Source organism: Macrotis lagotis, chromosome 4, assembly GCF_037893015.1.
Source record: "Macrotis lagotis isolate mMagLag1 chromosome 4, bilby.v1.9.chrom.fasta, whole genome shotgun sequence".
In the NCBI taxonomy this organism is placed as follows: Eukaryota; Metazoa; Chordata; class Mammalia; order Peramelemorphia; family Peramelidae; genus Macrotis; species Macrotis lagotis.
In genome coordinates, this window is record NC_133661.1 from 70,197,375 (window position 1) to 70,341,553 (window position 144,179).

Here is a 144,179-nt window from a genome sequence, read left to right on the forward strand (position 1 = left end):
GACATAAGATAGAATTATATTAGAGATTCAAAATAGCCAACTCAAGAAGTGGAAATGGTAGCCTAGAGGGAAAGATCAAGATCTCCAAGTGCAGGGAAATTGATAACAGGAAAGTCAAATAGGTAGTCTGGTAGAGTAACCAGGTAATCTAGAAAATACTTTAGATTGGACCTAGTCCAAAAATGCAAGAAACAACCCACATGCTCCTCTGAGACATAGCTGAAGTACATATCCATGGCAATCTGACTGGAGAGTATTATTTGCAAGGCACATTCTGGAGACTCAGAGCTTAAATATGAGACATATTTGTGTTTGTACCATTGGAGAGAGTCCATATTCTCTATGTTAGTGTTACATAGGGGCTATCTCTGTCAATATCTTAATTTGATAATATCTTAAATGTTGTTTCTGATGAGCAATTCCCCAGTAATAATATACCTGCCATACCTCTATCCATTGCTCCTTTGGGTGACAAAACTTCAAAGACTTGTGTTCCATAATTTGCAGCCATATGGGAGGAAGGAAGTACCTGCTGTATTTTTTAAAAAAAAAACCACTTTGCAAATATCTCACTTGAACCTCACAACAATCCTGGGAGATAGGGATTATTATTCCCATTTTACAGTTGAGGAAACTGAGGCAAAAAGGTGAAATGTTTTGCCCAGGGTCACAGAGCTAGTATATATCTGAGGGCAAAATTGAACTCGGGTCTTCTGACTCCAGATTTGTCAACTATACTATCTAGCTGCTTAGCATCACTAGAAGAATGTTGATGTTTAAAACAAGGATATGAAGATGAATGAAATAATTCAAAAAGCTTGTATTCTACTGGAGGATGGGAAAGAAACAACTTGAGGCTGAGACGGAATCTGAAGATGAAGCAAATGGTCATTCAAGCTAATCAGAGCCAGAGTTTAGGATGTAGGAAAAAAATCAGTGATACAGAGCACTAAAGTGATATAGGAGATCAATATTAGCTCTTACTTCCCAGACAATCTCTTATAAAATAGCTAAGAAAATTGGGATGATGAAAGAAGTGCCAGGGCTGGATGGCCCCAGGGAACTGGTATGAGAAGATCCTAAAATGCTCAGCATGAAGGGTAGAATATGGAAGGGAGAAGGGAAACAAAATAATGGAATCTCTCACCAAAAGATCTTTGGTTAGAGTCATAGATCCAGAAGGTTAATTCCAAGAATTAAAGTGATGCCCAGTCTGGTATCCCTCTATGTTTAGTGGCAAGTGTTCCCTGAATGAATAAAGATATATTAAACCTTACCATCACTAAGAGATAATAGGAAAACAATGCATGATACATATGTATTTCAGTGGCTTTGCTGAAGAATATGGTCCAGTTGGAGTGTGAGCTGGGGGCACATGAAAAACTACTTCCTGGGTGCTTTATAGACTTCTCTGAGTCTGTAAAACTCCTGCTCCCACCACCACATCCTGGTCATGCCAAAACAAACACCAACATTTATTTGAACGTTGCAGGAAAAATCTTCTGCAGCAATGTAATATGAAAGCAGAATTTGCTCTTATTTATGTAATAATAGTGATCATATGCTAGTGTGTGGGACAGAAGAGGGTGAGCAGAATAACTAGCTACTCCTTCTTGCCTGGTCCCCTAACTTTAGTGTGAGTAGTTCTATTATTTCCTGCCTCCTCCTTCAGGCATAACTTTCCCCTTAGTCAATGCCTTTGATTCTACTCCCTGAGGGAATAAGCTTCCCCCCCCCCCAACAGAACAACCACAAAAACTTGTAGAGGGATGGAACAATAGAAAAGGGGAAATTGCTAGAAGCAATTCTTTGTTTACCAGATTCAAGCTTCCAGTCTGCTAGGATTGCTTTATAGCCAAGATAGTCTGATTCATTGGTTCCTCTGCTTTGGGGAAGCTATAAAAATATGAACATGTAAAAAAATCTCTTCTCTAGCTCTGAACCCCAAATAATGAAGATCTTCCCTGGAAGTTAAAAAATTGATCACTTTCTGGCGAACACATATTTCATTTTAAAAATCGATTTCTCTCTTCTGTGTCATTAGTTAGTCATAAGCCTTCTTTGAGCAAATGAAACACATACAGATCAGCAATGCAATTATTAACCATCTCCAGTTGTCCTGAGTCATATCTGGCCACTGGATCCAGATAGCTCCAGAGGAGAAAGTGAGACTGGTGACTTAACTCAGAAGCCCCTTACTCAAATCTCATTCAGGTGCATGTCTTGGCATCACCTCCCTGATGTCATGGTCTCCTTCCAGAATGGATGACCATCTTCATCATCAGCTAATTAAAGTTTTATCTCATTATTTACTCAGATACTAGGTAATCAAAGATATAAGAAAAACTTTAAAGAAATAAAGATAAGCTTCAGAACAAGGAAGAGAGGAAATGAAATTATCATCTTAGCTCCACCCTTCGGGATCTGCCCACTCACTCCTTTTGGCCCTTGAGTTTGTTACTGGTCTCAGCAGTTCTGTTCCTATGCCAGGGTGCCATGGTGATAGCTTTCCACAGTTTTTATAGGTCTCAGTTTCTTGATATTTGACTCAATCTCCTTGAGACTGTTGCTAGGGCTCACTTTCGATTAAAGTAATTACAATAGCTGCCCAGGCAATAAGGATTGCCATAGTAATGGCAACTCAGACAGCTTCTTTGGACCATTGTACTAATGCCCTCTCAAAACCTCCCTATCAGCTGCCTTTCAAGAGACTTCTCCACCCCCTCAGGAAATAAGAGGGACTGAATTCTCCATAGATTTAAGTAATGAACATTGGAGAATTTCTTTCCGCCTATGTCTTGTTACATTTATATATAGAAAAAAGCTGTATCTCTTACATTACTTATCAGCAGTTATCTCACTCCTCCACCTCTCCTTTTTTTTTTCTCACTTTTCAATCAGTCTTGAAGATTTAGGTGTGATAATTATTCAGGACACGTGACTAAGTTCACCAGTCTTTTCTGAACTCATTATCAGTCTTTGGGGGTAACTCAGCCTTGACATACATACAAGGCCCTCAGTGACCTTAGATGAAGGTGATTTATCTCAGACAAGACCTCTAACAGGCAGTTCTTTGTAATTAGCCTGCAGAAGAGACCTTCTGTGACTTGGGAGAAGCATCTGTTATCTTAGGGTGGGCAACCTGCCCAGTTCAGGTACTAATAATTATCTTGGGAATGACATTGGAAGAAGCTACTGTTATCCTAGAAGGGTCAGGGGAGATGAGGAAGGATGGGTCTGACTTCTTGCCAAAGCTACCAAAAAAATTATTGAATTTTTAGCATGCAAATGATGAGGTTAGAAGTGACAATGCCTTAAAGAAAACAATTTTCTCAGCATGAAAGCAAAAAGGATTACGATAAACCATTCTTAACACAATTGTTTCTGTTCTGCTTAGGAAAGGAATCTCCCAAAATAGAGGCCAAGTTTGAAGTTAAGGCACTGAATTTGAAATCAGGAAAACCCGGGTTCAACTCCAGTCTTATACATTTACTAGTTATGTGACTCTGTTCAAGTTACTTAATCTCTGTTTCCTCATCTGGAAAATAAGAGCCTTGATGGTCTCTAAGATATTTTCCTACTCTAAATCTATGATTCTATGGGTCATAAAGAATGTCATTACAGTCACACTGGCCAAAGAAAAGTTCTTCCAGAACAACAATGATGGGAAATAAATCAGTTTTGTTGAAAGTCAAATTACAAGTGGCAAATTGTCTATGAAGTGAAATCAAAAGAAGTCAAATTCTCCCCACCTAGAGTATTTTCCTACAAATGAAGAGAAAAGATGTTAGTTTTGGAAAGGAGAGGTGTATGCTCCTATTACTGGAGGTCCTCATTTTGGAGGGGGGTTGATTAGTTGTGTCTAACTCTGTCACCCCATCTGGGGCTTTCAAAGCAAAGATATTGGAGTGTTGTCATTTCCTACTCCAATTTTTTACAGATGAGAAAACTGAAGTAAACAAGATGAAGTGATTCATCACACAATACTAAATTGGTGACCAACTGAATGAAGACCCTCCTATCTCCAAGGCCAACACTGTATACTCTGCCCAGTGATGGCCAAATTATTTGTCAATGATATTGTAGAGGGGATTTCTCCCTCAGATACACATTAACTAGATGATCTCTGAGGTCTTCCAAAGGAGTTTCTATAATTCTATAGGATACGGTTTGCATCCTGGGCAAATGATGCTCAAGTGCCCCAACCTTATACTCTGGGACCCTGATGTACTGATGAATGGACCATAATTGTGTCCAAATCTCCAGGGAGCTGTGATCTGAGGAGTGTGGGAAGAGAGCTGTGGGAAGTAGCACCTGGAGGTGGTAGTGAGAGCGTTGTGTGTTTATGTATGTGTGTTTTGGGGAGTATTGAGAAGAGGCAAGTCTGGCACGATTTGATGTTTAAGCTTCCTCTGTTCAACCTATCAGGAAACTCTCCTTCCAAGTATCAATTCAGAGACAGAAGGGAAAGGAGACAAAAGCAATTAAGTAGCAGCTCTTGGACTGGTTTCATGGATGCTTTAAGGACCTACAAAAGACAGCCTGTTTTTTATTGAACCCATTAAAAAAGCCCAGATTTTAACTAAATAGTGATTAAGTGGCTACTATGTGCTAGGGATTAGGCTAAGAGTTACCTGCTAGAGGTTCAGGAAAGCTAACCCCAGCCTAGGGCTGGTTTGCAGACTTTGTTTAGTTGGGTTTTTTTACCTACTTGAGTTTTTCCCTCTTAGAGGGCAAGAGAAGCTTGGTGGCCAACACAGCCCTGATACAGGAACATAGGAAGAAGGGCAATCTATATTCCCAGACTTGGAGTTCAGGTGCAAGCAGGTTCTGAAAAACAGTGATGACTGAATATACTATGATATATGATCATCATGGAATATAGATGGGCCATCAAAAAGTTATTAAGGGGGTAGGCTCAAAAAAAACCTCATATGGAATAATTAATGCAGAATAAAGTAAGCAGGACCAGGAAAATAATTTATACAATAACAACTTGTTTGAAATGCTAAAGAAATGGAATCAACAAAATGCCATGAAGCCAGATCCTGAGGAGGTCATAGACACAGAATGAGACATTTATTTTTGAACTTGCCCAAGGTAGGAATTTAGGGCAGCTAAGTGGTGTGTACAGTCTGGAGTAGGCCTGAGTCGGGAATACCTAAATTCAAATTTGATTCAAATACTTTCCAACAATATGACCCTGGGCAAGTCACTTAATCCTGTTTGCCTCAGTATCTTCATTTGTAAAATGAGTTGGAGTAGGAAATGACAAACTACTCATGTATCTTTGTAAGAAAGATGGTGGTGAAGTGGATAGAGCACGAGCCCTGGAGTCAGGAGGACCTGAGTTCAAATGTGACCTCAGACATTTAATACTTACTTAGCTCTGTGATCTTGGGCAAATCACTTAACTCCATTGCCTTGCAAAAATCAGGAAAAGAAAAGAAATGAGGTCATGAAGAATCAAATACAACTGAAACAATTAAACAACATCATCAAAACTGTAGGAATTTGTTTTTGTTTGACCTTGTATATTCTTATTGTATTATTCTTAAGTTTTCTTTTTCTTTTTCTTTTCCTTCTAAATGTCTGGGAGAGAAAAATAAATGCTTCTTAACTGAAAAAGAAAAAAAAGAATTTGTGTTGAATTAAGATATTAACTAGATATAGTTCTAAAAATCATATTAATTTTTCACGAGAAAGAAAATTCTTTGAACTGGTTTAAATGGCATAAAAAAATTACCACTGTCAATAAAGGAAGATTTTACCAGTTCTATTTCAGCTTCAGACTTTTCATTTTTTTTTTTTAAGGCAATAGGGTTTAAATGACTTGTCCAGTCACATAGCTAGACAATTATTAAGTTGCCTGAGGTCAAATTTGAACTCAGGTCTTCCTAACTCCAGGCCTGGCATTTTATCTATTTCACCACCTACCTGCTCCAATGTAAAAATAAAGAATAATAAGAAAGACACATAGCTAGACAATTATTAAGTGTCTGAGGCCAAATTTGAACTCAGGTCTTCCTAACTCCAGGCCTGGCATTTTATTTTATTTCACCACCTACCTGCTCCAATGTAAAAATAAAGAATAATAAGAAAGAAAAGAAAACTCATAGGAAGCCTAACAGTAATTTTGACTTCAAATAACAGTTAATTCTTCCTCTCTTGCCTCATGCAGATAAAGGGCTATTTTAATATTGCCTGTTTTTCTGAACCTTCAATTGAGAGTGGTTAAAGGCAGTGAAGGGTGATATGTCAGCTTCATATTTTTTTTTAGGTTTTTTTCCAAGGCAAATGGGGTTAAATGGCTTGCCCAAGGCCACACAGCTAGGTCAATATTAAGTGTCTGAGACCGAATTTGAACCCAGGTACTCCTGACTCCAAGGCCAGTGCTTTATCCACTGCGCCACCTAGCCGCCCCGAAGGGTGATATCTCAAAATGACTGTGATATTAAAACAAAAGGTATCAGTCAGTAAAACATTTATATTCATTTCAAAAAAGAAAATGCAAGCTTTAGAGAACTTTCTATATGTGGATTAGAAGATAGAGACCAAGAGACAGAGAGTGAGTGATTTCCAATTGTATGACCCTGGGCAAGTCATTTAATCCTGTTTTCCTCAGTCTCTACATCTTTAAAATGAGTTGGAGAGGAAAATGGCAAGTTGCTTAGGTATCTTTGCCAAGAAAATCCCGAAAATGGGGTCATGAAAATTCAGGTACAACTGAAAACAACTGAACAAACACAGAGTATGATGGTTGTCATCGTATATATTGATCTGCCAGCTAAGGATTCTAGATGCAGAGCTGGCATCAGCTGCAGAAGTCATCTAGTCCAATCCTCTCGTTTTACTGATGAGTTGCCCAAGGTCACAGGGGTAGTGTTAGAATTCAGGTCATGCTCACATGTTCACATCTACTTATGCTTGTTCATTACTTTCTTATTTTTTTTGGATACATGAATTTCCTAATGTTTCATTTACTCTGAATTCTTTCTGAAGTTTTGGCCATTTGTCTCACGCTGATAAGACTTCTCTCCTGTATAGCTCTGATATGAAACCCAAAATAAAGAATAATTAATTACAATCCTGGCCTTCGTGTCCCAGAAGAAGGAAAAAATTTTTTATGACCAACCTACTACTTTGCACAAAGAATATTGCATAAAGATGTCAACAGCCTTTCCAAAGTAACTCACATTTTTGGAACTGCAGGGCCCTAATATCCCCTCCCTTCTTGTGTTCAGTTTTTGATGATTGAGTGGCTCAACTTGGCTTCTTGGATTTCTTCCTCTCTAAAGTTCTCCTCTTGACTGCCAGGGCTAGTTCTCTCTTTGGTCTATATAATCAACCTTCTTTTCTCCTACTAAGAGTCTTGCTACTTCCTGCCCAAACACTTTTCTTTTCTCTCCCTGTGTGTGTATAGAGAACTATATCCCAGTGTTACAACTGTGCACTGAATTCTAGAATTACAAACTCTGGAACTTCTCGCTTTATCATACTCTTCAGTAACCAAATTGGTCCACATACTGTTTCTCCTATATAACATTTCTCCCCCGTCTCAAAATCCATTCCCTCCTCACCTGTGCCTTTTAGAACTCTAGGATCCTTAGTAACAGGGAGCATGCCATAGAAAAACATGAAGATGAATCTGTGCCCTGATCCCTTTTGGTAGAATACATATGCTCTGGCACCTTGCCAAAAGATCTACATAACCAGCAATTTTTGGTTAGTTCCCAAGTCCCCAAGACAGAGGATGGTATCTTTGTTGACTGGCAGATGAGCCAGGAAGAACCATCCACTCAGAGAAGTTAAGGAAGAAAAAAGCACCCTTTTCCCCATCTCCTGACTTTGTGATACAAAATTCTGCCTGCTCTCCCAAAAAGATGAAGGAGAAGGATCTTTCTCCCTTCCCTTCCCTTCCCCAGCAGCAGCTGTAGCTGTGGTATCAAGAAATGAGTTTTGTTTGATGGATGCAGCTTCTCTCAGCAGTTCAGAGAGCCAGGACACCCTTTGGAGACCTGTTATGGACAACACCATTCACATCCAGACAAAGAAAACAAACAAAAAACTACAGAATCTGAATGAACACTATGTTCACTTTTTAAAAATTTCTTTTATATTTTTTCTTCCTTTCCCATAATTTTCTTTCTTTGCACTTAGTCCTATTTCTTCATACATAAAATGGCTAATATGTAAACAAGTTAAACACAAATGGACTTGTTCAATGTTCACTGTAGAGGGGAGGGAGGGGGGAAGAAACTCTGTAATTTATAAATATGCATGTGGATGATTTTTTTTTTGCAAGGCAATGAGGTTAAGTGACTTGCTCAAGCTCACACAGCTAGATAATTATGTAGTGTCTGAGATCGAATTTGAACTCAGGTCCTCCTGACTCCAGGGCCAGTGCTTTATGCACTGCACCACCTGGCTGCCCCCATGTGGATGAATGTTGAAAAACTTTCATAAAATGTAATTGGAAAAGTAAAATAAAATATCATTAAGAAAAAAAAAGATGTTTGTCTAGGTAAGTCTGAGAATATGTGTATTTTGAGTACTCAGCAACCTTTTCTGCTTTATGTATTAAGTAAATGCCCTTCAATTGGAGAATGGCTTAGCAAACTGTGGTTTATGTATGTCATGGAACACTATTGTTCTATTAGAAACCAGGAGGGATGGGAATTCAGGGAAGCCTGGAGGGATTTGCATGAACTGATGCTGAGTGAGATGAACAGAACCAGAAAAACACCATACACCCTAATATCAACATGGGGGTGATGATCAACCTTGATGGAGTCACTCATTCCATCAGTGCAACAACCAGGGACAATCTGGGGCTATCTGCAATGGAGAATACCATCTGTATCCAGAGAAAGAATTGTGGAGTTTGAACAAAGACCAAAGACTATTACCTTAAATTTAGGAAAAAACCTGATATCTTATTGTCTGATCTTGCTATCTCTTATACTTTAGTTTCTTCCTTTAAGGATATGATTTCTCTCTCATCACACTCAATTTGGATCATTGTATACCATGGAAACAACATAAAGACTGCCTGACAAAAATTGTCTTATTTGGGGGTTGGGGGGAGGGAAGTAAGATTAGGGGAAAAATTGTAAAACTCAAAATAAAAAAAATATTTAATATAAAAAGAAAGAAAGAAAGATAAACAGTTTCTAACCCTGGTGGCTACTTCTTGAATTTGAGAGGTTACAAATCCATAGTTGCTGACTGGCAGCAAGAAGTGTTTCCTGGAATGGCACTACTTCTCAGAGGAGATAAACACTATTAAAAGGGTGAGCTATTGATGCTTGGTTAACCAGAAGATAGGATTCTTGAGTCATTTTGTAGGTAAAACCAAAGCACTGGCTGCTGCAAATAAACACAACCAAGGTGAGAACATCAAGACATTTATCAAGTTGGAGGTCTAGCTCCAAATGAGAGAGAAAGACTAAATTGTAGCCCAGATTGAAGATTCTGTCAATATGAAGTTATCTTTCAGGAAGATGCAACCACCTCTAGTGATTTTTGTGCCTCCTTTCTCAAGGAGTCTTTGGATAAGAAGTGAATAATAACAGGATGAATAATTTATGGACCTTGTCTGAAAATAAATAACCTTTGACATTTCACCTAAAAAAAAGACAGGAAGGAAAATACATTAATTGAATGCCTACTATGTGTCAGCCAATGGGGTAAGCACTTTACAAATATTATCTCATTTAATCCTCAGTACCCTAGGAGGTTGATCTATATGATCTTCATTTTGCAGTTCAGAAAACTGAAGCAGATGGAAGTTAAGTGACTTACCTAGAGTGACACAGCTGGTTAAGTATCTGGGTCACATTTGAATTCAGACTTTCTTGACTACAAGCCCAATGCTCTATTGACTATATCATCTAGTTGTGCTATGCAATACACAGTTCCTCTTCAGTTTTTCATTATTTAATTATTTGTTAATATGTGTTTTTAAGTCTTTTGTGCATTGAGTATTTTTTTTTGTGATGCAAGAAATAAATAGCTATATCTGTGTTTTACTTTGTTCATTGAGTATCTTTTCTAGAAGATCTTAGAATAAATAAAATCCAAGTTTTGTTTAAGAGGCTTTTCCCCAGAGTTCTACCTGGCGGTGGAAGAATATGAGTCAGAGAGTTTGAGAAAAAAAAAAAAAAGCCTGATCCTCTCTGTTTAGGGAACCTAAGTCCACTTGAGCTAGATCCAGGGTCTCTTTTTGGAGCCTGACTTTTAGTTAACATTTTCAAAGATGAGTTTACATACCACCTTTAAAGGCCTTTACTGATTTCCTCCAGCTATTATTGCTTCACCAGAAAATTGAATTTGTTTTTATTTTGTGAATATTTGTATAGACCCATGGGTGTAACTGTTAATTCTCTAGACAGAATGTAAGTTCCTTGAGGGCAAGGACTATTTAATTTCTGTCTTTGTAGCCCCATCACCCTTCACAATATCTGGCAATGAATTATTGAGGATTGATCTTTTAGACTGGGAAACTTTGCTGTCAGGGACTCTGGTCTCTGTTTCTGGAAGGGAGAACAAGTTAGTGCCAGTCCACCCTGCTGCCTTCAGTTCTGTCTCTGGAACCAGACAAAGGTGAGCAGACAAAAAAGGTCCCAGAGTTCCAGAGTTGTCCCCTCCTTTACATGCTGATGCAAAGTGGTAGTTCCTGTAATGAGTCTAAACTGAGTCCTAGTCAGTCAATCATCTTGGGACTAGCCCTAATCAATAGAAACCAATAATGATTACAGTTACTGGAAAGCATCTGGATCTGTCAATTGTTGTCTTCACAAAATACTAATGCACGTATTCATGCTACATAGGAAGGGCAGAGGTGAGCAACCTGAAGGCAAGGGCAGGAATTCCCATGATTCACACTCCTTACAATAGATTATGGAAAAATCAATGCTATTTCTAAACCAGAAGGTGAAATTGCTAGATTACAAAGTTAGTGAATAGATGAGATAAGACATTTCCCTCCTTCCTTTGCAGAGGTGTGGAATTATGAGTGTGGAACATTATATATGATATCAAACACAATTGAGATTATTAGAGAATTTTGCTAAACTTCCCCCTCCCCCTCTTTATTATTTGCTACATGAGATGGTTTGCTGAATAGGGATATTGTTGAGAACAATGGTTGTATTAAAAAAAAAAGATTAAACAATTTTGAAGGAAGACATTATTGTTGGGTTCAATAAAGTGATATCATTTGTCCAAAAAGAGTTAGCTCCATTTGGAAAACAAAGGTTGTTTGTCACTCTGAAAGACAATATTAATTTAAGGTACTTTCTAATTAAGAAATGCTGCAGTTGCCAGTTGTTGCCAGAAGGTGCAGAAACAATGACAGTGGCAGAATGAAGCTGGAGTAAGTTGTTGATAACTTCTCTGTGGAAAAGGAGATCCAAGAAGAGTTCTCAGTTGTAGACTGTTTTGGTTCAGTCTAGGATTGGAGATGGAGAGTCCTTGGAGCAGAAGGGAAAATAAGAATGGGAAAAGGGACTGGCCAAAGTCACAATCAAGAAGGAGGATCTGGAACTAATGATGGAGATAAAGTTCTCACCATCAGCAGCAAAATGGAGTTTGTATGAACACATGACTAATAAGGTAGAAATTCTTATTACCTTTACCAACTAAAGTTTACATGGGTTTACCTTTTTTTTTGAGAGAGAGAGAGAGAGAGAGAGAGAGAGAGAGAGAGAGAGGGAGAAAAGAAGGAAGGAAAAAAAGGAGAAAGGAAGGAAAGAGAAGGTAAGGAAGGAGAGAGAGATAGAAAAAGGAAAGATTCAACACCTTTCATATGACTAGTCAGGATCTTTTTGGTTGAAATGAAATTTAATGAGGGATACATAGATGAGATACCTATTTTTACCTAGATATGAAATCACATCTTGGATATTTATATGCTTCTTTATATGTGATCCAGAAAACCAATTTAATTGTGCAATCCAGTAAAAGTTTGAATAGTATGGGTTGGTACATTTGAACTATAGAATGGGAGTGGGAAAAGAGTGACCTTTACAATAAACTATAAAATAGGGGATTTTAAAGATAAAAGAGATTTTTTTTATCATCAACTTATTGAACCCCCTTCAAGTCAACAGAGGAACTTCCAGTTCTACAACTGCCTTGAGGTGAGGGTTTAACCTGAATAGAGTATATATTATTACAAACCAATAGCCCACTTTCTCACTGTATGGCCTCTTCTTTTGATTAAGAATGAACCAGCTAAAGAAATCTGGACCCCCTTTGTGCTATGGGGCTTTTAACCAATTAAATCTCAGTTTGTCAAGGTAAACAGCATTCTCATTGCCCTTGATTATTCTAAAAGGTTCTTTGTGACCACAGATGCTTGCAGCAGGGCCTGGGGACAGTGATGAAGCTTTTCTTAGCAGAAAATTGATATCTAGGGAACAGAAGTTGGCGGCAATCCAAAAGGAATAATTTTCTATTGTCTGGGCTCTGGATTAATTATGTTCCTATCTGTGGAGTTGGTGTTCATTTCACAGATCACAAAGCCCTTAAATGGTCAAACACCATTTAAAAAAAACACACTCGGCTTTTTTTTGTATAATAGAGATGTTTAACACGAACATACTGACAGATGCTTTAATAATCATAGTAATAATTTTATAACACTTGAAGGTTTGCAAAATGTCTAGTATATGTGATTTCATTGGATCCTTCTCTGAGGGAGGTGCTACTTTCTTATAGAGCTGCTAAAGATTTTTTATCTAAGGACATTGAGAGAAAAATATTTATCAAGAGAGAAAAATGTAAGAGATGGCCTCTCAATCTTCAATTCAATGGATATTTATTATGTGTCTTGTATACAGTGCATTAGGAAGTGAGAAAATAGTCAAATTCAATTTTTTAAATAATGAAATGTTTTATTAGAATTTAACATTGGAGAACTTTGCAAACATCTTTATTTGCTATTTTCATTACATATTTAATTTCAATGAATAAAGTATCATAATGCTTTTTCATTTACTCTAATTCCCATCAGAATATTCTACCCATTCATCCATTTTGTCATTTTTATATCATCTGTGGTTAGTGTGCATCCCATTCTTCTGCATACTTTTTTATTTTGTTGCTTTGTATTATTTCAAAAAAGCCTTTACAGATTTAGCTATATTCCTCATACATGTTGGTTTCTTAGTAATCTCATTCTAAAATTCCATCACCTTTATGTATCACAATTGTTTAACTATTCCCCACGGTTGAACATGTAGGCTGCTTCCAGTTTTGAATGGAATTTTTCCTCATTCTTTGACCATATTTCAGAGGGGTTGGAGGTAATTGTTTTCAGCTACATTTTCAGGTCATGTATTCAAGTCATATTTGAGGTCAGCAATACAGTTATTTTAATCCAACTATACAATAAATTGTTAAAACTTTTATTATGTACTATCAGATTTCTGCAAAAGGAGTCTACCAGTTTGCAATTCCACTAATGATAAATAAATGAATTCAATTTCTCTACAACCTTCCCAGCATTGAATTTCATTGCTCTTAATTGTATTTGTTGATTTAATGGGTGTGGGGTGGCACCTCAACATACCTTGTTTCTTTTTATGCTTTCTCTTCTTTTTTTCCTCTTTTTTTTCTCTCCCTCTTCCCATCTTCTTCCTCCTCCTTTTCATCCTGCTTCCTAGCTGGAAATGCAGCAGCCACTCTCAGACCAGTTCTACAGCTGATCAAAAAGGCTTTGACCTGGTTGATTTCCAACTTGGGCTCATTTGCCCCTTCTTAAGTAGCCTAGTGGCCCCTCCAGCCCAGAGGCTTGCCATATTGATGATGGATAAAAACACTTGGTTTTATCCCCAATTCAGCTCAGGACTTTCCAGTTAAACAGATCCACCAACCTCAGCCTCCCTAGTTGTAGGAATTACAAGCATTTATCTTCATACCTTGGTAGGCCTCTTAACTGCTATGACACTATATCTCCATTATTTCACAGACTATTCCTCTGACTTCTTCACTCTATTATGTGGTATTACCCAAGACCTGTCCTTAGCCCCCTCTTCACCCTTTTCTTTTGGCAAGGTCACTTGCTCCTATAGCTTCAAAGAAGACATTTCTCACCTCACTATCTCTAGTCCTGACTTCTCTGAGCTCCAGACATACCTTTCTATCTGCCTTATGGGTATCTCCACTTAGATGTCCCATTGGACCCTCAAATTCTATATGGTAATCCACTGTAGTCTAGTGGAATGAGCAACAGGGGGAAAATATACATTAACATTTTTCTCCATTACTTCTTAAAGTTTTGAGATGAACAACAAAACAATAAATTGGTTTATGATTTTATTGTGAGTCCTAAATTGAGCAATGGATTTTCATTCAGAAGATCAGGATTTTGCTCTTTGTTCTGGGGAGCATATTTAACCTCCTTGGGCTCCTATTTCCTGATCCATAAAATGAGAGAATTGGACTACATCAAGGTAAACAGCATTCTCATTGCCCTTGATTATTCTAAAAGGTTCTTTTGTGACCACAGATGCTTATAGCAGGGCCTAGGGACGGTGATGAACCCCTGTGAGAATCTGGTGAGGCCAAGGGATTCCTTCTTAGAACAAGATTTTAAATGAATAAAATTACAGGGGGAAACCAACTCTATTAAACTAGAGTTATCTATCTATCCCTAGTTAATTGTAAACAAGATGAATATAAATTTATAAAAACATACAGTAATTTAAATATATCTCTGTTTATACTTCTAAGATTAATCTGCTTTATTCACATTTCTACATCACTCTTTATGTCTAGACAAATAATAAAACAATAAATCAAACTGTGATTTTTATGTTCCCTGATACACACACACACACACACACACACACACACACACACACATCTATGTATATCTATCTATCCTGGTTAGGAATCCAACGCTTTACAATCCCTTACAGTTCTAAATCTCATCAAATCTTTGCCTGATGAATCTCTCCCATTCATTAAGGCTCATTTCAGTTCCTAGCTCTTCAAACAGCTTTTCCCCGTTTCTCCCAGCTAGAACTATTTTCTTTCCCTAGACCTTACTTTGTATCTCTCACGCAGCCATATTTTCCCTTGGGTAAAGACTTTTTGCATCTCAGTCACCATCCTTACTAGACAGTAAGCTCCCTAAGGGCAGGGATTAAGTCTTACTTATTCATCTTTGTATTTCCAGTTGGCACCTGGAGTCAGTGATTAATAAACTTTTGCTGATTTTGTTATTGAATACACATTTCCTACCTTCAAGGGGTTTTCAGTCTGTTTGAGGGAGAATAAAAGAGTGAGAGGCAGCAGGGTAAGGGAGATAAATACCTAGTCTCCAACTAGAATCAGGGTTTAAGTCCTGCCTCTGACACCTTCTGTCTACCTGACCCTGGCAATCCCAGGTAAATCTTTGAGATGACTGACTTATTGAGTGCTTACTATTTGCAAAACACTGTGCTAAGGACACAAATAACAAAAATGATCTCAGAGCAGAGAAGCCAGGATCAGGGATTTTGAAGTGAGAAGCATGGAGAAGATAGTTGAAGCAGTGGGGTGGGTCGAGTGGACTTTCAAAGACAGCAGGAATCCTCTATTGGAGAAGAGAGCTTCAAGAACAAGAGTGTAGAGTCTTCAGTGATGCCCACATGTAGAGAATGGAAGAAGAGGAACCAGTGAAGGAGACTGAGGTGTGGTCTGAGATGAGAAATTGCAGAGTTATGAAGATCTGCCTTGGTCCAGGAATTGCCTCACCTGGAGTTCCCAAAACTGATGAAATCACAGGTTTGTTTTGTTTTTGAATGCCATATATACAATATGAAAACAAAAACAACACAACACGGGCTGTGAACCCATTCAAGGACTACCCCCCTCCCTCCTCCTAGACAGAATAACCCTGCCCAAAGGATTACAAAACTGTGCAAAGCCTTTGTTCCAGCAATACCACAACTGGGTCTGTATTCCAAAAAGATCAAAGGGAAAGGGAAAAGTTCTATTTGTACATTTGTATATTTATAGTTGCTCTTTTTTGTGGTGACAAAGAATTAGAAATTGAACGAAAGTTCATTAACTAGGAAATGGTTAGACAAGTTGTGATATTATAATTGTCATGGAATACTCTTATGCCAAAAGAAATGATGAGCAAAACCCAGGAAGACTTATATGAACTGTTGCAAAGTGAAATGAGTAGAACCAGGAGAACATTGCAATATTATACAATGTAATGACAATATTATATACAATGATCCCCTGTAAATACCTTAGCTATTCTGATCAATCCAATGATTCAAAACAATCCTGAATAATTCATGATCAAAAATGTTATTCACCTTCATAGAAAGAAATGATGGGAGTCTGAATGCAGAAGAAGCATACTTTTTTATTTATTTTTTCCTTTTTGAACTATATCTTTTTACAACATGGATAATATGGAAATATGTTTTGCATGATTTTGCATTTATAATCTAAATCAAAGTCTTTGCCTTCTCAAGAAGGGGAAAAGGAAAGAAAAAAGAATTTGTAATTCAAAACTTAAAAAAAGGAACAGTAAAAAATTTTCATGTAATTGAGAAATATTTAACGAAAGAGTTCAGAATGGATATTTAAGAAGAGAAGTCTGGGCTCATCTCTTAAAAGAAAAGGAATCTCACCTCAGACTTTTGTTTATCACCTAAAAGGCTAATAGTATCCTCTAAGCACAACTTGATAAGAACTAGAAAGAAGGTTTGAGAGGAGCAAGTATGGAAGGAGGTGTTATGGAGGGAAGCATAAGGTGGTTTTTTCTTTGGTGAAGGCAGAAGAGATTTGGGAGCAACAATTTCAAGAATTAAACTTAGGCATCCAGAAAACAAGACAAAATATAATTTTTGTCAACCAAGAAGAACTCAGAAAAAAGCAGGACCAAGGTCCATTCACATTCAGTGAACATCAGGAATAGTTCTGTTGTGAGATTTCCCCCTGCTTGTTCCTTTTGTTTTTGTTGGCTATAGAGGGAGCAGGTGGGGGCAGGGAAGGAGAGGAGAAACAAAGGCATGTATGTTTGAAGAGCAGAAGCCAAAAACACAATGTAGTGAAGTTAGCTGGTCTCCACTTAGCCCTGGCATCAGGGGAGCAGCTTCTGAGACTCTCTGTCTCCCGGGTAGACAATCAGAGATGTTGATTCTCTGACTCTGGGGGGTACGCCTTTAGAACTGGGGTTCTTAACGTGGGGTGAAATTACAGATTCCCAAGTATCCATGGAGAGATTTCAAGGTGTCTGTGAAATGAAAAAAGTTATATCTTTAAATTCATCAACCTCTATTGGAAATTTATCATTTCCTTCCATTTTTTTAAATACATCCTTTTAAGAAAAAGGTTAACAGCCTTCATCAGAATGCCAAAAGGGCCTTAAAAAAACATAAAAAAAAAAGTAAAGAACCCCTGAATTATAAAATCTCACGGGATTCACGACTTGCTTTAGGGAAAGAAGGGGGTGGGGGTGGAGATAGGGATGAGGACAACACCCTGTGAGAAAGAAGTAACTGTTCTATACACAGGGAGACAGAGCAATCTTGGGGTCTCTGGAAAAAAAAGAAGGGATTTCCCACTGTGTAGTCCTCCAGAGCCTGACAATATATGTTCTTCCAAGGGAATTCTAGAAACAACTCCTGGGTAACTAAACTATCACCTAGAGCAGGGTTCTCGAGCTTTTTGATCTCAGGATCCCTTTTACATTATTAAAAATGATTAAGAAACCTTTCTGCCACCAAGAACTTTTGTTATTTGGGTTCTATTAATGTTTGCTGTATTAGATATTAAAATGCCAGTATTTGAAAATTGAAAAAGTTTTTATCTTGAGAATTTCCTGGAAGCACATCAGGGACCCTCAGGGATCCTAGGCTCACATTTTGAGAACCACTGGCAGGTGTGACAAAGGGAACAAAAATGAATTGAAATCAATCAGCTCCAATTTTTGGAATCCCTGAGTACCTGCCATTGTACTTACTAATTGCTGTGGTCTGGTATGTCTTCCAGGTCCTCATCATAGAATCTTAGAATTAGAGGGGAGTTCACTGGTTTACTAATTCAGAGGTGTCAGAGCCCATGGACCATGTGTGACTTGTAATTTTCCTGATTGGGACCTGAGTCAGATTAAAATGTAATTAAGGAATACTTAATAAAATAGATAATAATATAATAAAGATATTATTACATTTTAAAATAGACAAGGTGTGTCTCACGGGGATCCTTATCTTTGGATTAGTTGCCCTCCTTTTCTACTTTTGAGTTTAATGCCATTGATCTAGTCCAACTCACCCCAAATGGGCCTCTTTATGCTTTTTTCAGACAAGTAATCTATCCAGCCTTCCTTGCAGAATACTAATGAATACTCACTCTCTCCAGACAGCGGGTTGGATCCACTTTGGGTCAGCTATCATTACTAGGAATCTATTCCTTATACAGAGCTGAACTCTACTTCCTTTTATCATCTATTCTTTGTTTTTTCTCTAGAATCAAATCCATCTATCTGAAAATTCTTTAGATAACTGAAAATCACATTCTTGTTCCCCCAAGTCTTCTTTTTCAAGCTATATATATCCCAAGTTCACAGGATTATTGGTTCATAGATTTTAAAGTTAGATCATTCCATTCAACTACCTCATTTTGCAGCTGAGGAACCCAAGGCCATGAGCAGAATACTGATTTGTCCAAGGCCACAGACAGGAAGTAGCTGAAACAAAATTTGAACCCAGGTTCTCTCATGATCAATCCAGTGCTTTTCCATTGTTTGCTACTACCTCCCCAGACTAGTTTATCTGGGATGGAAATGCTCCAGTTTATTTTTTTTAAATCCTAAAAGAATTAACTCCTCTTATCCCATAATGATATTACATTCCAGAGGAGTTTTCCTAGTTTACGAAATTGTTTCATATCCTTCCTAAGTGGTGTCCCTAGAACAAGTGAACCTTGGTGCCAGGGCTATCTCTAGGTTTGTGTTCCACAAGTTTAGAATTCTAATAGCATGATAAGATTGTGGAATACACAAAGTTTTGATATTAATTCAATTATATTAAGAGAAAAGAAGCAGCATTGCACCATTAATTCACATAGCACCAGCAGTCAAGGATCCTGTGGTCTCTAACTAACCAGTATCTATCTACATATAAACTTTGTGAGATCTTTCCATCTTTGTACTGCTGCTTCCTCATCTGTAAAGTGAAGAATGCAGACTTGGTGTCATTAGGATCATTTTCTAGAATTTTGTTCTTCCAGTAAAATTATCATAACACTTATAGACTCTCAGGTTCAATCTGACACCTTCTCACAGGAGGGTGTTGGGAGTTTGACTTCAGCAAAGTTAAAGGTGGAGAAGGAAAAAATCAAGGCTTGAAAGGCTCTTTTAAGGTGTAAATGAAGTATTTGACACCTGGCTTCATTGTTTGGGATTTGAGTAGATAATTCAATTGCATATGAAAAAGCCAGCAGAGTCCTGAATATGCCCCTTGGCCACAGCCAGCTCCCCACACCCTTTCCTTACACTTCTCCGGTAGTTTGCTTGGGAAGACACTTACTTCCAAGCCATCTGAACTAGAGAGGCTTGTCAATCAATCAATCAACCAATCAACATTTTTTTTTTAGGTAGCCACTTTGTATTTGGTGCTGTGCCAAGTGTTAGAGGGGGGATACAATAAGAAGCAAAAGGCAGGAGTTTGTAATCTAATGGAAAGACAACAAGCAAACCAGGACTAGAGTCCATTCTGAAAAAAAAAAAAAAGAAAAGAAAAACAACAGAGCAGTTTTCCAGTTTAAAAAAAAGAAAGAAGCTTGCTACTATTTAGCAGAGCCTGAAGTTAGAGGTAGACTCTACTATAGCTGTCCATCAAGAATAACAGCTGATCCTCTGGGTATCTAACCTGCCAGGTCCAGTTCTATAGCACAATAGCCCAGAAGGGATCAGTCAATCTTCAATTGTTATAAGTATGCCTTTATCTAACCCTGTTCCACCTCCCAGTTCTAAATGGTGAACAATCTTCAGCTCATCCTACCTTTTCTTAAGTCAAAGGCTCTAGAATTCGTATAGCCTTCCAGGCTGTCTCAGGAATCTCAAGACTGCAGAGTAGGCATTAGAGGTGACTTTCTTACTACTTTTAATTTTCTCACCCTTGTTAACTTATGATCAGCTTTCCTTAACTCTTCAATCTCTTTCTCAAGTGTCTTGCTATTCCACATGGTTTATTAAAAGCCAGAAGAGGAAAACATTACCTCCACACCTCAATTTACAACCTTGTGCCAAAGGGGGAGTTTGGGAACATTCATGTTTCAATTTTAAGAGGATTTTCCTCCTTTGTGACTTCATTGCTTTCCCCCACCCCCAACCATGTGAAGTTCACAGCTATAATGGGAAGTTCCAATTCCCATCAAATATTTAATTTTCTTCTCTAGCCTGTTTCTTGACAATTCTATAACCTTCATAGAACAAGGTCACCTAGTGAGGGGGCTCTTCCTCTCTATATTATAAAGCATATTCAAACAGAGCATTCAAGGTTAAAAATGGAAAAAAAATGAAGAAACAGAAGGAAAAAATGGAAAAGATTTGCAAAAGTTATTGCAACAAACTCCACATCGAGGATAGTGGAACCACCCCAAGAGCAAGCCAAAGATCCCTTATTGATTACATCAAGTCTGGGCTCATGAATAGTCCCTGCACTTCCACTTGGGCCCTAATATTGTGATCCCTGAGGTGCCTAGAGAGAAAATAGATATTGTAACAAAGAGAATAAATAGGTGAAAAGTTGATGGATTGGACCAAGTACAGAGAAGAGCTGTGTTGAAAGTCTTATAATTGGAGCACCTAGGTGGCACAGTGGATAAAGCACTGGCCCTGGAGTCAGGAGTACCTGAGTTCAAGTCCAACCTCAGACACTTAATAATTACCTAGCTGTGTGGCCTTGAGCAAGCCACTTAACCCCATTTGCCTTGCAAAAAAAACCACTAAAAAACAAACAGAAAAAAAGTTATATAATTGTGAGGGCATTGAGGAACTGTTTATAACATAAACTGTTTAAGGAAGGAAAATACTAAATGATTAGGAAAAAATAAACATAAAAAAGAGGACTAAGAAAATATTAAGTTACTGTGTATATAAACACTTTTATGAGAATTATTTGTATTTAAACTGAGGACATCTTCAATGATGGGGGGCAAAAGTAGATTTTTGAAAAGAATATTTTACTATAGATCATATCTTTATCATCTTACAATTAGTTGATACAGAGAATAGAAGAAACTATTATGCTTAGTATTTAGTGATTTAAAAAAAAACCCATTCCATTTGAAAAAACCCTAAAATGCCACCTTATATGCTTTTATACAAGGTATCTTTCATATCAAGATCAGTTAGAAGATATAACTACTGAACAAACCCTGTTCAACAACTCTGGGACAGATTTTAGGTGATGATTAAAGCAGGGTAATGATGGGTATGGTGTGGCAGACCTGTCGGAGAAGTTGAAGCTAACCTTCAGAAGTTGAGATGCAAGAAGCTAAGTTGGTCAAGTATCTGCTCTAAACTTAGCATTCCTATGGACTAGAAAGACCACCATGTTGACTAAGGAAAGGGGAACTCTTTCAGTTTGGGAAACAGAGAAGGCCAAAGGTCCCATGATGACTAGAACAGGCCATGGCCTACAAGCAACTCTGAACTTCTAGTCTGTGCCCATCAGTTTTTTGCTTTTTATTTTTTTTAAGCAGGGTGGAACTGATGAAGAATGAGTGCAGATCAATGAATTATTTTAAATCTATTTTTTTCTTGTTTGAATTTTCTTTTGATCCATTTTTATTTCACAATATGGTTAATATGGCAAAACAAGTTTTGCATGACTGAACATAAATGATCTATATCAAATTGTTTTCCTTCTCAAAGAGGGGGAACAGGAGGGATAGAATTTTCTTTAAAAATTTTATTCATTTTAAACCTAAGTAAAAATATATAAAAAAGAGAATATTTCCCTCTACACAGCATTCCTAAAAAAGAGGATTCAATATAAGACCATAAATTTCCATTACACAATTTTAAAAACAAAAACTATATAATAAATACATCATTTTCAAAGCTACTCTGCTTTTCTGTTCTTCTTTCTAATTTTTCTTCTGTTCCAAGTAATTTATTCACATAAGAAAAAAATTTATTTTTTAATAAGTACTTTTTACTGGTGCTGTTGGATCAAGCATGAGTTGGTCATAGGATGGTATTGAGGGATGATTGATGGATAGGGGGAATGTTGCACTGGTACCTCTTTCAATGTCAGGAGAAATGAGGAAGGTCTCTAGAATATTGGATGAACACACCATGATTAACTGTTCTGAGGATGTGGATGAGAACTACACAGGATGGGCAGGCATGTTTGAGTTGTGATCATGATTGAAGGGAACTCCTGAAATGATGAAGTTATGAATTATTTGAGTACTGAGAACTGAGTTCAAGTAGAATATAAGGATTTTAAGATGGATTATATTTTTTTTTACTACAAAGGAATATAAAAGAAGACAGTACTTTAATTTTTTTTTTTTAATTTTTGTGGCACAGGTCACACAGCTAATTAAGTATCAAGTGTCTGAGACTGGATTTAGAATTTCAGTCCTCTTGACTCCAGCAATGGCTCTATACACTGTACCTCCTAACTACCCCTCTTTCTTTCTTTCTTTTTTTCTTTCCTCCTTTCTTTCTTTTTAGTCCTTCAGTCTTACTAAAAAGACTTTTAAATATGAATAGTTAGAAAAAAATATTGTGTAACATATCAAGTGGTTATCTGGAATTTTATTGTTTTTTTTGCAAAGCAATAGAGTTAAGTGACTTGCCCAAGGTCACATAGTTAGATAATTATTAAGTGTCTGAAACCAGATTTGATCTCAGGTACTCCTGATTCAAGGGCCAGTGCTCTATACATTGCACCACCTAGCTGCCTGGTTATTTGAGATTTTACAGAAATACATGTAAGAATAGGAGAATATTGTACACACTAACTGCAACATGGGGTGATGCTCAACTATGATGGACTTGTTCTCAGCAATATAATAATCAAAGACAATTTTTAAGGACTTGTAATGGAAAATATCATCTGCATCCAGAGAAGGAACTATGGAGTCTGAATGTAGACTAAAGCTTAATATCTTCAAGTTTTAAAATGTGTTATGTTTTATGGCTTTTTTCCTCTAAGGTTTTTTTTCTTTTTGTTCTGATTCTTCTTTCACAACATGATTAATATGGAAATATATTTTAACATAGTAATACTTGTATAACCTTTATTAGATTGCTCTGTCAAGGGGAGAGAGAGAGAGGAAAGGAAGGGGGGAGGGAGGAAAATTTATAACTCAAAACCTAACCAAATGATTGTTGCAAACTATCCTTACATGTAGTTAGAAAACTGAATAAATATATTTTTAAAAAATAGAACAAGGGGAGGCTAGGTGGCATAGTGGATAAAGCACCAGCCCTGGAGTCAGGGGTACCTGGGTTCAAATTTGGTCTCAGACACTTAATAATTACCTAGCTGTGTGGCCTTGGGCAAACCACTTAACCCCATTTGCCTTTCAAAAACCTAAAAAAACCAAAAACAAAACAAATCTGAGAAAGGAGAGATTTCTTGGGCTAGAATAGTAGGGGAGGGTTTCTTCAAAGAACATAAAGTCTAATAGGGAGGCAACATGTATATGAATTGGTAGACACCTGACACATACATGCAGATGCAGTATCCCCTCTGGGGTGACTTCCTCCACTACTACCCTTCTGAACAGATGGAAGTTGACCTTAAATGGAAAGCACTAGAAGCTGGTAGGGGATCAGGAACCAAGTCTTAAAGGAAGTCATGGGTTCTAAGAGATGGAGGTAAGGAGGATGCGCATTTGAGACAAGGTGTCAGGCAGTACAAAGGAAAAGAAATGGGAAATGGAGTGCTATATGTGAATAATGGCAAGTAGAACAATATGACCAGGCTGTGGAGTTCAAGGGAGGAGAGAATAATAGATAAGAAGATTGGAAAGATAGGAAAGGACTAGGTTATAAAGAGTTTTAAAAGTCATTAAAGTTTATATTTGATTCTAGAGACCAAGAGAGTTAATTGAATTGGGCTGGAAGAGGAGGGTAAAATAATAGGAGAGAATGAGTCAGAAAGACCTATTAAAATTCTAATTTGATAGTACAGATAAGACATCTTAAGGGCTTGAAGTGGAGTGGTGGCTGGGTGAGTAGAGAAAAGACATCTGAGAGATATTGTAAAAAAAGTAAAAAAACAAAGTTAACAACAGATGAGGTAAGTGGGGTGAGTGAGAGTGAAGAGTTAAGGGTGACACCCTGGTTGGGTATCTTGATGGTTGGGAAGACAGTGGTACCCTGGAAAGTAATTAGAGTTAAGAAGAGGGGAGGATTAGGGGAGGGTAAGATATAAAGAGCTCTGCTCTGGATATGTTGAGGTGACATGCATTTCAAGATGACTAAAGGACAAATGACATTGGAGCTCAAGAAACTATGACTAGCTATATAAATTTGGGAATCACCAAAAAGAAATGATAATTGGATCCATAAGAGCTAATAAGATCACCAAGTGAGAGAATATAGATTGAAAAGAGAAGAGGACTTAGGATAGAGCCTTGGGAAATATACATCATTAGTGGGTATGATTTGGATAAATCATGTGCCACCAAACTGCCACTCTTTCTTTCTTCCTTCCTTCCCACTTTCTTTTTTTCCTTTCTTTCTTTCTTTCTTTCTTTCTTTCTTTCTTTCTTTCTTTCTTTCGCTTCAGTCTTATTAAAAAGACTTTTAAATATGAACAATTAGAGAGGAGCAACTACAAGGAGAACTGAAATAGAAGTTTCACAAAACTCCAGAGAGGAAAGAATATTCAACAGGGTCAAATGATATAAAGGTATTAAAAAGGATAAGTATTGAGAAAAGACTACTATAGTTAGCAATCTAGAGTAGTTTCAGTTGAATGATGAAACTGTAGAGAATTTAATCAAGAATGAGGAGAAGATAGAGGCAGGGTCTCACCTAAGTTCTTTCCCAAGTCCTTCCAAATATTTTTAAATAATGACTCTAAACAAATTCTAGAGTAGCTGAATCCACAAACAGATGGAATGAAAAAAATTCTCAGTCCAGGACAACTTAGAAGGTTGGCAAAAAGGTCTGTTTTACCAGCATTAGAGAAGAGCATAGTCTGGTACAGACCCTGCTAGTGCAGACCCAACCCTAGCAAACTAGGAACTGGCCTCAGGAGCTGCAGAATCAACCCACAGAAGATAAGGGGTTTGAACAACGAGATTATAGAGATCTCTTTGCTAGCATTGAGGCAGGATTCTGTTGCTTTGCTTATATTTGGATCTGGGTCAAAGTCCTGGGTGGCAGTCCCAGGGTGAGGAGAAGCACTAGCACAACAGAACTTGCAGCTTCGGGGGAATGGGGTCTTTCCTCACACTTCTAGGTGAGAAAAGAGTGGTTTGTGGTCACTTATAGACCAGAGCATGGACCAGAAAAATAGTAACCTCTCCTTAGATCATACCACCTTAGAAGAACTGAAAATTTAGCAGTTCCTAGAAATATCTATGAAAACAGCTGCACAAAACCCTTGAAGCTTGGGATTGTGTACCCTTTCCCCTGAAAGCAGCTGCCTATTTTAATAGAGTTAAAACCAAGTAATAGGCTGAGGAAGTGGGCAAACAGGTAAAAAAAGCCATGAGGAGAATGCTTTAAAAACCAGAATTGGCCAAATGGAAAAAGGAGGTATGAAAGCTCTCTGAAGAAAATTCCTTAAAAATTAGAATTGAGCAATTGGACCTTTATGAAAAATTAAGAAACAATAAAACAAAACCAAAAGAACAAAAAAAAATAATGTGAAATATCTCACTGGGAAAAAAATGACCTGGAAAATAGATCCAGAAGAGATAATTTATAAATTATTGCACTTCTTGAAAGCTATGGTCAAAAAAGAGTCTAGATATGATTTTCAAGAAATTATCAAGGAAAATTGCCTTGCTATTCTAAATTGGAGGGGAAAATAGAAATGGAAGCAATGCACTGATCACCTTCAGAAAGAGATCCTAAAATGAAAATTTCCAAGAACATTCATTATAACCAAATTCCAGAGTTCCTGGAGAAAATATTACAAACAGCCAGAAAGAAAAACATTTAATTATTATGGAGCCATGATAAGGATAACACAAGATTTAGTATCTTCTACATTAAAGGATCTGAGGACTTGGAATATGATATTCTGGAAGGCAAAAGTATTAACTGCCCAGCAAAATTGAGCATAGTCTTTCAGGGTAAAAGATTGACATTCAGTGACATAAGGGATTTTCAAATTTTCCTAATGAAAAGACCAGAGCTAAATAGAAAATTTGACTTTCAAATTCAAGACTTAAGAGAAGCATAAAAGGGTAAATAGGAAAGGGAAATCATAAGGGACTTAATAAGTTTAAACTAAACTATTTGCATTTCTACATGGGAAGATGAAATTGATAACTCATAAGAACTTTCTCCTAATTAGGGAAGTTAGAAGGGAGGGAGGGAGGGAGGGAGAGAGAGGGAGAGGGAGAGGGAGAGGGAGGGGGTGGGAGAGAGAGAGAGAGAGAGAGAGAGAGAGAGAGAGAGAGAGAGAGAGAGAGAGCACAGGAGTGAGTGTAATATGAAGGAATGTTATCTAAGAGGTGAGAGAGGAATATATTAAGAGAAAGGAAGGAAGAGGTATAATGGAGTGAATTATCTCACATAAAAGAGGCAAGAAAAAGCTCTAACAGTGAAGGAGAAGAAGAGCAAGGTGAGGGGAAATAAGTGAACCTTACTCTTATCAGAACTGGCTTAAAGAGGGAATAACATATAGATTCAATTGGGATAGAAATTTATCTTACCCTCCAGGAAAATAGGAAGGGAGGATTATAAGAGAAGGGGGATTATAGAAGGGAGGACAATTTGGGGAGGGGGGAAAGCCAAGCTATCGAGGGACAAGGTGAGAGTGAGAATAGAATAAAAGGGGAGAAAAGGGATGAAAAGAAGCATAGTTAGAAATACTAATTGTGAAAAAAATTGAAGTGAATTTCTCTTATGAAGGCCTTATTTCTCAAACGTATAAATAACTGAGTCAAATTTATAAAAATAAGAGTCAATCCCCAATTGATAGATAGCCAAAAGATAAGTTTTCAGATGAAGTAATCAAAATTATTCATAGTCATGAAAAAATACTTTAACTCACTATTGATTGGAGAAATGCAATTAAAACTGAGGTACTTACCTCATACCTATTAGATTTACTAATAGGACAGAAAAAGAAAAGGAGGGGATGTGGAAAAAATGAGACTCTTATGCATCTTTGGTGGAGTTGTGAACTGATTCAATCATTCAGTAGAGTAATTTGGAACTACCTAGCAGTACCACTATTAGGTCTGTTTTGCAAAAGAGAGAAACAGAAGCTAAAAAGGAAAAGGACTCATATGTACATAAAAATATTTATAGTAGATCTTTTTTGCCTGGTGGCAAAAAAAATTGGAAACTGAGGGATCATCCATCAATTTGGGAATGTCTGAGCAAATTATGGCATGTGATTATGATAGAATACTATTATTCGATAAGAAATAATGAGCAGTAGTAGGCTCTCAGAAAATCCATGGCAAGACTTACATGATTTAATTATTCTCAACAATACTAAGGACTTATGGTGAAAAATGTAATCCATCCCCAAAGAAATGATGGTGCTTGAATATATATATATATATATATATATATATATATATATATATATATATATATATATATATTGAAACATACTTTTTTTTTACTTCTTGAGTTTTTTGGGGTATCTATATTTTCTTTCATATGACTGTTTTGTATAGCCTATACTGAATTATTTACCTTTTCGGTAGGTTGGAATATAGGGGAAGAGGTTGAGCAAAAGGGAGAGGATTTAGAACTCAGTTTTCAAATGAATGCTAAAAATTGTTTTTACATGTATCTGGGGGAAAATAAAATACTAAATAAATTTTAAAAAAGGAGAAGAGAGGGAGTAGGAGTATTGAAAATAGATGTTGCTTTTTTCAAGGAGTTTAGTTGAGTGAAGGGGAGATATGGGCTAGTAGTTAGCAGAGACAATAGGTCCTAATGGGAGTTTTCAAACCATAGAGAACTGGGAAAATTTGTAGGTAGCAAGGAACAAATCAGTATACAGGGAGAGACTGAAGATTAGAGAGATAGTGTGAATGGCAGTAGTGTCAATTTGTTGAATATTGGAAGGGATGAGATCAAGAGTGCATGTAGATGTGTTGGCTTTGATAAAGAGAAGAGAAAGTGGGGAATGATGTCAAAGACTATGAGAGGAGAAGGTAAGAAAAATACTATTCTTCAAAGTCTACAGTGAGTAGAAGAGAGAATTCACTAGGGAGGAATAGAAGAATTGTCTTGCAGTGAGAGTCCCATTAAAATGAGACAGCACAATTTCTAGTGGGTCTAGTCAGCAAGATTTTTTGATTTCTTCCAGTTCCATTACACAGCACATTTGGTGGAAGCAAAAGTAGAGAGTGTGACTAATCCAAGATTAGAGTTTAGCAAGGGAAGATTGATAGAAGTGGACAAGGGATTTGAAAACAGGAGATAAGGTAAAGTTGAAACAGTTCAACAAGGGTTGAAATTTGGAAGAGAAGAAAATGTAGCTAGAAGAGAGGTGATATAGCTGGAAAAAGTACTAAGTAGAGGGATCAAGATCATGGATGATGGGTTTGGGGGTCATAATGTAAGGGGAAAGATGAATTGACCAACAGATTATGACCATATAAAGGGATTCAAGAGAGGTGGACAGTGGCAATGGTGAACAAGGACTATTTTAATTTTCCCACCAGGACAGGAAATAGGCAGATATGAAAGAAAGCAGAATCAGTACTGGAAAGGATGACTAGAAATGCAGTGTAATGGGAGACAGCCAGATTCCAGTGAATGTTCAAAGATGGATGAATGAGAGATGGTAAAATTTAAAATGAAAAAGTCTCTTAATTACAAAAATAGGAATTTGAGACATCACAGTGAAAAGGTCATGGTGAAAGAGTCTGAAATGGAAGTTTTTTTTAGGTGGGATTGAGGTAGATGGGAAGGGGGAATCAGGTTTTTTTTTGTAGTCCAAAATTTAGTATTACTGGAATTGGGAGAGTAAGAAAGTATAAGAGTATTCTAACTGAAAATGAGTCTAAGTGGAATTACTAAAAGTTGATGGGGAGAAGTCAGATAAGGACAACTGATGATTAGAAAGTTCAAGATCATCCCTTGAGGCAGTCCAGATCTCATAGTGGGTCACTGCTGTGTTTTGAGAGACCTGGAAGCAGGCCTAATAATCAGACATTAGTGAAGTCAGTCAGAAGGCAAGAAGTAATATCATCCAGATGTGTAAATGCAAGATAATTTAAGGAAGAGCATTAATAACTGGTGAAACCAGTGGATGTTTGAATAGAAGGTAGTACCTGTGGGTTTTTGATGGAAATTATGGGTTCTAAAAAGTTTGAGGTAAGAGTTTTTTGAGGTAAGAAGCAAAGGAAGCAGGCTTTTAAAAGTCTAGGAAGTAGGGGTGGCTAGGTGGCACAGTGGACAGAGCACCAGCCCTGGAGTCAGGAGTACCTGAGTTCAAATCTGGCCTCAGAGCCTTAATAATTACCTAGCTGTGTGGCCTTGGGCAAGTCACTTAACCCCCATTGCCTTGCAAAAAAACTAAAAAAAAAGCCTAGGAAGTGGAAGATCTTGTGTCATATTCAGGTAACAAGCTAGTATGCCATTTGTGACTAGAATATACTATTCTATACTCTAGTTGGGGGGGGGGGATAATATAAGTCTGGAAAGGTAGATGGGAGGCAGATTTGTAAGAAATGACTAAAGTGACAAAATCAGAAGAACATGAGAAATCTTACATGAACTGATTCAGAATAAACTAAGCAGAATCAGAAAAAGGAATTTATGTAATCACTACTATATTGTAGATGAAAATAACTCTAAAAGACTTGAGAACTCAGATTCAATGCTATATATGACCTATCACAACTCCAGAACACTGATTTTGAATCATGATGAATCATATTTCTCATCCCTCAATAAGGAGGTGATCTAGGAACATCCATTTTCTGGAATGGGTGGTGTTCTTTTTGCTTTGTGGAGCTTATATGTCATTAGGGAGTATTTTTTAAAATATTATCTTTTTGGGGGGAAGAGATAGGATAGCATTATCAAGACTAAAAAATAAAAAAAATCCATGAAACAATTTAAAACTTCAAAAAGGATGGTAAAGGGTAGTTCAGGGAGGACACATTATCAGGACTGTTTTTGAATTATTGTAATGAAATTTTACACATTAAAAAACCTCATGCTGTACATAGTAGGAATTTATGGTTTCGTATACAATTCTTTTTTTTCTGTTTTTCCTGTGCTTCAGTAGCTTATAGGTTATAGGTATGTGTTGAATGAGATAATACATGCATTGGGTTTAATACAGTTTTATCTTGATACCTACTTTTAAAGACCAGGGGATCAGAAATATAAAATATAAACAATGAAGGAAGAGAGATAAGTTTTGGAATGGTTATCCACTTTCTCTAAGAAGGAAAGAGATAAAAGGGGGGAAAGCTTTACTACCATTGTTCTGGGAAAATAATTCCATTAGATTATTTTATTATTGGTTTCCATATATTAAGTTCAGCCTTCTGATTTAGAGAATGCCAGCAGCAGCAGCAAGCCGCAAAAATTGCAATAATAGAAGTGGTGGTGCTGAAGAGCCCAGGAACTCTTCTCATTTCTATTGGTGAAGTTTCCAAAGAGGAACTCTATCCTCTCCAAAATGAGTGGCTTACTTCTATCCTTACTTCTATCCCCTGCTCCAACCAGAAATTCATTTTCAATCTCCTTCTAGGATAAATAGAGGGACCTTGTGTTTTCAAGCTCCCAGGGGCTTGTTGGGGCTTTATATACACTGACAGACACAGCTCTCCAATGCAATGCCCTAGCTACATTCATTCTGGGGTCAGAAATTTTTCAGTTCCTTGATAAAATAGTGGTGGCACATGTGACATCTACAATTATAAATCTACGAATCAAAATAAACATCAGTTCCTAACAGTGAAAATTATTCCAATGTCCCAAGAAATTGCCTCTCAGGGTGTTGTTCACAGCAAATATTCACCAGAAATATATGCATTAGACATTGTACAGTATATAAAAGGTACTTTAAGAAAACAGGACTGGGGGTGGCTAGGTGGCGCAGTGGATACCGGCCCTGGAGTCAGGAGTCTCTAAGTTCAAATCCGGCCTCAGACACTTAATAATTACCTAGCTGTGTGGCCTTGGGCAAGCCACTTAACCCCATTTGCCTTGCAAAAACCTAAAAAAAAAAAATAAATTACAGGCAAGACACATTGAATTCATATGTTATTATCCCAAGAGCATTAGAATTTAGAATAAGTAGAACAAACGTAAAGTTACTATAATATCAACAGACCTAATAAAAAATATCAAAACAGCAACATATTAGGAAACAAGTTATAAAATTGTGCATGGTTAACATGCTAATATAACTACAACATATATATGATATTAGCATAAAGATAGAGCAAGAAAACAAAAACATAAAAACTATAATTATCATATGCTCAGTGAACACAATTTCATGTAAAGCACACCTCATGGGTAAATAGTAGTGTTAAATATCTGTGATAATTTTTCCTCTTTTTCCTATATCTTCCCTAGTCTGATTATTGATCAAGTAGATATCAACCCGATGACCTATCTACCCTTCTACCTGAGCGGGCTGACTGAATGTGCCCTCCCTTCCTCACTATGCTATTGCCAAATTGTTCTTTTTTCTGTTCTATCTCCAGCCTCCCAGCCCTTGTAAAGCACTTCCTCCTTATCTGTGCCTCAGGGAGCCCCATTCTTTCTTTAAGATGTATTCAACTATGGTATGAAGATGCTGGAGAAATGTTGGGTCCAGAATATAGAGGGTGAATACTCCCCAGACAGAAGCCCAGAGCTCAGTTCAATGATAACTGGGATAATTTCTTTTTATCATTTAAATTACCTTGAGGATGCAGTTTCAGTGGAAACCCTGGATATGGGAGCCCTATTACAAGAGATGAGGGAGTGAGAGCTAAGAAAATGTAGGCAATGAGAGTAGGTGACCTTTTCTAATAGATTCACTTACAGAAATTTAAATTCGTTTTGAATGTATGTGTATACATATGTGTGTGTGTATATATATATATATATATGTATATTTCAATTTAACAAGTACTTATTTTCTCTCCTTCCCATGTCCCTAGTCTACTTTCATTTACAAAGAAGAATGATAAACCAAATTCTGTAACAAATACACAAACAAAAATCAATTCTTGAATTGATCATGTTCAGAAATATAGGTCTTATTCTACATCCCCAGTCCATCATCTCTCTGTTTAGGAGATGGGAACTGTGCTAGACCATGATTCCTCTAGAGTCATAGTTGGTCACTGTTCAAAGTACCTAAGTTGTCAGGTTGTTGTCTTTATAATATTGTTATTACATAAATTGTTCTCCTGCTTCTGATCACTTCACTCTGCATCAGTTCATACAAGTCGTCTTAGGTTTTTCTGAAACCATTCCTTTCATCATTCCTCATGAGTCCATGTGTTATAATATTGCATTATATTCCTATTTCATAATTTGTTCAGCCACTCCCTAGTTCATGGATATCCAATTATTTGCATTCTGAAAAGAACTTATACTTTTAAACGTGAGAAACAGCTTATATTCTATCAGTGGATCAATCCCCATTTACTACCATTTACTATACCACAGCTTTGGAGTAACAAAGAAAGGTAAATACACCATCTTTGACCTTAAGGAGCTCATATTCTAATGAGGCAGACAATATGAAAACAATTAGGTATATAAAAGCAACACAGTGTAAATGGGATATTAAGAGAAGAGGAACTAAAAACTGAGTTGGGGAGGATGGCAAAAATAGGACCAGGGTAGCCTCTAAAAGGCAAGTTTTGAGCTAAGGCTTGAAGAAAGCCAGGTGACAGGTGAGGAGAGATGATTTCATTCATAAGGGATAGCCATGGAAGAGAAACAGTATTGGTATCCAGAGCCTCTGGCTCTTGCTAGACCTGTATCCCTGTTCCCACAGGAGGGCTGGTAACACCTAGGCGCTTCTATTTTCTTAGTAAAGTGGGGGACAGAGGTACTTTTTGGAGCCAGAGGGGAGAAGGGTGATTGTTGGGGATATGAGAATAGAAAAGCTTTGGAACATCTACTATTGAGAATATAATAGAGCCTCGGATAAAAGCATTGCTGTGGGGCATTGTGGGTCCCCCTAAGATTGATAAAGCCCTTTGTATCCCAGTTAGCTTAGTGATATTGCTTTTTCCAACATAACTCAGCAGCACAAAGAGCTGAGAAAGGGCTAATTGTACTTATTTGAACTATTTACTTTGGAATATCATTCCTGAAAATGTCAAAGCAATGTGTAACTGAATTATTTTGTTTAGGCCCCGATTTCTTCATTTGTAAAATGGGAGGGGGGTTAATGATATTCTGCTTTCTTTAAAGGATTGTGAGATAATGAAATGAAATCATGTACTGGCAATTACTTTGTTAAACTGTCAAGCATTCAACATTAGAAAGGGAATATTGCAAAAAATGATGACTCTTAAGGGTGAAAAGCAATTATAATGCTCTTGTACTTGGTGCAGTTTGGTCAGTGTTACCACGGGGCCTTGCCCCAGCCCAAGTGAAGTTATCACTTAAGAAGTCTTTCTAAGTGGAACCCACCCGCTCCTAGTGATCCAAGGCTTGCATCCTCCCTGTCAGTGCTCCCGAGGACGCCAGTCACAGGCCCCTGAACAAGGCGTGGGGCAGGCCTCTAGAGAAGGGCGGCCCCACCAAGCTTCAGCGCTCCAGCCTTCCTTTCATACCTGAAGCCCCTTGCTGGGAGGGAGAGGCGGCCAAGGAGGCCCAGTTCCCATTCTGGATAGAGAGCAAGGAAATCCCTTCTTCTCTTCCTCTGCCTCCTCTCCCTCCTTCTCTCCCACTTCATCACCCTCTTCCCTCACTTTCTTCATCTCCTTGGTCTCTTCTTCCCCCCCCCCCCCCTCCATCTCTCTCCCTCTGGCTCGGGCGTCTGAGCCTCGGCCCGCGGCTGTGCTTGAGGCCCGGGGCCCGCATCCGCGGCTCTAGGTTGGGGCTTCGTTGGTCCCGAATGCCCGTTCAGCTTGGCAACCCCCGGGGAGGCGTCAAGCCCAGTGCCAAGGCCCGGCCAGGGCGCCCTTTCGCTCCCGGTTCCTTCAGGGTGAAGCGGCGCCGTGCGCGGCCGGGCCCAGGGCGTCTCCTGTAAGGGGCTCCCCGGCCCGGCCCGGCCCCGGGCGTCTCCTGTAAGGGGCTCCCCGGCCCGGCCCGGCCCCGGGCGTCTCCTGTAAGGGGCTCCCGGGCCCGGCCCGCGGGCGTCTCCTGTAAGGGGCTCCCCGGCCCGGCCCGGCCCCGGGCGTCTCCTGTAAGGGGCTCCCCGGCCCGGCCCGGCCCCGGGCGTCTCCTGTAAGGGGCTCCCCGGCCCGGCCCGGCCCCGGCGTCTCCTGTAAGGGGCTCCCCGGCCCGGCCCGGCCCCGGGCGTCTCCTGTAAGGGGCTCCCCGGCCCGGCCCGGCCCCGGGCGTCTCCTGTAAGGGGCTCCCCGGCCCGGCCCGGCCCCGGGCGTCTCCTCTAAGGGGCTCCCCGGCCCGGCCCCGGGCGTCTCCTCTAAGGGGCTCCCCGGCCCGGCCCCGGGCGTCTCCTGTAAGGGGTTCCCCGGCCCGGCCCGGCCCCGGGCGTCTCCTGTAAGGGGCTCCCCGGCCCGGCCCGGCCCCGGGCGTCTCCTGTAAGGGGCTCCCCGGCCCGACTCGCGGGCGTCTCCTGTAAGGGGCTCCCCGGCCCGGCCCGGCCCCGGGCGTCTCCTCTAAGGGGCTCCCCGGCCCGGCCCGGCCCCGGGCGTCTCCTGTAAGGGGCTCCCCGGCCCGACTCGCGGGCGTCTCCTGTAAGGGGCTCCCCGGCCCGGCCCGGCCCCGGGCGTCTCCTCTAAGGGGCTCCCCGGCCCGGCCCGGCCCCGGGCGTCTCCTGTAAGGGGCTCCCCGGCCCGGCCCGGCCCCGGGCGTCTCCTGTAAGGGGCTCCCGGGCCCGGGGCGTCTCCTGTAAGGGGCTCCCCGGCCCGGCCCCGGGCGTCTCCTCTAAGGGGCTCCCCGGCCCGGCCCGCGGGCGTCTCCTCTAAGGGGCTCCCCGGCCCGCGGGCGTCTCCTCTAAGGGGCGCCCCCCGCGCCCCCCGCCCGCTGAGGCTCGGCCGCCCCGGGGCCCCGCGCAGGTGCCGCCAGGTGGGGTCGCGGCTCCGGCCCCGGGTTCGCGGGGCGCCGCCCCGCCCCGCCCCGCCGTGGCCCCGCCGCCACGGGGGCAGGTGTCCCGAGTTGGGCCGCGGCGGGGGCGGGCGCAGGGGCGGGGGCAGCGCGGCCGCCGCGGCCTTTATAAGCCGTCCGGGGGGCGGCGCCGCCGCGGCCGAGGAAGCAGCGCCTCGGAGGGGCCGCGCCCGCGGCGGAGCTGGGCCAGGACGGGCCGCGCCGGCCCGGGCCGCCCATGGCGTTCTCCCTGGTACGGGCCGGGCGGGGCCGCGGGGGCGGGGGCCGCGGGGCGCTCCCGGGGGCGGGGGGCCGCGGGGGGCCGCGGGGGGCCGCGGGGCCTCGAGCGGGCGCGGGGCCTCGTGTTTGCCCGAGGGCGGGGCGCGCCTTCGCGCGGCTTCTGCTCCTGCGCCTCCCGGGCCGGGCCTCCCGGGCCTCCTCCCGCTCGCGGGCCCACGCTGCGGGCCGGGCCGGGCCGGGCGCCCCGCGGGCCGCGAGGGGGCGGCCGTCGCCGCCACGGGCCGGGAGGCGGGGCCGCGGGCCTCCGCAGCCGCCACGGGCCTCCGGGCAGGGAAGGGCGTCCGGAGCGCCTCGTGGGAGGGCGCGGGGGCGGGGCGGGCCAGGCCCCGGGGCGCGCGGCCCCTTTAAGGGCGGCTCGCGGCCTCGCCCGTCCCGGGTCACGTGGTTCACACGTTCGGCGCCGCCTCCCCCGGGGCGCAGGGCCGGCCCTCCGCGGGGCGGCGGCCGAGTAACGGGCCGAGCCCCGAGCCGAGCCGAGCGGCCGCCGCCCAGGTAGGGTGGGGCCGGGCGGGGCCCTGGGGGGGGCTCGAGGCCTTCACGTGCGTGCGCAGCCCCTCGGGCCTCTCCCGGGCCCGGGCTGCGAGGCGGCGGGCGGGGCCGGGCCCGGGGCGGGCGGGGCGGGCGGGGCTCGGCCCCCGGCGCCCGGGCCGGGAGGAGGATGCTCGAAGGCGGCGGGCCGGACGCCCCGGGACGGGGGCAGGGCCGCGGGTGCGGCTCCCCCGAGGTGGGTCACCTCCTCCTGCTTCTGCCCCGGGGGCCATTGAGCCCGGCCCGGCCCTCCGGAGCCTGGGGGCTTCACGGACCCGCCAAAGCCCCGCGGCGGCCGCCCCCTGAGACCCGAGCTGTGCGGCTGGGCGTGTGTGCTGGGGGGGCTGTGGGGGGCTGTGAGGGGCTGTGACCGGGCCGGTCCCGAAGCTGCGCCCTGGCGTCCGGCGGGAGCTGGAAGAAATGGGATATTTCACGTGGCCCCCGCTTGGCGGCTGAAGTGGGTGTGGAAGGGCCCGGGGTCTGCTGTCTGTCTGTCTGGCTGCTTTCTCCTCCCCGCGGCCTTGCCCAATCCTCTTACTGCAGGGTGGAAGAATTTGAAAATGGGGGGGAGTTAAAATCACTCCATGAACACGTCCTCTGCCTTATTCTTTTCTCGCATAATCTGATTGAAAAAAAAATTGAGCAAAATAGCGTTCTAGAGTGATTTTTTGCAAAACTGAAATGTGTGTAAAAACCAAAAGAAAACAAGCCCCCCCCCCAGAATGGGGGGTAATTCCAAAGTGTTGTGTGTTTTCAGTATGTTCTGAGAGGATGTGGCCACACAGCCAGTTGAATGGAGTCTGCTTAACATAGCTTCCTTTGGCTTTCTAGCCTCAGGTCACCTGAAGTTTACATGCTTCTATCCGAGTCCCAACTATTAATTAACATTCATTTGGAAAGGACCGCTCTTTCCCCCCTCACAATATTAACAAATAGCTTGATAACCACGGAAGAAGTGGTATCTGTGAGGGTCATCTGTCTTTAGCTCTCCCAGGGTCTAGGGAAATAGGCTTTTAAAAAAACAACTGCAAATGCTCTTAAAACAATTAAGTTGTTTATGTCCCTGATTTTGTTCTAATGCTGTCAGGTAGAAGCTGCCTGAAGGATGAAGCACTGAGGTACACAGAACTTAGGCCATTTCTGGAGCGTAGATAACAAAAGGGCACTCACTTAGTTGTAGCTAGTCCCCTAAGGAAAACAATATTAAGGCAGAACATTGAGGTTTTATTAGGCCCTTTAGCTTTTTTCAACCAGCTGAACCCAGAACACATTGTACAGAGCACTTTGCTAGATATGAAATATGATTTAGACCTAATTGATGTAGTATATGGACAAAGACCTGGAAATAAAGGAAATTGTTTTGATGTGTATATTGTGGTTCATATCAGATTGAAAAATATTTTTTTTTAGAACTGGGGTTGAGTAATGTGAGCAACCTCTCATATCTAGGATCCTACACCAAATCTCCTTCTGTAATAATTTCTTACCAGCCAAGGTTTTTCTGAAGGGGGGCAAATTTAACAGCTAAAGAATGGTCAAGTTTGGAGAATAGTGGAGAAGAAGGGACTTCTACAAAATCTTACTCTGGAACTCTGAAGAGCTTTGGTTTGCAGGGGGAGGAGGATAAAGTGGGTGAAAATGATCCAAATGAGCTGTGTCTATCTCTGCTAAGAGATACCAGTGAATAATAAGACAAACTTGCCCTGTTTCTTGGGATTCTTATTCCCTCTGATGACAAAAATCATATGATGTGCTTTATATAAAACCAAATTACATGTGGTTGAATACTGTACGTGCAGCAGGAAAGTGAACTTTGCAAGCGTGATTCCTACTAGAACAGTGTTTGAGTATGAACATTCTTGGTTTGCTATTTTCTCAAACCAATATAAGCCATTTGGTGAGTGGAGTTGTAACTATATTAAAAAATGGCATTTCTGTTAGTCTCCAGAGTTTACATATGGTAAAAAAGGAAAAGGATGAATAGAGGAGGGAAGACCAAATAGAATTCAACTTTATATATTTCTCTTTGTGGTGAGAACTAGGCTAGGCTGTTTATTTAATGTAAATAATAGGACAGTTTTTAGTTGCCAGCTTCCTACTGGTTGCAGTTCCGATAAGCCTCTTTGAGACAAACTTATTAGGAGCTGCTGAAGCTAGCATGGATCTAAACTACTGGCACAGCAATACTGATATTAGCAGGAATGTGCTTGCACTTACCATTCCTTTTGTTGGAGGTAAAGTTAGCTCATCTAATAGTGGCCAGAGTTTCAGGAAAGGTAGGTAAAGTTTATTGTTGAAAGGGAGACCTTCCTTTAGTGAGCAGGTTGGACATTAATTAAAATTGCCAGAATGTTTCCCTGCTGGGACTAAGTTAATCTTAGATTCTAAAATAACTTTTGAGGGCCAACAAATGTAGACTGGATTTTAATAAATATAGAATTGGCTTTAGCTATAATTCCCATATCAACTTGGATTTCCAGAGAGGATTAATCAAAATTTCAACACTAGAGTAGTCTCTTTTGGGAACAGCTCATAATGCAGGGTTCCTCCAGGAATAGTATAGAGCTCTTTCTAAAGTCTGCAAGCACAGAACAATTTTAAGTTTGCTAGTAGTAGATCTGTTGATTTGTTTGTGCTAGTGAGTATACCTGATGAAATTATAAACATAGCTTTCTTAGAAACTGTAAAATCAATTGGTACAGCTTTGGAAACTGATAACTATTATGTCTCCAGCTGCCTTTTCATCCACATTGTCAATCACCAACCTGGTAGAATCTAGGTTAAGAATTAAATCTTGACTTTAGTAACTAAAGTAGTTATGCATATAATCGGTTTTGCCATTCTGTTAAACTGTAATGATTATCTCAATGCCAATAAAATTATTTCAGTTAGCACTTTTATTTCCTTTCTGTTAAGTGATCATTTGCTACAACCTTTGGTACTGGTTTAAAGAGGAGGAATTTACATCAACAAGCATTGAGCTCTTATCAGATTAAATGAATTAATTATTCTAATACTTTTCCATTCAAATGAACAAACCTATTAATGTCTGAGTTACTATCTTTAGTTTAGATTTGAAGATGAAATAATCATGACTTAAAAGTAGCAAATCATCTTGTTTTAACATGAAAGTTTTTGGAGTACGTTGATGGAATGAGAAGTTGCAGGAGGTCTGTAAACTTGGATGGGAAAAATTTGTATCTTTTCACTTCTAACTGAAATTGAGCATTTACTTCAACTATGAATTAAAAAAAAACAATTCTAAAAAGGCGTTCATAGGCTTCACCAGGCTGCCAAGGTGGGGGGGGGGGTCAATGACACAAAAAGGATCAAGATTTCTTTTTTTAACAGAATAATAATCCTCTTCTGTTTATCCCTGGGCACAACAGCTAAAAAACATATTGAGCACCTACTATATGTCAGCACCACGACATGAGACACATTGGGGATATAAAGAAGGGTAAAAGCAGCACCTACTCTCAAAAAGCTAGCAGTCTAGTGGAGGAAAAAACATGCAGACAACTTTGTCCATCCAAGATACATGCAGGGTAAATGGGAGTCAATCTTGGAACATACTACCAGTGAGGAGATTGGAAAAGATCAGGTCTGTAGACTGGTTGATCTCCTTTGTTCTAAACTGACTAGAAGAGGGGGCAGGCTTCTGCTAAAAGGAGTTTACTTTTTTCCTTAATTTGGCAGAAAATAGTAATTAGCCCTTTTTTTGGATTTAAAAATCTTACTTGGTTCAAGGATCATATATATCCTGACTAAAATGGCAGTTTTTAATGAAATACAATGTTTTGTTTTAATCCATTAATTTTTATGATACTTGAACGACATTCTAGAATACACATTTGACCTAGAATTCTAACTTCAAAGATAAAGAGTAATCACTTTCTCCCGTCTTCTGTATGTATTGGTTGTTTCTGGGAGTAAGATAGACGAGAAGTAAAGCTGTTAAAGAGAACTTAATTGAAGGCTTGATAAGGTTTTGATCTAACTTCTGATGAAATTTCCCCTTACCACCTACAGACAAATCAGTCTTCAGGCTTTCTTTTTCATTACTGTACCAAAACCTTTAAGGTTACCAGTAACACCCTAATGATATCAGGAGATTTCAAAGCAGTAGAATTAGCTAGGATCTGCTTCAATTCCAACATTCAGTAGCTGAGGAAACTTAAGAAATTCTCATATACCTCGGGGTCATGTCTCTTGGTAAAACCTAACTAGTGTTGATGCTGTTTAATTACATTTATCACCCTCCTCCTTTTAAAAGGGAAATTCTTCTCCCTTGACTTTTGCAATCTTGTAGGTGGTTTGCCATTTTTTAATTTCTGTTCCATTTTTGTTTCCATTGCAGCTTCTTCCCCCTACATGGGCTCCTCAGGTACATGTTGACCTACAGGTCAATTCAAAGTTCAGTCTTGAGCCTTCTGCTTTTCTCATCGTATATCATTTATTCTCAGTTTAAATAGTCATCTACTGCAGATGACTCCCCAGTCTACTTCCAGCTCTTGACTTCATTTCTGGACTTTAGTCTCAGACTCACTTGTTTGGGATAGAAAACCACTTAAAAAATATAGAGACTCCTCTGAACCACTCACACTTATTAGATATATATCCACATAAATTTTACACATCCCTCCTCAAAAAGAAATCTTTAGCAGTACCTTCATCAGTTTTCTGTATTTTTGTCTGGTAGCTCTTTTTCTAATTAGATTTAGATAGTAAGCTCCTTGAGAGAAGAATCTGTTATTTTTGTATTGCTTATACATCTAGTTCCCAATAAATATTTGATAGTTCCCATGTCCTGAGAATCAATATTCCAATCATCCTTCACTGTCTCCTTGCCTCTTTCACTTTTGTTTAACTAGTAAGTGACTAATAAAATCATTATAGCATCTTAGTTCAAAAGTCCTATCTCTAAATAACTGAGTGGTTGGTCGTTTAACCTTTCCTTGAAGACACTAATGAGGGGGCAGTTTGCCTCCTTCTTAGGTACCTGTTGTGCTTTTGGGGTTATCTCTGGTTATTAGGAAATTTGTCATGGCTTCAAGTTTTAATTTTTTCTTTATGATTTCCAACTATGGCTTTTAGTTATATCAAAGACAATCAGATGCTCTGACATGACAAGACTTCATATTCTTGAAGATAACTATTGTGCCCAGACAGAATCTTCTCTTCAGATTAAACTCCAGTTCCTTGAAGTATTCCTCTTTATAGAGCCTGATCTTGAAGTCCTTTATACTTTATACTAGTTTTGCTGCCTCTGCCTTTCTCTGGATGTTACTATTATGAGGTTAATGGTGATCCTACCTTTAAAAGGTGTGTGTGTGTGTGGGGGGGTGGCTTTAAAACTGGACTCAGTAATCCCGATGGGATCTGACTAGGGCAGAGTCTAGAAAGGGATTTTTCTTTCCCATCCCCAAAACATATTGCAACATAGTCAAGATTGTTTTACATTTTTTGACTGCCTTTATCACATTTCATCACTGAATTTGCAGTCCATAAAAAATGCTACATCTTTTCAACAAATACTGTATCTAAACCTCCTCCGCAGTCATAAAAAGGTTCACAGATTCTTTTTTCTTCTTCTTGTATATATACCTTTTTTAGTTTCTCTACTTGTAACATATTTTAATAGCTCAGGACCTGCCAGTTCATGAAGCTTAGACATAGAGATTATGCAAGGAGCCTCAGACTCCCTTCAATGAAGTTCTTAAAAAAGGTGTGGGGAGATTCTTGGGTTCTCACAGGTCCTAAGTAAAAAGTGGGATTGTAAATCTGTGCTCCAAGTTAAGTGTGCTTTCCAATGTACCAGGCTGCCTCCAGTTGCGAGTTTCATATTTATAAAGCATGTAATTTCTCCTTTCTTTCTCCCCTCCCTTGGAGTGATTTTAAACTGTCTACTGTGAGACAGTATGACCTCTACCCATCCCTCTTGTCAGATCTTCCACTTACCCTGAAATAATTTCATGGTCTTCTCAGCTAGACTCGTTTACTCATTGTCTCTCCTCAACTTAGACATCTTCTGCTAACTTTCCTACTCCTTGGTGACTTCTCCTTTTAGCAAACTCCTGTGCCATTTTATTTCTATGATACTTACTTGAAATTGAGCTTGGATCCCTAACTAGAATTTAAATTAATTAAGGACAAGGACCCTGGCATACATTTCTTTATATTCCTCAGTGCCAGCAGAATTCGCACAAATGTTTGACAAAGCAACAATTTTTAAATTAATTACAAGCCTTTCCTTGAGTTTTTGTCACTTGGGAACAGTGAAGTTTTTATGTAAAATAGGTGTCCTGTCAGTTCTGCAGTACCTGCTTTATTCTAGTGTGATGAATTTTTCTTTATACTAACCTTTCCTATACTGATGTGCAGGGTCATTTAATAATAATTTAAAAAAACTGAATATTCAAGCACTAAAAGTTCAGTATAGTACATGGCTGTAAGAACACTATTTCCTGCTCTCTTTCAGTTGTTCCTGTGGGATGATCCAATCCAACCATGATGGCAGTGTTTGTGCTGTTGAGTACTGTAGCATTCTCTTCTCTTAGTGCCCACAAAAGGAACGTAGAATGAATTGGTAATGATTCATCTGTGATTGGCAGGGTTTTTCTCTGGTTGAAAATAAGACAGGAGAAGGTGCAAAGGTTCCTTCCTAAAATGGGAATGCTCTTCTGTATTGTAAAGATTCTCTGCCATCATTCTTTGTTAGATGAATTCAAGTGTTAGGGTTATAAATGAGGTTGATGTGGTATGCAAAAATTCGATTCCTGTTCATAAGAAAATTGGGTTAATAAAGCCAATAAAGAGTAGCATGGAAGCTTCTTTGTTAAAGGAAGAATATACATTTTCACCTTTAGTGATTGAATCAGCATAAGATGGCATATGAATTAACAATAAAACTGCCTACTGTCTTCAAGAAATCTCAGATGTGTGACTTGATTTTCATTTTTCATTGAAACTGCTATTGTCTAGATTACTATTATGAGGCATACCTACTGCCTTTCCCTGGTATGGTCTTTATTTTTTGGGGAGGGGGGTTCCTGGGATCTTTGTTTTTCCTGAATTCTCTGATGTCTGAATTAAAGTTAGTTTTATGGGGGAGATGTGATAAGAGTGTGAATGGGGAAGAGCTTCTAAACAATCTTTTAAACTAAGCTTTCCACATTTTTTAATGTAAATAATTTGAAAAGTGTGAGAACATTCAGTGATGGGTAGATGTTGACTCAGAGCTGTTACTGAAGAAAATTTGATTGACATTCTTGTAGGTGAAATTCTTCTATGTGAATTCTTGAGAGAATAAAGAGTTTTTGCTTCAAATAAATTTGTGTTACACAAATTCAGCTTCCCTTTGAGCAGTGGGACCTGTTCTGGTCTCCTGCTTCTGTTCCTTGCAGGCTACGACATCTGTGGAGGGGACAGGGCTATGGCTGTGAGGAATCCCTCCAGGGAAGGGGAAGGTCTGTGGAGCATTCCATTTACCTTAAGGGAGAAGTGTGTGTGTGTGTGTATCATACCACTTAACCATTGTCAGAACTTAGGATCAGTGTTCCTACCTTCTTTGCTTTTGCTCATAGAATTTCTTCCTAGTTTGACATTCCTTCTCTTGCTAATTTTGCTTAACTGGATCCTGAATGCCAATATTAGTGTATCTTCCCTCCTTTTCTCATTCCTCTATCAGTTTAACAACTTCTTACTGTTGTCCAGGCTGCTGTTAGTTTTTGCATTGATTAACAAACCAAGTTTCTTGAGGACACAAAACTATATTTTCCAGCAATTTTATATTCCCCTTAATAACTTTAACACAGTTACCTGCACATTCAAAAATGTTTTGAATCTGAGTTAAAAACCTGCTCCTGTGATAAAAAAAATATAGTACACTGAGTAAGGGACTAAAATTTGTTAATTATTGATTTAACTTGATAATGTTTGAACTAAATGAATTTGATCTAAAGGAATCTTTTCCCTATTATTCTAGAAAGAAGACATAGGGAGGATCAAAGACTGCTGGAATAGCTCTGAAGCCCCTGCACTTTCAACTTGTAGCAATGCTGATATTTTCCGTAGAATAAACGCCATGTTGGACAACTCTCTGGATTTCAGTCGAGTCTGCACAACACCTATTGCTAAAGGAAGGCATGATCATTTTTCAGGTGATGTTGGACTGCAGCTGAAAGAAGGGATGGACTGGTTTGTAACAGGTGCAGCTAACTAAGACATTTGTAGCTATAAGGGGTAGGATGGATTATTGTGTCTTGATTACTTAATTTTATTTTTTAAAGATTTGATATCTAAAATGCCATGCCTGTTGATAATGATGCTATTAAATAAGATTTGTATTTCTATTTATAATATCCAAGAATTTCTGTTTTGGAATGCAAATAGAAGATTTGAGACCTTTTATCATAGAAATTATTTTGAAACTTAAATGATCTAGAAGATTCTTTTAATTAGAGTAATTCTAAAAAAAAAACAGAAAAACTTTTAGTCATTTGTCTACTATATTTAGATATTTTATGTTTGCAGAGTACTTTTCTCATAACCTGTTAAGTAGGGGGAAAAGGATTATATTTCTTTTGGAAGTTTTAATTGTTCTTTTCTTTTTAATTACTTTTGGAGACTTAAAAATATTCGGCCCAGATAACAAAGTTGACTAGAAGCTTCATACAAAATTTCCTATTTTTGTTTAGGCAACTACTTGACTGAAGACTAATGATCTCAAAGGTACTGGGTGTAACCTTGATGAATATAATACTTAACCTTTTTATAGTTGTAATATATAAGGAATGCTCTTATAAATAGATTATTGGTATGTGGGGTTTTTAGATTAAAGTAGTTTTATTTTGGGGAATTTTATAATGAACCTCAATTGTTGGAGATTTCTAGGATGTTGCACAACTGGCTTTGGAAATCATTGATTTTTAAAATGTCTGGAGATTTTGGGTTTCAAAATTGCCCCATGAAGGTCCAGCAGTATAAAACCATTATCTTTATTTTTTTATTTTGTTAAATATTTTCCACTTACGTATAAAATTCTTATTAATAATGTCTTAAATTTTGGAGTTTCAAATTATCTTCTCAACTTTGCTACCTCCTTAAACAATTGGATAATGCTTTAACAAAGCAAAAGAAGTTCTATTTTTGTCTTTATTTAATAGTAAAATTTTATTTCTATTAAATTGGGAGTGAAATGAACCTGAAAACTTGTTTTTCCTCTGCTTGCTCCTAAATCCTGATGTCTCAGGATTACCCTAAAACCTGGAGTCAGAAATAGATGATGTTAACTTATTAAGAGTTGGTTACTTTTTCACATTCTAGATAGCTTAATTTAGAATGTTAAGAATTGTGTTATTGCTTTCAGAGACTTCTGAATAGAGCACTTAAAATCAAGTTTTGTCTTAAAGATCCCTGTATATATATATATGTGTGTGTGTGTGTGTGTATCCCTTTGGTTTTGGATATTAGAGACAATTGAAGGAGAACTTTTTCAAAGTTGGGGTTATAGTTGCTTTAGAGGAACTGATTTTTCAATCTATAAATGTATATATTTTTCATTCTGTAAATAAATGACAAAAACCACCTTAGCGGTGACCCTTAGCAAGTCATTTAACCCATTACCTCCCTCCTCAGGAAAAAAAAAAAGATCCCAAACCCTCCAAACCCCCCCCCAAAAAAAAACTTCCTCAGGCATAATAGTTTAATTTGTTATTACAATTGATTTTGGGGTACCCTAGGAAATATTTCCTTTGACCACATCCAAAGTTGGAAAATAGTCACCTTTGTACTACCTAGAAAAGCAAACCTTCTTAAAGGTATTTTGGATACATTTGGTTATTCTTGGCAACTTCTAAATTCATTGATATTTATTTCTTCTTACTGGTAATGTGGAACAAAGATAAAGAGATTCAAAGTGTGGAAACACTTCAGACAAGCAACTTTGACAACACTACGGAGAACTAATGATGATTGAATTTTGCTGTCCACCATTGAATTTTATAATCTGTATACAAAGATTCCAAATATGAACAAAGTATAAAGTCAGATTCCAGCAAGTTGTAGGGGGGAAGCTTAAAACTGCTGTTTTCCTTGCTTAATATGGGCCAGACACAGTCAAGCACTAGATTTAGAAAGACAAACACAGTCCCACGTTTCAAGATCACCATTGGGCTCGGCAGATAACATGCACACAGTCAATGGAGCATAATTTCTGAGCAAAGATTAGTGAAACTTGGGGAGGATTCTTGCAGAAGATATTCTTGCAGAAGATGAGACTTTGGCTGAGACTTGAAAGAAGCCAGGATTCACAGGCAAGGGAGGAACCCAGAAGTGATCAAAGGAAGAAGACAGAACATTCAGGACATATGTGAAGTAGATCTGGAGGAAGGGACCAGGCACTTTAAAAGTCAAACAGAGGGTTTTATTTGACACTTGAGGTAATGGGGGAGAGCCTCCTGGTATTGACTGAATTGGGGCATGATCAGAGCTAAACTCTAGAAGGATGACTGACAACTGATTGGGAGGGTGGATGGAGTGGACTAGGTGTCTTGGGATAGGGAGGTAAACCAACAGGCTCTTGCAGTAACTCTGGTGTGAAAGGACCTTCATCAGGATAGCAGCTAAGACAGAAGAATGGGTGGAGTGAATAGAATTATTGGACATAGTGGATGAGGAATAGGAATCAAAGATGACACCTAGGTTTCAGGCCTGGATGATTGAGAGGATGGTGACCTAGTAATAGGGAAGTTAAGGAAACATAGGGAGAAGAAGAACTTCTAAGAAAAATTTTTAGTTTTTACAAGGCAGTGGGGTTAAGTGACCTGCCCAAGATCACACAGCTATTACGTGTCTGAGGCTGGATTTGAACTCGGGTCCTCCTGACTCCAGGGCCAGTGCTCTATCTACTGTGCTACCTAGCTGCCCCCTAAAAAGAATTTTTAATATTTTTTTAAAATTTTGAGTTCCAAATGCTAACCTTTCTCTTGCCTCTCTCCTTCCCTCAATTGAGAAAGTAAGCAATTTGATGGATTATAAATGTATGGTCAGATAATACAGAATTTTTTTTAAATGCCTTAACTTTTTTCCTTAAAAAATTTGAGGTGGTTATTTTTGGGGGAGATGGTCTTTAGAGGTTTGTTTTTTAGAATTATAATGGTAAAAAGGCCCTTACAGATTTAATCCTTATTTTAAGATAATGAAACTGAAACCCAGAGAGTAATTTACTGAGGGTCATAGAAACACAACCTTTACCCCCCTACTGTCTTGATAGTCATTTGGGAGTCCAGTCAGTTTTGCTATTACTTGTCCTCCAGAAGCAGTGAGCTAATGAAAACCCCACAGGGTTTGTGGGGAAAGTGGGGTCAGTGACATCTTAAAAAAAAAAAAAAAGAGTCTAATCAAAAAGGTAGCACAGTTGAATTACATCTTAAAAAATATTTAAATGCTAAAATAAGTAGTGGCAGCATTTGAGGCCTTGGGCTGCTCAGGACCCTGGTTCTTGGGCTGCAAGTATGTGAGTGTATGTGAAGGGGGGATGGAATTGGGTTGGAGGGTTCCTCAGCAGTGACTGCAGGGGGACAGGGGAGGTTCAGAACATCCCTTCTCATCTTAGAGGGACCACAGCACTTGAAGATGTACAATAAATGAGTCACTTGACAAAGAACTTGAAGTTTTCTTGTGGAAATGATCTCTGGGAAGTACTGGAAGACATTAAGAAATCAAACAAGCAAATTCAGAATTGTTTTATCTTGGAATGTATTGTAGTATATAGTGTGAAATCAGAGCTTAATGTTATTTTATTTCTAGCCAGACTACAACTTTCCAAATAATTTTTATTGAATGATACCTACCTTGATGTTTGATAATCTTAGCTTTATCAAAATTGTAATATCTAACTTTATTGAAACTTTAATGTCTGACATTTTCTATATCTAGGGCTTTAAAATTTGACAGGTGCAGAGATCGGATATCTCATTTGAAGTCTCACAACCACTCTTTGAAATAAATGGGATACTTGTTTCTTCATTTTCCAGATGATGAAACCCAAATAGAAGATCATATTGCTAATTTTTTTAATAAATGATTTGTAGAGGATTTGTACCTGTCTTCCAAAATCCAAATCTCTCACTATATTTAGCTGCACTGCCTTACAAGTCTTTGTTTTATATATTTTGGGGGGAGGGAACTTTTAGTTTGGAGTTGTTCTTTAACTTTAAAGGCTATTTCCACCTTCTGTCCTGATTCCCTAAGTCAGTTACTTTTTTTTTGGCCTCACTTTTATTTCTTAGCAGATAAATGATGAGTGTCAGTTAAGGAAGGGCAAACAATGAGAGTAGGCAAGTTTAGTTTTTGACTATCCTGTATAGGCTTAGAGATATTAGGACTTTATTTCCTTATCTGTAAAAGAAGGTTTGAAATAAATGACCTTTAACATCCCTTATCTCTTGTAATGCTGCTGAAGTGGGCCAAACAATTTTAAATGTGCCGCTCTCTCCTGTCCTCCCTCTATTTCTCCTTCTTTTCACCAGGTCCTCTGCAGCTGAATTTGTTGTTCACACTTTGCCTGATCCCAGTTGGGCTTTTGTAGTTGCTCTACAGTTCCTTGACATTTCTGACTGACTTCTCTCAAACTTTCTACCATCTGTTGAGACTACTATGAAAAAGACTTCAGCCTTTCCTTATTGTTTGTTTCCTTTTTCAGTCTAAGATGAAGAGGTGAATCTTCTAGGGAGGTTGATCCCTTTCCTTGTTCTCCTGGATTCCATCTTTCCTGGGCAACTTCTTATAATCTCCAGTCTTTATCCAATGGTTCCATCTATCTTAAAAACATATCTGGGTCTGTTTCAAAAATTGCTGCCTCCTCAGAGGTGGCTAGATAGCGCAATGGATAGAGCACATGCCCTGGAGTCAGGAGTATCTGGGTTCAAATCTGGCTTCAGACACTTAATAATTACCTAGTTGTGTGACCTTGGACAAGCCACTTAACCCTATTGCCTTGCAAAAACCTTAAAAAAATTGCTGTCTCCTTAAGTGATCATCTTGTCATATTGCTTTTTACAGCCAAACTTCTCAAAAAGGCAGCCTCCACTTGTTTGCACTTTCTTTGTTGCCACTCATTTTTCAATGCCTTATAGTCTGGTTCCAACCCCACCACTCCACTGAAACAGCTCTTTCCAAGGATATCAAAGACCTCTTTATTGCTCCGTTCAGCCCCCTTCCTCCTCCTCAGCAAGCGAGCGGGCCAGGCTCTCCTGAGGAGGAATGATGCCGGCATTGTCAGATGGACTGTCACTGCACTGCTGGGTTTTGCCTGCTTCTCTTTGATTGTGGATGCAAGGGCGGGTTCCATTCTGAGGAGGAGTGTGTGGCTGCTGTCCAGGAATGACTGCAGGGAAAGCAGAAGACATCACAGGGACTGCTTGTAAGTGCGCCTCCCCCAGACTGAGCTCTTCTGATTTCACCCGCTGAGGTAGAGGGGCGCCATGGCGCCCTGGAATTGAACGTGGACCTTTGTCACTGTTTCCTCAGTTTCCTTATCTGTAAAGTGGGGCAGTATCAGCAACTACTCTTACTAGTTCTGTGAGGATCACATTAGATAGTTTTGTAAAATGTAGTGTCTGGCACATAAGTATGTAGACTTTTCACATTATTCCTTTATTCATACCCTGGTATTTCCAGTCTGTTGACTCTTCCCTATCTCATCTAAGTGCCTTTCCTGAAATCCCGTTCTCCTTTTCTGGTTGTATTTTCTCTCTTCTACCTCAGATGACTTTCTGAATTCTTCAAGGTCCAAGGTTCCTTCATTTTTCGGTGTTGGTATCCTAGTGCTTAGTCTGATAGGAAAGAGCTTTACCAATGCTTGTGGAATTGAAACTATTTGGTTGGATATAATTTTTCACTTTTTAATTCAGTGCTAGGTATTTTAATAATTACTGTCATCAAAATACTCTTGCTCCTTCCTGCTTTAACATCCTTGATACCTTTAAGTCATTGTTCATACCCTTGATTTCAACACCAGATGTTTTCATCTTCAAAATTGAACATCCCTCTTTAACTTCTTGTTTCATCTTTTTTTAAAAAAGTGTTTTCAAGGCAGTGGGGTTAAGTGACTTGACCAAGGTCACACAGCTAGATAATTAAGTGTCTGAGGTCAGATTTGAACTCAGGTACTCCTGACTCCAGGGCTGGTGCTCTATTCACTGCACCTCCTAGCTGCCCCTTCCTGTCTCATCTTGCCTCAACTTAGAGTCCCACTATCCATTTTCTTTCTTTCTTCTCTGGTCTTATTTTTCTTCTTACCAACATCTTGACCCTTAGTTTAGTAGACCCTTGAATCCCTCACTCCATGGTCTCATTGCAGCTCATCTCTTCATCCCTGGCTCTCTCTGCAGAAATTTCAGTCTCTTCTGTTGCCTTTTCTGCTGCTCCTTGTGTGCTACTACTGACCATTGCAGTAGTCTCACAATTGAGTTGACTTACCATGACAGATTTGTTATTCGACTTCAGTTAGCCCCCTACTACTATACATAAGTCATTTAACTTTTTTACATTTCTCCCAACAGTTGTTCAAAGCGTTCTCTTTTTCAAGCTATTTATTTATACCAGGGCCTTTCCCTTCCTCTCAGCAGAGTACTTGCATCCTTATTTCACTGGGGAAGAAAGGATAGTCTTTTGTGAACTTCCTCTTTCCAATCCTTTGCTTTAAATCACCTCAGCATTATCCTTTTATAGTCTCAGAATAATGATAACCAACCTAGTGTGTCATTGTCCCAATCCTTCCTCCTCTTTCTGAGCTTATTTTTTTCTCCCTGATTTCTACTATCATGTTTTATCCTAGGCCCTTTCCTTTTCTTTCTACAAATCCTTTCTAACTAAGCTCTGAGCTTTTGTTCTGACCTGAATGTCCAATAGGTATCTCAATTTCCACATGTACAAACTCCTTATCTTTTGACTCCCCTAAACCTGTGCCTCCAGTAAGGTGACTATATTCATCACATAAAAGAGTCCTATTCAACTTTCACTCTTTATCAGTCCCCTATCTAGTCATTTTACTAAATCATATTACTTTTACTTCAACATTTCTCAAATCATTCCCTCTTTGCCTCACTCACGGCTGACCTTATTTCATCCCTTCATTTCCTCTTGCCTGGGAAGTTCCACAATCTCCTTTATGGATCTCCTTGTTTATGGTTTCCTTTTTCTACTTCATCTTGAACACCAAAGTTAAATTAATAATTTTGGAGGTCAGGTCAGATCTTGTCACTCTCTGTATGAGAAACTTCTATGGCTCCCTTTTACCTTCACTGTTTATTGTTTTTGTAGACTTCTGTTTGTTTTGTACCTAATATCTCCTACTGATTTACCTCTCTATTTTAAAAAGAATCTGATCAGTTTGATGACAGTTTGCTTTCTAAGGTAAAAGACAAAAATAATGCATAAAAGATTTAGGAAATGGAAGGTAACCTGTATGTATTCTTGGTACAGATTCAACCTTAATCATACTGTAGAATCTAGAATCTTTATTATGCTACACCTTCTTGGTTAATATTTTATTCAACTTTTTTTTGCATTTATGCTCAGAGATACTGGTCTATAGAGTTTTCTTTTTTTCTTTGTTATCAGGATCATATTTATCTCCAAAAATTTGGTATAGTTGCTTCTTTTTGTTTTTATGGATAATTTATGTTATGTTGGAATTAATTGTTCTTTGACAGATTAACAGGTAAACATCTGGTCTTGGATATTTTTATGGGGGGAAATTCCTTTATAGTTCAATTTCTTTTTCTGAAATTGAATTACTTCTGTATTTCTAATTTGGGTGTTTTATATGTATGCAAATATTCATTTCATTTATTTTGTTGGCATGTAACTGGGTGAAAGTTACTAAATTTTTATTTTCATTTTGAATAATTCTTTTCCATTTTTGGTTTTTCTTCTTAAAATTTGCTTCATTTCAGTTTTTCCCTTTTAAAAAAGTTTCTAATTTTAACTTAGCAATTCATCTTTTGTTTTGAAATATACTTTCTTCTTGATGTTTCTTTTTTAAAAAATCTTTATGTCTAATAGTTCTTTTGATAAAAAATATTTAACGATATAAATTTTCTTCTAAGGACAGCTTTAGCTGAATTCACAAAATTCTAGTTATTCTGTGTTTGTACTCCTAAATAAAATTATATATTATCTTCTATGATTTGTTCTTTGACCCACCAATTATTTAATCTAAATTTAAATTCTTTCTGAAAAGACCCTTTAGAAATAGAGACTAAAACCTATGATTTTTCTGAAGTATTTGCTCTGTCAATGCAGGTAGAATACTTAGACAATTTAAATAGTCTTAGAAAAATTGCTGTAATTCTGGCAAGTTGTGATTTACTTAGGTCATTTAGACAGCATGTCATATGTGGACCCCAAATCCCAGATCCAGACACGAGGGCTGTAGCTCTCTAGCCATTTAAATAGATTCCTCCTAGGAGGAATTTTTAATATGCTTTTGATTCTAAAGAATGTTTTTCCATAGTTGCTTTTTCTTCATTTGCTTGCAGTTTTTATGCCATAATACAAGGTCACGTTTTGTAAAATTGGGACATCTAGCTAAAAAGATGTTGATTCTTTTCTGCTCCTCTTAATCACTAGAACTGTTTGTTTTCTAAATTTTTCTTTTTTGGTAAATAGTAATTTATTTTTTCCCATTCTCTTCTTAGATAAGATTTTGATTCCCAAATTTTTTTTCTCCTTTCTTCCTATCCCCGCAAGGCATTCTGATATAGATTATATATATGTTCAATCATGTAGATAGATTTCCACATTAATCATGTGAAAGAACAAAATGGAAAAAATGCATAGAAAATAACCCCAAAGTGTAAATAGTATTCTTCTAACAGCATTCAGATACAGTGGTTCCTGAATGTCATTTTCCATCATGAGTCTTTTGGAATTTTCTTGGATCATTATATTTCTGGGAAGAGCTAAATTTGTCAGAGTTATTCATCATACACTGTTGCTATTACTTTGTACAATGTTCTCCTGGTTTTTGTTCACTTACACTCAGCATCAGGTCATATAAATCTTTTCAGGTTTTTCTGATATCTGCCTGCTCATTATTTCATATAGCCCATTAATATTTCATCACCACATCTTGTTCAACTTTTCTCCAATTGATGGATATTCCTTCGCTATCCAATTCTTTTCCTACAAAAAGAAGTGGTATGAACATGGAAGCAAAATAAAGACTGACAGATTGCTTTCTGTGGGGGTGTGGGGAGAGAGCAGTAAGATTGGGGAAAAAATTGTAAAACTCAAAATCTTTTTTTTTTTTTTAGGCTTTTTGCAAGGCAAATGGGGTTAAGTGGCTTGCCCAAGGCCACACAGCTAGGTAGTTATTAAGTGTCTGAGACTGGATTTGAACCCAGGTACTCCTGACTCCAGGGCTGGTGCTTTATCCACTGCACCACCTAGTTATCCTCAAAATCTTTAATTAAAAAAAAAGTGGTATGAACATTTTTTTCTACATGGAGATCATTTTCCCTTTTTTATGATCTTTCTGGACTATAGATTTAGTTGTGGTATTACTGGGTCAAAGGGTATGCAGTTCTGTAATCCTTGGGGTATAGTTGCAAATTGCTCTCCAGATGATTGGATCAATTCACGGCTACCAACAGTGTATTAGTATCCCAGTTTTCTCATGTCTTCTCCATTATAATTTTCCATTTATGTCATATTAGCCAATATGATAGATATGTGGGGATACTTCAGAAATGTTTTAAATTGCATATCTCTAATCAATAGTGATTATAAGAATTTTTTCCATATCACTATATAGTTTTAATTTCTTCATCTAAAAAACCACTTTTCATATCCTTTGATCATTTATCAGTTGTGGAATGACTTGTGTTCTTATAAATATGATTCGGTTCTCTATATAGTTGAGACACACTAACTGTATAAGTCATTTTCCACCTTTCTGCTTGTTATATTATTTTTGTTTGTGCAAATGCTTTTTAATTTAATGTAATTTAAATGTAATTGCATTTCATAATGTTCTGTCTTTTGTTTGGTCATCAGTTCTTTCTCTCTTCATAGATTTGATCCATTAAACTATTTCTTCTTCTAATTTACGTATAACTCTTTATTTTAATCATGTACCCAATATGGCTTTATTTTGGTGTACAATGTGACATGTTGATTTATACATGATTTCTGTTTTCTATTTTTTCCAGCAGTCGTTGTTAATTAGTGAGTTCTTATTTGGATTTATCAAAAATATAGATTACTTTAGCCATTTACTATTGTCTTATGAACCTTGTGTATATTATTTCATTATTCCACCACTCTATTAGCCCAGATCAAATAATTTTTTATTTGTTTTTTTTTTTTGTTTTTTAGGGGTTTTTTTGCAAGGCAAATGGGGTTAAGTGGCTTGCCCAAGGCCACACAACTAGGTAATTATTAAGTGTCTGAGACTGGATTTGAAGCCAGGTACTCCTGACTCCAAGGCTGGTGCTTTATCCACTGTGCCACCTAGCCGCCTCCCAGATCAAATAATTTTGATGGATACTTTATGTTACAGTTTTAGCTCTAGTATAAGACTACCTTCCTTTGCATTTTTTTCACTAATTCCCTTGATATTCTTAATCTTTTGTTCTTCCAGATGAATTTTAAAATTATTTTTCTACTATATAAAATAAATTTTTTGTAGTTTGATGCTGAATTAATTAATTTAGATAGAATTTTAATTTGTTTATTGTATTAGCTCAGCTTACCTTTGAGTTGATATTTTTCCAATTGTTTCTATCTCTGAAGTGATTTGTAATTGTGTTTCTATACTTCCTGAGTTTCTCTTAACAAGTAGACTCCCAAATATTTTATTTTTTCTTTAGTTACTTTGTATAGTTACTTTTCTTTCTATCTCTTGCTATTGGCGTTTATTGGTCAGAAATGCTGATGATTTATGTGAGTTTATTTTATTTCCTGTGATTTTGCTAAAATTATTATTTCAAGTAGTTTTAAATTGATTTTTAAGTATGCATACTTCATATCACCTGAAGAGTGATAATTTTGTTTTTCATTATCTCTTCTAATTTCCTTCAATTTCTTTTTCTTATTGCTAAAACTAACTTTCTTTGTTTTTTGAATTTTACACCTTTACCCTCAGTCTCACTTCCCTCCTCTCAACCTCCCACAGAATGTAGTCTGATAGTCTTTACCTTGTTCCCATGCTATATGTTGATCAAAATTGAATGTGTTGAGAGAACAATCATGTCCTTAAGGGAAAAAAAATACAAGATAGCAAAATTATATAATAAGATTACTTTTTTTAAAAAAAAATTTAAGGTAATAGTCTTTGATCTTTGTTTAAACTCCACAATTCTTTCTTTGGATATAGATGGTATTCTCCATCACAGATACCCTAAAATTATCCCTGATTGTTGCACTGAGGAAATGAGCAGGTCCATTAAGATTGATCATCAACCCCATGTTGCTGTTATTTCTTCTGGTTCTGTTCATCTTGCTCAGCATCATAAAACTAACATTTCTAATACAATATTGAGTAATAGCTGTGATAGTAGACATTCTTGTTTCACAAATCCTGATTTTATTATGAATACTTCTAGTTTATCCCCATTACATATAATACTTGCTGATGGTTTTAGATAGATACTGCTTATTTTAAGGAATGCTCCATGTATTCCTATGCTCTTTAATGTTTTTAATAGGAATGAGTGCTGTATATAATCAGATTTTTCTGCATTTATTGAAATACATGATTTCTTTTGGCTTTGTTACTGATTTGGTCAATTATACTGATAGTTTTCTTAATATTGAACTAACCCTGAATATCTGGTATAAATTGCATGTGATCATATTGTATTATCTTAGTGATAACTTGATACAATTTCTTTGCTAAAATTTTATTTAAAATTTTTGCATCTACATTTATTGGGTTTTGATTTTCTTTGTTTTAAGTCTTGCTGGTTTAGTTATCAGAACCATATTTGTGTCATTAAAGTAACTTGGTAGAACTCTTTTTTATCTATTTCTCCAAATAGTTTGTATAGTATAGAAATTAATTATTCTTCAAACATTTGGTAGAATTCACTCAACTCTCTTTGGCCATGGAGATTTTTTTTTTCCTTATGAAGTTCCTTGATGGCTTTTTCTAAATTTCTTTTTCTAAAATGGGGTTAAATATTTCTTCTGTTAATATGGCCAATTTATATTTTTTGTAAATATTCATTATTTTCACTTAGATTGACAGATTTACTGACATACAGTTGGGCAAAATAGTTCTTAATGCTTTCATTTTCTCTTCATTGGTAATGAATTCATCCTTTTCATTTTTGATATTGGGAATTTGGTTTTCTTTTATTTATCAAATTAACCCAAAGGTTAATATATTTTATTGTTTTTTAATAAAATAATCTCTTAGTTTATTAGTTCAATAGTGTTCTTACTTTCAATTTCATTTCTCCTTTGAATTTCACAATTTTAATTTGATGTGTAATTAGGGATTTTTACATTTTTGTTATAGCTTTTTAAATTACATACCCAATTTATTTATTTTTGTTTTTGCAAGGCAATGGGATTAAGTGGCTTGCCCAAGGCCACACAGCTAGATAATTATTAAGTGTCTGAGGCCGGATTTGAACTCAGGTACTCCTGACTCCAGGGCCGGTGCTCTATCCACTGAGTCACCTAGCCGCCCCCATATCCAATTTATTGAACTGTACTTTGTCCGTTTTATTCATGTATGCATTGAGAGATCTAACATTCCCCCTAGGTAGTACTCTGACTGTATCTCATAAATTTTGGTATGTTTGTCTCATTATTGTCATTCTCTTTGATGAAATTACTCATTCTTTTTATGATTTCTTGTTTGACACATTCTTTAGGATTATTTAGTTTCCAATTAAATTTTTAATCTCTCTTGCCATGACCTTTTATTATATGTAATTTTTATTGCCTCATCTGAAAAGCATGCATTTAATTTTTTTGCCTTTTTGCATTTAATTATGAGACTTTTATGCCCTGTACATAATTAGTATTTATGTACCTTTTACTGCTGATTCCTTTCTTCCTCCTTTCAATTTTCTTCACAGTGTTATATTTAACTCTTCTAAAATTCTGTTAATCTCCTTAAGCTTCTTTCTTGTTCATTTTGTGGTTAGTATTATTGAGTTCTGAGAGGGGGGGGAGGTTGAGGTCCCCCTCTAAGAATTTGAATTTCTCTAAGAATTAATTCACTCACACCCACACACACATACTTAGTATTAATATTACTTCATTGTCTATGCTACCTTCTATCAAGATGTGGTGTCCTTCCTTGTCTCTTTTAATTAGATCTATTTTTGCTTTGGCTTGGACTTTGGCTGAGATCTGGCTTTTTTTTTAATTCAGTTGAAAATTATATTTTCCAGTCTTTTACTTTTACTCTCTGTTTCTTGTAAAAAGCATATTGTAATATTCTGGTTTTTAATCCTGTTTTGCTGTCTGATTCCATTTTATGGGAGAATTCATTCCATTCATATTCAGTTAGAATGGAGGGAAATATACATGATTACTGCCTATTTCCCATCATCCTACTTATATTTTTCTTTCTCCCTTTTCAGCCTCCTTCCTCACCAGTGGTTTGGTTCTGACCACCTCCTCCCTCAGTCTACCCTTTCTTCTGTCACGATCACCCGTTTTTTTTTTTCCTTCCTTCTCATCCAGCTTCCCTATAGGGTAAAATAGATTTCTTTATTCAACTGTGTATGTTTTTTATTCCCTCTTTGAGCCAAATCCCATGCGTGAAAGGTTCAACAATGTTCACCCCCTCCCTTCTTTCCCCTCTACTTTAATAGCTCTTTCGTGCCTCTTCATGTGATAATTTATCTGATTTTTTTTCTTCCTTTCTTCTGGTACAGTTCTTTTTTTCACCCTTTAATTTTATTTATTATTACATCAAAGTTAACTTACACCCACTGCCTCTTTCTCAGTATACTTTTTCTCACTGCACTAATAGAGATGCAGTTTCTTAAGAGTTATAATTATCATCTTCCCAAGTAGTGTGTAGCAGTTTAACTCCCTATTATCATTTTTTTTACTGTTTACTTTTTTGTTTCTCTTAAGTCTTGTCTTTAAAAATCAATTTTTTTTTTTCAGCTCTGGTCTTTTCATTAGGAGAGTTTGAAAGTCTTCTATTTCATTGAATATCCATCTTTTGTCCTGAAAGATCATGCTTAGATTTGATGGTTAATTTATTCTTGGTTGTGATCCAAGCTCATTTACTTTGCAGAATATCATATTCTAAGCCCTCTAGTCTTTAAATGTACAAGCTGCAAAGTCCTGTGAAATGCTGACTGTGGTTCCTTGATATTTGAATTATTTATTTCTGACTGGTTCCAGTATTTTCTCCTTCACTTGATAGTGCTGGAGGTTGACTAAAATTTCCTTTGGAGTTTTCACTTTGAGATCTCTTTCAGGAGGGTGATCAGTGGATTCTTTCAAAGACTATTTTACCCTCTAATTCTAGAAAATCAGTAATTTTCCTTGACAATTTCTTGAAAGATTCTATCCGTTCTTTTTGAGATTATGGCTTTTGGATTGGTCCAATAATTCTTACATTCTCTTCTGGTTAGATTTTCCAGGTCACTTGTTTTTCCAATGAGATATTTTACATTTTCTCCATTTTTTCATTTGTCAAATTGTAATTTTTTAATGACTTATTTTCTCCAGGGCACTTTTGTACTTCCTTTTCCATTTGACCAATTCTAGTTCTAAAGGAATTTTCTTCAATGAATTTTTTTTCCCCCCACCATTTTACCACTTCTAGTTTTAAAGAAGTTTTCTTCATTGGATTTTTTTTTCGCAATTTGATCAATTCTAGTTTTTTAGGAGACATTTATTTCAGCAAACAATGCTTCTTCCAAGCTCTTTACTCTTTCTTTTAAAATGTTCGTATTGTTCTCAAGCTGAAAAAAACCTCTTGGTCTCAAAAAGGACTTAAAAAAATCAAGTAAAAGAGGTTGAAGAAAAATTGAGGAAGTGAATTATTCAAGATTATTATGAATATTTGAGGCTTCGCATGCAGGCATTTTGACATTTTTGTCCTTTTTGAGTTTGTGTTTTGAGCTTCCCTGTTACCACAGCAGTGTTCTATGGTCAGGGCCCTTTTTATAAAATTTTATTTTTTAAATTTACTTTTTCTCTTGAATCTCTGAGGATTTATTTTCCCCCCACTTCATACTATTTTTTAAATTACATGTAAAGATAGTTTTTTGTAACTTATAAGATTGAATTCTAAATTTTTGTCCCTTCCTTCTTTCCTTCCCCCTTCCCTGTGATAGTGATCAATCTGATAGAGGTTATAAATGTAGAATTATATTAAATATTCCCTCAATAATGTGAAAGAAAAATTGGTACAAAAAAGGGAAAAACCATGAGAAAGAAAAAGCAAAGTGAAAATAGTATGCTTCCATATTCATTCAGACTCCAGAACTTTTTCCTCTGGATGTGGATAGCATTTTCCATCATGAGTCTTTGGAATTGTCCTGGATCATTTTATTGCTGACAAAAGCTAAGAGTTTTTCATAGTTGATCATAGTACAATATTTCGGTTACTGTCTACAATAGTGTTCTGGTTCTGCTCACTTTACTCAAGCATCAGTTCATGTAAGTCTTTCCAGGTGTTTCTGAAATCTGCCCATTCCTCATTTCTTATAACCCATTAGTATTTCATTACATTCATGTAGCACAACTTGTTCAACTATTCCCCAATTAATGGACATCCCCTCAGTTTTCAATTCTTTGCAATTACAAAAAAGTTTTGTTCATTTTTAAAATTTGAATTTTGTTCCTGGGGTATAGAGAATACTATCATAAGCTTTTCCTACACTGGGGCCTGTTACCTGACTTTATGCACTGGAGCTTCTGAGACTGGGAGCTCTTGCCTGATGTCCTTTGAGTTTCAGGGGTTGCAGTTGCCTGTTGAACTGGATGTGTTCTGGAGGCCTCACGGTTGGCCCCGTATTACTAGCCTTCTGAGTCAGGACTGTGGGACCCAAGGGGTGAATCTTTGCTGTGGCTAAGAGTCTCAGCTGGCTTGACTGTGCATGACCAGTGCTAAGATCTGTTCTACTTTTACCCAAGTGAGACAGACCTAAGTCTTCAGTCCTTCCCCTATTAAGTAGTAATAAATCATTTTATGCTGAAAATTGTTTTACTCTTTTTTGTGGGGTTCCATTGCCCCAGAATTCTTTTAGAGACTAGATTTAATGTTGTTTCTGAGGGGAAACTGGGGAGAATTTGGACAACTTCCCAACTTCTCTTTGCCATCTCAGTTCTGCTCCCTAAATTTTCTAAAGGTTGAGTATTGAATTTTATGTTCTCTACTTCTAAAAAGGGCAGAATGATCCTTCACTATAATTTTTCTATTTCTGTATTTTAGGTTACTTCTCCTTAAGTATTTAGATGCTATTTTGTTTGGTACATACATACTAAATATTAGTGATTAATTGGCTATGCCTCCTTTGGCCATTTTTTTTCCTCAAAAAACTTTTTACTTTGTTTGAAATTGAGATTGATTGCTATATTCCTGCTTTCCTTGATTTTTGTCTAAGACGTAATAAATTCTCCAACATTTCATCTTAGCTCTTTTTTCAAATGTTTATACAAAATATTGTTGGTTTCTGCTAGCTAATCTTATTTTGCTTCCCTATCCAGTTTCATGAATGAACTTATTCCATTCACATTTGTGACTCTAGTTATTAAATTGTATAATACTCTTCATCATATCATCTTATATTTTTCCACTTTCCCTTCTTATCCTTGCAAAGGAGATGATGAAAGAAAGAATTTGACCAACACTAGTTTGTAATTGAAGTGATCTGTTCATCCTTCAGCTTTTCCCTCACCTCAGCAAACCCAGAGTTTTATCTTTGGTTCTTATACTTGATTATTTTAAACATCCTCCTTTATGGATTATTCTCCAAAATTAGTGATAGATTTGTGTCTATTTTCTCCTGGATCTTCCCTCACTCTTAAATTCTACGTCTCTCTTTTCTTCACTTCTCCTGGTTTCCTTGTTGGATTGCATGTATTTTGCCACGTGTGTGTGTGTGTGTGTGTGTGTGTTGTGGGGAGGGGAGGTTTGTGTGCGTGTACATATGTCTTATGGGGGTGTTCACCCTTCCTTTTATAAAGAGAAGAGTAAGGATCACAAAATGACTGCTCCCTACCCTCCTTCCTTGGTTCTTATTCTCATGAACTCTGGTAATGTTCTTTCCAATTTTTTGCCTCTCCAGAGGCATCTGGCTGGCCCAATGTTGGAATGTTAAGCCTAGAGTCAAGAAGGTCTGAGTTTTTAACTGGACTCGGACATTAGGTTTGTGACCCTGGACAAGTCCCTTAACCTCTGCCTCAGTTTTCTTGACTGTAAAATGAGAATCATAATAGCATCTACCACAGGACTAAATGAGTTAAAATTTGTCAAGCCCTTAACAAAATTTTTGACATATCCCTTATGACTCTTCCAGAATGGGATTCTGAAGGGATGCTTATCTCTTCATTTTTTAGCTTCTGCCAACTGGTTTATCTGCTTACATTGCTCTTGATTCCAGTATGTTTGCATTTTGGAATTTCTATTCAGTACTGTTTTTCTTCTGGAAGGCTAGAAAATATTCCTTTAAAGGCCCATGTTCTTCTCCTGTTCCTTACAGGATGATGCTCAGATTTTTCAGGAGGAAGGTATTCTTGGTTGTAAGTCTTTTACTTTTTGAAATAGCCTTGACTTGCTCTCCTTAATGGTATTTTCTTCCAAATCGTGTATGATGCTGACTGTGGTTCCTTGGTATTTGAACTCTCCCTCCCCTTCTGACTGCTTACAGTTTTTTTCCCCCTTGAAAGCTCTGGAATATGACCTTGATTTTCTTATTCTAAGAAGGTGGTTAAGGGTGTATTTTCCTTTTAAAATAGGGGTTCTTTTTTATATTTTACTTTATACTCTGATTCTTATCTATGTGGGTTGTTTTCCTTTGTGATTTCTGGCAATGTAGTATTCAGGATTTTTGTTTGTGTTATATTTTTAAGGAATTCTCAAAATAATTTTGTTTTATAGATCAATTGTTTTTGATAGTAGATAACCCTGTATTTTCTCATATTTTTTGCCTAGTCAGTGGTTGCTCTGTTTTTATTCCTTGTGAAGTACGATATTTAGGTAAAGTTCTTTACCTGTTATAAAATATTTTTTTCCTTCAAGAGCTCTTATTTAAACTCTTAATTTATCACTTGCTTTTAATGGTCTTTGTGGACAAGTTATTTTTGTCTTTGAGGAATTGCTTTATACTAATGAGGCTTAATCTTATCTGGAAATAACTCTTAAGTTTCTCTCAACTCATTGTATTGTCTTTTTTTTAACTAAATATTTTAGCCTTTTTTCCATGTTTCATCCATATTAATGTTTAGAAAATTTGACATGACAACAGTAGTAATATTTTAGCACAACTCTGTGAAATAGGTACTAATATCTCATTATTATATCACATCTTGTAATATCTTACTCTACTACCAAGTGCTTAGAACTTGTCTTACTGAGTGAGAATCAACTCTAATCTTTCCAATGAGATAGAAGATTCATGAGACCTTCTTTTCTGCCCTGTACCCTAAGAACTTTTGGGCCTTGTAAGATGCCCTGCAGCCAAACAGTCTTTTGTGTTATTTCCTAATATCAGTAGAGATTGTCTTGCTTTTTTCCATTTGTATCCCCAGGGCTTAAAAGTTTTTGGCATGGAGCTTAAAAAAAATAGCTTCTTATTCTTTCATTTTATATAGATAAATGTACTGAAAATGGGAAAAATTAAGTGACAATCCTCAGAGATCCCTAGCTAAGAAGGATTTGAAGCACTTAAATTCAAACTTGGGTTCTCCTGTCTATAGATCCATCACTTTATCCATTATGCTACTCTTTCTGTGACTTCTGATATCTTTTCCAGTAACTTTGTGATGAATTTGTTCTTGAGCGAATCTTTTCTTCTCCTCTCTTGTTTGAGTATTCTGTTCTTTTATATGGAAATTCTTTTTGAGATGGCATCTTTCTTCCCTAATGGTTTCTTGATTGTATTCTCCAACTTTTTGCCTGAATCTATTTTGTCTTTCTATCTAGTCTATAAGAAAACATGTACCTTTAGTTTTGCCACTTCTAATGATGCACTGGAAAGAGGATCAGTTTTAGAGTCAAAAGGATCCAAGTTCTAATTTAGCTTCAGATACTTGACACTTACTTAGCTGTATGAGTTTGGGCCAGTCAGTTAACCCTTATAGCCTCTCATCTATCTCCAGTTGTCCTGATTGATATCTGGCCACTGGACCCAGATGTCTCTGGAGGAGAAAGTGAGGCTGGTGACATAACAAAGCAACTCCCCCCCCAATCCGATTCATGTGCTTGTCATGGCGTCACTTCCTTTGAGAAGGAAGGACAAACATTGTCATCATATCTTACTGATTTTCAAGTAGCAAGTTCTTTGAATTATGTCAGCTCTCCATTCCCAATGGAAAAATTCTACTTCACAAACACTACAACTTGTTTCCTTCTGAGTATTCCCCTTTCTCTTTGGATTCAGGCTAATTTCTCTTAATTTCTACTCAAATTCATCTCAGATTAATCTTGAAAAGGCATCACCTTCACTTTAGTAATCCCCTGTTTGAGAAACTATTTTTTCCTTTTGCTTACTTCAACAAGCATATATCTATGTTCTAAGGATTATGCTAAATGCTTGAGTTTTAAAAACACAAAAACTATTGCCCTCAAGGAGCTTAAATTTCCCTGGAAAAACCCTTGAGTATTTCCTCACTGAGCAAATTCAAATCCATCAGTCTCTCAAAGCCCCGAAGTCTGGTCTCACAAATCTTTAGTTTCAAAAAACAATAGTCTTGAGGTTTGAGGGCAAATGAATGGAGATAAATTGATTGAACAGAATTACCGACATTAAAGGTGTCTGTAAAGAGAGAAAAATAGTAGAAGCAAAATATTCTAAACCACAGAGTATTTTCTAAAGGTAAGGGATACATTGGAATGAGGTCCCAAGAAATTTGGGATGGTGTGGCAGGAGGGGAGCATTTTAATCTTGTATGTCAGAAAAAATCATAGGAGTCTATTAAAGAGCCTCTATTTCTGGGTGAAGGTATATTTGTGCACATAATGCATCACAGAATGAGGAGTGTTTCTCTGCAGTCATGGGGAGTTGCTTGCAGCAGCCAAGAAGAATGCTGGGGATGATATGATTGCAGCAGCCTCTAAATATCTTGCCAAGGACCTCCTTTGGTAGAGTGGGGGAAAAAATCTGATTTTGAATCAGGATCTGCATTTGCAGTTTGCTTCTGATGCTTCTAGCCTTGTCATCTTGTGCAATTCTGAAATATCTCTAGGTCTTAGCTTCCACATCTGTAAAATGGAGAAGCTATACTGAATGACCTAAGATCTCTTCCAGCTCTAAATCCAAGGGAACTTTAAACCCCAAATAAGGCTGCCTCAGTCTGCCACAAACATTCTTCTTTTCCCCACCCAGCAATCTTGGGCACCTACTCAGGGAGTGCTGCAGGGGGCTTGGTGCCAGCTACTTCTGCAGGAGATGGACTCTTCTTGCCCTCTTTCTTCCCCCCTCCCCCCTTCACCTGATGTTGTCTTGATACGCTGGTTGCTTCTCCTCGATATGGGTTACATAGAGAGGTCTTCTGGATTCCATCTAGCTTTCTCAGAACCATCTGTCATAGACTTGGGATTCAACCTGTACTTTCTTGGGTGGGAGTGTGTTCTATCAGCAGATCTCTTTTCTGTAGGAAAAAACTGTGTGTTAAAAGAATAGAGTTAGTGGAAGATGAGTGTTACAGGTCAGTATCTGCTGAGAGAAGGGGAGAGAGTGGTTCGGCAGTTGTTTTTCATGGGAGAAAAGTATCTGCTTCAGGGTGGTACCTAATAGGGGACTGACTATGCATGTCAGCATATGCATCCTGGCTCAAGGTAGACTGCGCTATAAAGAATGTTGGGCGCAGGGTGGGGCCGGGATGGAGGGGCATTGAGGAAGAACACCGGCTTTCTTAAAAAGGCCCTTATTGTGCTTCCTGACACTCGGGGGAAGGAGCGATTGCTGCAGCACTAAGCTAGGAATAGCCATAGACTACTGCCGGAGGCTCCCCTTTGGAATAAGAAGAGAAGACGGGAAGTTTCGGTTTGTTCTGTTTTCTAGACAGTTTGGTTTAGAAACCCAGTATCTCTTTAGTGATTCAGACTTGGATGTGGAATGTTGTTTGTTGTGAGATTTAACCACCCTCAGCAGCTCTCCTTGTTTTTGTGATTTGGTGCATGTGTAGCCTTCCAAGAGAGTTACAAAGAGGTGGGGGGAAGCTTCTTGGTGGCTATTTCTTGATGGCGTGTGCCCTGTTGGGGGCCAGAAGGAGATTGGTTGGTAGTAAGAGAGGGGAGTCCACTTCTAGGCAGGGCTTTTCTCGCCACATGGGTTATAGGGAGGTGGCATATGAATTAGGAGAGTGTTCTATAGTTCTTTTTTTGAGGAGGGGTGCCAATTGCTGACCCTGACCACATTTTGCCCTGTTAATTTGGCTTAGAACTAGCCCTACTGCATCGAGTCCTTAAAGTCTGGGTATTTCTGAAGGTTATCCACATTATTCAGTGGTAAGCAGCGCAGTCAGGGAGGTACTGGGGCCAAGCTGAAGCAAATAGATGATGTTAGCAGAATCATGAAGCTTTGCACTGGGCTGCTAAATCGGGGCTCCTGCTGGCTGCTGGAGAGAGTCCAGGACTAAAGTGTTTTGGTTTTCGGGGAGGGGAAGGGATCAGAGAGGAGCAGAGGGCAAATCAGTGTCAGGTTCTGCCTTTGTGGGGTGCTGGGGCTGATGGTGGCCAGCAGAGCCCTGCTCCAGCCCATGGCCTGTCTGCGCCGCCTCTCTGGCGTGGCCCCGCCAGGCTGCACCTTTTTTCTTCCGTCTACTGGGCTGTCTTGTCTCCTCCTCGCTGCTCCTCCTCCCCTCCCCACCCGCCAGTCCTGGGAGATGCTGCCGCTAGCTCGCACGCCTCGCTGATGTCACCGGCAGCAGCACGCACCCGCGGCTGATCACACGCCGGCCCGGCAGTGATGCAGACGGGATAGGGGTGTGCGGGCTGGGGGGCTGGACGAGACTGCTCCAGAACTGGGGCCCTCCGAGTGCTGCAGAGCCGGACATCTGGACCGGAAGCCTGCCCCGGGGGAAGACGCTTTAATAGATAGATGTAATGTAGAATGATATGTGATATATGCGCACATATATGTGCATATGTGTGTGTCTATTTATATAGATTAACTAGCACCCCTAACTCTCCGACTTCTGTCTGTTCTCTCCAAAACAGACTTTCCAGACTCTGAAGCAGCAGTGACGAGCAGGATGCTTTTCCCCACCTCTGCGCAAGAACCCTCCCGGGGCCTCCCGGATGCAAATGACCTGTGCCTTGGCCTGCAGTCCCTCAACTTGACGGGGTGGGACAGACCGTGGAGCACCCAGGACTCGGATGCCGCAGCACAGAGCAACCCACAGTCCGGTTAGTGATGGGGAGTAGGGGGAGGGGGCTGTGCAGCCACATCCGCAGCAACAGTTGTTGGATTTTCTCTTTCCGTCTCCATCCTCTTAACATGGAGCTGTTTTGCAGAGATGTGAATATGAGAAAATCATTGTGCTTGTAGGGGTCGTCTTTTTTTTTTCTTCAATATTATAAATGCCCAAAGTTGTTATACTTCTAAGGGTCTATGGGCAAGTGATAAGGGAAGGCAATTCATGTTTGTCTTTGTTTTCATAATTATTAGAATAATCCACAAATATCTAGTTCCATCTTGGAGATGATGTAGCAAAATACTTTTAGGTGGGGTGAGGGGAAGGGGGAAAGAGGTTGAACATTTGATGTCACTCACATTTCTTATTTGTTAAATAATATGAAAAGCATATTCATGTTTGTATGTTTGTGAGAGAGGGAGGGGGAGAGAGAGGCTCTGACTGAGATGGGGAGAGAGAGGAGAATGGTCACAGAATGTCGGCATGGGATGAATTTTAACTTGCTGATCTTGCAACCATGCTACATTTAGACCTGAGAGTTAGTGATTTGGGAATGGATATGGAAGGACTCTAACTTGGGGCCCCACCCCTTATCCTGAAGGTCCCAATTATGTACAGTTGATGGGAAAGCACATTTTCCCTCCCCTTTTGCTCTTTTCTCATATTTTCAATGAAAGATCATTGACTAAACCCAGTTTAGTAGCAGAAAACTCAAGAACTTTGAAAATGACTCAAGGGAAACAACCTTTAAACCTTTGTAGCTTTGGTGGAGGAGAAAGATCTTGTTCTATGTGGCAGTGCTGTTTTGGCCTCTTTTTTTGGAGGGGGGGAACTAAAGGCCTAGCTATAGCTATTAATTGCAAGCCTTTCAAGTGCTTTGCAAAGCTTGATGAATTTGTATGTCTAGGCATTTTAGTGTCCAAAGAATAGCTTTGATTAAAATAGGGAATGGGGAGGGAATGGTTTTTAAAGAGGCTTTAAAATTTGTGTGGTTGAAGAAAAGAATATACTTTGATTATATGACCTGTTCCTTCCTAGGTAGCATAGAATTTCATTGAGTAGCCAAATCTGTTCAGTACTCTGCCTTTTTCAGGACTCGCAACTTCGTCCTGCTTTAGTTGGGAGCAAGTTCTAATAGCCCTTCCTTAAGGTTTACATATGAAAGATGATAATGTAAATTCAAGTCTTCATTTGTTCTATTTTCACTTGAAAGGTTTATAGAAGATGGTGCTAGCTAGTGAAGATCTCCCTGCCCATGACTTGTGCAATTAGCTGTGGAATGTACTTTTACCTCTTCCTGCCTCAGTAGCTTAGTTGCTTTGGTTTGAGTTATTTTAATGTAGTAGAGTCAAATTTATGTTAAACCATTTATTCTTCCTACCCAGACAGTCTTATGATCAGTAGCACATGACTATCAGTAAGAGCTGTTTAGCCTGTGGCTGTGGAACAGTGAGCAACTCCACATGAATATCAAGCCTATGACCTTGCCCTCATAGTGGGGCATTTTAATTTGTCATAGACAAGATAAAATTTGTTGCTGAAACCATGTTCCTTAGTTTTAGAGCTTGGGAATTAGTGTTAGCTCCTTTTCCATCTCTGTACTGTGTACCTTCTTTGCAGCCCTCCAGAGAGTATGCTGCCTCCTTGGATTGGGATGTAAAACTCCTACCACACAGCTGTGTTACCAGATCTTTTTCTCACCAACAAAGCAAGAACATTCAGCCCACGTTTCTTTGCCCACACTACTTCCCTATCCCTAGGACTGGATGGACTCCTTTAGAGAGAGTAGGAGTTCTGATAGGTCAGTAACTGTCCTCCTTCATGAAGAAGGTTGGAGAAAAAATGTATGGGACATGTGATGCCATCTGATCTGAGAGTACCTTTGGAAGCCTTCTTCAACTGAGCCGAGTGTTAGTATTGCCCATACAAATTCCATAATCCCATGCTTATTCACTTAGGCTGTAATTAATGATGTGAAACTTTGTTCTCCAAGAGAAACTTGCTGCTTTTGATGGTTAAGTTTATCTCCTCTAACTTTCAAATATTAAGACATTTTGGGAAAAGAGTTTAGAATGTAGGAGAATTTTGTAAAAGTTTGTAGTATTAGATTTCTATCTCTGGAAGGGATTTTAGACATGTTGTCTCATCTCCTGTCTCCCCTGAATCTTCCAAGAATTTTTATATCTGCATGACATTCTGTGATTTATCAAAACTCCGGAAAATCAAACATTGCTCTCCAAAGCAAGTAATACATCAAAGACAAGACTCTCTAGCTTGGGTTTTTGTTATCTCAATCTATGTTAAAAGAGATACTCCTTGTCATTCACTACTCTACCACCTCTACTCATCAGCACTGACTTTGGTTTGTCTGTGTGAGCTCCCCTTGACCTATGTGCATCTTGTTTCTGTGTACCCAAGTGCTCTGCTCTCTGAATTCTGGGATGGGTTGATTGAGTACAGCTTCTTGTTCATTGCGTCTTTGTGGAGATTGGCTTATTTTAGGTTGATCTTGAGACTCTGAGCCATCTACTAAGTTATCTAGGAGCAAGTTTTGGGGAGAGAGTGGGGTTAATAGAGAGCCTTATTTGAATATACTCAAAGTTCTCTTTCTTGAAAATATTATAGATGTTAACTACAGTTTGCTAAGGGCACTAATATTTAGGAAGGTGGTCACAGTCATTGTGTAGATGATAGTATACTTTTTTTTACCCATCTAAGTAATACATGTCTAGTTTCATATAAAAGTAATTAATTTGAAGGCTCAAATTATGTGCAAATAATCTCTCCAGAGAGATTTATGTTTCAAAGCACTATTCTAAGGAAATATGAGGCATTTTGGAGGTCCAGGATATTACTTTTGATATTAGGGCTGTTCATTCTTGTTCAACCAATAAGTACAGAAACCGAGTATTCAGCCTACTATTTTCGTTTGTAGTATGATTATTTGTAAAGGAGCATTTGTCAACAGAGTTGTCATATCTGAGGAATTGGCATTGGACAGATTGGTAATCCCTAGTCCCAGTACAGAAAAAAACTAGTTAAAATTTCAGAGTTCTCAGGTGAGTCTTTGATGTTAAGAGATAGCATCTCTCTCCAGAGTGTCTTGTTAGTTCCTAAAAATGAACCTTCTTGGCCCTTCTACCTTCTGACAAGTCAAACTTCGAGTGCTTGCAGCATCAGGCTAGCTCAGTGTCTGCCAGCTAAAGCTGACTGGGGGAGAGAACTGAGTTGTCAGCACTCTTGATTGAAGCTGCAGCTCTGGTTTCTTCTAAGTAGCCCTTCACATGCAGCCTATATCAAGATCCGCTGCAGTAGCTTAGATTCCAGGGCTCCAGATAATGTCACTTTTGCTGTGTAGCTTAAAGTCTCCTGTAACTCTAAGGTGTTTGGTGTGCACTTTTCTTTCAAGGTCGGAGAAGAAATAGCCATCATGGAATATAATGTGTATGTGTCGCTTACATAACTTAATTATCTGAATTATGTTACCACTGCCAGTTTTGATTCCTTTATTCCAAAACCAGTTTGATTGTAATCATATCATGTCAACTGGATGGGAAATTCCTTTTGTATATCAGAGTCAGCCTAGTTTATGGTAGGGAAACAGTTTCTGTATGTATAGAAATGTTAAATATGGCCCAGGACACTCATGATGCTCTTGAATCAGTTGGCAGGAGCATATCCAATCTCATTGGCCATTGTGGGAATATCTAAAAGCAGGGTTTGGCAAACCATGGCCTGAGGGCCAAATCTACAAATTTGTATAGTCAGGATCTAATACAATAAAACTTTATTTACAAATGTAAAACCCATTCTTTGTTTATCCTTTGTCTGAAGGAATCATATGGTAGAAAGGTTATTGGCCTTAAAAAGTAGGGAGATCTGAGTTCTAGTTCAGATTCTCTGTCATCTGTGATCTTGGACAAGGTACAATAATCTAACCTCTTGTTTCTAGTTTGTAAGAGTTTGAATTAGGTGACTATAATGAGAGGTCTATGCTTTTTTCTTTTAAAGAAAACAAAAGGGGCAGCTAGGTGGCGTAGTGGATAAAGCACTGCCCTTGGAGTCAGGAGTACCTGGGTTCAGACACTTAATAATTACCTATCTGTGTGGCCTTGGGCAAGCCACTTAACCTCATTTGCCTTGCAAAAAAAAAAAAAAGAAAACAAAATATTTTGGGGGCAGCTTGGTGGTGCCAGTGGATAGAGCACTGACCCTGGATTCAGGAGTACGCCCTGGATTCAGGAGTACCTGAGTTCAAATCCGGCCTCAGACACTTAATAATTACCTAGTTGTGTGGCCTTGGGCAAGCCACTTAACCCCATTAGCCTTGCAAAAAAAAATCCTAAAAAAAAATTTTGACAACTGCCTTTCATTGTAATTAGTTTCTTTTGTACCCTATATATTTTATTTATCTTAGGCATGTAAAAACATTTTTCTTAGCAAAGTTTCATAGGGTTCATCAGGCTGTCAAAGCAGGTTGTGACTCTAAGGGTAAAAGTCCCTTCTGTAGAAGGATGACATTCTGCTTTAGCCTCTAGAGGACTGGAAGTAGCAGAATTCAGAAATGCAGTGTCTGGCTGCTTTGGTGGAGCAGATAGTGAATTACCCATCCCTGGATATCTTCAAGAAAGTTTAGGACAATTGTTGGGTATGGTACAGATGGGGACAGAATTCTCACTTTAGGTAGTCATCTATGTTTCTATAATGACCAAGGTTGCTTATACTGCTATAATTCTAATTACTACAACATTTTTTAGGGTATTTGGAATTAGGGCTATATCTGAAGAGGGAAATAATTATAATGACTGTAGGACTTCACAATGAACCATTGTAAGAAGGTGATTGAGGGCATGATTGTGTCTGTGGAAGGTGGGTTATTTGGGGGTAGAAGATAGGAAGTACAGATTTTGTAACCTTTCTGGGATTTAGAAGCATTCCTTCTGAACAAAGACCAGAAACCAAGCCAAACTGGGGTTGAGTGGAACAGGAGTGAGGTATATATTCAGCGAAATTTTAGAGAAAATTATTTACTGCTAGAACAATGGCTAAACCCAGCTTTGGAAAGAAAGTGTTTTACAACAGGCCCCAAGACTAGGGAAAAGAGATCATATTGTTTTTATATTTAGGTCACTTTTAATACTGTGACGGAGTTAGCTATGTGGTACCTACATTCATCTAATTAAAAAAAAAAACACCTTTGCCTCTTGACATGTATTTGATAACTTTTTAGGTACTGGTATAAAATTGAGTCCGCAGATTATACTGTCTAATTATTTTATTAAACTTCTCCCTTAACAGTAAGGAAAATTTTATGTTCTTGTTTCTTTACCCTACATCACTACGTAAGTAAATTCCTGGTAGTGTGCCCACTTGAGGCCTGGAATCACTGTTAATGATTTAAAATTCTGTACCAGAATATTCCCCTTCTAGGACATTCGCCTAGATTTAGAATAAGCATCCTGACCTGAGGAATTGCCATTATGAAAAATGTCATTTAGCAGAAGTAGTAGGGGGAAGGGAATGGACTAGATCAGGGGCAAGACAGTTCTCTTTGGGATTCATTTTAGATAGTATTCCCATCTATCTCCAAAATCTTTGATGGGATTCATTTTAGATAGTATTCCCATCTATCTCCAAAAGCTTTGAGCTGATATGGTATGGAGTATGTCGGATGATTGGTTAGATAAGGGCTTTTATAAAGCTTGAGCATTTGTTGTCTCTGTGCCCCTGATCCTGCCACTCCCTATGCTAGTGGCATTGTGCTGCTGGGGAATGCATTAGAAAGTTCCGGTGGTGACTCAGCTGTAAAATCCACAGGAGCTGGCAAAGGAAGATGAAAGTAGAGAAAGTTAACAATTAGTCTAAAAATATTATTGCTGATTTGGACTCCTACTGCCTTCGTGCTATCGTATTAATGAGCTGCAATCCCGTTCTAGACACTTGGCTCATCACTGCTTGCCTGAGATGTATCTGCAGCCCCTGCCAGGCACAGGCTGGATTTGAACAGGGACAACTGTTCCTCTGCAGCAGTGACAGTGTCTCCTTGTCATCGGTCACATTAGGCAGACATTGAGCTGAGTGTTAGTTAAAACTAGATTGAAGTTGTGAATTTAAAGCAAACTTTTCTAGCATGGCAAGTTTTGAGAGAACTTCTAGGATTTGAGAATCTTTTTTTTTTTTTCTACGCAAATGGGGTTAAGTAGCTTGCCCAAGACCACAGGGCTAGGTAATTATTAAGTGTCTGAGATTGGATTTGAACCCAGGTCCTCCTGACTCCAGGGCCGGTGCTTTATCCACTGTGCCACCTAGCTGCCCCAGATTTGAGAATCTTGAAACACATACATGATTGAGGCTTTTGCAGTTAAAGTGAATTCAAGAATGTAGTTATTATGTACTCTGCTTTTTAAATGTAATGGTAACAAAATGGCATGAAACCTTTTGGGTTCTTGTCAGTTGTATTATTCACCAGTTCCTCCAACTAATACTGCTTCTTTAAGATCTTGACAGGTTGCTTAAGGAGAACATAGTCTACTGTGGCAATAGAGACCTGCTAATTTCACCAACTATTATTTATCTGGCATGGAATATTCCACATTCAGAAACTGGGTCAGGGAGACCTTGGAAATGTGGCTCTTTTTTCAAAAGTCAGGTATTCTCTATCCCTTTCTGTAAGTCAGGGCTGTCCGAAATGCAGCCCACAGTGCAATTTTATGTGGTCTCCTGTGAGATTACTAAATGCTTTAGTAGATAAAGCTGAGCTATGGCAGAGCTCTCACCAAAATGACAATTCTGTTTGTTGTCTATTGTTTCAATAAATCTTTTACAAGTAAGGTTGGACAGCCTTGTAGTAAGTGATTATTAGGAGGACTAGATCACAGGGTGAAGAGGACTTTGTGGGTGTTGAGCATATTGTACCTTGCATCATGGCCCTGATTGTTGTAATGATCTTTATAAACTAGAATCATGTGGCTTCATCCTCAGAGGGAAGAAATCAAAAGACATTTTTTCCCTCTTACTCCTAGATGTATTAGAATATGCCGAATATCTAATCCTAACAAAAATCTTGGGGCAGGGATAGAATCCTTATCACCACCTGTTTGAACTTAGATGCTAGTTATCTTTGCAGTTGTTAATAATGTGGGGCATTTTGACCATGAATAAATGGAATCAAAGTAGGATACCCCTTTTTAAAAATGCCAAGTTACTTTTTATTTTGACCAGAAAAATCTTTTTTTTTCTCATTTATCTTTAACTTTTTTTCTTAGAACTTGTCAATCATGTTTTATTAGAGATTGCTTCTTTTGTTTGTGGGGAAACTGAAGCATAGAGGAGAGGACTTGGTTTAATGCAATCCTGGAGAATGTTGCTGTGCTCACATGACAATTTCTAATGTCATTAATGGCATGTATGCCCCACTGCAGGATGAATCAATGGTTCTTCATTGCACTCACTTTTGTCCATGTCTTCTCATAAATTTTCTGTTGGAGCCTTGGTCAGATTCTTTTGACGTCTTGAGGATACAAATGAAAAATAAGGGTATCTGATGATTATATCCTTATTATATGATGACGTATTTTTTTCTTATCACACACTTGGGCATTCACTAAGTATTTCTCCTTTTGTAATGTGTACAGCCTGCTTGTAACCATTGTTGCACTTTCCTTGGCCAGTTGGTGATCCTTAGTGTCAGTTCTTTGAATACTAAATATTTTGATTCATATCCAACAAGATCACCAGATTTCCCAAAGACCACCCTGGGCCCAAGTCAGTATATGTAGAGACAAGCCCGACAGGTTGTCCCTCCAGTGTCATGCTATGTCTGCATAGAAGCCCCTCTCCATTAGCTCTCTGGTCTTTGCTTATGTGCTTAGGCTGAACTGTGAGTAACAGGGAATAAATGTGGCTGGATTCTGTATTCCAGTCGGCTCTCTTTGCATCCTCTACCATGGGTGAGAAATGGCATGTTGCTTTATCTTGTATCCTTGTGCCCCATCAGAGAAACCCCGTATGGTTGCCAGCTGTAGTTGAAGTGTACAGTGATGTTGATCTAGAGTAACAGAAGAAACACAACAGAAAAGACCTTGGTTCTCCTGTGTTAACATCTTATAAGTATTCTAATACTATCCTACACTCATGCACTTACCAAGCTCCACGTAAACTTCCTACAAAGATACCCAAATTCTGATCCATGGTCTCAAGTTACTTCTCAATTATTGTGCAGTAATATAAAGCAAAAAGTGAGAAAGATAATCAGTAATAGTGATGATAGTTGAGTTTTATATATAGTGTTCTTAATCTCCATTCTTGGATGCCCAAAACAGCTTCCATTGCCACTAAAGCAAGCTTAGACCTCCACATTGTTGATCTTGGAAAGCAGTTTTAGTAGGATAAGAGTACAGAAGCCAGATTATTAAGGGTGAGTTCTTGAAACAGAAGTATTGAGTTTAAGAATTTGGGTATGAAAGAAGGCCTATTGCTTAGGGATTATAAGGTCAAGGACAGACTTTTTTTTTTGATGTGGAAATTAAGCGTATTTTTAGACCTTGGAAATGAAAGGCATAAAGGTATAATGAATCAGTAAGCATTTCAAGTGCCTACTGTGCTCCTTGTGCTAGATACTGGGGATATAAATTCAAATAATAATTCCCCCTCTGAGCTTACATTCTAGTTGTAGACTGGAATGGTGAGAGGTGTGAGATAGGATACTAGTTGAGATGCTGTTGTAGTAATCTAGGTGAGGGGTGATGGCTGAAGGCTCAGCCTAAGGTGGCAGCTGTGTGAGTAGAGAGATGGCTTAAGTGGGAGAAAGGGCAAGACTTGGAAACTAATTAGATATATGGTTTGAGGGAAAATGAAGTTGACAATGATGCTAAATTTGGAAATTTGAGACAATGGAAGGATTATGTGGTACCATTGATGGAACAAATGAAATTTGGAAAATGAGAGGTTTTGGGGAAAATATAAGTTCAGTCTCTAATACACATTGTGTATTATTCAAGATATCTCTGCATTAACTAGTTTGAATTGTTCACTAGGCAATTGGAAATCTGAGACTGAAGGTCCAAGAGAGAGCCTGAACAAAAAAATTGGAAATCAAATAAATGTTGGGGAATGGCTTAAACTGTGGTATATGCATGTCATGGAACACTATTCTATTAGAAACTAGGAGGGACGGGAATTCAGGGAAGCATGGAAGGATTTGCATAAACTGATGCTGAGTGAGATGAACAGAACCAGAAAAACACTGTACACCCTAACAGCAACATGGGGGTGATGATCAACCTTGATGGACTCACTCATTCCATCAGTGCAACAATCAGGGACAATTTGGGGCTGTCTGCAATGGAGAATATCATCTATATCCAGAGAAAGAATTGTGGAGTTTGAACAAAGACCAAGGACTATTAACTTTTAATTTAGAAAAAAAACCTGATATCTTATTGTCTGATCTTTGCTTTCTCATATACTTTATGTTTAAGGATATGATTTTTCTCTCATCACATTCAATTTGGATCAATGTATATACCATGGAAAAATTGTAAAGACTGGCAAATTGCCTTCTGTGGGGGGTGGGGGGAGGGACTTAAGATTAGGGGAAAAATTGCAAAACTCGAAATAAATAAAATCTTTTAGAGAGAAAGAGAGAGAGAGAGAGAGAGAGAGAGAGAGAGAGAGAGCGAGAGAGAGAGAGAGAGAGAGAGAGCGCGCGCCTGAACAAGGATATTGATTTGGGAGTTAGCTGCATAGACAAGATCATTAAGAAGGAGAGTGGGGAGGGGAGATGTTTTGCAAATAAGGGATAAGAGAAAATTAACGCTCTTTATTTAAATTAGAGATCATCTACAAAATAGATGATCTTTAGAGTTAGATGAAGGGATGTCTGAAAAGAGGAGAGTTGTGCTTTGAGTGGTCTCAGGACTCTTATACCTATCAAAATGATGGACATGGATGTTGGATGTCCAACACAGCATTGCTCCTTTCATCACCACTAAAGCAAGGTTAGACCTCTACATCATTGATCTTGGAAAGCAAGACATCACCCTGTATGATCATGGGCATAATTGCCCTGTGAGAGCCCCGATTTCTGTACAGCAAAGTGTGGAGATGATCAGCTTGTACTACAAACCTTACAGAATTGTTGGAATTTGAAATTGTTTTTCAGATTTTACAACATTGTACAAATAAGGTATTTAAAAGAAGTTTAAACAGCTTCTGAGGGGAAGTAGGATAGAGTCAAGTGAAGAATAAAAAGATAGCAGAAAAGAAGGTCAAAGACTCATTCCATAACATCATTTTATGACTTTGGTAGCTCTAAGTAACCTGGGACCAAGTACAGAATGAATTACTTGAGTCTGATTAGTGAGTTCATATAGCAAGGTTTCTGGGGTGACAGCAAGAGCACCACTGAAATTTTTAAAAATTTTATTTAAGGCAATGTGGGGTTAAGTGACTTGTCCAAGGTCACAGCTAGGTCATTATTAAGTATCTGAGACTGAATTTGAACTCAGGTACTCCTGACACCAGAGCTGGTGCTCTATCCATTGTGCCACCTAGCTGACCCTGAAATTCTTAATATGACTGAACTTACAAGGTTCTGATAAAGGAAGGAATTGGCATTGTCAGGTAGGTCTGTCATGGTCAAATTTTAAAACATTTTGGTGGGAACCAGTGGGCAGCTAGACAGAATGCTTAAGTAATAACTACAAGGAAAGTCATGCCCTAGAGCAGAGAATCTCCTGATGTAATGATATTGCAGCTAAAATATGAGAACAATGATTTTATAACACTGGGATGGACAGATGACTTTCTGAAGTGAAAGAATGTAGGACCAGGCCAGTGAAATGTAAGCTTGTTGGAGGCAGGGATGCTGTCATTTCTGAATTAGTATCCCTGGGACAGTGTCTGGCTACAGAGTCCTCAGTGGGGATTAAGTTGGGAAGAACTTGAATCTAACTCTTCCCTCTCTCTCCTTTACTTATGAAACAGGAATAGCTCTGTTACTTCAGCAACTGGGCAAAGCTAAGTGCTTGAGCAAGAAGCAATCCTCTACCAATAATCTTTACAGTTAATAACAATAACTAATATTTCTATGACATATGAAAATTTTCCAACATTCTGGATACTAGGATACAAAAAAATGAAATGGCTTGTACATAAATATATGCAAAGCATATTATGTGGTAGTTTGAGCAGGGAGACATTGTTAGTTTCAGATCTTGTAGGCAGTCAACATTCAGGTTGAGCTTTGAAGGAAATTAGGGATTCTTAGAGGCAGAAGGGAGGGTATGCACTGTAGGGTTGGGAATACTTGCTGTGTTAAAGGAATGGGATAGAGATTGAATCTGTGATTTTATTGACTTAAAGGAAAATCCCCAAATGAGAATAATTCATCTTACCATCTCTGTAACCTGACCTTTGTGAAGTGCTCAGGGCACTGAATGATTAAATGATCTTCTTTTCGAGGGTTACAAAGTTAGGATGCATTGTATCTGAACTCTGGGAGGCAGATAGGTAGAATAGTGGAAAGAGCATGGGATGTGGATCAGGAAGACCTGAATTAAAATCCTGTCTTGGACACTAGCTCTGTGACCCAGAGTGAGTCACTGAACCTCTCTTAACCTCAATTTTCTCTTTTGTAAAACACCGATAATAACTCCCTTTGTCTTTTAGTTCTTGTAAAGACCAAAGGAGATAATATTTATAAAGTAAAGTGCTATGTAAAGTTAACTAAAAAATTTCTATGAGTGGTTTTGTGCCTAGGTCCTCCTTGTTCTGAGACTGTGTTTTTAAACCATGATACCTCTGCAAAGGCAGAGAGATGGGTTAATGAAGAGTATCTAGAAGGCCAATTTGGTTGAACTTTAGAGTGCCTGAAAGGAAATAATGCATAAGAAAGACAGAATGTTTAAGAGCTAGGTTGAAGGGTTTTAAATGGCTAACAGGACTTGATATTAGAGCTTATTGTGCAGTTATATAATGTCACTCCAGACTTTTATCGCAAGAAGACCAGTTTAGGCTATTGCCATCACGTGGTAAATGATGTTGAGGGTCAGAGCTATCTATGGTACTGGCTCCTTGAGTAGAAAAAAAGAGTAATGAGGATGAACAAGGATGGGGAGAATCAGCAAGGCCTCACCAAATGACATGGTGTAGCCAAGGCAGAAGGAAAAGTTGATGGTGATTCAAGAAGGGTAGCTCCTTTGATGGAAAGAGGAAGTTATCAGAAAGGTATGGGTTTAGAGGAAAGTAGTTAGCGAATTTTTTTTGCGGGGGGGGGGGGGGGGGGCAAGGTTTACAGACTAAACTCCTGCTTTAAGATGCTCTATAAAGGAATGGGACTAAGGACCAAGGAAAAGGACTAAGATAATGCAGAATTTCATACAAATCTGTGTGTCTTGTGGAATATAAATAAGATGCTATGGGTAAAGCCCAGGAAAATGACTATCTGGAGTGATAGAGAGAAGTAGAATCTTGAAAGGGATCAACTAAAACTTCTTGGGGACCTGAAAAGATACTATGGGGAATGGTTACCATTAGCTAAATTGTGAAATAGTTGGGGTTTTACCCCCATGTATATGTCTTCTTAATATTCCAGCATCCTGGGCTCCTTTCATTTATGCCTTTAAACTGCTCCAAACCTCAGAAAAAAGCTCTTTTTTCTATTTTTTTTTCTGTTGGTCCATTTTTCCTATTGAAACTTCCTTATTGCATCTCTCAGCAGTTAAGAGTTCTTAACTTTGTTCTGTGTATCTCGGATCCCTTTGGTAGTTTGAAATCTATGGACTGTTCAGAATGTTTTTAAATGCAGTAAACTGAAATATGTAGGATTAGAAGGAAGACAAATTATATTGCAATAGTTAGAAGAAATTTGTATATCCTGGAAATAAGTTTAACATAGTTATACATGTAATATAGAACCTATATCAGATTACTTGATGCCAAGGGTCGGGGAAGAGGAGAAAAACATGCCACTTAAAATCTAAAAAAAAAAAGAATGTTGAAAACTATTTTTGTGTGTAGTTGAGAAAATAATTTATAATAAAAATATACATATACATATATATTTAAAATAAGTTTGTGAATTCTAGGTTATGGACCTCTGCTGTATAGTAAATTAGTAAGCTTATTCAGTTTTAGATTTTGAATATCTTTATACTATTTAAATGTATGTCTCTAGGTGTTGGCTCAGTAGAGGATAAGCTCGGACTAGATGGTGTATGCATCCAAAGATATGGGGATTGGTGTCTGTTGTGCAGAAATTTTTATCTGTTCCTTTTCACAGATGAGAGCTGGGGTCTTAGAGCTCTAGGGCTTGAACATCTGACTTCTCTATTAAAACTTAATAAATGGTATACTATTGAAAATAGATCATGGAGAAATTTCTTTTGAGTATAGAAATGTATGCCAAATTCTTACTATCTTACTTTGCTTGCTACATTCAAACCTTTTAAGAAAAGGCTTCTTTTCTGATGTACGCAGCAGAATTTTTTTCCTAATCCTAGGTAGTATTAACTTAAAGTAGTTGGGGTCTTTCATTGTTGTGATGTCTGTCTTTTGTATTAGAACTGCCTGTCATTTCTTCTTTCTGTCTCTGGTCCTGAGAAGTTGGCTTCTTAGTCGAGGAAGGGATACTTTTTGAACTTGAAGTGAGGGTTTGTGATTTGTAGCAACAAATGCAACATTGCAATGATGAAATTTGGGAGCTAATGAGTCAAGTGCTTTTTTGCCAAGTCATTCTTATCCTTTGCCTTAACTTGTCCTTGTTCTCCTTAGTAGTTGGCACTTCTACCCTGGTAGATTCTTAGGCATGCATACTTAAGTTCTTGAATAGTTTTAGCTCTCCACTATTGATGGATCTCTTGGCTATGTGAGACTTTTTGATCAGTTGGTAAATGATAGACTAATGTTAGAATTTTGGCTATGGATGTCTCCCAAGAATCAAGTGACAGAATTAGCTTTTCTGAAGAATTAGAAATGAGCAGGGGAGGACATTGACAATTCAGTGGAAACCTCATTTTCTAGGAGAGAGAGAGCACTTGTGTTATTCATGTGGCCAAAAGCATTCAGATACTGCAAAAAAATTGTCCTGGTGCCAGTGAACTCTAGCAAATACAAGTTCTATTTGTTCTTATCTGTCTACTTTGCTATCTGTTGCTTTGGGACTTTATAGGGATTTATAATATTGCAGAGACTGTTTCAGAGTTGTGACCTGAGAACTGTGGGGAAAACATTCAGGAGGGAACCTTATTTGAAAGCATTTCACAAAATGACTGTATTATTTAAACTATTTTAAACCCATTGTCTCATTTTCCTCATACATGTAGGGCTCAACCCCATTTTACTGATGAAGAAACAAACAGACTCAGAAACTGACTTGCCTAAGATCATTCAGCTAAGTAAGTGTTTAAGACTGGGTTCAGTCATTCAGTGTTAGGGGCACTATGTTAAGTACCAAGGATTAAAAAAAAAAAAGACTATGATCCCTGCATTAAGGATGATATTGAAAAGAGGTGGGAGAAGATGAGACAACAAACAACCGACTGTGTCTGTGTGTATTAAAATGAGAGGTAATCTCAGGAAAGACCCTACAAGTCAGGGTGGACCAATGAAGGCCTTCTCTGGAAGGTGGCATTTGAGTTAAGCCTTGGAGGAAGCCAGGAGGAAGGTTGTGATGGGAGGAGGGGGAGAGGGAAAAGACCCTAAATATAAGGAAATGGAGTGTCAGCAAGGAGTTAAGTATTGATGGATTTTGGCATAAGGAAACTGGTAAAGTTCTAAGAGAGGCCACATAATCTTTTTTTTTTTAAAAGGTTTTTGCGAGGCAGATGGGGTTAAGTGGCTTGCCCAAGGCCACACAGCTAGGTAATTATGAAGTGTCTGAGGCCGAATTTGAACCCAGATACTCCTGACTCCAGGGCCGGTGCTCTATCCACTGGACCACCTAGCCGCCCCTAGAGAGAGAGCACATAGTCTTTAGAGGCCTAACCCATTGAGAGCCCCTGTGCTGAGTAATGAAAGTGGAAAGGGGGGGGGGTGCTAGAGAGTTATGTCTGAGGTGGGGTCCTATAGGACTTGGTTATTGGATGTATATAAAATGTAAGGGAGGTGTAAGAATCAAAGAAAGCCTCAGGTTTGTGGAAAGACTGCTAGGAGGATTAGGGTTGGAGTGGGGGAGGGTAGGAACTCCTCCAGGAAGAAGGTCCTCCTCTTCCTTAAGAAAAGGGGGTTGTTTAGAGAGCAATATCCTTCTGACCTAGGGCTATTTCATCTTAACTATCTGTATTGATATCAGTTGTGATAATTGAATTTTCTTTTCATGACATGATACTTTATGTTCCTTGTTTTAGGGGGGAAAGGTAACAGGCAGAATGGGTTTGGAATTTCCATTTTTTTTGCATTAGAGGCATTCAGATCTCAAATGAAATCTCTTACCTACCCACCCCCATTTTGCTGACCCAAAATGTCAGCTACACCAGCAGATATAGACCTTGAAGAAAGCTTGGCTCAATTTGTAGACTGACTTTTTTTGATTATAGGAGCCTATGGTTCTTTCTTTCCCTCTTATTTATCTAATTGATTAATAAAAGTTTTAGCTCTTAACAAGTATTGTGATATAGCTGCTTATTTGGCTTCCTTTTAAAATTGTTTAGTGTTCATTTTTGAGGTACTTGTAAGAGTACATTGTGGTCTGGGATAAAAAGTAAGAATTTTCTCTTAAAATCTCCAGTGAAATTTCTGGAGGATCTTTGATTTCAGCTGAGTTCTACTAGTGACTGATTTATTGCAGTTTGACATTATTGTAGTTACATGTCTTTCTAGAGTGGTGACAAGAGGCATGGAATAGCTTTTGGGATTTTTTTCTACTCTAGAGCACTTAGGTGAATTATTTCATCTTGACCAAGAATCTCTTCATCCTGGTTTTCAATAGAGTTCAGTTAGAATTTAGATTATACCTATGTCTATGTATATACTAGTGTTCTCTGGAAGGGGCTGACTGCTGCAAGGAGTGGAGTGTTTTAGGCCTGTGGGACTGCAGAATGAATTTATCAATGAGAATGAAGATTTAGTCCTGGTGGACTAAATATTTTAAGATCTAAAACTGTGCCAGACCCCAACAGTCCTCCTTACTTTTTACAAGCTCCAGATAGAAACAGGTGTCCTAAAAATGCATCTAGTCTAAATGACACAAATGTGCTAATTGGTTTTTTTTAAGAGGGAATTTATCCAATTGTACCCATACTCTTCAAGGTTCAGTGAAGCAGCTGCTTGTTATAGTGTTGTTTTTGGTCTTTGTCATGACAAAGGTGGTAGGGAATGAGGGAATGAATGTCATCCTGAGTATAGTTTTGTCTTTGTTCATTCACCTTTGAAAAGATGGGTTGTGAGTAACTAATGGTAACCTGGATTTGCTAAGAACCTGAGGCTGTCCATGACAAATGTATGAGATAAAAGCAAAATAGAATATCACATATTCATTCCTGATTTGTCCTTAAGATATGAAAGCTTAGACTCTTTAGACTATGGTGTCTACTTTGTGAATGTTAGCCTTACCCTCTTGGGTAAGAAAAGTCTAGTGAATCTAGATTCTTTTATCCTAAGTTCAATGAAAGGTACTTTAAGGAAGCATAGCTGTGGCTTTTCATATCTTGCCAAAATTGTGAGACTTGAGAGAGCATGAGAAATTTCTTACAGGCTGATCAAGCCCTGAGACTATTCATCACTGTGACTCACTTGGTTTCTTCTTGGCACCACAGTGGATTCCCTGTAGCCCATGAACAAATAACTTGGAAATAGTTCTAATAACAGTGCAACTTTATGGTGACCTTGAGCAGCATGTGTGGGGCATCAATTTTCTTTCCAAAGTGGTCCAATGAGTAGTCATTCTAATTCCTTAAAAGAGTTACAAGCAGTAGACTGGTGCATACTCAATTGTTTCTTAAACCACACTGTGGGAGGTAGTGATATAAATTTCAGAATACAAAGACTATTTGAAGGGTCCAATTAGTTCTTGGTGTCATTGTCCCACTTGCCAGCTCTTGACAGTTGAGTGATAAGCATATGCAGTAGCTTTATCAAATGATGCTTGGTACTGTTGTTTTGGATTGCTCTGATTGTCACTGAAGGATGATAGTCATAGCTTCTTAGCTCTGATGGATATGGGAACATAAGATCCACATTTGCAGGAAGATAACATCCTAGTGTAATTGTCAGATTGCCCCAATAATTGTTTATGTCTCTGAAATAGGAAAGAAGAACTTAAATTTCTTGATTTGATAACTATTTATCAAGATCCCACCATGGGTGACATTTTGTGAGGCTTGCTTTGTAGGTAGTACTGTAAATTATTCATCTATTTCAAAAAGTTTAGTAGAGGAAGATAGGATATTAGTGGTGCTGACAGTTGTCCTGCCTGGGCAGATCATTTCATCTTTAAGTAGTAAACTCACAAACCTCCTTCCTGGTTTCTAGCTGGCGTTTTAGTCTTTGTGCTTAGTCTATTATTCCCAGACCAATCATTCTCCACTTAATAAAAATCAATAATTGAGGGGGCAGCTAGGTGGCACAGTGGAAAGAACCCTGGCCCCGGAGTCAGGAGGACATGAGTTCAAATTCGACCTCACACACTTAATAATTATCTAGCTGTGTGACCTTGGGCAAGTCACTTAAACCCCCCCCCACCAAGTTGCAAAAATTAAAAAAAATCGATAATTGATCTCTTCTTTTATCAAGTCTAGCTTCCTCTCTGTCATTTAGGGTCCTTTGTGATCTGACTTCAACAAACTTCTGAATATTCTTATAGGAGCCCATCTAGGCCAGTCTTCCTCTTCCTATGTCCTTAACACACACTGTGCTGTGGGTGTGCTCATAATGGGTATGTGCTTATGTGAATTCTTGTCCTTGGTGGGGATGGTGAGATTTCAAACTGGATCTGGCAAACTTACTTGCCCCTTTTAGCTCTCCTTAATTTCTCCCTAACACCAAGCATCAGAAACATTTGACCTATTCTTTGGTTATATATTGACTTTTTAGTCTCTTAATGCTACCTTTAGTTCTTATTATGTTTTGACAACTAGATTGTAAGTTCTTTGAAGGCATGATTTAACACATTTATTCTTTAGCATATATTCCTGCCTAGTGCATAAATAATACAATCATTGATTTTCATATAGTATGAATTTAGGCAACTCAGTTCTTTCGAAAATATTACTGAATCTTTGTGGCCAGGAATTGGAGCCATGTGCCTTTGGGAGAAAGCAAAAGGCTGGCTGTTTGTGGTCATACTTTCACCATATTAGTTACAATAAATAAAAATGGCTTTTGTTTTTGTCAAAAGAAACAGAAAAACTTAAACTTAACAGAATTTATGAATTAAAGATTACTATGACTGTGTCCTTTGGTCCTGACTGTGTATACTCTGGTCTTTGAATGCATGGAAGAGTGTTTCGAAATGTTGACCATCTTTTATGTAGCCGAGATTCTCAACTCTAAATTAGAGTACTTTCTGGTTGATCCTGAAAATTTCAAAATACTTATCCAAAACTTAATATGTGCCAAATATATTTTTAAACTGTTCAGAATTTCAGTTGAATGATAGAACCCTTAAAATAATTAGTATCTACATAGTACTTTTAAATTTGCAAAACATTTTTACAAATATCCCATTTGATCCTCACAGCAGTCTTAGTATCTAGCACTAGAACTGTCTGGGTTTTACAGATGAGAAAATTGAAACAGACAGAGGTTGTGATTGTCCCAGGGTGGAGGCTGTATTTGAATTTGGGTCTTTCTGAGTAGAGGTCCAGTGCTTTCTACTCACTGACCTCCCAAAAGTTTGGTAATCACTGTTGTAATTATCAATTAGCAGTCTGATGAGATACGAAAGCCATTTAGAAAACTTTGAAAATACTGTATAAATGCTAGTCATTTGGTAGAAATGAAAAGAGATTGTGGGTTTAGGATCTAAATCTTTTTTGTATCACAAAGTAATGCAAAAGAGGAAGAGAAGTTGATAAATTCAAACAGTTATGTACTCCTTAGATGATGCACATTTGATTTTTGTTGGAAGTCCTGAGTTTTAATCCCGTCTTGACTGCTTAATGCTGTACTCCATTCATTTTTAACTAGTTACTCAGAGTTTCAGTTTCCATAACTGTAAGAATTGGACTTATCTAAAATGAAAGTAGCCCAATAACAATAGGAATTTGTAAGGTTAGTCAGCTTGGATTTCTGCTGTCTGACTCAGATTTCTACAACTGCTTTAATTGTAGAATTTATTTTCTAGATTGTTAGCTTCTTGATAAAGCTTTGCTGAACAAGAATATCATTGGGTAGATGGTTTTTTGTTTATTTTTGTTTTGTTTTGTTTCTGCTTTGGATGCCTTTAAAAAAAACAATCCAGAAAACTTAGAAAAAAGCTATTCTGTTTTCTCTTATACTGACAATGACCTTGATACTGGATTTCTTGAAGGGACAGAGTGGGAGTGGGGGGGATAGCCAGGACAGAAGAAAAGTTTGAATTTTAAACTGGGTTACCTTTCATTTCCTTCCTAGTACTGAGCATGCTCAACAACCCACTGGGAAATGTACTGGGAAAACCTCCTCTGGGCTTCTTGCCCCTGGACCCTACCAGCTCTGATTTGGTGGAAAAGTTTCCAACACCATCTCTAAGAGGATCCCGCCTGGATGCCCGTCCTGTCCTGGATTCTCGTTCCAGCAGTCCCTCTGATTCAGATACAAGTGGATTCAGCTCTGGATCAGACCACCTCTCAGATTTAATTGTATGTACTTAATTATCTGGGGATGTAGTTGGGACCTCTGAAAAATGTTCCAAGTGATTGTGCTAGTACAGGAGAGATGCCTCACCTTTGGAAAATTTGGGAATTTGGCTTTGTATATCAAGAGAGGTAAGGAAAATATATGCACAGAGGACAGCAGTTGAGAAATAGTTTGAGTTTTTAAATGTGTCCAAATAAGTCGTTTACCCCCCATGATCTAGAAACCACACAATCCTTCTCAAGGTAGAAAATTATCAGGAGAATGTACTGTAATTCACCTAGAATGTCCTAGAAAATTTTGAAGTGGGGGAAGGGAAGACACAGCTAATAATAGGAGTGGTTAGTGATGAGTTCTTCCGTGATTTGCCTCTGTCTTATGAAAACGTTCTGTCTATGATACTATCCTTGAAGAAATACTTGGTAAGAACTAATAGGGATGGAATACAGCAGGTTTCTAATTAGCAGTCTTTCTTAGGATGGCCCGCTAATTTTCTTATTTTAAAGACTAGCTTCCAAGCATGAGATCTGAATACTTTGGAGATGGACTGTTTTCAAAATCAACTTAGTTTGTGTAGACAATTTTCAGTGTGACCTTTCACTGCAGGAAAGGCTTAGATTTGTACTGCTAGGATGGTGAAGTCTAATTTGGCTTTTGTTTAGAGAGGTTATTTAAACTTTGTCATGGCTCTTTACTTAAAACTCAAGGTGACAGACTTCCTTCTGTGGTCTGTCACCTGTTATTTAAGCAAATACTAATGAGAGTTGATTAATATGGGCTTAACCCAGTTTTGGAGAGAAACCAGGTAGTACAGCCAGATATAGTTCCAGGCCTGGAGTCAGGAAGAGGACTCTTTTTGAGTTCAAATCTGGCTGTAAGATACTTGATAGCTATGTAACCTTAGGCAATACATTTAACCTTAATTGCCTCAGTTTCCTCACGTGTAAAATGAGTGGAGAAGGATATGGTAAACCAATCCAGTATCTTTCCCAAGAAAACTCCAAATGGAGTCACAAAGAATTAGATAGGACTGAAACGACTGAACAACAGAACCCAGGCTTTGGTCACGTAGGGGGAGGTATGAACTAGGGAATTAGTTTTTCAAATACTTTTTGAAAAAATCTTTTTTTTTCACATCCTTAAAACTCTACTTCATTTCTATTTTTTTCTCCTTTGCAGTCCAGCCTTCGCATCTCCCCTCCTCTGCCCTTCCTGCCCCTTGGGGCTGGTCCCAGAGACCCTTTAAAGATGGGCGTTGGGTCCTGGCTGGACCAAGACCAGGCTGCTCTAGCTGCAGTAACTCCCTCTCCTACCAATGCATCAAAGAGATGGCCTGGAGCTTCAGTGTGGCCTTCTTGGGACATGTTAGATGCTCCAGAGGATCCTTTTAGTATTGAGAGGGAGGCCAGACTCCATAGACAAGCTGCAGGTAAGGCCTGGGCATGTTTAATTTTCATTTCCTTTTCCCCCGAGTCTATCACAGTGCATAATAAATGCTTGTTTAATTAAATGGGACTATAGCTGGGTCCTACTGGTAAGAGTCTAAGTTGTCTAATTCCAGGAGATCTATTGAATATGTTTATGCATCATTTGGAAAAAGGATGGATTACATAGTGAAATTACAAAGTTTGTTGGCTGACTCTGTTTTCAGGGTAGCAGAGTACCAAGCAGAAGTGGATGAACCTGTAGAATGATGTCTCAGGGTTCTGCGAGGAGAACAGTAATGGATGAGATTCTGTGTAGTATCAGACTTGGGAGACACCTTTTCCAGTGTTCTTATCATGTTAGTACATGTTAGAAGACTATATATGAGAATGATGGAGTTTGAACTTGTGGCTAAGGAAGAGATATTATCTGAAAACATTTTGCCCAGTGTGCTGCTATAGCTATCAAAACTAACAACATTGCTGTGCATCAAGGAGATAATTAGAAACAAAACAGAAAACATTCTCTTTCCTTTGTTGAATTATAGTGAATAAAATATAAGCTTATTGAGAGCAGGGATTGTTTCTTTGACTTTATATCCCCCAAGTTTTAAAATAGAACTATGCAAATTAGTGGAATATAGTTCCATTTTCCAAAGACAGCAGCCCAGTGGTTCCTATGACCTGGGTTTCTGTCTATGAGAGAAAATACCAAAAATATATATAGTATGAATGCCCTAGAGTCAAAGGATGGGAAGGTCCTTTTGTTTCCTAATAATCCATTTTAATTTTCTGCTATGAATTTTTAAAAATTATTCTTGGTTACTTTTAGCCTGAATTTTGTCTTTTTGGGGATGGGTTTCTAAGCTAAATTGGCTATCTAAAGTCCTGCTTATTTGTATTTTCTCTGATTTTTGGTATTTTGAAGTAATGTGGTATCTTGGAAAAAGAGCCGAATTTGGGGTTGGCCTGTATGAGTTTACAGCCTAACCCTTCCCCCTTCATGCCTTTGTCACTTTGGGTGGCTTACTTGACTTTTCTGGCCCCTCCCTTTTATCATTAAGGCCCCATCTATCTATAAATATGTGATCCTATGATGATATACTTTAATTCTTGTCATTAGGATTTAAGAAGTTCACGTGTACTTATTCCATGCGTTATCTTTTAATATGAGAAGACTTAGACCTGCAAGAGACCCTCAACAGCATCTCATCCAGTCCCTTCATTTTATGGTTCAAGATACTGAGGCTCGAAGAAAATAAGACAATTTGTCCCAGGTTGCCCAGGAAGAGACAGGAATTGAACTCAGGACTCTTCTGATTCAGGATTCTTCCCATTGCTCTGTGTTGCTGCCTCTTAGGTGTGCTCTCCTTCTGTCCCTTCCAGTTTTCAGACTTGAGGAATTTTCCACTTTTAAAATTCTCTCCTCTAAATTAAGAGTTGCCTCATTTCTTTGATTATTATAGCAACCTTTTTTTGGTCATGGTTCATCTATTTTCTACACCACTTTTTATTTTTAAACATAGGCAAAATACTGTCTCCTGTTTCCAAAATATTTCTTGGCTCTCTAGATTTATGGCTGTAGCATCACATTGATCTGTGGTCTTTGGAGAGGAGTAACCTAGGTTTAGATGGTGCAAATCATTCTATAAAAGGCATATTTAGTCCTACAAGAGACATTATGCTAGGAAAATTCTAAAGAAGGAAAAAGGATATTACTAATGTCTGTACAACCAATATGAGAGTGAAGTCAGATCCCTAATTTTTGGGTACTACATCTCAACATTTTACAATTAGGTGAGGACTGTCCAAAATGCAGCTGCATGTAGCCCGCAGGGCAATTTTATGTGGTCCACCTGTGGGCCTTGTGGGTTTACTAAATGCTTTCACTTAAAATGGAAAATAAAAATATATTGTCTAAAAGTTTGAATAAAAACTTTTAAAAGGAAGGTTGGACAGCCCTGAACTAGGTGATTGTGTGAGGGTGGGGTAGGGAGTTGACACTTTTGCTAGGAAAAAATACAGGTTTAAGAGAAATATTAAAGTACATTAGCTGAATCAGCACTAATACAGATTGAACTTTTAATTTCTGTCAGTTTAATAAACTATCTGATATATGACTTAGAGAAATTTAGGCCTATTTATCTCAGTTTGACAGAGACCCTCAAGGAAGAATGACTATCTCTTGGTATTGACATTAGGGTTGCTACCTTAGGTGTGTAGTTCATGGATCTGAACTAGTTGAGTAATTTGTTTGTTATTGAAGTTGTTGAATATTTCTTTATGTTGGCAGCATCTTCATTCATGCATTAGATTTGTAACTTAAGTCCAGGAGCAAGAAGGAACATTAAAAACCTCACAAATTCTGACCAATTGGGAAAGGGCCAGATGAAAGAAAGTTCTAAAAAATGTTATAAGTAGGTATTTTATTATTTTATTGGATGAATTCAATCTTCCTTCTTGGGAAATACAGGTCATTGTGGGGGGAAAGGTTATGTTCTCATGTAAAAATATACTTTTTTGAATTAAAAATACCTTTTTCTTAATATAATGTTGTCTTTTGCTACTCAAATTGCTAAGAACATGTAGGCTTACCTTGTTTGTCTATCTACTATGTTGGGGGTGGGTTGGATAGGTCTCTACTCAAACTAGTGAGATCTTTTTCAGTAAAAATAAACTTAGGTTAACTAATGTTGTTATTAATTTTTGTTCTTAATTTAATTTTTGAAATATTTCATTTTTTCCCTCAGTTTACATGTAAAATTTTCTTTTTTTTCAAGTTTTGAATTCCAAATTCTATCCCTAACCAAACATGTAAAATATTTCCATGTCAAGTTATTTTGTGCAAGAAGTCTTAGACAAAAAAGAAAGTGAAAAATAGTATGTTTCAGTAGGTATTCAGATGTCATCACTACTTTATCATGAGTAAACTGTGGGGTTGCCTTGTATCTTTGTACTGATTGAGAAGAGCTAAGTCATTCACAATTAATCACTGTATTGATATAGTTGTATTATTATATTGATATATTGTATTATTATATTGTTGTATTATTATAGTTGTTCTGGTCCTGCTCACTTCACTTTGTATCAGTTCATGTAAATAACTTTTTCTATTTTTTTGTTCGTCATCTCTTAAAGCACAAAAATATTCCATTATAATTGTGTACCACAAATTATTCGGACATTCCCTACTTGATGAACATCCCATTACTTTCCAATTTTTTAGCTATTGGTATTATAAACAAAGGAACATTACAATGATACACGAGTGTATTAGCTGTTTGAAGGTGATTGAAGAGAATTTTGTCTTGAATTTCTTTTCCTCCCATCTTGTTTGTTTTTAATTTCTTGTAGTGTTTATCTATAATACTTGTCAAATCCCAATTCTTTATGAATTAGAAATTTAAATAAAATCTTAACTAGTTATAAAATCTGAATGGGGTAAAAATCCTCTAAAGTCTCCCAAAGCAGCATGGTTAGACATATTTGGAACCATTTTCTTAGGAAGCAATATTGCAGGATCCCAATTTAGTTGACTCTTTAACATCTTTTTGTCTTTTAAAGCTGTGAATGAAGCCACTTGCACTTGGAGCGGGCAGCTTCCTCCTCGAAACTACAAGAATCCTATCTATTCCTGTAAGGTGTTTCTGGGAGGAGTTCCTTGGGACATCACGGAAGGTGAGCTGGCTCCCAGCAGTGTGCATGCTCCTTGTTGGGATGATTAGATTATGGGGATGAGTAGCTTCAGTATTTGTACTGTATTGGACTTGAAAATAAGGGGAAGGTTAGATTTCCAGCTCTGTTCTAGTCAGAGCAGGAACAATCCCACAAGGGTTCCTACTGTCCAGTCTGGGGTGTAGTTTCTAAGATGATTCTTTGTGTTTGTTTGGGTGAAAATAGCCAGTCTCTCAGGGACAGGAAGAGTTTTTTCTTTTTGAACATCATTTGCTTCTCTCTGCCTCCATAAAATTCTCGATTCTTTCTCTGCAGCTGGATTGATTAATACCTTCCGTGTATTTGGCTCTTTGAGTGTGGAATGGCCTGGTAAGGATGGCAAACACCCCCGCTGCCCTCCCAAAGGTAATATGCCTAAAGGTAATAAAGACATGGTAGGACCACTTTTTTTTCCCCCTGGTATGTGACCACACTGAGGGATACTGGGATGTCACAGCTGCATGCTGGTAACTTGGTGAGAGCACTCCAGGGTGCAGATTGCAGAGCCATCACCTCGTCCAGACCCAGCACATGCTTCCCTCCCCGTTTTTGTTTGAACTCTGATTTACTGTGCCTTATGCTAGCTTAATAAGCAATTGTTGTGTGAACATTTCACCTCCTTTGAAGTAAACTTTCACAGATGGACTTTTGTGGCTGTTTTTAACTCCATTTTGAGTCAACGCTCTTCAGAGGCTGGCCTGGTTCTGAGCTCCCGCTGGAGCTGTCAGGATTCAAGGAGCCCTGGGGTTCTATTCCTGAATTGTCTGGAGTCCCATCCCTGTAGAAATCATGTGCAGTTCCACCTCGTTCACCTTCACTAAAGAAAGCAAATGAAGGAGCAATTTACTGACTTTATTAGGAACCCAATTAGATTTTATTCTATTGACTGCTTTGATTTTGATGTATTCATCTTTTCTAATTGTTATAGTGCTTTATTTTTTAGTAAGGCAAATGGGGTTAAGTGGCTTGCCCAAGACCACACAGCTAGGCAATTTATTAAGTGTCTTGAGGCCGGATTTGAACTCAGGTACTCCTGACTCCAGGGCCGGTACTCTATCCTCTGTGCCACCTAGCCACCCCCTATAGTGCTTATTTTCTAATTAGTCTTTTTCTAAGTTGCTGGTGTTTTCATTTGTAAATATCTTGAAGGCACAATTACTATCTCTTTTCTTGATCCCAACATTGTGCACCCTTGGTCCAGAAGAAGCCACTATTTAAGAAAAGATATTTGAGATGTAGCAGTAGCTGTGACTTCAACAGAAATAATTCCCTTCCAAGTGAGCTGATAGGAAAAAAAATGGAACCTATGTTTCCAGTCATGTGGTCCAGAATACCTAACTGGTCTTCTCCTTATCCCTCCCCTCATTAAAACAGGGTACGTGTATCTGGTATTTGAGCTGGAGAAGTCTGTGCGGGCTCTGCTGCAAGCTTGTTCCCAAGACCCACTAAGTCCAGATGGTCTGAGTGAATATTACTTCAAGATGTCCAGTCGCAGGATGCGCTGTAAGGAGGTGAGTGAGTCCTTTGTAGCTTAATTTCCTTCTGACTCCTAGGACTGAGAACTCTGGTGCTGTGATTCCTATGCAAGAAGCCACCATCAAAAGAATGATTCAGTCTGCTTAGGAGCTTACTAGGAGGGAGTGGAACCTCATTCTTTGTAACCCTGGTGTTGGGAAGGGACTTCTTGGGTTACTGAGGATAACTTCAGTAAAATTCCTCCATCTCCTGCACTTGTCTCATTTCACTGCACCCAAGGTTGGGAGGACTTGTATTGAAGTTTCAGCTCTTGCACTCAGCTTTGTACTGAGAACCAGGACAAGGAACCTAGTACCATAACCATTTTATAAAATGAAGAGATTGAAGTGGGGCTATTTTGGTCCTCTCTAATATTCTTAAATAATAATGGATAGTATTCTGTTGTCCTGATTACTTTTATCTCATTTTATCTTGTGCTGCTTTTGTCCATGTATTCATTCATTTCTGACCTAGACTTTGTTTCCTTCAAGTGAAACAGTTAATTCAGCTTGTCTTTACAAACTTATACTTAGTTCTTCCTCCCTTGGCTTTCTGATATATTCTTAGAACTCTTTTTCTATTATGGAAGGCAATTGTGAAATGGAAAGAGTATTGATTTTTGGTTTGACTCCTATCTTGGCTTTGACTTGGACTCTGCCTTTCTGAACCTCATTTTCCTAAAAGAATTGAATTAGACAACTTCTAGGGTACCTTGTAACTCAAAATCTATCATCCTATGTGATACTTTATTATTGACCTTTTTCTAACTGTTTTTCCTTAGTATCTGTCTGGCCCTTTTAAGCTGATTTGTTGAGGCATTTTTCAGAACCTTGACTCTTGATAAAGGCTTCTCCATTCTCCAGATAGCTGTGGTCAAATTTTTAGCTTTCTCAATCCTCATGAAGGTCCATGATAATGAAGAGCCACTGCTTGTTTCATATTGCCCTTTTAATCGTTTCTCTTTATTAGGTGAATCTATAAGACTTTTTTTAAAGTTTTTTGCAAGGCAAATGGGGTTAAATGGCTTGCCCAAGGCCACACAGCTAGGTAATTATTGTCTGAGACCGGATTTGAACCCAGGTACTGACTCCAAGGCCGGTACTTTATCCACTATGCCACCTAGCCGCCCCCATATAAGACTTTCTTAGTTGGGTTTTGCTTTTTTTTTCTTCTTACTAGTTCTTGGAGAAGTCTTGTCTTCACTCTGTCACTTGATTTCTTTTAGAACAAATTCCATCTTTAACATTTTTGGTATATGTCTTAATGTTGATGTACTGAAACAATGCTCTCAAAGGTGACTAATGACCACCTAAATATTTGATTTAATAATATTTTCTCTTGCTTCATCTTCGACTTTTCTGCATCCTTTGACAGTGACGTATTTACTTTTTGAGACTTAGTCCTCCTTTGACTTGGGTGCTGTTCTCTCCTGTTTTTCTTCTGACAAGTCTTTCTTCGTTGCCTTCTCTGGCTTTTTTCTATTCCCCCAAGGTGAATTCATTGATGATTTTTTTTCATTTTTAATTTCATGTGTTTGATGGCATCTAAATTTGCATCTTCAGTCCTGTCATCACTTGAAAAAATATTATGTAACTGGTCTCAAATTCACTTTATATTCACCCATATAATTCTCCTTCCTCTCCTAACAAAAGCATAGCTCATTTTTCATACTTTGCCATTCCTGTCATTACCCTCTTCCAGATTTAAAATATTTCAGTCATTTGTGACTCCTCCTTTATGCACTGGATGAACTTGGCACCAAAATCTCAATTCTTTCTTCCCATTGCCTTGTATCTGCTCCTTCCTTTCTAGTTTTATTCTGACACCTTAGCCTGACCTCATCCCAAATACAGATAGCTGTGTTTTTATCCTGACTTATTTTCAAGCCATGGGTTTCTTCTCCTAATTTTTCATCATCTGTGGAGTTGCCAGACCAATCTTTGTTTTTTGGTTGCAAGTATGCTCTCATTTTCTTTACCCTGTCTATCCTATTTATTCATCAGTATTTCTGACCAGTCCTCAAGCATTAGACTTCATGTGCTATCCTTATCTCCACTTATGTGGATTCTATCAATCTCCTGAGTCCTGATTGAACCACCTTGAAACTGTTGCAGATGACAGGCTGACTTTTATGATTCAAAGTTTCTGTCAACTCATTGAGAATCCCTCACAATTCACTTTCTATCTTACTATTATTACCAGCAGGTACCATTCCTCTCCCCCCCCCCCCCCACACTGAGGCCTTGCTTCAGAAACTCTTCTGCCAATGGTTGGGTTTGAGAAAGAGGAAATACTTCTTAAAGGCAGAACTCACTTTTTGTTTTTGTCTTTGAATCCCTTGCATTATTTATAGGAGGCAGGCATCATGGCATAAGTGATAGTGCTGGATTCAATCTAAGGTAACATTCATCTATAGATCACAGCAAGTCATTTAACTGCCTGTGCCTCAGGAACTTATAACTTAGATTTATTAGAGTTCATTAAGCCAAGAGGTAACTGTGGGAAAGGGGAGTGGTCTTCGGTGATATTCCTCCCCTCCATTTCCCTCACCCTGGGAGTTTCCTCACTGAAGAAAATCACAGATCTTTCTTGGATAACCCTTTAAGTGTTCACATACACCAGTGAACATGATGCCTGGAACATGGTCTGTATTAAAATATTAAATGTGTTTCGTATGCTTGGGGTCATGCTATTATCCATCAGAAAAGCCAAATAAAACTTCTACCTAAATCTCAGTTATCAAAGTTGTATTTAATTATTTTCAATTCTCCAGGACTATATTGGGGCATGATTCCTGAGCTAACCTACCAATAAGACTTTGGAGAAATACCAGGGAAAGGAGTAGAGGAGTAATGTGAGGTATCCCTTGACTGTTCTCAGGTTGCGTATTGAAGGATGATGGATGACCTGGGAAATGGAAGGAGGGATGTCACAAAGAAAGCTACCTCTTGGTTTAATGAACTGCAGCCTAGGTTTATTCAGGAAACCTGTCTACTTGGTCATGGGAAGGTGTCTCTGGAAGCCTTTGTGAATCTTCACATTGTGATCCTAATTTTGCTTAAGTCTTTTTGCTGCTTTGCAACTAGATGCATCAAGCATCAAACCAAGAGACTTCAGATAGATCCTCTTAGGCTTGTGACATCCTGTCACACTCTTCAGGAGCCTGTGATTCACTATGTACTACTGTCAGTATTGGGGTTACAAAGAAAGGTAAGACATTCTCTGAGTTTGAGGAGCCCACAGGGTAATGGAAAAGACAACATGCAAAAAATTAAACAGACAGCTACAAAAAGGACAGAGTTTAAGTTATCAAGAATTCTGCCTCCTGAGCAGCAGCATGTAGAAGGCCTCATCATTTTCCTGGGATACTGGTCCACATTAATGGTGCCCCAGCTTTTAACCATTTGTAAGGCAATTGACTCTGAAGGCCTCAGTCACTGAACATATTGCCTGTTCTCTAAGGAACTTTCTTTTTCCCTGTGAATGATCTTTCTGTGACCCCTCGACTTGCTCATGAGCTGATTTCTGGATGATTTCAGGTGCAGGTAATCCCCTGGGTCTTGGCTGATAGCAACTTTGTCCGGAGCCCATCACAAAGACTGGATCCCAGCAGAACAGTCTTTGTTGGGGCACTGCATGGGATGCTCAATGCAGAGGCCCTCGCTGCAATTGTAAATGATCTGTTCGGTGGAGTAGTGTATGCTGGTATTGACACGGATAAGCACAAGTATCCTATTGGTGAGTGCCACTTTATCAACAGGGAAATAACTGAGGCTAGAAATGGGGCGATGTGGCAAACCTCAGGCTTGGTTCTCAAGGAGGGGAAATCATTGGGACACCTGACTCTGATTCATGTACAGTTCCTTCTCTGGGGGGGGGGGGGGGTGCGAGGGAATGACTAATGACCTTTTCCACTAAGGAAGGAAAACGACATTTTTTGTGAGTGCTAGTTTGTCAGTTCTTCTGATAAAAAATCATTCCCTTTCCTTTCTTCTCTTCACTGGGTATGACCAGGCATGTCCTATGCCACAGAGCTCTAGCCTGGCATTTTTACTCCCCCTCACCCCCACCTCATACTTGTGAGACTAGAGACAACCATTGTTCACCTAGTTTTTAGCTGTAGTGGGTAAACCTGGAAACAACTGAAGTTAAGCTAAATCAGATGTAGGAAGGCATAAGATGGAAGATTGTGGGGCTAGCCTAGAATTCTATAAACTTTCTTGCTGTCCTTTCCACTTCAGAATTGTTAATAGAAGTTTGTGGTTCCCCATTTCTCCAGCAGTCAGACTGGGAAGTGACTGTCCCTTGTTGATTGGGGAGCTGGAGGTTGGGTTGCTGCCCTTGGCATATTATACAGCCTCTGTTCCCTCAAACAGTGCACGTACTCTTAACAAGTTAATTAGAACATGCATTTGTCATCTTGTCGTGTTCCTGGAGTCAATATGTTGTCTTAGCAAAAGGAGGCTAGAAACAAATTCTGTGTGCTAACTGGTGTATACACTGTGAATTCTGAATCTGAGACATCAGAGACAAGTAGCAGGTGAAAACATTGGGCTTTGTTGGATCTGTCTCAGAGTGGAGCTCTTCGGAAATTTTCTGCTTTGTCTTTTACTGGTAGAGCAGTTCTATTGATATCACTAGAAATCTTTTTCTTAGTCCAGTCTCTTGATGGTTCTTTTATTCTTTTTTTAAAAGCTGGTTTTGGCATCTAACTGGTTCTAATTTTTCCCTTTCCCCATCCAAGCATATACTGTCTTTCTTCTTGTTCTGGGCTAGCAGGACAAGGAGAGTATATTCACCTCCATGTGATTGATCTTGGAATTTTCTTTGAGGTCAGGCTGTGGAATTTTAGAGAGACTTGTTAAGATAGTAAACCATGGTCATGTGATTTTCAGGGTCTGGCCGAGTGACTTTTAATAATCAACGCAGTTATCTGAAGGCAGTCAGTGCTGCTTTTGTGGAGATCAAAACTACTAAGTTCACCAAGAAGGTGAGTAGAATGGAATGGTACTTGTTGGTGGTGTCCGTAATATGACATCTTGAAAATGCCCTGTGATTGAATTATCCCATGGTATAACAGGTCCAGTTAATTGAACTAAAGGAACCTGAATTGGTTTACCTCAGACCTGTAGTTCCTGGCAGTGCTGTGGGTGTGAGGTATCACAATGGGTTATGTAGTTATGGGAGATAAAAAGATGAAGACAAGGTTTCTGGAGACCTATGGCTTTTGTTGAATACTGATTCACCATGTCCCAGAGAGGACAAACTTAAATAAAATCCAACATGATATAAAAGTGGGTATAGGTGGTTTGGGAATATCACCAAAATACCCACATTTTGTTTCCTCTATGTCTAACTAGTTGCCAGTAGGATTTATGTATTATGAATCTTGTCCAAATTTGACAATATTTGAGAAGTTCTAGTACTCTCCTTGAGGGTTATGAAACTGCTCCCTGAAGGTAGTCCATACAGCTTTCTTTTGGGACAATAAGAAACTATTTGTTGTTGTGGATCTCTTCCTGAAGGATAAATGTCCTCTTCATCCTTAAATGCAGAATAATCTGCCCTCCCTCCTATTCTTGACCATGGATGCTCAGGACACAGTTCATCTATAACTTGCTTTTTTGTACAGGTTCAGATTGACCCCTACCTAGAAGACTCTCTGTGTCACATCTGCAGTTCTCAGCCAGGTCCCTTCTTCTGTCGAGATCAGGTGAGTCTTCTTGTTCCCCAGTTGTCTGATCTGACTGGCTCCTAGAGCAGAGATGTCAAACACTCAGGATTCTTAGTGTGGCAGAAACGGGGTTAAAATAACAAATTAAAATAAAATACAATTGAATATAGATAACTAGTGACTCCTAATTTTTCTATTCTAATGGAGGTAGTGTATAAATAATTAGGTTACAGATAACTCCATATGTAGTAAACGGAAGGTAATCTTAACAGGGAAGGATCTAGTAGCTGGAGGGGTCCTGGGAAGGGCTTCTTCAGAATGTGATTTTTGGAATGAATCTTTAAGGAAGCCAGGGCATACAGGAAGCAGAGAGTGTGGTAACCTGGAACTTTTCAGGCACGGAGTACTCAATGACATTCTCAGAGATTGGAGAGAAGGCAGTATGAGTGCAAGGAACAAGTGAGCCATGCCAGCCAGACTGGACAATGAAGAGCAGTGAAAGAGAAGCATATTGGAAGATAGGACCACACTGAAGAGCTTCAAAATGTGGGGAATCAAAATTGTTTTTCTTATGATAAGAGACTGAGGTCTGAGCCAGTGGCACTTTATTCACCTCAGATCTTTCTCACCATCTGAGATGCCCCCTTCTTCTGGGACCCTTTTTTAAATAGGGTGTTTGATACCACATAATGCAAAGAAATACAGACTCTCATTGGTTGTTAGCTCTTGCTCCTGAGAGCCAAAAATGACATTAACTGGGTCATCTCCATTGACTTAAGAAGTCAAAGGATGCATAGGCTACTTCACAGACTACAAACACACACACATATACAAACACACATTTGGTGATTGTAAAATGGTAACTTGATCTGGAGGTAGAAAAATAAATTAGGACTTTGCATGCAGTTGTGTCATCTCTGCCACATAGGACTAGCTAGCTTCCTATGATTGTGCAATTGATCTTAGTATCTACAGTTCATAGCTTTGGGATCTAATATACAGAGAGCTTAGAATCATGTCAGATTGATTGAACTAATTAGAACTTGAGTAGGAATAGATGTCACTTTGGTTACATGGACAGATAGATGTCACTTTGGTTACATGGACAGATTGGAGTGAAAAAAGACTTGAGGAAGGGAGACCAATGAGGAGGCTAGAACAGAATCTGAGGGACAGACAGAACTGGACTTTGCCTGTGTGCGTGGAGAAAAAGGAGTTAAAGCAAGAGAGATTGTGAAAGGAGAAATAACAAGGTTTGGAATAGGTAAAGGAAGAAAGAGCAAGCAAGTCAAGTAGATCAGCAGTAATATATAAATTCAGAAGAGGACAGGCTTGGGGGGGAAGACAATGAGTTTTGTTTTGGAAATGTTTGTTCAGATGTTTGTTCAAATGTTCAGATACTTTCAGGAATTCATTTTTGAACTGTCCCTTAGGAAGTTAATGACTTCATGATGGGAGGTCAGGAGGAGAGAGAGATCTGAGAATCATCTACCTAGAGAAAATTGAACCCTTAGGAAGCTTAATAAGATCACTAAGTGAGAAAGTGAAGAGGACTCAGGCCCAGGGTTCTATTGAAATGCCAACAGTAATGGGTATGTCCTTGTTGAAGACGCAGCACAGAAGACTATATATTTATATATAGTAGTGTCATAAAAACCCAAAGAGTAGAGTTAGACCTAGACCCAGGAGAAGGGAGGTGGGTGGTGGTAATCACTTGGTGTGATAATATGGATGAGCACTGAGAAAAGTCATTAGATCTAATGATTGAAACATCCTTGTAACTTTGGAGAGAGTTGTGTGAGTTGGGAAGTCAGGTTGCAGAGAGGAGGAGACCCAAGTACAGTCAGCTCTTTTGGGAAGTTTGGCCGAGAAATGGAGAATTGTGAAAGAATGGTATGAGGGAAAATAGAAAGGTTACTAGAGAATTTAAGATGAGGTTGAAGATGTTTGTCCTTCATTCTTGAAGACCATAACATCAGGGGAGATGATGTCATGACAAGCACACGAATTGGATTTGAGTGAGGGGGACTGTGCAAAGTCCCCAGCCTCACTTTCTCCTCCAGAGTCATCTGGGTCCAGTGGCCAGATATGAATCAGGACAACTGGAGATGGCCCTGGATGCAAGGCAGTCGGGGTTAAGGGATTTGCCTAAGGTCACACAGTTAGTGTCAAGTGTCTGAGACTGGATTTGAACTCTGATCCTCCTGACTCCCAAGTCCAGTTGCTCTATCTACTACACCACCTAGCTGCCATCATCATCATCATCATCATCTTCATCTTTATGGGTGAGGTAGTAGACCAAGTCAAAGAGCCAGAAAATTTCTGGCTGGAGGCCAGACTAATCTAGGCTGCAGAGATGGGGGTGTTGAACCTGACAAGAAGGGAAACTTGTTCATCTGAGATTAAAGTGAAAGAAAAGATGTCAAATTCCTAAGTCAGGTAGTACTTTGGTTAAGTAGTATTGTTATTTTAAATTACAGTGAGACTTAATGCAAATGGTTTATTAGAAGAAAAGACTTGAATAGTCCTAAAGGAACTTTTTTTTGGCTTCTTCCCTCTTATGTTCCCCATGATTTTCTTTCTTCTAACTTGGGTCCTGTGGAGTTTTTAAGGAAGGAGCCAGGCAGTCCAACAAAGTTCTTTGCCAGACTCTAGAGTCCATGGTGCTGCTCCAGCTCCATTCAAAAGATAGCAACACTGTGGCTCTCACTACTCAGGTTATATCCTGAGTGGGATATCCTGAGTGGGGAGAAGGAGGGAGAGTTATGACACTGGCTCTTTGGCACACAGCTCAAGAATATCCAAATACTTCCAAGGTTGACTTCTAAATAAAATGGCTACTAATTGACAAGACTGAAGCTTTCTTTTTAGACCTGAAAATGAAATGCTTAATAAAGCATATTAAGTCCATTGATAAAGGAAGCCAAAGCAGCTCTGCTATTTATGCATTGAGGCAGATTACAGGTATCATGACTCTCAAATTCTTGTGCCAGGAGCATGCTTACTAGACAGAAAGTCTCTCCCACTGCTCTCGATAGGGGATGCCTGGCTTTGTGGTCATCTCTCAAGTTCAGAGCCATAGCCCTATGGAAGCATGCCCTCCACTGGAAAGTGACCTAGATCTTAGTGGGGAAGAAAAGCTCTGGAATGGCATAGGATTCTCTCAGCAGTTGGACAGAATGATGCATTAGATACAGAGGCTATGTTTGCAAAAGGATTAGATGAGTTGATGAGGATAATAATTGGACAGGCTATTTGAGGAAGGGGGAATCACTTATCATGGTTCACATGTACATTTGAATAGGGATTATTGAAAATGCTGAAATTTTTTCTATATTGTCAAGTCACAAAGATACCTTGGGCAAAGAATTTAGGAGGCTCTTCATGCAGAGCAAATGGATCCTTAGAGGTGATACTGTGGGACAAAATTTTTGACTATTATATGTGGTCCTCTGTAACAGTTTGATCCTTAGGACTAACACTGTCTATGATTTATTTCTATTGTTTTTCTGTTGTTTATTTCTATTGTTTTCTCTCCCTTCCCCACTCAAAATTTGATTTTTATCTCAGAAATTGGATGCTCCTGCCTATTGGATCATGTGAGGGCTAATGTTCTTCTTCATCTTATAACCTTACCCCCCCCCCCCAGGTCTGCTTCAAGTACTTTTGCCGAAGCTGCTGGCACTGGCGGCACAGCACCGAGGGCCTTCGTCACCATCATCCACTGATGCGTAACCAGAAGAGTCGAGAGTCCAGCTAGAGGGGGGGTGGGTGTCCATCTGCCCTTGGTGAAGCTGGTTTAACCTGAGTAGTGAGAGCCGGAGTGTCGCTACCAGCCTCAGGCCCCAGCTGGGAGCACACTTCAAAGGACATGGGGAAAATCTTACATTCACCTTTGCACTTGCTGATCTGTCTTTGTTTCTGCACTAATGCACAGTGAGTTTTGTCGGGTTTTGTTTTCAGGGGGTGTTAAAAGGGGAAGGGCCCCCCCAGTTACCCCCCAAGTGACTCTGCAGTTTTCCCAGACTTTAGTTCCTCAGTTTGCTGATGACAAGCAAAAAAGGACCACGTGTTGAGAAGGTGTTTATGCAGATGCCTTCGTCTAGGTTTTTTATTTATTAAAAGCGCTTTTTTACATTCCTCGCAATACTGATGGTAATGACGCAGGTCTCAGTGGCTCCATGTTTGCAGTTGCCATACAGTGCCTTTCCATTTATTTAACCCCCACCTGAACGGCATAAACTGAGTGTTCAGCTGGTGTTTTTTACTGTAACAACAAGGAGACTTTGCTCTTCATTTAAACCAAAATCATATTTCATATTTTACGCTCGAGGGTTTTTACCGGTTCCTTTTTACACTCCTTAAAACAGTTTTTAAGTAGTTTGAAACAAGAGATTTTTTTCTTTCCTGGCAGCTTTTAACATTAATGCAAATTTGTGTCTGGGGACTGCGGCTTAGGATTTCTCACAGTTGTGGAGAGAGGCGTTTGCAACCAGGAAAAAAAAACCAAGATTTTCGAATTTAAACTGGACCGGAAAAATGATGGTGGAGCTGCTGTACATAGTTTTAAACTGTTTCTTGCACTTTCTTAAGTTGCACTTAAGTGGGGGGTTGATAGAGGTTTTTAATCACAAAGTCACAGGACTTAATTTTTTCTTTTTTGTAACTGAGCTAAAAAGGGCTGCTTTTTGGCGGGGGCAGATGAAGGTTCACAGGAGCCCTTTCACTTAGAGGGGACAAGTACCTTTCCCTTTTTTTTCTGTTAAAAAAAAAAAATGTATGAAGCAACAGGGCAGTTGGGTAATGCTGCTGGGATTTGAAAACTTGACTTTTTTTTTTTTTTTTTTTAAAAGAAGAAAATAGAACTTGCCCCTCTACGGGAAGCTGTGTGCCAAAGAACCAGTGTCATAACCCTCCCTCCTTCTCCTCCCCCTCCCGCTGAGCCGATGTTGCGTTGTTGCATATCCCAGCTGCTCTGTGTGGGTTTTTGTGAATCTGTGTGTGAAGTCCCTACCTCATTGTAGTGTATGCAGGCAAGACTGCACTCCTGCAGATGTGTGGAGTAAGCTGTGGTGTAGTTTTTTTGGCACATAATAAACACGTTGCAGCAGTATTTGACTTGTCTGTCATTAATGTTGGTAATGGTGGGTGGGAGCACCTTGGTGGGTTGGTCCCTGGCTGGTGAGAAACAATGGTTTTCTAGGCATTAGGCCCTGGCACTTCGGTCTAGGGCCAGTTTGGTCTACCACAAAGATTGATGTACATGCACATACCTATCCATGCAACTCCCAAAGTCTTTAGGACTTTTAGCCTTGAACTTTACAGACTTTGAAATTGAAATGTTTGAGCCTCTTCAGACTAGTTATGTTGAAGGATGGCCTCACCTCATCATTAAACTGAAACAGCTGAGTAACTTGGGATTAGGACTGGCTTTCCTGGGTGGTTTGGCACTGACAAGAACTCCAGTCCATCTAGACAAAGATGAACTTTCTGGTTACTTGCTAGTATAATCTTTTAACTTTTCACTTTCAGACTGCTGTTCTTTTTTCCACTTCCCCATTTTCTCTTTATTCCAGGACCCCAAAACTACTATTCATCCCAGGAAGACTTATTTTAGGAAGGTGGTTTAAAGGTATCCAGGAGGCCCAAATTACCTTGGCAAACCTCTATAGAAAAATATTTAAAGACTTTAATCCCTTTATCCTACAAATCCTCTACTTTAATGAGTATCCATCTTTTAGAGTCTATAGTAGAAATAGAAAATAAGTATGCTAGAATCATGTCATTGAATCTGGATGTCCTGTTGTTCTAATGAAAGTCTAAAATCAAGAAAAAAGTCTGATGGCATAAGATTTTTATCAAAGTTTCACACTTTAAAGTCAGCTGTCATTCCCTAGTCATGATGATGTTAAAAATAGCAATAATTATTGTGTTGCAGCCAAGTTATGAGTTTGTCCATGGTAGAGTTGGGAGTGGCCCCATTATTATTGTTTGTCTCTTATTCTCAAAGAATAAGGTGATGCCATGACTGGGAATGAATTGGATTTGAGTGAGGGGGTTCTGTGCAGTCACCAGCCTCACTTTCTCTCCAGGAGTCATTTGAGTCTCATGGCCAGATATAGATCCAGGATGGTTAGACATACTCCTGAATAGAGTGAGAAACTTGGGTCTTTTAAAGGTCTCAGTTTAACTGTTCAGTGATTAAGGGAGAGATGGAGCAAAGAGGCCAGGAATGACCATTTTTACTTCAAAAAAAAAAAATTAAACCGAGAAGTGATCCTATTAAGAACTAGAAAATGGGGGCGGCTAGGTGGCGTAGTGGATAAAGCACCCAGCCTTGGAGTCAGGAGTACCTGGGTTCAAATCTGGTCTCAGACACTTAATAATTACCTAGCTGTGTGGCCTTGGGCAAGCCACTTAACCCCATTTGCCTTGCAAAAACCTAAAAAAAAACCAAAAAACCCCCAAAAAACTAGAAAATGACTAGATTCAGAAACAATATGGCCACGTAAATCAGTTTGGCTGTAATAGTTTTGTCTTCTTTTTTCTACCAAAATCATGGTGGGGGAGGAGACTGGGTCAGGTATGTAGAGTGAATAGGAAGAAAACTAATAATAAAGCAGGTAGGTCAAGTTGTCTCTGTCTTAATTTCCTTTCTTTAGGTTCCTCTGGCAATCATTGTCAAATGATTAGGCACTTCTCAATCCTGTACCTAATTCCAGAAGCCCTGCCAACCACCTATTAACCTTGCTCTCACTTCTAAAAGTCTTCACTCCTTCCTGGTATCTATTTTGCCCAATGAGTCCCTTGCATGTCCTCAGACAAACTGATATAAAGGCAAGTTGGGACAGTTGGTGTAAAGCCTTGAGCAGTCTGGTATGGGGAAGGCCTACTCAATGCATGGAAAGAGAAATGGCCAATGGAGGGTAATATTGACGTTTACTCAATCTTCTTATACTAACAGCCCCCCTCCCCACCTCGGTACATCTCTTATTCCTGAGGTATACTTAGAAGCAAGTTTTAGACCTTGGGCTGAAATTTTGTCTTACCTGTGATTTCAGTACCTGAATTAGCTCACTTGGCATCTCCTTTTGATAGCACCTTGATGAAAATGTGGAGGAAAGCTCTGGGTCTCTTGAGGAAGTCTGTCTTTGTGGCCTGGGACTGACTTTTTCAATTCTGGGTTATGGTGGGGAGAAAGGTAGATGCCTTTCTTGGAGCAAAAGACAGTCATTATTATTCATAATACCTTCCCCACTTTCCCCAGACATTTATGGGCTGTTTTGTAAAAAACTACTTAAGAAACTCTATCCCAACTTTAACACTAACTTTAAATGTCTGATAACTGAAGGAAAAGAATCTTTTTAGTTCAAAGACATCATTCATAGGCTTCCCTATGAAAGTGAACCTGGGATAATATTTTGTTACCATTAACATCAAATGCAGTTTTGATCAATGAAATTAAGATTATAGTTTGGAGATAATGTATTCAGGTTGGAAAAAACAGCCAAAGGGAATGAAAATATGATTTATACTCTTGCATCATCATTTTAAGACATTTTTAGCTCCAAGTGGTCTATTTCAAGTATTGAATTTTAATTCACCAAATACACATTAATATCCCAAGTGTGTATGTATATGTGGCTTGAAGTTCTTATTAAACATGCTATTCTCCTGGAACCTAAAAATAGAAGAATAAGATACTTGATCTTGAGTAAGTCACTAGCTTATATTCTCTTTATGAAAAGGGAAACTGCCTGTTCTTTCTACATGGATTGTCCCTTTTCCTTCCTCTTATTTCTCCATAATCATCTTTTGAATTTTTCCTTTTTTTTTTTTAAGGTTTTTGCAAGGCAAATGAGGTTAAATGGCTTGCCCAAGGCCACACAGCTAGGTAATTAACTGTCTGAGGCCAGATTTGAACTTAGGGATGCCTGACTCCAGGGCCAGTGCTCTAGCCACTGTGCACCTAGCCGCCTCAATTTTTCCTTTTTAAAACCCAACTCAAACATCACTTTTTTGTGAAGCCCTTAGATCTTATGTAGCAATCCTGACAAATTTCTTTTATACTATATATATCTTTGTATTTCATACCTTTACTGATGGATAAGCTTTATGAGGAAAGAGACAAAATTTTACCTATAACTTCACTTCTAGAACTAGTATGTATAGGATTGGTATTCAATAAATGTTTGAATTGACTCATTCACCAGGATCTTGAGTAAATCACTAGCTTATATTAGATAATCCACTAGGCATTTGAAGTACAGAGACCAAAGGGAAAGTCTCTGCATTCAGGGGCCTTACATTCTGATGGGGGTATAGACAAAATTCAGATATGGGGGGGGGGGATGAAACTCTAATAGCTGGGAGAGAGAGATCAGGAAAAGTCTTCATGGAGAGGTGGCCTTGAACTGAGTGTTGCAGGAACTGGGGATTGCAGAAATGAAGAATGTTCCAAGTATGGGGCCAGCCCTATTGGAGATGTGAAGAAGGGACACTTGTGAATGAAGAACAGGAAGAAGACTTTTCTCCAATTTGGCTGGACAGAGTACATGGAAAGGGATAATACTAATAATGTCTGGAAAAGTAGATTTCTTTCAGGTTGTGGAAAAATCCATGAATGACAAAGTTTGATCCTAGAAGTCAAAGAGAGCCCTTGGAGCATAGTCATTTTGGCAGATGAGTGGAGGATGTGACAAAGGGGAGAGACTTGAAGAAAACGAAGACCATAGGAATAGTGTAGGTTGTAGGGGTTTAGGGAAAGTCTGAATGAGGGTGCTGGTGGTGTAAGTGGAGATTTGGGATGGTTGGTTGGGAAGTGATGGAGATGGGAGGGGAATGACATGAAGGTGGTGAACTTGGATGCCTGGAAATAGGTTTCCTCCCCTAGAATAGCTAAGTTTGGAAGATTAGACATGAGTTTGAAATGTCTGAGTTATTAGTTGACTTCATACAAACTGTAGACAGAAGGGGGACCAAGGGACAGGCTTGGTGCTCACTCATTTGGGGAGCAGCAAGCCAATGTCCAGAAGGAGTGATTAGATAGGAGAAAAAAAAGAGGTGTTAATAGTGACGTCAGAGAAGTCAGCTAGGAAGAAAACTGAGCAAAGGCCCATCAAGAAAAGGATTTAGGAATTTAGGAATTTAGGAATCTGGCTCAAATACTGGAGTTAAAGGCCAGAAGCAAGAGATTGGAAAGAGAATGAGGAAAGGACGTTCGATCTGCTGGAGAAAACGGGATGGGATAAAGGATACAGCTTAATACAACTGACTCCTAGACCCTTGGGGAGGATGGAGGTGACGTCAAAGGGAAAGATGGGGGTGGTGGGATTGTGTGAGATAAAACTATGCTCACAGCAATCAAGAATCCAGTCGGAGTCAGGGATGGGAAAGGTTTTTGATTTCCTCGCGGAAGGACACATTCCACTGCAAAACCAGCTCCTGTGTCAGAAGCCATTTTCAGGTTATTTTTTGTTTTTTTGCAAGGCAGTGGGTTAGTGACTTGTGCCTGGTCACACCACTAGGTGATATTAAGCGTCTGAGGCAGAATCTGAACTGAAGTCCTCTTGCCTAAAGGGCCTGTGCTGTATCCACTGCCACCTAGCTGCCCCGGGACATTTTTATAGTCATTAAAATTAATACTGCCACCTCTACATTCTGTCTTATTCCAGCCCTGATGGGTAAGAGTCTCATAATCTCTTCCCTGATGTCATCTAACGGGCAAAGCAAATCCAACCCTTATCCTAATTATTCATAACTAATCTCTATCCTATTAGAAAGTAGTTTCCAGTCTCTTGGCATAATTATTAATAACTAATCTGTACCTCGTCATGCATTTCCTTCAACCAGTTTAGGAGATGCCCAATCGGAATACCCAATTTCCTGCAAATCACTCCATTTTCGGGGAGGCGAGGCCCGGCCCTGGAGTCAGAAGGCGAGTTCAGGTCCGGCCTCAGACACGCGGCAATGAGCTAGCCGCGGGGCGGCCGCCCGGGCACTGTCCGCGGCCGCGCTCGCCAGCTGCCTCGGGTGGCGGCGGGCACCGCCGGCGGAGCTACGGCCGGGCCGGGCAGCGGCGTCCGTGCGTGCGTGCGTGCGTGCGTGCGTGCGTCCTCCGGGGGGGCCCGAGCGGGCGGGAAGGTCCGGGCTGCGCGCGCACCCGGCGGGGAGGCGGAGGCCGGGGCGCGGCTCCGGGGGCGCTCCCCCGCCCGCCCGCCGGGGGCGCTGTGGCGCGGCCCGCCCCCTGGCCCGCCGGAAGTCGCGCCGCGGCCGCCCCTTATAGCCCTTTCCCGGCAGCCCCCGCTCCCTTCCCCTCCCGGAGCCAACATGGTAGGTGCTGCTCGGCCTCGGCGCCGCCCGGGATCCGCCGCCATCCTCGGCGCCCGCGGGCCCCGCGGGGCAGGGGGGTGCGGGCCGGGGCGGGGGGCGGCCTCTCACTCTGCCTGCTCCTAGGGTCGCGTGCGCACCAAGACCGTGAAGAAGGCGGCGCGCGTCATCATCGAGAAGTACTACACCCGCCTGGGCAACGACTTCCACACCAACAAGCGCGTGTGCGAGGAGATCGCCATCATCCCCAGCAAGAAGCTGCGCAACAAGATCGCGGGGTGAGCCGGGGTGCCGGGCCCCGGGCCCCTTGAGGCGCCCCCATTCGCCCCGCGTTCCCGCCCTCGGGCGCCGCCCCCGCCCCCCGGAGGGGCTCCCTGCAGCCTTGGGCCTTGGGGGGAGGAAAGTGTGGCCGGAGCCCCCAAGTAGGTGCCCCGCGTGCCGGGCCGGGCCGGGCCCCGAGGCCCGAGGCCCGCCGGCTGGGCTGTCCGGCCCAAGAGGCCTTCCAGCCCGGCGGGGTCCGGGCGGGGAACTCAAAGGAAGTCTCCAAGGGGAGCCCCCGGGCAGCTCCGCGAAATAACACGCAGACGGACAACGGGAGAAACTGAGGCAGGGTGAGGGGAGGGCTGCGAGCCCTTACATAATGATGTGGTCCTGCCTCTGCTGGAGGCTCAGTTTGGCCGTCCGAGAGATGACCGGAGGCAGGGACAGACTTGCCCCGGAGCCCAACCAGTAGCTGGTCAGTACTGCACCGGGATAGTGGGAGTGCTAGAAGAGAAAGGTGTCGGTTAGGGCCGCACATGTGAATCTAAGGAAAAGAGGGTGGCAAAGACTTGCAGGGAAGGATGAGTGTTGAGAAAAGCACAGCACATTGATTTGCCCATTACATGATTATTGGTGATTTTAAAGAGACTCTAGTTCAGGCTCTTGGTGAGACTGGAAGCCATGTTGCAAACTTAAGAGTGGGGGAGGAAGTCATTGTAGATACCTTTGGGAGGTGAGCTACAAGGAGAGAGATGCAGCGGCAGGTGGTGATTTGTAACTAGTAGGGAGGTCATTCAGTCAATGTCTACCTGAGCCTTGCTACCTACTACAAGGAAGTAATGCAATTTTATAGCTGTGCAATTTCCAGTGTTATTTTTGTGGGAGGTTTTAATCCCCATGTCACAGATGTAAAAATTGAGACTTGGTTATACCTGGCATTCCGAATAGAGGCCCAGGAATCTCTTTGCTTTTTTTTTTTGTATTGAAATTTGCTTTTTAAATAAATTTAACAGATGATCAAATTTAGATATGTACTAATTCAGTGAAAAGTTGAACTAAGCACACTAACTAAAATATATATTTGAAGTTCTTCCATTGTGGAGAGTTTCAAAGGTGAAGATATAACAGTCCTTTCCTTTTTAACTGTTAACTGATTTGAGTAAGTTATCTTCATATCAAATTAAGGATGCAAACAGAAAAGTGAAAGTTCTTTTGAGGAATTTGGGCTTTGAAAGAGCCTTGCTTCCTGAGAGATTAGTGCAGCAGTGAGGCTAGCTTAGCTACAGTTGAGGTTTATTTGAAGGTTGACAGGTACTGCCCATTGAGCCAAGTGAACTGAGTTTCCTGCTCATCACAGCTCCATCCTAATGACAGGTATCAGACCCCCGGTTTAGTCCTCTCTGCTATCAACAAAATGGAGGCTTCTCTCCCTTGCTATTTGTCTGCAGTGAAGTCCCTAGGGATCTGGTCGTATAGCCCAGGACTAACAGCTTGGTGAACTATTGGTGACATTTCAGCCATTGGGGTTCACAGGGGATCTTCCTGGGACTCTTGGTTGCTACCATTTTTTCCTAGTTCTTCTGGAATATGTCAAACAAATTCACACATCACTAATTTAGATCTAATATTTCTAATGAAAAATGAAATATTTTCTAGCATTTTAAATCCCCACTTTGTTTTAATGTGCTTCCAGCTTTGCTCATTTTTGTTCAGATATGCCACAATTGAAGACAAGTGGTGCAAAGAATTGAGTTTGTGAGTGATTTTCTTACTTTGGTGCTGTTGGTTTTATAGATATGTTACTCATCTGATGAAGCGGATCCAGAGAGGACCTGTGAGAGGTATATCTATCAAATTGCAGGAAGAAGAAAGAGAAAGAAGAGATAACTATGTGCCTGAGGTAAGCTTCCTGGTCATTCCTCCATCTCTGGCTCTTGTTGGGTGCTAGGTGTGGGTTTCAACGCATTGAGAAAGTAAGCCTTTTTTAAGGAGATTCTGAATTTAAATGAGCAGAAACTCAATTCTGTGACTTTCTTTTCATATCCTAGTCCTGAAAGCCCTCATTGATCATGCTTGACTCTTGGCTATCATCGTTGGGTACTTGGCTAGTTTTCCATCTTATATTTCTCCACTTTAAAAATGAGGGACTTCACTTGACCTGCTTCAAATAACAATATGAAGTGCTTGAAGTGACCTGAGCACTGACTTCTCTTTCCAACTAATCAGGGAATTGTTTTCTCTAACACACTGTTAGTCAGCCCTTGCTTGGGGCACACAGACATTTAACTTTTCAATCTGACGAACTCCAGACCCCCATGATGTGTGAGTTATGTTAGGTTACCTAGGTAACAGTGCCTCTGACATTTTGGAAACATGCCCAATGGTCTACATTTTTGGTGGTACAGAGCAGTATAGACCAGATTTACTCAGTATTAGAGTGGGAAAGACTAGATTGTCTCTGAAACAGGGGCAGTTGTGACTTGCTAATTATCACATAGTGAAGGGTTAGAATTTCTTCTATTCTTAATTCCACTGTGAGCTTCTGTGCTGATGAGGAAAAATGCCTTTTAGAAAGTGGGCTTTGTGAAGATATGTCCAATTCCCAAAGAAGAATTTTTTGTATTGGTGCTTTTCTACTCCCTTCTTCCCTTGAAGTCTCTTTTCCTCTTCAGTAACAACAAAGCCTGATTATACATTGTACAGGGGAAAGAGTTTCTTATTTTATGGAAGGACATAGACAAGAGTCATGCAGGAGGAGAACACAACTGTTTTCCTTCTGAGTGACCCCATCCTTTTGAGATTTTTGGAATTGGGAAAACAGTGATTTGAAAATGGACAAAAGCTGGGAGGCCAAACCTGTACTATGCAACTACCCAAACTCAAATGCTCAGAGATGTGCCAAAGTTCACACAGTTGATATGTGAAAGACGCAGGGATTGAACCCAGGCCTTACTTAAGTCTTAGGCTTGCTTTCTCTCCCTATTCCATGGTAACATAATGGTGGGGATATTTAATATCTGTTCGTGTTTCCTTGTTGTCTAGTGAGTGACCTCATCCCTCTTTTTCTAGGTCTCTGCTTTGGATCAGGAGATAATTGAAGTGGACCCTGATACCAAAGAAATGTTGAAACTCCTGGTGAGTGTAACTTTTAACTTCTGGTCTAGTAATACCAGAGACTAGGAACCAGTAACCTGGTATATCCAAGGTTGAAGCTTTTCTGGGATTTCTGCAGGGACCTATGGGTAAGATGGCCAAACTTATTGGAACATGACCCATCCGTGAGTCATCAATCCTTAGATTCTGTTACCTAGGTAAAGGAGTGTGAGAACTCCCCTTACTCCATTGCCCCAGAGTCCCACTTAATTAGCTCTATATAGTTTCCCACAGGTTTGTGCTATACCTGTGGTAGACATGGAGGACAGGGAAATTATTTGGCATTATCTACACTAGGGAATCAAAGGTCACTGGCTGACCTGAGGTTTCTCTACATAGTCTTTAAGGAATCAGGTTTGCATTTCATTTATTTTTCTCATCATTCCAGGACTTCGGCAGTTTGTCTAACCTGCAAGTTACCCAGCCCACAGTTGGGATGAACTTCAAAACACCCAGAGGAGCTGTTTAATATTTACTTTTGCATTTCCAATAAACTTGGGAACCCCCTAGAGTGTTGTCTTGTTTTTAAATGCTGCATCATACACTAGGCTACATATATAGAGTTTGGGTTTTTATTTTACTGTCTGGTTCAATTCTTACTCCCAACATTTTTTTCCTCCCTCTTTCATTGAATTTGGGGAATTGTTCAAAAGTACTAGCCCTATTCTGGACTCCTATTTTTCCTGAAAATGCTGTTCCTAAGACATTGAGTTGTTGAACTGTGATTGACTCTCCTTGGCCATTGTTGCAGTCCCTGCCCTCAAGGAACTTGGTAGTTTTTAGAGGAAGGGGGAACATGTACATGGATTAGTAAGTACAATCTATTTAAAAGTAGTGGGGAAGTCAGGAAAGAAATGGAATGAGTGAACCAAGGCTATAAAAGTAGGATTTTTAGAAATTTATTTTCCAATTACATGTGTAGGTAGTTTGTAACATTAATCCATTGGCAAGTTTATCAATTTCTTTAGTATTGTCTGGATGTTGAGAAGAGGAAATTTCATAAGTTGAATACAAAATATTGCTGTTAATGTGTTCAATGTTCTGGTTCTGTTCACTTTGCTCAGTATCAGTTTATGGTAAGTGCAGGTTTTTCTGAAATTACCTGCTCGTCATTTCTTATGTGAATAATGATGAGACTGTTAGTCTATACCACAACTTGTTCAGCCATCCCCCAATGAATGGGCATCCTCTCAATTTCCAATATTTTGCCACCATGATAAGGGTTGCTATAAATTTTTTTGCACCTCTAAAATGGAGCTCTATCTTGGGTTGTTGTGAGGTTTTGATGAGTTAGTATTTGTAAAGCATTTGCCACAAATTCATGTTTATTCTCTTCCTGGTGATCTCTTGATCACCAATGGCCTCACTTCCCTTTCCAGCTCCAGGAGCTACTTTGTGAAGACAGAATTGTAACCCTCTTTTCCTCCCCATGTTCTTGTCAGACATTCCAGCCACTCTTCCCCTTCTGAAGTCATCCATGGGTCATTGTGCTTTTCTTTCTGATCCGTTATTCTCAAAACCTAGTGATGGTGATTGTGGTTTCAGGAATTGTCTGTGACAACAGTCTATTTGAGATCTTTTGACAGTTCTGCTTTTTTTTTTCTGGTTATCTCATTACTTCTAAGTAGTTCGTTATTTCTGCTTGTGACCTCATGCCAGATACTGAGAGGAAATAAGGAATAAATATTTATATATGATACTATTTTTGTGGCAGTCACTGCCAAACTTAATAAGTATTAACTCATCTGACCTTCACAACAACCTTCTGGGGTAAGGATTCTTATTATTCCTGTTTTACAGTTGAGAAAACAAAAAAATGTTAAGGGACTTGTGCAGGTCACACCGGCTCCTCTTTTCTATCTTAATATCTCTGATCCAAGAATTGCCAAGACTGCTCCTGAGCTAAGACTTGGGAGTGCTAGTCCATTGTGGACCTCTTTGCTCTTGTTTGTTGGTCTAAAAGAACTTAGAAGACTATTCCAACTTTAAAGATCCTTTAACTCCTGCTATGACTTGAATGCAAAATCACAAAATGTGGGCCTTTGAAGGGACCTCAGCACTCATCTAATCCAACCCATATACCAAAGCAATCTGATTAGATTTATAATTGAGTGACAAATAATATTTACTCATGTCTTTATCACTACTTCATTGTTGGAGCTGTGGACTGATGGAACCAATCTTGGAGAGCAATTTAGAACTGCACCTAAAGGGCAATGACACTGCATACCCCTTGATCTGGTTATAGTCCTGCTGGGTCTATATCTTAAAGAGATTTTCAGAAAAGGAAAAGTATGTGAGCAAAAAATACTAGCCCTTTTCATGTTGGCAAAATATTGGAAATTGAGGGGATGCCCCATCAATTAGAAAATGAACAAGTTGTACTATATGAATGTAATGGAATACTATTCCGCAAGAAACGATGAGCAGGCAGATTTCAGCAAAACCTGGAAGGACTTAACATGAACTGATGTTGAGTGAAGTGAGCAGCACCCGAAGAACATTGTATACAGGAAGAGCAACATTTGTGATAATCAACTATGATAGATTGGCTTTTCTCAGTAATACTGTGATCAAAGACAGTTCCAAAAGGCATGTGATGGAAAATTTCATCCACATCCAGAAAAAACTAGAACCTAAATCTGGATCAAAATTTTTCCTTTCTCATGTTTTTTCCCCCTTTTATTCTGTTTATCCTTTCACAACTTGACTATTAGGAATATGTTTAACATGATTGTGCATGTATAATATACAAATTGCAGTCTTGGGGAGAGGGGAGGGAGAAACTTGGAAATCAAATTCTATTAAGTGAGTTTTTAAAAAATGACATCAGCCTAAAGATTATCTCAACATGTCATGAGTCCTTTGACCCTGTCCTGATCAATATTTTTACCTATAAATCAAAAGAAAACATTGAAAGCATGTTTTTAGCCATCAAACATTTTAAGACAAAATCTGAGGGATAGGTGATAAGTTAAATATATGAGTGAAAAAGCATTTATTAGCTCTTAAATATAAAGCATTGACCTAAGTGTTGAAAATATATAAGGAAAACAATACTTTTAGGAAATTTCAGTTATAAATTGGATGGAAAGATCCCCTAGGCCCTCAGGTATGGGAAATCAGATGTAAATTCATTTTCTTTCATATTACTGCCAGTGATAAAAATATACCCATTTCTACTAATGCTGAACCATTTGACAGAACCTTTTCCCAGAAATAGTTGGGGTTGAAGAGTCAAAGACTGCAGACCACAAGGACTGATTTTTCTGGATGATGGCTTCAGGTGCTTGTTTAGAAACAGGGTTGGTGATTTGCAGGAAGATTGTGGTTGCTGCTATTTTAGAAATAGTTTGGGTGAAAAACCTACTGAGATCTTACATAAACCAACAGTGAAATTTTTTGTTTTTGTAAGGCAATGGGGTTAAGTGACTTGCCCATAGTCACACTGGTAGTTACTGAGTGCCTTAGGCAGGATTTGAACTTAGATCCTCCTGACTTCAGGACTGGTGCTCTATCCAGCTGCCCCTAATTTATAGTCTAAGCTCAATTAATGGAAGAACAGTACCTTGAATGAAGGTCATATCCTTTTATACAGGAAACTGGGTAAACTGCTGATATGTCCTGACCTGAGAAGTGCATTGTAGGAGAAACAAACGAGAGTGAGGAATGGTGAATCATCTTAAAACATGAGAAATACTAATGAGATGTTTTAGCCAGCAATAGGAATTATTTTTTGATGTGGAAACCCTCTACCACCTCAGATTGGTAATTCCAATGTAGCTGAGAGAGACTTGCAGGGACAGCTCAAGGTTAAATGACCTCCATGATCACACAGCTTGCACAGGTCAGAGATAAGACTTGACTCCCAAGCCCTGTAACATCAGCCCTTTACTTGGCTGCCTACTTGACATGATAATCTCTTCAATTATTTGAAGGGTATTTATTTATTTGTTTGTTTACTTTAGGTTTTTGCAAGGCAAATGGGGTTAAGTAGCTTGCCCAAGGCCACACAGCTAGGTGATTATTAAGTGTCTGAGACCAGATTTGAACCCAGGTACTCCTGACTCCAAGGCCTGTTCTTTATCCACTACTCCACCTAGCTGCCCCTGAAGGGTATTTATTAAGGAAGGTTTACAGAGAAGAAAACTGTGGCAAACAGGGTTAAGTGACTTGCTAGGATTACACAACTAGTAAGTATCTGAGGCCAAATTTGCACTCAGGGCTGAATCTTCCTGACTCCAGGTCTGGTGCTCTATACATTATGGTGCCCCATATACATTAATTGCCCCCATCCAATATTTAGTTCACTGCAAGTGTACATTGAATTGCCTAATAATGAAAAGGGCTATCTCATGAAATATTAAGTTTCTTATTGTACAGGATTTAGGTAAAGATTGAATGACTGACCACCTGTCAAAGGGGCTGAAGAGGGCATTCTTGAATTGAGGTTGGGATCTGACAATATGCTTTTTAAGGCCTACTTCCTAATAAATTCAACTCTTCCAAGGTTTTCTTCCATTTTTCAGCACCCCCCCCCAAAAGTTCACACAGTTCTATATACATTTCAAAGTATTCCCAAGTCAAAGATTTGTTCACACAGTTAATGTCAGTGTTTGTTAAAGAACATTGATTACTATGCACAATGGCAACCCTTGGTCCTCTGTGCCTGAGGAATAATGGATACACTGGACAAATGTACAAGTGGTAGACCACCATCAAGAGGTTTTTAATGGATTGTGGATGAGCAAAAAGCATAATTACATCAGATTTTTAGAGCTAATATAATTTTTTTTGTTTTGTTTTTTAGGTTTTTTTCAAGGCAATGGGGGTTAAGTGGCTTGCCCAAAGCCACACAGCTAGGTAATTATTAAGTGTCTGAGGCCGGATTTGAACTCAGGTACTCCTGATTGCAGGGCCAGTGCTCTATCCACTGTGCCACCTAGCTGCTCCCGAGCTAATATAATTTAATATAGATTCTGCTTTTTTATTATTTGTGATTTCATAGGTCAACAATATATTATATTTCCTTTGGAAGTACCTAGAAACTAAATACTCCTGAGAAAGTTATGATTTTATAAATTAGGTTACATCAATTTGATATAATCACAAATGGACAGTCTCCTCTAACATGTCATGAGTCCTTTGACCCTGTCCTGATCAATATTTTTACCTATAAGTCAAAAGAAAACATTGAAAGCATGTTTTTAGCCATCAAACATTTTAAGACAAAATCTGAGAGGGATAGCTGATATGTTAAATATCTGAAGACCTGAAAAGCATAAGTTATGGTTCTATTGATGGGAGACATTCCAATTGTTTCAATGAAATTCAGTATGCCTACTATGTTAATAGCTATCCTTTAGCAAAAGAGCACTACCCAACTGGTTGAAAATAGTTGCCAAATTAAGAATTTAATGCCACTTAACCATTTGAAAGAATGCTATAGAAGACAAGAAGAAAAAAGACAAATCAAAATAACTCATGTCTCACCTCATCATCATATCCAGCAAATTAGCAAAGAAGATACAAAATAAAAATGGTCAATGTTTGAGGTAGAAAGATGTATATTACTGGTGGAGATGTGAATTACTCTAACCACTGGGGAGTGTAATTTGGAATTATTCAAAGAAAGTTACCAAAATTTTCATACTTTTTGACCTAGTGGTTCCTCTGTGAGGCATATACCTGAAGGAGGTTAATGATAAAAAGAAAAGGCCCACATAAAAATATTTATGGTAGAATTTTTTGAAGTAGTAAAAATAAATACCAATCAACTGGGTAATACTTAACCAGTTGTAAACCTCAATGTTATGGAAATGAATATGATGAATACAGAGAAATATGGGCAACCATAAAAGCTAATATAAAGTAAATTCAATAGGACTATAAAAACTATTCACCAACCCAAAGATTTTAAAAAGGGAAAGATTCTTTATGTACAAAAAAATTTATAGCATCTTTTTTTTTTGTGGTGGCAAAGAATTGGAAACTGAAGGCACGCCCATCAATTGGAAAATGATCAAACAAGTTGTGGTATATGATTGTGAAGGAATACTATTGTGCTCTAAGAAATAAACAGGATACTCTCAGAAAAATCTGGAGAGTTATATGAATGGATGCAAAATGAAATGACCAGAACCAGGAAAACATTGTACGTAGTAACAGCAATATTGTATGATGGTCAGTTGTGAATGACTAATTTTCTACTCTACAATGATCCAAGACAGTTCTAAAGGCTTATGTTAAAAAATGTGGTCCATCCCTAGAGAAATAATTGATGGAGTCTGAATGCAAACTGAAAGACACTTTTAAAAATGTTCTTTATTTTTCTTGTTTGATTTTGTCTGTTTTCTATCACAACATGACTAATATGGGAAACTATTTTGAATGACTGCAGAGGTATACCTGAATCAAATTGCTTACCTTCTCAATGAAGGGAGAGGGGAGTGAAGGAGAGAAATTGGAACTTAAAATATTTTTTAAAATGAATATTAAAAATTGCACTTACATGTAATTGGGGAAAATATTTTTTAAACATAAATATTAGACATAATAATTACAACAATGAAAATGAAGATAATCAAAACAATACTGCGAAATCATAATGATTAATCTTGGCCCCAGAATAAGAAACAATATTTATTAAGTGCCCACTATGTAGACTTTATAATTATTATATATTTGATCTTTACAATAACTCTGGGATGTAAGTGCTAATATTGTTCTCATTTTATAGTTGAGGAAATTGAGGTAAACAGGTTAAATGACTTGCCAGGCTTAGTATCTGAGAGCAGATTTGAATTCTCTTTGGGGTATGGATCCACCCAAACTCATCTATTTTCTCTTTCTGACTAGGTGGTATATACTCTGACAACATTACTTCTGTTGACACGCATCTTCATTCATTTTTTTCCTCCAGTATGATTTCCCCTTCTGGTTTCTCAATTTAGTCACAAGGATATTTTAAACATATATACTACTACCCTTTCCTTAAAGAGCAAACAAACGGGGTGGCTAGGTGGTGCAGTGGATAGAGCACCAGCCCTGGAGTCAGGAGTACCTGGGTTCAAATCCGGTCTCAGACACTTAATAATTACCTAGCTGTGTGGCCTTGGGCAAGCCACTTAACCCCATTTGCCCTTCAAAAGAAAAAAGCCTAAAAAAACAAACAAAACTTATCCTATTTCTTTTGAATAAGATATACTCATCCAGAGACACATTTTAGTTGTGGGTCTTATCCCAATAAGGTCCATCATATGAGACCATGAAGACAGTTTGATTCTTTAATCTTAGGACCACTTAGTGTATCTTGCTGTCTAAACTTTGAGCATTTGAGTACAAAGTTCATGGTCATTTAGATATAGCATAAATGTTTAAATGTCTTTTCATGGAGCAAGTCATTGCAAAATTTCTCTTGCTCTCCCTATTGATTAATTTTTTAAATTGCTTCTGTGTATTTCCAGGGAAATTCATTAGAACCTCCTTAACATTCACCTCTCAGTGACTTCAGATCACACTCAGCCTGTTTTCCCTCTTCTCCCAGACCTCTTCTCTTGAGTTACAGATTTATTTTGCTTGCTTTTCATTCTTTTATCAGCTTCCTTCTATCGTAATCATTTTCTTCCTACAGTTAAAATTGTTCTCCTCCCCTCCTAGATTGATTTTTTTTTTTGACTAGGTAAAATAGACCATTCTTTCCTTCATTTCTTACCTAGCCTTAAGTGAGGGATGACTAAATCCAATTCACTTGCATGTTATGATATCACATCCCTGATGACATGATCCTCTTCAAGAGAGAAGGGCAAAACAACACCAATAACCTAGTCTCAATCACTGAATGGGCATTGCCTCAGTCAAACCAAGACTTTACTTAAAAAAGACAAGGGCTCCCACTGCATCCAGGGTCATTTTTAGGCTCTGGAAAAGAAAATGCACAGCATCCTTTCACTCAAATCCAGTTCACTTGCAAGTGATGGCATCACCTTCTGGATATCATTTTCCTCTTTGAGAAAGAACAATGATCAATATAAAAATAAACACTACAGGGGAGATTAATGAGTTGTAGTTTTGGGGGGTTTGGGGAGTATAATATATATACATATATATATAATATATAGTATATGATGCATAAATCATACATAATTTATGTACATATGCCTATATGTATTCTGCACCCTGAGTCCACCATTAGGGGTTGGAATAACATGCTTCATCAGTCCTTTGGAATTGTGGCTGGTCATCGCATTAATCAGAGTTCATGAATCTTTTAGAGATGTATATATTTATAATTTGGTTTCATTTTATAAATTGTTCTCCTGGGTCTGTTCATTTCAGCCAAATCTTCTGGGGTTTCGAAAACTTCATTTTATATTGCATGATAGTATGCATAATTTATAAAGCCACTTCCCAATTGCTGGGCACCCCTTCAGTTCCTAATTCTTTGCCACTACAATTAAGAACTGATGTGAATATTTTTGTACATTTGGTTTCTTATTCTAATTCTCTGAGGTGCAGTGGGGGAGTATTTTTTAATTAGAACAATTAAAGAAAATAAAAAAGATTTAAGACTTTCAATTTAGGAACTTCTAAGATGTGCCCACATGGTCTATTCTGTACATTTCCAATAAATCTTGCTATGGGGGGTCAAATGTAAGATAACATCATTTTGTTTCTTTTTTTAATATTTATTTATTCTCTTTTTGTACAAATAGTTTTTTATACATTAATAAAATATTCTTGTTTAAGAGTAAACAGAACACCCCCTCCCCCCACAAAATATAGACTTGCTTGAACAATAAAGTAAAGGGGAGAGAAAAAAATTAAAATAAAAAAAAATAATAGTAATAATTGTAGCTATGGCCAGGTGTCCCAATGGATGGAACCCCAGCCCTGGAGCCAGGAGCACCCAAGCCCATATCCGGCTCCATACACCCAAAAATCACCCAGCCGTGTGACATGCAAGCCACCCCAACCCCACTGTCCTGCAAAAACCAAAAAAAAAGAAAAAAAAAAGACCCAAGATAAAATAGTAATAATAGTAGGGGTGGCTGGGTGGCGGACAGAGCATTGGCCCTTGAGCCAGGAGCACCTGGGTCCCAATCCAGCCTCAGACACCCAAAAATCACCCTGCTATGGGGCACCAGGCAGGCCACCCAGCCCCATTTGCCCTGCACCCCCCCAAATAATAATAATAATAATAATAATAATAATAATAATACTAAAATGTGTTTGAGTCTTTGTTCCAACACCAACAACTCTGTCATGGGTGGGTCGCATTTTTTTTTTGCAAGGCAAACGGGGTTAAGTGGCTTGCCCAAGGCCACACAGCTAGGTAATTATTAAGTGTCTGAGACCGGATTTGAATCCAGGTACTCCTGACTCCAGGGCCGGTGCTTTATCCACTGCTCCACCTAGCCACCCATGGATCGCATTCTTTATGATAAGTCCATCACAAAAGTTACTTCCATATTTTTCTACTGTTGCCATTGCTGATCGCAACTCTCTCCTTTCATATTTCTCCACTACCATGTACTATATTTTCTCTCTCCTTTCACTCTGACTCTGCTGTAGGGTCGCTGAGTGGTGCAGCAGACAGATCCCTGGTCCTGGGGCCAAGAAGCCCTGAGCCCCCATACCACCCCTTAGGCCCAGCATCCACCTGGCCCTATGGTCCCGGACAGGCCTTCCAATCCCAGCCCCTTGCAAGAAGTAAAGAGAAAATGTGTTATATCTGACCACTCTCCCCCCATGGTCCATCCTCTCCTCCTTTATTCACATCCCCACCCCTTCTCCCTGCTCCCCCCCCCTTCTTACTCCAGATGCCTATACCCCATTGAGTATATATGCTGTTTCCTCTCCTAGCCACCTCTGATGGGAGCGAAGATTCCCTCATTCCCCCTTGCCTTCCCCACTTCCATATCATTGCAGTAGCTCATTGTAATAAAGAAAACACTTACTATATGAGATATCTTGGCCTATTCCCCCTCTCCTTTTTTTTTCTCCCATTACATTTCCCTTTTTTCTATTGACTCCATTTTTACACCATATTGTATCTTCATATTCAGCTTTCTCCTGTGCTTCAACTATAAAAGCTCTCTCTACCTGCTCTATTAGCTGAGAAGGTTCATATGAGTATTATCAGTGTCATTTTTCTATGCAGGAATACATGCAGTTCAGCCTCATTAAGTCCCTCATATTTTCCCCTTCTCCTCCAATCTGCATGCTTCACCTGAGTCCTGTATTTGAAGATCAAACCTTCTGTTCAGCTCTGGCCATTCCAAAAGGAACATTTGAAATTCCCCTGGTTCATTGAAAGTCCATCTTTTTCCCTGGAAGAGGACATTCAGCCTTGCTGGGTAGCTCATTCTTGGCTGCATTCTAAGCTCTTTTGCCTTCTGGTATATTGTATTCCAAGCCCTACGAGCTTCCAATGTAGTTGCTGCTAAGTCTTGTGTGATCCTGACTGCAGCTCCACGATATTTGAACTGTGTCCTTCTGGCTGCTTGTAATATTTTCTCTTTGACTTGGGAGTTCTGGAACTTGGCTATAATATTCCTAGGGGTTGGTTTTTTGGGATCTCTTTCTCGGGGGGGATTGGTGGATTCTCTCCATTTCTATTTTGCCCTCTGTTTGTAAAATATGAGGGCAATTTTCCTGGAGTAATACTTTGAAAATGATGTCAAGGCTCTTTTCCTGATCATGACTTTCAGGTATTCCAATAATTTTTAAATTATCTTTCCTAAGTTTGTTTTTCATACCAGTTATTTTTTCAATGAGATATTTCATATTTTCTTCTAATTTTTCATTATTTTTGGTTTTGAAGTAATGAATCCTGGTTTCTTGTAAATTCATCAATCTCCCTGAATTCTATTCTTTGTCTGAAGGATTTGTTCTCCTCAGAGAGTTTTCTTATCTATTTTTCCATCTGGCCAATTTTACTTTTTAAAGCATTCTTCTCCTCAATAACTTTTTGAACTGTTTTATCCATTTGACCTAAGCTGGTTTTTAGCATGCTGTTTTCTTCAGCATTTTTTTTTTATTTCCTTGACTAGGCTGCTGACTTCATTTACATGTTTTTCCTGCATCTCTCTCCTTTCTTTTCCCAGTTTTTCTTCTAACTCCCTCGTTTGATTTTCAAAGTCTTTTTTGATCTCTGTCATAGCCTGAGCCCAATTTCTGTTTTTCTTGGAGTTTTTAGATGCAGGAGCTTGTGCTTCCTCATCTTCAGACTGAGTATTTTGATCCTTCTTGGGCTCATTTGCAAAATATTTCTCAATGGTGTTCCTCTTGTTTTTCTGCGTGCTCATTTTCCCAGCCTGAGCCTGGTTTTGGGGTGCTTCCTGAGCTTTGGGACACTCCCACATGGTCTCAGTGTGTGAGGCTCTGTCCTCCCTCCTGGTCTGTGAATGACCATATGTGTCCCCCCTCTGCCACAGGGCTGAGGTGGGGGGGGGCCTGCTGTTCTATGGGGGGGCCTAGACTGGGATCAGGATCTGAATGTGGTCAGAGCCCCAGAGTCCTGTTCTAGGGGCATAGGACAGAGCTCTGCAGTCTCTCTTCACTCCCCTCCATAGGTTCAATGGGCTCATGCCCTGGGGGCTCCTGCTTACGGCCTCATCCTGCTTCTGTTCCTGGATCTGGGCTGCCTTGGCCACGCTGCTGTTCGTTGCTAGCTGTGTGCCCTGAGAGCTGGGCTTCACGTGCTCCCTCTGGCAGAGGTGCCCCGCTATTCCCCCAAGTTGTGCTTGATGCTCCCCAGGGTGTTGATCAGGAAACTGCATCCACTGCTGTGAGCCACAGCTCCCAGTGCCCTGGGGCTGCCTCTGGGAGGCTGAAGTCCTTTCGCTCTCCATCATTCTGTTTCAATGGGGATAGATAAATTATTTTTGATTTTCTGATGCTATATCCAAGGACACATTTCAGTGAAAAGTGGGATCAGTTTACAGTCATTTTATTCCTTTATCTCTTTTTTTGAGAGACAGCTGTGAGCTCATAAGCCATACATCCTAATTAATTATGTGTGGAATAGTGGATTGACTAATCAGCCTGTAGTCAGTAAGACCTGAAGTCATATTTTGACTCAAACCCTAGGTGCATCACAATCTTTCTCAGATTCAGTTTCTCCATCTATAAAGTGGAGAAAATAACATCTACCTTACCTAGTTGTGAGAATCAAATGAGATAATATTTATTATATCTTTTGTAGAACTTAAAGTTTTATATAAAATTAACTGGCTAAGTAAAAATAAATTATATAAATATAAATATTAGTTATTAGTTCTTGTTATTGTTATTGGCTCATGCCTGTTTTTATGTTTATATGTAATTAGGAGTTGGATTCTATTCTCTGTGGGTCTAGCAATCTAACACTGTGACCATAGTTGGAACAGCAAAGAATGGTGCAAGTATCAATCTCCCCATTTTGCAAATAACTGAAACTATGGGAAACTATGTGGTTATGACCATACAGTCAGGGTCTCCTGACTTCAAGCTCAAAGGTAATTAAGGGTAAAAAGCTGTGGGTTTTAAACCCTGGGGATATGGGCAACTCAGTGAGTTTAGAGGAAGGAGATCTATGTCTAATGTCACCAAGAAGAGGCAGAATGTTAGGAGTAGAGGATGATAATACTATCCAACCAATCCTAGGATTTAAAAATATCTGTGGAAATTGAATGAAACTCAACAATTATTTTTTATGTTCCTCTTCTAGGCAAGCACTGTGCTGAGTTGTGGGTATATGAAGACAGAAATAAAACATTCCCTGGGAGGGGAAAAGGGAGACAAAAATGGACAGAGTAACTTAAAGAGGGAGAGAAAGAATATACCCCAGTCAGAAACAAAAATAAAAATGCAGGAATAAAATTGTAACTTATTTACCAGCATCTGTTTTCAGAGGTGAAGAGACAAAGACATTCTATGCAGAATCTGACCAGACTCTCCAAATGAAAGTAGCATATACTTTCCTACTTAATGACTTCAATGCAAATACATATATATGTGCGTGTGTGTGGATATATACACACATATATATATATATATGTATAAATACACACACACATATATTATTTAAGGCAATGGGGTTGTGACTTGCCCAAGGATCACACAGCTAGGCAATTATTAAGTGTCAGATCAGATTTGAACTCAAGTCCTCCTGACTCCAGGGCCAGTACTCTATCCACTATATCATCTAGTCACCCCTTGAAACATATATATTATATATATGTATAATATATTTATTATTTAGCTTGGGATCAAGAAATGACAAAGGACTTGTATACTACTCAGAAACCTCAAGCCTCGATCCATGAGCATTTTCTTTCAGGAGAGACAGGAAATGTTAGGTGATAAACATCTAATATCACAAGAAATGAAATTGGCAGTATCTTAGCTGATTGATGGGGGAGTCAGTTATGAATCAGCTGCCTGTGTGTAGTCAGACTATTGAGCTAAGATCAAAATCAATATTATATTAGAAGAATAAGAATGAGAAGATCTAGTATGCAACCAAAACAGCTGCATTGTTCCTAATGTAACAAGCCGAGTCTGAAAAATATAATAAATGTTCACCTCAGACTATTTACCTTTTTTATGGAAGTTTTCTTTTAAATTTTATAGATCACAGTCATTTCAACCTCTGAAGACTGAACCATCCCCTATGACAGGGAAAAATTATTAAGCAAAAACATTCAACATGATGATTGCTTCTGACATGGCATAAAATACTCTATTCCAATGGTACATTTCCTCTCTGCCATAAAGGAGGAAATATGTTTTATTATGTGTTCTCTAGAACTCTCACTGGTTATCCTTCCTTTTTTAAAGCACTAAATAAAATGGATCTTTCCATATAGATGATGTATTGTTCACGACACTGAGAATCTCTATTATATACATATAGTTTACTTTTCTTTTAAAATACACAATAATACACAATAAGTAACAAATTCAACATAGTTCCTTCATAGTTATGCTGCTTGTTTTGTTTCTATTTTGTTTTTGTTTTTTGACTTTTTTGTACATTTAAAAAAATATGCTTCAATGACCCCTGTTTTTGTTTTGTTTTTTTCCTTCTCTTTTCCTATCCCTATCTTCCTTCTACCCAACCCATGGTGGGGTGGGGGGGACTTTCATATTAAATATACAAGGACAAGGAAAGCAAATTTCTTTACTGGCAGGTTGCTCAAATGAATGTCTCATTCTGAACTCTTGAGTCCATCTCTTTCAATCCTTAGAATTGTGACTGATCACTGCATCAATCAGAGTTCTTAAGACCTTCAAAGCTGACAAAGTCTACAGTTGTTTATTGTATAAATTGTTTTCCTGGTGGTGCTTGCTTCAGGCTTCATCAATTTATACAAATCTTCCTAGATTTCTCTGAAATCATCCTGAAATCATTAGATCTTGTGAATGTTTGATTTCCATTCATATGCATTTATATTGAATACATGCATATTCAATTATGCATTCATATACATAATTGTTTAGCCATTCCTCAAGTGATAGACACTCCCTTAGTTTCTGGTTTTTTGTTATAACAAAAAAAGAGATGCTATAAATACATTTGTACATTTGGGTCAATATGATCTTACATTGCTTTTAGTTACAATTTCAATTTATTGTTTTTTTTTCTCTGTTTTGTTGATGAAGGTTCTTAATAAAACAAAATTTTCTCTAAGGGCTGCTTTGGCTGCATCCTAAAATTTTGTTTTGTTATCTTATTGTTGTCTTTGTCTTTGATGTGGGCACTACATTTTAGAAAGGACACTGAAAAAAAGGAGGGATGTCCAGAGGAGGGCTAGCAGGATGCCAAATAGACTGGGGATTCTGTCATTCAAACAAAAATTAAAGGAATTGAGACTACCTGGCTGAAAAAACAAAACCAAACTAAACCGTTCCTGCAGAAAGAACAGTGCAATTAGTAATTAGTGCAATCAGAAAGTGATGTAATTGTGAGTGAGGATTTATAAAATTATAAATTTTAGAGTTAGAAGAAATCTTGGAGATTATTAACATAATATTTTCCTTTCATAGGTAAATGGAGTCCTGTGGAATAGGACGATGATTGAACCCTAGACTCAGTTCTAGGGTTCAATGTCAATAAAAGTCACAGTCACCTTCCATAGAAGTATATCCCTATACATAGTTTCTATATCTTCTAACAATTCCCAAGATGACTGAGATGGGAAGCATGGAGAGGAAAATGATGGACTAGAATATGGAAGCTGATAATGCTCAAAGACAGGAATTTGTAATCTTTTTGGCTATGAACCTTTTCCATTACAATGTTTATTAGCTATAAACATAATTGAACCAAATGCTGAATATTTGTTAGAGGTCAATGAAAATAATGATGTATTTTTTTCATCCAAATTCAGAAATCTCTTGAAATTTATCCATGGTTCCCATGACTCTAGAGAAATTCATAGAGATTATGTTTTTTAGGGTTTTTTTTGCAAGGCAAGGGGGTTAAGTGGCTTGCCCAAGGTCACACAGCTAGGTAATTATTAAGTGTCTGAGGCCAGATTTGAACTCAGGTACTCCTGACTGCAGGGCCAGTGCTCTATCCACTGCGCTACCTAGCTACGTTGAAATTCATAGAGTTTATTGATGGAAGGGAACAGATAATTTTGATCAACCTGTTTATTTTAGAAACAGGAAAACAGGTTCAGAAAAGAATGTTTCCTCTAGTATTTGAAGATAGTTGTAATGACTGTAGGGTGTAAGGAAGGAGTTGAGGGAGAGAAGTTTATGGATCTGGGTCTGGAAAAAAAATGATTTTTTTCAAGATAATCTTACTGGACCAAGGTTTCATCTCCTTGGAAAACTCATAAATCACTATCCCTACCCCACTTCTTTCTCACCATCTTCATTAGGATACCCTGGGTTCTTGGTCTCTTAAGTTTTTTTTTTTCCCCTCAGAGCTTTCTGGCCAAGACATCAACACAAAACCTTTTATTACAAGGAATTTTCTCTGAGCTTTCCCTGCAGGTCATAATTTCTGAACCTTGTGAAAGGGCAGGACAGAAGGACATTGAGTCTATGCGAATGAAGAGGTGGAAGATCAAACTTATAAATGGGACTAACCTGAAGAATTTGTTGAAAAGGGATGAGCTGATGGGAATTCTGAGGCCCTTAAGGAAGGAGGTTGAACCAGGGAAGGACCTGGGGGAAAATAAGTCTGAGATGTAGGGGAAAAAAGTCCTGAGTTTGGAACCAGAGAAACTGGACTCAACTCTGTTACTATTTATAATCTTTCTCTCTCCTCAACACCTGCTCAAATACTAGGGGACAATATGCTTATTGATACTTCCTCAAACATTGTAACTTAACAATCGTTCAACTTATTTCCATGACCTATTCCTCCATCCTTCCCAGCCAACACAAGCACGATCATACCCTTCATATTGCCATCACCCACAAAGGCATCACTTCTTTGCTCGCAAACTCTAAAATTTCCCTGTCTGACCATGGTCTGTTTTCATTCTACATCTCCCCCTACCTTGAAACTCCAAACCCTGCTCTTTATTCACATGATCCTCAATCCCCTGAACCCTCAGTTTTCCCCAGGCATCCCCTTTATATGTTACATTCTCCTCTCTTCTCAAGTTTCACCCCTTAAGGCACCACTTCTGCTCTACAGAGTTCTACTCTCTTGAGGGTCTTGGCCCCTTATCAGTGATGTGGAGAGAGGTCCATGACCGGGGAGGCAGGATGTCCATGAGTCTAACAGAGATAGAATAGGCACACACTGATTTTATGTGCTCAACCCAGCGTGCGAGGGATTGCACAATCTGTGGTTTGCATGGCTCTGCCTCCTCTGCTTCCTCTGACTGCATGTCCCTGTCCCTTATATTATCAGGGTTGATCTTGCCTTGCCAAGTCTTAGTCTTGGATCCTCCCACCATTCTTTTCCTTCACTCCTATGCACCTACTGCTGAAAAAAGCTGGTGAAAATCATGAAATCATGTGGAATGTGCATTACAAATTCATGTTGCATAACTTTGACTGAGCAAGACAACCCTTTTACTTACTCATCCCAAATTAGCCTGTTCAATATCTTGCCACTGGACCCAGATGACTCTGGAGGAGAAAGTGAGGCTGGTGACTTTGTACAGCGCTCCTTCACTTAAATCTAATTCATTTGCATATCATGGCATCATCTCCCTAATGTCATGATTCTCTTAGAGAATAAAGGACAAACAACGACACCACTTGCCACAGTGGTTCTTCTAAAGCTTTTCACTCTCCCCAAACTTTCTCCTACCTTCCTTGCTTAGCTGAGGACTGTCTCAAATTTTACTGCAAAAATCAAGATCATTTTCCGAGAGTTCCCTCTTTTTTTCCTTCTCTTCAGTTCACATCTCCCAGATGCCTTCTACCACTCTCTCCTCTTGCACTCTTACCTCACATGAAGAGGTGGCCCTTCTCCTTACCAAAGACAGTCCCTCTACCTGTTCAAGCAATCCTAACCCATCCTGCTTCTTTCATCAGATTTCCTCCTCCATCATCCCCATCCTCTCACTCATCTTCAGTCTCTCCTTGTTCACTGGCTACTTCCCTATTGCCTATAAATGTCCATTTCTCTCCCATCCTCAAAGAAGCCCTTTTCGTGATCTGTCCATCCCTACTGTCCCCGTGTAGAGGAGACCCTCTACAATCAATTGCCATTCCTTTCACTCATTTAACTTTCTTCAGTCTGGTTCCCAACCACATCATTCAACTGAAGGTGCTCTATGCAAAGTTACCAATAATCTTGTTGTAAGATCTAATTGTCTTTTCTTTTTGACCTCACTTATAACTTTTGACTTGGTCCATCACCTTATCTTTGATACACTGTTCTCTCTAGGTTTCTTTGACATTCCTCTGTTTCTCCTCTTCCCTGTCTGTTTGCTCCTTCTTGCTTTCTTTGGTCCTCTTGTCTTCTTCTATATTCATCAGCCCTCATGGTTTTCATGATTGTGTCTATGCTGATGATCTAAGATTTATTTATCCATCCCTTTACCTTTCTCTGGAATTCTATAGTTGTTTCCAACTTCCTATCAGACATATCCAACTGGATGACTCATCAACATCTCAAACTCAACATGTCTAAAACTGGCCTCATTACTTCTCCCCAAACTTTCCCCTTCCAAATTTCCCTAATAATGTCAAGGGAACCAATCATCTTCCTGGTCACCCAGGCTTACTACTTAAGTATTATCCCTAACTCTTCGCTCTCTCAACTTCCCCTTCCCCAACTATTGCCAAGTATTTTTGCATTTACCTTTGAAACATCTCTTCTTTGTACATGTCTCCTTCTTTCCTCTGACACTGCCCCTTGGAGCAGGCCTACAACATCTCAGGTTGGGATTTTAGCAATATGCTTGGTAACTCAGACCCATTGAAAACCCAGATCCCTGTCTCATTTAATTCAGAAAAATATTTATTAAATGTGACTACTAGGGCACAAGTTGCTACAGTGAATGGAGCACTGGAGCTGGAATCAGAAGGGCTTGACTTCAAATCCAGCCTTAGACATTAACTGTGTAAGCCTGGATTTACAATGTCACTTAATCCTGTTTGCTTCAGCTCCTTATCTATAAAATGAGCTGGAGAAGAAAATGACAAACAATTCCAGTGTCTTTGCCAAGAAAACTCCCAAATGGGATCACAAAGTGTTGGACACGACTGAAAAGACTCAACAACACTCTCTGTAAGACATTGTGCTAGACACTGGGATTACAGAAATAGATAACAGATTTCATCTACATAAACAATTCTATATGAACTCAATCTTACATGACTCAATTTTCACGAACAAAAGATGTTTTGGTTCTCCTTGAACATATTTCTTAGAGCCACCAGAGACTTGTGAAAACTGAAGACAACACTTCTGGAGATTTACATGTTACATGTAAATGTGATATTCTTTAACTATACTCAGGTTCATTAAGTTATTTGCTCATATCTAAAGATCTGAACCTTCACCAATACATCTTTATACTAGATAACCCTAGACTATCCATTTAAAATTTAAAGCCCTCTTGATCATATTTGCAAACCTCTAGGCAAATATATATATATATATATATATATATATATATATATATGTATTTATGTATATATACATTCTTCTTTAGAGAGATTCCATTCCTGGCCAAGAGCCCATCATCTTTCCTGCATGAAAAGGCAAGGTTGAGAAATCCAAATTCTGTTCTCAGAAAACATCTTGCTCATTTTTGAAGTTTGCTTTTCTATTTTTAACCTTTACCTTTAATTGGCAGTACTGATGAAAAATACTAACTGCTTTCCATTAAGGTCTTAAGTTTCTTGTCCAGAGCTTCATAATACCAGCAGTGCCTCTGAGTTCCTTCTAGTGAGATCATTTATCTCTTTATGTGGAGGGCATGTCCATGGGCTTCATGTTCCCTCAATATTTGCAGCCAAGAGAACCTCACACACGTTAGAGGGTGGTGGTGTGGATTATGTGGGTTGCATTTCCCAGAAAGCCTTTGGTGTGGCAACATTACCCACTGCATACTTTGGATGAGAAGTGCTCCCAGCATGGAAAGGCTAAAAAAAGCACTTAAGAATCTCATAAAAGGTTGTTTGAACTAGGTGGCTGGAAATATGGATAGTAGCAAAGAGAAGACAGATGGAAAGGAAGGGCAACTGTAGTTAAGCCATGCCAATGCTTGGCACAGACACTGTCGGCACAGACTTGGTTCTGAAATTCAAATATTTGAGAATTTAGCCCCTTCAGGGCCATGTGGAAAGAAACTTAGACTGATATTGAATAAGTACTTTCAGATTTCAGACTAATCTTTAAAACCAAGCCATAAGTGATCTGATTGTGCTCTTTTACTGTGTTGGGAAACAGTAGGCAAGTTGACTAATGTTCCTTGGTAATCTTTAGGAATAGAACTCATTTGGTATGGATGCTAAGGGCAATTATTACCTTACTGAGTTCCTTGTATTTATATTTTTATTTTGTTTTAATTAAATATCTTGCCATCTGACTTCATGTATCATCTGGTATTAAGATGTTACTGGGAATTTTTTTTTTTGAGTAGAAGGGATGGGAGTAGACTTGTCCAAGCAGCTAGGAAGTGTCATAACTGAATTTGAATGCAAGACTTCTGACTCCAAAGCTAACACTTTTTCTACTAGATGTCACATAGCCAGAGTTGCAGTGAGGAAAAGACTAGCTTAGTATCCCTCACTAGAAAATGACCCAGTCAAAGTCTTGGCTCTTTCAAATATTTGAAGGGAATCATATGGACTTATTCTGAAGACAGAACTAAGAGCATTGGATGCAAGTTGCTTAGAGGTTTAGGAAAAGAAAATTTCTTCTAGATTTGGAATATCCAAAAGGATACTATAGGTTATTATAAATTTATAATAATATTATATAAATACCATATGTATGTGATATGATATTTATATAATATTATTATAAATAATAATGTAGAAAGTTCAAGTCTTGTATCTTGAATATCTTAAACTGGATATTCATTGAAGGGGTTTAAGCAAAGACTAGATGACCACTTGCTGGGATCTACATTATAGAGAGAATTCTTGTTCCAGGTATGGATTGACTAAATGGTTTCTGAGATTCCTTTCAGCTCAGAAATTCTCTGGTAACAACCACATCATCATAAGGTATTACTTTAATGGACAAATTAGATAAGGATATTAAAAAGGGAATAAGAGAAATGAACCTAACAGAAAGAAGCCCAGTCTGGATGCAGAGGAGAGAAAAGGCAGAGATGAGAGTTAGGGGCTATGAAATAGAGACAATCACAACAAAGCCATGACCATTCTAGAGAGGGTATGATTTGGTTCTTGCCTTCTTGGGGTTTGAGGGAGAAGGGACCCCCGTAAGACACCATGACAATAGGAATCTGGGGAGGGTGGGTGACTTTGGGATGGTGCTTATATAGTGGCATGGCTGTTGGAGGATAAAAAATAAGGCATGTAGATGATGGCCATGGAGGGTATGGTTCCTCCAAGGAAAAAAAATACCCCCTTCCCTTGGCACCCTGGAGCAAATTTCTGCTGTGTTACTAATAACTTTGGAATGATCTGGCATAGTAGGGGCTCATATCTCTAGATATGAAGAAATGTTCACCTAAATTGCTTGATGAACCTGGAACCCCACCAAAAGCAAGGTGGCAATCTCCAATTTGTGTAACATATTTTTTGTATTAAATTTCTTTCTTTCTAGTATTTTGGTTTTTCTCCCAGTTATATGTAAAAGCAATTTTTGACATTCATTTTTAAAACTTTGAATTTCCATTTCTTTCTTTTCCTCCTATCTCCCTACCCCCCCCATTGAGAAAGCAATTTTATATAGGTTATACAGGTGTAGTCATGCAAAACATTTCCAGAATATTTGTGTCATGAAAGAAAACAAAGGTTTTCCCTTCCCCCCCAAAAGAAACTTCAATAAAAATAAAGTTAAAAAGTCTGCTTCAACCTATTTCAGCTACTATCAACTCTTTCTCTGGGGATGAATAGCATTCTTTATCATAGTAATCTTCAGTTTTAACAAGACTATGGATGAACTCCAAATATCCTTTGTTCATGTAAAATTGAGTTCACATAAGATTGTTGATGGTATCTATTTTTATAATTCCAATGTCAAGCACAATATCTTGGACATAGAAGACAAGTTTAAAATTATTACTTTGAATTGAAAGGGTATGGGGTTTGATTTTCTAATTGACCCCTCAATAGCATGAACTACAGAAGTCTGCATCCCAGCAAAAGCTTCAAGGGATACCCTAGCTGGTAGGTATCCTCTTAGGTTTGTCCCTAAGAAAGCAGGTGGAAAGAAAGAACCTGAGCAGCTTCTGGACAATCTTTGGTTTTTCCTTCCCTTTTGCTAAACTTAACGTCAAGTCTCTCCGGGAGTCCTAGGCCTGATCACAGCTCAGAAGCTTTATGTAGGGTTTTAGGGTTACCAAATCAATTTCATCCAGGAACCTTCTTCTGAGGTTGTGTTTTGATCTTCCTTGCCACTTAATTTTCATTTTTAAAAGTGTTGAGTACCAAATTCTTCTCCTCCCTTCCTCTTCTTCCCCACCCCATTTTCTTGTGAAACATAATACCTTCTGTTCCAACCCATTCACATTCACATTTATGATTACTAACTGCTTATTTCTCTCTCTCTCTCTCTCTCTCTCTCTCTCTCTCTCTCAGCTTTCATCCTGTCCATGCTCAAAAGTGTTTTGCTTCTGGTCACCACCTCCCCCAATCTGCCCCCCTTTCTACTAACTTTCCTTCCTACTTTTATCCTCCTCCCTTCCTACTTCCCTGTCAGGCAAGATAGATTTCTTCATCCAGCTGAGTGCGCTTGTTATTCCCTTTGGGGACCAATAGAGGTTCAAACATTGCCTGCCCCACCTCCCCCCCATCTTCCCCTCCACTGTAAAAGCTCTTCCTTTCGTGTCTCTTTTTGGGAGATAATGTACTCCATTATTTCTTTCCCTTTACCCATTTCCTTAATTTTATTTTTTAAAAAATCATTCCATTATAGTCAACTTGCATTCATGCCCTCTGTCTAGGTATACTTCTTCTAACTGCCCTAATAGTAATAAAGTTCTTAAGTTACAAATATAATATTTCCATGTAGAAATGTAAACAGTGTGATCATTTTGAAATCCTTGTGATTTCTCTTTAAAATTTACCTTTTTATAATTCTCTTAAGTCCTGTATTTGAAAATCAGATTTTCTATTCACTCTATTCTTTTCATCAAGAATATTTAGAAGTCCTCTATTCATTAAATATCTCTTTTCTTTCTCTCTAAAGGATTATATTCAGTTTTGCTGGGTAGGTGATCCATTATTGTAATTTTAGTTTCTTTGTTCTCTAGAATATCATAATCCAAGCCCTCCAATCCTTTAATGTAGAATTCACTTAATCTTGTGTTATCCTGACTGTGGCTCCACAGTATTTGAAATATTTTTTTCTGGTTGCTTACAATATTTTCTGCTTGATCTGGGAGCTCTAGAATTTGGCTGTTCCTGGGAGTTTTCATTTTGGGATCTCTTTTAGGAAGTTATCAATGAATTTTTTTTAGCTTTTTTTTTTTGGCAAGGCAATGGGGTTAAGTGGCTTGCCCAAGGTCAGCTAGGTAATTAGTAAGCGTCTGAGACTGAATTTGAACTCAGGTACTCCTGACTCCAGGGCCAGTGCTCTATCCATTGTGGCACCTAGTTGCCCCCCCCCCATATCAATGAATTCTTTCAATTTCTATTTTTACCCTTTGGTTCTAGGATATCAGGAGAGTTTTCTTTGATAATTTATTGACCTGATATCTAGACTCTTTTTTTAAAATCATGACTTTCAAGTAGTTCAGTAATTCTTAAATTATTTCTCCTTTATCTATTTTCCAGGTCAGTCATGTTTCCAAGAAGATATTTCACATTTATTTCTATCTTTTCATTCTTTTGATTCCAACTTATTGTTTCTTGATATCCCATGCAGTCATTTGCTTCAGCTTCCCAAGTTCTCATTTTTAAGGAATTATTTTCTGAGTTTTTTTAAGTTGTCTTGGGCTGGAAAATTGTGTCACCTCATCGTTTTGTGAGTTCTGTCACTCCAGAATTCATTTTGGGTTATTATTTTTAAAGTTGTTTGGAGGGGAATTTGGGTATTTTCTACTTTGTCCATATAGCACATACTATATTCCTTTTTCTAAACTTAGTGTCACATCTCTCTGGGAGTCCTAGACCCCATCATAGCTCACTTGCTTTATGTAGAGTTTTAAGGCTACCAAATATTCCCCAACTCCCACTCATTCTGGTACTTTGGGTCCCCGGAGGGTAATTGCTACTTTTCCCTTCAAGGATCTAGAGGCCTTGAGGAATTGAAGTTGTTTTTCCTAGTATTATAACTTACAAACCCTATTGATTACATATTGATATTAATGTCAACCAAACAACTAGCTTTTAGAAATACAGATCTGACAAAACACCATGTTCCAAAGTATTGGTAAAAAATCCACACAAATTAAGGGCATATTTTCCCCTCAAGAACATACAGAGTTCAAGGGATGTATGCTTAAGTTTAGAGCATGTGTGGCAAAGAGGTTAATTTGCAATTCCTGTTGTTTTTTCTTTTTACTGGAAGACCTTTTCTCCCTTTCTTGAGGCCTTTGTGAATTTCTACCTAAGTATAGTAGAGTTTTCTCCTTGTGAAGTCCTAAAGCTACCATTCCTCAGCATGTCTAGTTTGTCATTGGCTTCTGCTGCAGTCACCGTCCACCAGGATATCAAAGAGAAGTCCAAATCCTTCAACCCTTTCAATCACACAAAGTACTACTCTGAGGGGTTGGGGGGGGAGGGAAGAAGTCCAAGGTTTTTCTTTTCCCCACCAAAGTTTGTTAGGAACTGTTATCTCCTGGTTTTTCACTTCCAAACTAAACTGAGAAGACCTAGAAGGCATGACCAGGCATAGATTTATTTATTGTCTTTGACTCATCCAACAGAGATGATCTTATCTGATAAAGGTATCAGGGCTAGAGTATCTTGGTTTTTTTTTTTTTTTTTTAGTGGAATGATTTACTGAATCAGTTGAGTCCCATTCTTTTTTCTATGAAGGACTGACGTTCCAGGGGCTCATTGTCAGTCCTGTCATTGGGAAATATATAATGAGATAAAAAAAAATATTTAAAAATAAACTCCAGTGGCTTTTGATGATCTCTAGAACAAAATTTAAAATCTTCCATTTGGTATCTAAAGCCCTTCATGACCTGACTCCTTCTTACCTTTCAAGTCTTCTTATACTTAATTACCCTTTAAGCACTCTGCTGTTCCTTGAACATGATCCTCCATTTCCCCACTCTGCATTTGTATTGGCTGTCCAGCAAGACTACAGTGTTTTGACCCCTCATTGCTGCCTCTTGATTTCTCTGGTTTCCTTCAAGACTCAACTCAAATTCTCCCCTTTTCTGGCACCTTTGCTAGTCTCTCTGCTACTAGTCCTTTGTCTCCAAGATTATCCTCTATTTATACAGAATGTATATTGTATATACATATTTATTTGCATGCTTGTCTCTCCCACTGGACTGAACTCTTGTTGATTTTTTTGCCTTTTCCATATTCTCAATATTTAACACAGTTCCTGGACCATAGTAAGCTCTTAAAAAAATCTTTCTTGACTGGTTAATTGCATCTGTCCTGTATCTAACATGAGGTTTAGCATATAGTAAGTGCATCATAAATGCTTCCTTAATGAATGTGTGGTTATGTCAACAAGTGCATGTAATTCCCCCTACCCTCCTCCCATTTCTTTCTTTTTTTTTTGGCAAAGCAATGGGGTTAAGTGACTTGCCCAAGGCCACACAGCTAGGTAATTATTAAGTGTTTGAGTCCGGATTTGAACTCAGGTACTCCTGACTCCAGGGCTGGTGCTCTATCCACTGCACCACCTAGCTGCCCCTCCCTCCCATTTCTATCCTGACTCTGATCTCAGTTAGATGAATGTTCTTCTTAGTCCCTGGACTTAATCACAACTTGACCATTTCATTCTCTATCCTTATATCCGATGCCCTTAAAACACACAGATAAAGAATTACTTCCGTCCCATTGCAGCTCACATTAGATGCCAAGGATTCCCTGGAACCCTGGAAGGACATCTTGCTGACTCCTGGCTGCTGAGGTGACTCTCACTGTGGATAGAGAACTGAGGATGAATATATAGGTGACAGATGGTATGCCCACAGCAGTAACTGAGCTATCAGAAATAGAGCTGGGCAGGTGTGTCTCACTGGGTAATGCTTCTTTGGTGCCAGAACCCTGAGCTGACGGTGCCCTTATAGCTCTAAAATCAATGATCGTAGCTCTGCTCACATGTATAGTTCCTCCACAAAGGAGACTATCCTAGGGGTTGAGAAGAGTGTAGGGGTTTGTGTCTGTGTGTGTGTGTGTGTGTGTGTGTGTGTGTGTGTGTGTGTGTGTGTGTGTGGTGTGGCTAAGGGGGCTTCAGTTCATTTAAGACTGGATTCTACATTCTATCTAGAGGAGACTGTGGGAACATGGTTAGGAAGAGGACTTGAAAGGAAAGTTTGTTTCAGGTTCTTTTGCCATCTTAGCTAAGGGAGTGCAGATGGACTGTGTGAAGAAGAGTCTGGTTGGGGGCAACACTTCTCGTTCTACTTCTTTCTTCTTTCCTCACTCCCCATCTATTCCTAATAATGGAGTTGACTTTATGACCCCAAGGACCAGAAGATTAAGGCAAACAGAGTGACTTGCTCAGGGCCACAAAGCTAGTGATTGTCCAAGGCTGAATTTGAACTCAGGTCTTCCTGATTCCAGATTCCAGATACTTTATCCATTGAGCCACCTAGTAAGCACTTAATAAATGTTTTCATTCATTCATTCATTCATTCATTCATTCATTCATTCATTCATTCTTTCAGGCTACTACCTTGGGAATAAATGATCCTTGGAAATTTCTTTTTTTTGAAACTGAATGCTGTGAATTTTAATAATCAACCTCGTTACCAAAGCACAGATATGGGAATGTTGGTCCATTCCTCCTTTCTTTGCAGAGATAGGAGATAATACATATGAAGTACTACATATTTTTTAAATAAAAAGATGATTGCACATGAAACAAAAAATCTGTTATGTACATGCTATTCCTTTTAAATTACACAATAAAATTAAACTGTAAATTTCTTTTTTTTTCCTTCCCTCCCTACTACCTCCTGGAGATGGCTCCAATTAGACAAAAGTAGGGGTGAATATATTAATATACATATATACATATGTATGTATAAATTGTATGTGTCTGTATATATAAATACATATATATATGTGTGTAAAACTATTCTACATACTTCTATTTATTGGTTCTTTCTCTGCATGCAGATATCATCTTTCTATGTCCTTTATTTTTAATTTGTGTATTTATAATAGTTAAAATGATTTGGAACTTTCACCGGTTCTTTCTTTCTTATCTAACTAGTCCAATTCCATGTACTACAGGGAAGAAAAAAGGCCTGAATTGATCTGCCTCTTTTCTTCCAGGCCTCTTGGCATATGGTGGATATGCCATGTGAAGAGTGAAATACTGGCTGTCTCACCTCTCTCTGCCCTTCTGGGAAGGTTCTCTATTTACACTGTCTATTTGAGGTGTTTTTTATATTGTAAAGAAACCTCACATTTGCCCCTTCAAGCTGAACATGCTTCATCAACCTCAAACATGGGGTTCATCGTCATTACCCTGGTCCATAGTAGCCAGTTACTGGGGAAGCAGAATAAATATCTCTAGGTCACAGAAGGCAGAATTTCTAGAAGTAATAAGATATTCATTGATAAAAAAATATTATAATATGTTCCTTCTTATGTACTTCCTGTGAAAGTCCAGATGACTTCCTAGCTTCCTTCCCTTAGCTTAGATTCTGGTCATGGACTCCTACCTGAGGCAAGATATACAGGGCTTTAAATAAACCTCCACACCCACAAAAATCACCCAGGACTTTGGGTTTTCTTCTGTGCAGCACAATGTTAGGCACCATGTGTAGACTGGTGAGACTTCCACTTGCCTCCTTAGGCTGGCCTCCTCACCTGCTGTTCTTTTGAGACTGTTTCAATTCTCTTACTTCCCATACATCTAATGGGGGCTCAGATCATTTTGCTTTTAGATTTGCTTCCCTAGTGTTTATTTTATGCTTTATAAGTAGTGAACACTTAATGTTTCTCCTTCACTTCCTCTTCTTTTCTTTTTCCTTTTGTTTCCTTCCTTCTTTTCTTTCTCCCCTTCTTCCTTCCTTTTCTTCTTACTTTTCCCCTTCCCATCTTTCCTTCTTTCCTACTCTTCCCTTTCTTCTCTTCCCATCCTTCTTTCCTTCTTACTACCTTTCTACCCCTTCCTTCCTTCTTTTAACCCTTTTTATTCAATTCTGTTGGTTGATTTTCAGGTCAAGATTCATGCTAACATGTCTATAATTTTGTAAAACAATAGAAAAATTGTAAGTACTGGGCTGGGTTTGGTAGGGGAGTGACTATGATAGAAAGACAGCTAGCTCTGGGAGTGAAAACATAGATAAAGGAGAACCAGGACCCCTCTTATGAGGTCTCTCTCTCTCTCTCTCTCTCTCTCTCTCTCCCAGGCTCTTTTTCCTATCCAATTCCTTCTCTGCCCCCATACTTTTGGATTATTGCTCTCTGATAGAGTGCTATATCTGCCAGCCCTTAAATGGGGCCTATCCAAGCACTGGGTCAAAAGCTTCTCCTCTCAGACTGAGAATTTCTGTTCTGCAGACCTCTCTAGGATCAACTCATGAGAGGCAAAGTGGATCAAGATTGGACAGCTGTCCTGCTCGTCCTAGACCTATTAAAACCATGCTTTTGTTCTTAACTCCTTAGGACACTATTCTTTCCTGCAGTATCATGAAAATTGCATATGGGAGCAGGGCTTCATGTGTGCCATGGACCCCTTGGGTGATTTGATGAAATCTGTAGTCCGCTTCTTAGAATCATGTTTTTAAATGCTTAACACTAAATGCATAGGATTACAAAGAAATCAATTATATTGAAATACACTTCTTTTATCTGTCCATCCACCCACCATCCATCCATCCATCCATCCATCCATCCATCCATCCATCCATCCATCCATCATCCATCATCCATCCATCAGTCCATCTGTCTATCTGTCTATCATTTATCTATCTATCTATCTATCTATCTATCTATCTATCTATCTATCTATCTATCTATCTATCTATCTCCCTACCTACCAAGTTCACAGACTCCAGGTTGGGAGTTCCTGTTTTAGTATAATCAGTTAGTGAGACTTATTTGTACTGATTTTCTAATAGATGGAGCAAAAGGTCTGAAACCTAGTTAGGAATGCTGAGACTTGTAGTCCTTACAGCCTTGAAAGAGACTGGATATATCTTGAGGTTGGAGTTGGGACAAACTGTAGGAACTTTAGAATATTTCTATAGGAATAAAAGGAGAAAGGAGACAGAGCCAAGAAAGTAACCAAGGTTGCAGCCCCACCGTGATTGGGTGCAGTGTGAGTTCCATGACTGAGAAGTAATAAGTAGGCTGGTATTGGGACTGAGTCCATCCTGATCTAACCATAGGACCAACACGAGCTTGCTGGTGACACTTTTAGATTTCCAGCAGCTGTGATATTTCTTCTTCTGCCCATCCATGTTTTAAAAGTCTTTTTTTTTTGGAAGCACGGAAGCCCAATTTGAGAAATGTCAATTTACAGAATAAAATCCAAACCCTTTAACAGACTGTGTTGCAGACTCATTCCCATTAGTTGTGACTATCCCTTTGATAAAAAACCTATAATACCTTCCCCTCTTTGTCTGGCGCATGATTGTAGCAGGTATTTTTTCTTCTTTTTTAGTTTTTTTAGTTTATTTATTTTATATTATTACAATAATCTTGTTGTGAGAATAAGCATACCCCCCCAAAAAAAGATAGAGAAACCTCAAGAAGAGTTAGAGAGAAAAGAAGTGTGCTTTGGTATGTGTTCCAGATTTAAACAGCTCTAACTCTCGGGTGAGTTGCTTTCTTTATCATAAGTCCACCAGAGAAGTTGCTTCAATATTTTTCTCACAGTTGCTATTACTAGCTGTATTTCCCCCTCCACTCTATTCCTCCCCACACTCATTTATTCCATTCTCTCTCTCCTTTCACCCTGTCTCTGTTCATAAGTGTGTTGTATCTGAGAACCCTCTCCCATGATCTTCCCTCTCTTCTATCACCTACTCCCCCCTTCCCTCCCCTCCCCTCCATTCCCCCTATTCCATCCCTTTCCTCTCATTTTGCTCTAGGGTAAGATAGATTTCTATACTGTATTAAGTGTGTGTATTATTTCCTCTCTGAGCCATTAAATTTATATTTTTTTATTTTTTAGGTTTTTGCAAGGTGAATGGGGTTAAGTGGCTTGCCCAAGGCCACACAGTTAGGTAATAAGTGTCTAAGGCCAAATTTGAACTCAGGTACTCCTGACATCAGGGCCAGTGCTCTATCCACTGTGCCACCTATGCACCCCCTGTGCCATATTTTTAAAGAAAGGTTTTATTTGAGTTTTACATTTTTTTCCCTACTTCATTCCCCCCTCCCCCTCCCCCACAGAAGGCAGTCTGTTAGTCTTTATTGTTTCCATGGTATACATTGATCTAAGTTGAATGTGATGAGAGAGAAATCCTATCCTTAAAGGAAGAAAAATAAAGTATAAGAGATAGCAAAATTGCATAATAAGATAACGGGTTTTCCCCTAAGTTAAAGGCAATAGTCTTTGGTCTTTGTTAAAACTCCACAATTCTTTTTCTGGATGCAGATAGTATTCTCCATCGCAGATAGTCCCAAATTGTCCTGATTGTTGCACTGATGAGATGAGCAAGTCCATTAAGGATCATCATCGCCCCCATGTTGCTGTTAGGGTGTACAATGTTTTTCTAGTTCTGCTCATCTTGCTCAGCATCAGTTCATGCAAATCCTTCCTCTCTGAGCCAATTCTGATGAGAATGAAGAGTCACTCATTCCCCCTAGCCTTCCCCTGTTCCATTCTATGGCAAAAGTGCTTTCTTGACTTTTTAATGTGAAATACCTTAGTCCCTTCTTCCTCTCCTTTCCGCTCCTCCCAGTACTTTCCTTTAACACCCAATGGCTTCATCTTTACACCATACTATATCATTATATTCAGCTCCTTTCTGTGCCTTGTCTATATATATGCTCCTTCTAGCTGCTCTTATAAATGAGGAGGTTCATATGAGTTATCAGTATCTTCTTCCCATGTAGGAATACAAACAGTTCAACATCATTAAGTTCTTCATAATTAGTCCTTCTCATCCACCCCCCTCTATAGTTCACCTGAGTTCTGTACTTGGAGATCACACTTTCTGTTCAGCTCTAGGTGTTTCAATAGGAAAGTTTGAAAGTCCCTTGTTTCACTGAAAGTCCATCTTTTCCCCTGAAAGAGGATGTTCAGTTTTTCTGAGTAGTTGATTCTCAGTTGTAATGCAACCTCTTTTGCCTTCTGAAGTATCATATTCCAAGTCCTACAAGCCCTTAATGTAGATGCTGCCAGATCCTGTGTAATCCTGACTATAGAGCCATGGTAGTTGAATTGTTTATTTCTGGCAGCTTTTAGTATTTTCACTTTGACTTGGGAGTTCTGGAGTTTGGCTGAAATATTCCTGGAAGTTTCTCTTTTGGGATCTCTTTCAGGAGGTGACCAGTCAATGCCCTCAATGTCTATTTTACCCCCTGCTTCTAGGATTTCAGGGCAATTTTGCTGTATTATTTCTTGAAAAATGAAGTTTAGACTCTTTTCCTGTTCATGACTTTCAGGTAGCCCAATAATTTTTACATTATCTCTCCTGGGAGAATACAAAAGTTAGACCGTGGTATTATTCCCTATCACTTTGGGGGAAGACAGATTTCCCTTCTGTTAACTAGGCCACAGGGTTCTTCTCAGCCTTTGCAGAGTTAGGAACTGGGTTTAGTGAGAATGTTTGGAGAAGCTAGCACTTGAACGGCATATTCTTCAACCTTTATTTGCCCTTCATCCTGAGTTTGTAAGAAAGCCTTT

General features: G+C 39.1%; 2 protein-coding genes and 1 long non-coding RNA gene across 15 annotated transcripts; 2 read left to right on the forward strand and 1 right to left on the reverse strand.

Annotated features, from left to right (window-relative positions):
* Nucleotides 1-35,527: 35,527 nt before the first annotated feature.
* CPEB1 (cytoplasmic polyadenylation element binding protein 1) lies at nt 35,528-103,994 on the forward strand. Of its 12 annotated transcripts, none has more exons than XM_074233075.1 (13): nt 35,528-35,630; nt 44,193-44,415; nt 66,585-66,773; nt 81,106-81,177; nt 86,333-86,559; nt 87,734-87,983; nt 91,543-91,656; nt 91,969-92,073; nt 93,067-93,203; nt 96,747-96,945; nt 98,103-98,197; nt 98,840-98,920; nt 102,531-103,994. In XM_074233075.1, the coding sequence occupies exons 1-13, from the start codon at nt 35,616-35,618 to the stop codon at nt 102,639-102,641; spliced, it is 1,818 nt and encodes a 605-aa protein (XP_074089176.1). In that variant the 5' UTR covers nt 35,528-35,615; the 3' UTR covers nt 102,642-103,994. The 12 variants fall into 12 exon arrangements, with proteins under 12 accessions (XP_074089176.1, XP_074089182.1, XP_074089183.1 ...); XM_074233080.1 differs by lacking the exon at nt 35,528-35,630 and adding an exon at nt 36,050-36,169; XM_074233072.1 differs by lacking the exon at nt 35,528-35,630 and adding an exon at nt 36,297-36,401.
* LOC141521009 (uncharacterized) lies at nt 73,970-108,940 on the reverse strand. 2 transcript variants are annotated; one of them, XR_012477825.1, is made up of 4 exons: nt 108,709-108,940; nt 98,858-98,961; nt 92,309-92,509; nt 73,970-74,828 (listed from the first exon to the last, which is right to left on the reverse strand). It is a non-coding gene; the product is annotated as an uncharacterized LOC141521009 (long non-coding RNA). The 2 variants fall into 2 exon arrangements; XR_012477824.1 differs by lacking the exon at nt 73,970-74,828 and having other exon boundaries at nt 89,126-92,509.
* Nucleotides 108,941-109,073: 133 nt separating this feature from the next.
* RPS17 (ribosomal protein S17) lies at nt 109,074-113,133 on the forward strand. The gene is made up of 5 exons (XM_074233084.1): nt 109,074-109,213; nt 109,337-109,488; nt 111,266-111,371; nt 112,541-112,606; nt 113,013-113,133. The coding sequence occupies exons 1-5, from the start codon at nt 109,211-109,213 to the stop codon at nt 113,091-113,093; spliced, it is 408 nt and encodes a 135-aa protein (XP_074089185.1). The 5' UTR covers nt 109,074-109,210; the 3' UTR covers nt 113,094-113,133.
* The last annotated feature ends 31,046 nt before the right edge of the window (nt 113,134-144,179 follow it).

Excerpts from the sequence above, each read along its gene's own strand:
- CPEB1 (XM_074233072.1), top strand. The coding sequence starts at position 36,336 with ATGCTCGAAGGCGGCGGGCCGGACGCCCCGGGACGGGGGCAGGGCCGC. Across the intron at positions 44,416-66,584 it reads GATGGACTGGTTTGTAACAG|ACTTTCCAGACTCTGAAGCA; the intron begins GTGCAGCTAACT and ends TCTCCAAAACAG. Across the intron at positions 92,074-93,066 it reads CAAAGGTAATATGCCTAAAG|GGTACGTGTATCTGGTATTT; the intron begins GTAATAAAGACA and ends TCATTAAAACAG.
- RPS17 (XM_074233084.1), top strand. Across the intron at positions 109,489-111,265 it reads CTGCGCAACAAGATCGCGGG|ATATGTTACTCATCTGATGA; the intron begins GTGAGCCGGGGT and ends TTGGTTTTATAG. Across the intron at positions 111,372-112,540 it reads GAGATAACTATGTGCCTGAG|GTCTCTGCTTTGGATCAGGA; the intron begins GTAAGCTTCCTG and ends CTCTTTTTCTAG.